At 45.7% G+C, this 140,565-nt stretch overlaps 9 protein-coding genes, 1 long non-coding RNA gene and 1 pseudogene across 16 annotated transcripts in view; 5 read left to right on the top strand and 6 right to left on the bottom strand.

Moving 5' to 3' along the window:
* Positions 1-22,103, bottom strand: part of si:dkey-237i9.1 (SEC14-like protein 1) — a 24,378-nt gene extending 2,275 nt beyond the window's left edge. The window contains exons 1-16 of one of the 3 annotated variants that reach the window (XM_028400388.1): positions 21,618-22,103; positions 19,494-19,583; positions 8,147-8,296; positions 7,880-8,011; positions 6,313-6,441; positions 5,938-6,211; positions 4,924-5,033; positions 4,614-4,803; positions 4,166-4,254; positions 3,884-3,954; positions 3,109-3,280; positions 2,785-2,919; positions 2,534-2,668; positions 1,851-2,102; positions 1,597-1,775; positions 1,172-1,198 (exon numbers count right to left, since the gene is read on the bottom strand). In XM_028400388.1, the coding sequence (XP_028256189.1) occupies positions 1,172-1,198; positions 1,597-1,775; positions 1,851-2,102; positions 2,534-2,668; positions 2,785-2,919; positions 3,109-3,280; positions 3,884-3,954; positions 4,166-4,254; positions 4,614-4,803; positions 4,924-5,033; positions 5,938-6,211; positions 6,313-6,441; positions 7,880-8,011; positions 8,147-8,296; positions 19,494-19,556 (2,108 nt within the window). In that variant the 5' untranslated portion in view covers positions 19,557-19,583; positions 21,618-22,103. The other 2 variants (XM_028400400.1, XM_028400394.1) reach the window with 2 other exon arrangements.
* Positions 22,104-23,692: 1,589 nt separating this feature from the next.
* On the bottom strand, positions 23,693-31,913 carry LOC114445466 (CD82 antigen-like). Its single transcript, XM_028420583.1, has 11 exons — positions 31,766-31,913; positions 31,393-31,471; positions 31,137-31,249; positions 30,809-30,883; positions 30,602-30,694; positions 30,326-30,517; positions 30,107-30,190; positions 29,526-29,725; positions 26,696-26,731; positions 25,277-25,412; positions 23,693-23,893 (listed from the first exon to the last, which is right to left on the bottom strand). Exons 1-11 carry the CDS (start codon positions 31,829-31,831, stop codon positions 23,693-23,695), a joined length of 1,275 nt encoding a protein of 424 aa, XP_028276384.1. The 5' UTR covers positions 31,832-31,913.
* Positions 31,914-51,261: 19,348 nt separating this feature from the next.
* On the bottom strand, positions 51,262-63,142 carry LOC114432114 (uncharacterized). The gene is made up of 3 exons (XR_003670224.1): positions 63,031-63,142; positions 51,604-51,741; positions 51,262-51,309 (listed from the first exon to the last, which is right to left on the bottom strand). It is a non-coding gene; the product is annotated as an uncharacterized LOC114432114 (long non-coding RNA).
* rasal3 (RAS protein activator like 3) lies at positions 53,025-62,329 on the top strand. 2 transcript variants are annotated; one of them, XM_028399840.1, is made up of 19 exons: positions 53,025-53,877; positions 56,508-56,650; positions 56,732-56,810; positions 57,724-57,791; positions 57,889-57,974; positions 58,190-58,319; positions 58,404-58,502; positions 58,575-59,249; positions 59,351-59,495; positions 59,567-59,711; positions 59,796-60,032; positions 60,118-60,319; positions 60,642-60,733; positions 60,824-60,937; positions 61,022-61,226; positions 61,309-61,419; positions 61,510-61,700; positions 61,816-61,900; positions 62,043-62,329. In XM_028399840.1, exons 1-19 carry the CDS (start codon positions 53,241-53,243, stop codon positions 62,154-62,156), a joined length of 3,558 nt encoding a protein of 1,185 aa, XP_028255641.1. In that variant the 5' UTR covers positions 53,025-53,240; the 3' UTR covers positions 62,157-62,329. The 2 variants fall into 2 exon arrangements, with proteins under 2 accessions (XP_028255641.1, XP_028255650.1); XM_028399849.1 differs by lacking the exons at positions 53,025-53,877; positions 56,508-56,650; positions 56,732-56,810 and adding an exon at positions 56,874-57,242 and having other exon boundaries at positions 62,043-62,327.
* Positions 62,690-74,864, top strand: LOC114432082 (E3 ubiquitin/ISG15 ligase TRIM25-like). 3 transcript variants are annotated; one of them, XM_028399863.1, is made up of 11 exons: positions 62,690-62,768; positions 63,096-63,697; positions 63,818-63,913; positions 64,007-64,240; positions 64,808-64,979; positions 65,070-65,096; positions 65,240-65,299; positions 65,382-65,468; positions 71,080-71,205; positions 72,191-72,250; positions 72,352-74,864. In XM_028399863.1, the coding sequence occupies exons 2-11, from the start codon at positions 63,110-63,112 to the stop codon at positions 72,882-72,884; spliced, it is 1,983 nt and encodes a 660-aa protein (XP_028255664.1). In that variant the 5' UTR covers positions 62,690-62,768; positions 63,096-63,109; the 3' UTR covers positions 72,885-74,864. The 3 variants fall into 3 exon arrangements, with proteins under 3 accessions (XP_028255664.1, XP_028255671.1, XP_028255680.1); XM_028399870.1 differs by lacking the exons at positions 62,690-62,768; positions 65,070-65,096 and having other exon boundaries at positions 63,084-63,697; XM_028399879.1 differs by lacking the exons at positions 62,690-62,768; positions 71,080-71,205 and having other exon boundaries at positions 63,084-63,697.
* Positions 74,865-76,154: 1,290 nt separating this feature from the next.
* On the top strand, positions 76,155-90,968 carry LOC114432105 (E3 ubiquitin/ISG15 ligase TRIM25-like). Of its 2 annotated transcripts, none has more exons than XM_028399906.1 (8): positions 76,155-76,236; positions 87,223-87,887; positions 88,347-88,442; positions 88,518-88,751; positions 88,831-89,011; positions 89,494-89,547; positions 89,653-89,832; positions 90,630-90,968. In XM_028399906.1, the coding sequence occupies exons 2-8, from the start codon at positions 87,300-87,302 to the stop codon at positions 90,701-90,703; spliced, it is 1,407 nt and encodes a 468-aa protein (XP_028255707.1). In that variant the 5' UTR covers positions 76,155-76,236; positions 87,223-87,299; the 3' UTR covers positions 90,704-90,968. The 2 variants fall into 2 exon arrangements, with proteins under 2 accessions (XP_028255707.1, XP_028255716.1); XM_028399915.1 differs by lacking the exon at positions 76,155-76,236 and adding an exon at positions 86,664-87,112.
* On the top strand, positions 76,347-81,823 carry LOC114432072 (E3 ubiquitin/ISG15 ligase TRIM25-like; annotated as a pseudogene).
* dgke (diacylglycerol kinase, epsilon) lies at positions 90,825-99,319 on the bottom strand. Its single transcript, XM_028399893.1, has 11 exons — positions 98,581-99,319; positions 98,089-98,248; positions 97,900-98,019; positions 97,673-97,816; positions 97,422-97,579; positions 97,244-97,292; positions 97,057-97,170; positions 96,908-96,979; positions 95,583-95,710; positions 95,318-95,429; positions 90,825-93,775 (listed from the first exon to the last, which is right to left on the bottom strand). Exons 1-11 carry the CDS (start codon positions 99,051-99,053, stop codon positions 93,554-93,556), a joined length of 1,752 nt encoding a protein of 583 aa, XP_028255694.1. The 5' UTR covers positions 99,054-99,319; the 3' UTR covers positions 90,825-93,553.
* A 3,508-nt stretch (positions 99,320-102,827) lies between these two features.
* On the top strand, positions 102,828-104,528 carry c1h17orf67 (chromosome 1 C17orf67 homolog). Its single transcript, XM_028414420.1, has 3 exons — positions 102,828-102,929; positions 103,825-103,916; positions 104,393-104,528. Exons 1-3 carry the CDS (start codon positions 102,875-102,877, stop codon positions 104,507-104,509), a joined length of 264 nt encoding a protein of 87 aa, XP_028270221.1. The 5' UTR covers positions 102,828-102,874; the 3' UTR covers positions 104,510-104,528.
* Positions 104,529-105,930: 1,402 nt separating this feature from the next.
* On the bottom strand, positions 105,931-108,732 carry cbx8b (chromobox homolog 8b). The gene is made up of 5 exons (XM_028407157.1): positions 108,544-108,732; positions 108,387-108,430; positions 108,129-108,194; positions 107,924-107,990; positions 105,931-107,430 (listed from the first exon to the last, which is right to left on the bottom strand). Exons 1-5 carry the CDS (start codon positions 108,610-108,612, stop codon positions 106,618-106,620), a joined length of 1,059 nt encoding a protein of 352 aa, XP_028262958.1. The 5' UTR covers positions 108,613-108,732; the 3' UTR covers positions 105,931-106,617.
* Positions 108,733-112,633: 3,901 nt separating this feature from the next.
* On the bottom strand, positions 112,634-117,548 carry LOC114436730 (E3 SUMO-protein ligase CBX4-like). Its single transcript, XM_028407146.1, has 5 exons — positions 117,229-117,548; positions 117,054-117,097; positions 116,470-116,535; positions 115,283-115,349; positions 112,634-114,418 (listed from the first exon to the last, which is right to left on the bottom strand). The coding sequence occupies exons 1-5, from the start codon at positions 117,295-117,297 to the stop codon at positions 113,075-113,077; spliced, it is 1,590 nt and encodes a 529-aa protein (XP_028262947.1). The 5' UTR covers positions 117,298-117,548; the 3' UTR covers positions 112,634-113,074.
* Positions 117,549-140,565: the final 23,017 nt, after the last annotated feature.

Here is a 140,565-nt window from a genome sequence, read left to right as displayed (position 1 = left end):
ATGTAAAACTATCAGTGTCTATAATAAAGGGACAGTTCATCCAAAAATCAACATTTAACGTCTGAAGCAGGGAGCATTACACCCGGCTCAGCTGCTCTTTGTGCTAACTCTAGGTCATGATTTCTTGTTAAAGACGTCATTATCTGTTATTACTAGTTTTTCAAATTGTATTTTGTTTTTGTCACAAGCCACAGTGGCATGTAGTCCCAGGCCTGAATCTCCCAAACTCTAGAAAAACAACAATAGAGCGACAGCAGTTCCTTTGATTCTAGTGTGAACTGTCACTTTAAGATGTGAGTGAAGGTGTGTGAGCTACATCTCAGAGGAAAGTGGTTCCTGCTGAAGTTCAGAGTGAGATCACAACTTGTTGTGTTTGTTTTGAGGCTGACGGACATGGTAAGAAAAAAAAAAAGTAAAACTATTTATTTATTTACTTGCTTTAGTTCAAGGTTAAAGAAACAGAAGTTTAAATTTTAATTAAATGTGTCAACAAATGACCTAAACATGGTGTTATATATATCACTAGTTATATGATGATTTTAGGTTTGTTTGTCAGAAGTAAAACACAAGGAAACAAAAGGTGTTTTTCAACCGCAGGAATGCAGGTTTGACACAAGGTGGCGCTATCATTTGCAGGAACAACACAGGCTTAACAAGGTGACGTAGTATTACTGTAGTATTAGTAATAAGTTTTTTTTTTATTTTTCCCTTTCCTGCAGCCCTGGACTTGGAGCTGGACCTGGTGGTTCCTGCAGCTGAAACACACTGTGTGTATGTACCGAGAGCAAAGTGAGTTTGATTGGTAGTACTGGTACAAACGGAGAAGTGCAGGAAAAACCAAGAGAAAAGCCAAACGAATGCCTTTGTATTGACATTTTGCGATATATTCTGTGCAGTTGGACTTGATCCAACGAAGCCTGATTTTGTTAGTCAAGCGAGCGGGGTGCCTACAGCCAGCAAGGGATTAGAGTGGAGTTACACTGCAGACTCTTTCTTCAGTGTGAACAAAGCAACAGCGTCCTGTTAGCAAATGCTAACAAGTCAGAAGCAAGAACAGATGCAAACGAGCATCTCTTTGCTGCCTCAAAGCGTGACTGCTAAGGAGGAGGGGCCAAAAGCAGCGATGGGCCTGTGCTACAAAAAGAAAGGGGGCAAACACTGAGCCACTTACAAACTCTGCACATCACAGCAAGCCGTTCTTCACAGGAAGAAGACAGAGCAGCAGGAGGTGGAGGAGGAGGAGGAGGAGGGCAGTGTGAGCGATAGAACAGGAGTGGATTGGACAGGAAAAAAAAAGCTGGATTAAAGGCGTCTCTGAGGGAGGGAAGCATCCTCACTTCAACCTTTGGTCCTAAACACTGATGATGCTTTCAGGGCATTTTATAAGAGCAACATCACAGGTTTAATCTAAATGTCATAGGTGGCGCTATGTGGTAGGTTGTAGGGAGGGAAAACTGAAAGAAGACAAGAAAAATGAGCAGGAATAATGTCTGAAATCAAAACATCACAAATCAAAACATCCTGGCAACAAAACTCCTTAAATGAGGACACACACGTATGATATGTCACTGAAACACATTCACTTCCATTACCAACCTGAAGTCCTCAGAGCCCAACACCTCAGTGTAGTACATGACTTTACACTTGTGTGAGGAGACCTGCAGGGTGGCCAGCACGTCGTCCACACGGGGCAGGTTGGTGGCAGAGCAGGCCGGCATGTTGTGGAACTTCCACTGCAGGATGTAAAAACCTGGCCAGCGCGTTATATGAGAACCCTGCGGAGAGAGGAGGCTCGTCAGCGATCAGCAGTGAATAAAACCCATAAAACAGAGGTTATTGTGCACCCTTACCTGCACGCTCTCCCCCTCCTTGCAGGTGAGCGGGGACTCCACCATGCTGTAATCCTGACCCAGCGTCCAGGACTTGTCGATGAGCTGGACGTTGTTGCCTCCAGGTGAGGTGATGCCATGGGCTCCCAGGGGGTCTTTACGAGGTGGCTGCGGGGCCCGTTTCGAGTGGTAGATGTTGAAAACCACATCGCCTTTGCACACATCAAAGTCCCAGGTGATAACCGAAGAGGCGTCGATGATCTCGATCAGTAGCTGGAAAAAAAAAAAAGAGTAGAAAACAGCAGAAATAAATGTCTGCGGCGCTCCATAAAGACAGCAGAGACACATGAAATAAAGAAATCATTTGCTGGGAAGGCAGTGCACATCTGTTTGTGAGGTTATCGGCTCATTAACATGAGATCAAAACAATTCCAAGAAGCGTGATTGTGCGTGACCATACATCTGTCCTTCTGGTGCAAATGATGTAACATGGCACGAACAGTGTGTTACTGCAGGCAGATTAAAAGCCACGCCACATGTGTCCCAACTCCAGCAACCACCTTGAACCTTAACAAGTTACGACCACTAGATGGCAGCATGTGCAACAAAAACACCCATCAGAGACTCGGACTCTGTCCTGCCCTACATACTCACACTGCTCCCAGCTTTATCCACTCACATCGGTGCCATATGTTCAGCCTCACCTCATGTGGTGCTCCCTTAAAGATGCTGGCGCTTTGATAGATTGTCTCGGTCCACAGGCGGACATCCTCGTTCTCCATCTCCTCGGGCGTGCGGTACATTGACTTGGGAACGAGGCCGCCTTCTGGTACCTCACACTGCAGAGAAAAAGGATGCACAGACACACAAAACTGGGTCAGTGAAGGAGATCTCAATGTGTCGTGTTTATGTTCTCAAACGACGTCCTACAAAGCTTCTAAGGTCTCACACTCACCATGCACTCTCCCCCCAGGAAGTCAGGAATGATCTCTTTATCTATGTAGTCCACAAGACCTCCAGGACCCTGGTAGTCATTCCCTGCATAGATCAGGAACTTCTTGCGGGTGTTTTCATCAATGAATGGACTCACCTGTGGGCAGAGGAGGATGTGGACATGAGGCGAAAATGTCTGAATCTACAGCTCTAATTCTATCAGAGGGGAGTGTAACAGCACCTCTCATGGCTACAAGCAGAGAGAGGACACATGTCTTTGTGCAGTGTAACCCAGCATATTACTGTACTGTAAGTGAATGGCACCGCATTAATGGTTTCCCCTCACCAGAGTCCAAAGAACAGGGAAGACTCTTGGCGCCCTCAAGATCAGCAGCCGTCCCAGAGTCTCAGGATAATTCGCCTCCACAACCTCGATGATCCTCAGCAGCGCCTTGACTCCTGGCCTCCACAGGTGACGCATGTTTAGCCCCTCCAGATCTACCAGACATGTCCAGCAGCTTAAAAAAAATAAAGGAAGTGACAGGATTAGTGTGTGGATAAACCCATGCACCAACACACACACACAGCAGCCTCCTTCCGACCACTTAGCACCTGTCACCCTGAAGTGAAGCTTAAGTGGTCAGGGCAACACTCGCTAATTCTGAATCCATCCACCCTTTCCACTACCCGTCCTTTTCCTTCTGTAAGTGACGTGACAGCCACTCATAGTTCACATGCCTTCCTGCGAGGCTCTTATCCTAGCCACCTCCTTCTGCTGGAGAGGCCTGACAGATGACAGAAACCATCTACGTCCCCTCAATCTCACATCTTAACGAGTGCACTCAGAGACGAGCCTCGCGCATTCTTTCCATTTCGGGGGAAGATAACTCTCCTCTGGACTCCCCCGTGTGTGCACCTGTGTCCAGGCTACAGCCACTGAACTATATCCAAATAGCTTGCATGCTTTAATGCAGCTTGGGGGAAAAGGACTAATTTCACTTAATTCCACTTAATCCTGCGTTTCTATTCGTCTATGACCACAAGCTTCTACTTATTGTGTTGATTTTTTCCCTCAGAAACACAGAGAAAAGCTAGTTCTTATATTGTTTTTGAGCGTTTACCTGATGGGTCGACCAAACACCTTGGTGTTCTCCTCACAGCGTCTCAGACCCTCTTCATTGATCGACAGCACCTGAAATGACACAAAGTCTACATGTCAACACTTGTGGACATTATCAATAGACAGTCTATTTATACATGTCGTGATACATGGTGTTAATGCACCTCCCCGGACATGCCACTGGACGTTAACTTGTAATCCAGCCAAAACCGCCCTGACCTACAAACGTCCATCAACCCTCACAGGAGCCTGATTGAACTGCACTGCAGCCTGTGTTACCTACATGTCTGAGCAGAGACTCCTCTCCGAGAGCGCGCACCAGCCCTTTGGTGTCCATCTGGCCCAGCCTCAGGATGTATAAAGGACGCCCGTCTGATGGAAGGAAACAAATATTTAAAGAGATATTTACCCGAAGAGATAAAATGTACTCTGGTGTGGGAACATAAATGCCAAATATAATTTATGCTGCTATCACTTTCTGTAAATATGGAATTCAAAGCAGGCACCCACATGAAGAATGTCACTGTGTGAATCATTATTTCAGTTGCTTAAAATGCAATCTGTTCCAGCCACACTGCTGCTAAAACGTCCTCTGAAGAGATGGAAGTAAGTGTCTGTAAACATGTGACTGTAACAAGAGAGCTTCACCAACTTAACAGCAGGCAACAAGTGTGCACATTGTTCACTTTGCTCGTATATCACTGGGGGTGTGGCTGAAAATAAACACATACCTCGATCATGGTGGTGCCAGCCGCCGGTGTAGTAGTCCTGAAGGACCTGTGGAGAGCTCCAGGTTTCCAGCAGGTAGTCCACCTGGTGCTGCTTCCTCCAGGTCAGAGACTGGCACAAGATCTCCCGCGCCTTATCCATGTTAAAGTCTCTCGCCCGCAAGAAACGCAGGATGTGCTCGTCTTTAGGGATCTGAATGGAAACAATTGATGTAATCAATTGTATCGCAGCATCAATATTTCTGTTCAACTGAGGATGTCGTTACAGTAACTCTTTTATCGCACGTTTTAAAAAGATACACATTAACGTTACCTTTCCCTTGTGTGTCTCCTGAAGCCATTTACGAAGTCTGATCAGACAGCTCTCCTGCAAGGGGGTCAGATCCCCCAGGTAACGTTTGATATAGTCGGCGTCAAGCTTGTCTGAAACACAGAAAAAATACAAAAATCACTCATCAGCACCGTTTACTCAAACACATTTAATCTGATTCTCCAAGAAATGTGGTCCACTGAGGTTAGTAAACACATTTATTTTATCTTTACACAGTAAACAATGTTCTGTTCTTCTTGTTCCATTTACTGGCACATACATGTTTCTCTTGTTCAACTATCCATCACAGTCATTTCTTTTTTTTTTTTTTAACACTTTTTTTTTATTAAAACTGATGTAGAAAAAAAACCCAATTGATCTCAGGCATAACAACGAACAAAACAACAGGGACTAGCATCTTGGCCGGTGAGCCATTCCCTTTAAGAAACCATTTTTTTTTAGCCAGCATCCCATGTATCTCCTTTAAAATGAGTATTTCACATTACAGGGAAAAGTGACACATGACAAACACATAATATACATAATATACTGTATTTACCCCCCGCTTTTTGTGACCTTTTGTCTACCCCTGTGTGTCACACAGAAAAATAAATGACAAGGGCCCGCAGAGTCAAAGGTCCATTCTTCAGTGCAATATACCCCAATATACCATTTTAATCTCTCTCTCACCATCGATGGAGGGTGGGAGGTCAGGGCTTGAGGCGACAAAGAGTTATCATTTTCCTTGCCACCAATAGAAGGGATCTGTATCAAGCTAATTTCTGTCTTTCCAAAGCCTTCCCCTGGAATCCCCCCTATGGTGTAGCGCTTTGGATCCAGTGGTAATTTAACATAACGTGGCTCTAATACCTTAACAAAATGGTTCTAATAAGTTGCAATCCCAGAAGATGTGCATGTGTGTGGTCCCCAAACTGCTTACAATTCCTCCAGCATAAATTAAGATTTAGTTTTGTCATCACAGTCATTTCTATGGCAGTTTCATCTGTTTGAACAGACCTTCAGGTGTACCCGCCAGAATCTCTGCTAGGCTGTCGGCCTGAAGCGCGCTGCTGTCCTGCTTGGCGTCCTGCGAAGCACTGTCCTTGGCATCGGTGGGCAGTGGGATGGAAACGGCAGGTGTGATGGCAAGTTCGGGGAGGACAGGTGGGCTGGTAGAGAGGCTAGTTGGCCTAGGGAGAGGCAGGGAAAGGGAGGAGGAAGTCCAGCGTGGCACATACGTGATGCCTTCGTCTTCCAGCTCCTTCAGGTAGTACTCGATGATTTCTTTTCCCTGTGAAGAAAACCAAGTGTGAAGATACAGACGTAACACACATCTAGCTTTATAGATTATATTCATTTGACAATGTTACACACACACACACACACACACACCTTTTTGATACTGCTGGCATACTGCTTCATAGCAATTTTTTCCACTGTGCTCTCAAACCCAAAGAAGGACTTGATGTCCAGACTGGCGGTCTGCTCGAAGCACGTCCACTCCTCATTCTCTGGGTGGACCTGTTACCAGACACATACTGTAAATTATACTGTATAGACATGCAGAAAAAAAAAAAGAGAGATGACCGTGTTGCCATGGTAACCACACACCCAGCTTCACTAAACGATGACGATGAGAGAGAGAGAGCGCAATTTTCACACTGTGCACTGCGAGTGGGAGTGAATGTGTGTCAGCCTGTCCATGTAAAATCAGCCAACGTTTTACACACTGAAATGAATGCCAACTTAGAAACACACACACACACACACACACACACACTTCGGCAGTTCTGTGTAAAGGTTAGGAGAGGCGAATGCATTTCCTCATTTTGGAGCATATTCTACAGAAGTTATAACAAAAGTCTGACATCACTTTGTACTACGGCTACATCATCAGCACTGGAAGCTTTGTTAACATTGACTACCAACGTATTTCAACCGCGGTCCATTAGCTCAGTCTAATGGAGCTGTCCAGCCTGGTTACTGTTAGCACAGCATGCTAAAACACACAGTAAGAACCTCCGTGCAGCCTTGGACCTAAAATTAGCACTCTAGTTGGTTGGAGGCTAAAACGATATGCTTGACCTCATTAACTCAGAGCACATCCATTCATGAATGAACAGATCTGGAGTCAAACATGCAGAGAACCAAAGAGAGAGGGGGGGTGGTGGAGGAAGAGGACAAAAAAAATACAGTGGACTTAACAATTCAGAGAGAGAGCGGGGGGGAATAAGGCCGAGAGATGAGTAGAAACCAAGCGGCAACCTTCGGGGCTCAAAGTTGAAGCCCATGCGGAAGTGTCAAAACTTGTAATTCACGCTGCAACCACTGGGGGCTGGCTCCAAAAGCGAGTAATTTCCCATAGACTCCCATGTTAAAATGGCCGACTTCACAGCAGAAAAGAACATGTTTACAGCCTGGTACAAAAAACCACTCTGGTCTCAGATGATAGGTTCTCTTCTAGTGTCAATTGTAGGGGGGGTGAATTTTTTTACAACTCACTCGTTTCAATTGTATTCGGACTTAAAATTACGCCTAATTATGGGCGTTGCCGCTTGAGTGACAGACAGTTGACGTATCACAGCGTGAGTTTCCTGCTTCCACGATCGCCCGCCCCCCTAAACCCCGCTCGTGCTCCCCCTCTTTGTCCATATTCGGAGTTTTGGCGGACGTGACGCTGCCAACATGGCGGCGGTCATCAACGTCCTGGAACCTCCCACCGAGCCTCAGAACGGCTCTTAGGAAACAAACGGGTGACGTCACGGAAGCTCTGTCCATAGTTTTTACTGTCAATGGTAGAAACGGGCTGCGAGCTCGTCTGAACGTGGCTCTCTGCAGGAAAGCAGGGTGGAGTTGTGTTTCAAAGGAAGCACAAACATTAACATGGGTGTGCCAGTCACTGCCTCGTGGAACGGGACTGTGTTTGTTTGTCTACATGAGTCTAACATGACCAACTAACCGAATAGCAGCAGGTCTCATGGACAACAATCCTGTTAGAGAAGGTCTCATTGTGGGACTCGATGTGCAGAGTCCTCTCCTTGCGGTTCAGTGTGTTTTTCTGGATGAAGTAAACGTAGTCGACACCAGCAATCTGTAAACCACACACACACAATGAGTCACGTTTTGAATGGTTAAACATGATCATTATTTTCCTAACAATAAACTTCTTGTCAGCTAATGACATATTCTCAAAGCAATGATTAGACATCACAGTGCTGCAGCATACCCTTTTGAGCAGCCGTGGGGCGTCCACATCCAGGGCACAGCGGCGCTCCACTCTGTGGATGGATCCATCCTCGGCGATGTCTTCGTCCACCACGTCACTTGCCACGAACATGGGGATGAGGTGACAGGTGGGGAACCGGCGCTCATAAGCCTGAAAGAAAAAAAAAACAGGCTGTTTTTAAACTACTAAAGATTTTTTGGGGGGTTTAAAGTTTCATCAGAGTGAACAGTCAAAAGAAATCTTAATAAATCCATTGTAACCTCGTGATAACATCGTCTAGGATTGGTAACTTGATGACATTTTACTGTGGACAATGTTGTATTATGCAGCTACTTGAAATGTTTTTTTTCCTCTTTCCTTTAAATTATCACTAAAAACGAAAACACGAAACACTTTCTTGATTTGTTGTGCTTTAGAGAGTTGCAAAGCTGCCAATGTTTGTTTCAATAAATATGATTAAAAGGCTCAGGATAAATTCAGGCACAATGGCTCTTGTATTGCCTGCTTACATAAAAGCCATCAGAAAACACTTCACGTATTCTTTAAGAACACGTGCGCTGAGCTGTGAAGGCCTGAAGAATTTAAATAGGTGGGTAGAGAAGAGCTCTGTGCTGCAAACAAGTGAGAGGCCAAACAAAAGCTCCTTCAACTTTGCTCCATTCCAAACTCCTCGATCGAGCTAAGCCACGGCAAAGAATGGCCCAGACCCAAACTGCAGCACTTTTTTCCCCCCGATTGCTTCACAACAAAAGGGCTCAACGCACAATAGCCAGCTCTGTGCCTTAAGGACGACCCTGTGTCTCAGAATAATATGCATAATGTCGCATAATGCAAAACACAGGCAAACTTGTTAGAAAGGGCGGCCAGGTGTTACGCAACCAAGCCTGGCTGGTACGCCCATTCCTTCATCTTCTAATCACTGTTATTTTCCCATCTTGGATCCGATTGGTGTGGCTGCATAAACAGCAGGATTAACAAGGAATGTACAATACGCCGAGTGATGTGCATGATAATTTGTACTTGAGACGTCCAGAGTTAGTCATAACACTGAGCTAGTCTAAGACTCTTATGTCACGTCTCCTGCCAACCAGGAACTTCCTCATCATTTAAAACATAGTGTGAATTTCCATCCTGTAACCTACCTCTCCTGAGCATACATGGAAGAAGTCAGTAACAAGGAAGCAGGCATAAATAAAGCTAAAGGAAACACAACAATGTGAGGAATGCAGCAGCTCAATAGTATCAGTGGTTGTTTTTCCATAGACAGAAGCTAGAAATGTACAGTGTGTTCGAAAGTATCTGAGACTGTTGTGATAAACTGAAAGTGCAAGTACTGCTTATAAGACTTGTTTGTGCTGGTGAAGCAGAGACAGGAGCCATAAAAACCATGAAAACAAAAAGGATCAGAACAGAAATCAGACTGAGCTCAAAATTCAACAAAAGCCAGCCTCACGTTTGTTGTATCCAGAGGCACTTGAAATGCGCTGTTTAGTGTGTTGTTCTGTTTTGTGTTGGGAGTAGGCAGTCAGTAGGTTCATGCCGCTCCTGGCATACCAACCCCTGCAAGGACTACACAGATGCACTCAGCTGCCCACTGTCCACTGACCGAGTGAATGCTGAGCTCTGTTTTTCAGCCCTGATGCTCTGGAACACTGGGCGTACGGATTTTGTACTGCTGTCAGCACAACCGCTCTGACAGTAAACATCAGTTTGGCCTATTAAAAACGACCACACGTCAACAACAAACTCATCTGTCTTCAAAAACACCGCTGTGTTTCATCTTAACAATGGGCTGTATTGGGTTGACATCATAGAGTGAAACCACTAACAGGAACACACGGTGACCTCACATGATTGTTTACTTCTTGAGAAGATAGACACAGACAGTTCTTCACTGAAAGTACCGTTTAAATATTAAAAACAGGAACAGAAGGTCATGAACGATACCAGGTCTTTCCTGAAAACAAAGTGATTGACTCAACTGTAACACTGATACGGTTTATTTAAATTATGCTTGTATTTTTTCCACTGTGTTGTTAATGTTCGAGTTCTCTCTAATCATAGCCATGATTTTGAAGTTTTCATGAAGGTACAGGACTTTATACTGCAGTGAAAACAAAACATGTCACCTTAACTAAACCTGTGACAGGAGTAAAAAACAACACACACAGAAAGCTGCATAGGGTTAACAAACCTTCACACTACAGCTCATCTAGGTTGTGTAAACTGACTTTTGACAGGATGTAACAAACATTTACCTTTAACGCCTTCAAGCCAAGTCAATGTCAAATTTATTTATATAGCACAACCAGCTGCAGTTGCCCATGTGCTGTACGTGCTCATAAAGTGTTCTGCAGGGTTGCGTCTAAACACACAGCCAAAAGCAAACACTCAGAAAATAGTCAGGTCATTTGGCATTTAACCAGATAATTACTTAAGTCTATATTGACCTACAATTTAATGATGGCAAACAGTGCTGAAGTGTGTGAGAGCAGTCCATTAAGATAAGACTTTCTACTACGGAGAAACGGTGCTGATAACTGGAAGGACGTGATGCTGACCCACGATCTCTATAACCTTTGAGTTAGCATCCGGTAAATGAAAGACCTTCACCTGCCTTGTATTCACGTTCTGAGAATGTAAAGCACCAATGACACATCAACCAAACTCTGTAACGGTAAATATTCAATACAATAGAACAACATTTAACCGAAGTAAATCAATCCAAGTGTGTAAAGACGTAAGCATAAGAACGCAAGCAAGAACATCGGCCCTCAGGCTCTATGGCGCTAGAATATGTTCAGACACACCTCAGCTGGCCAAGAAATGAGTAATAGTTCCTGGAATTTGGCTGGAGATTTTATGTGCTTTCCAAGAGCAAATGAGGGAAAATATGAAAACAATACATGGTCCCTTAACTCCTTCCTGCAAACACAGGAAACGGTTTCCTCTTGGCACAACAAGCTACGTGGATAAGGACACGGGTACGGAAAAATAAGTCCTCTCAGGAACAGACATTCATGGAATCGGAGTTCCAATGGGACACACACAACTCATTGTAAGGACACAAAGGGCTACACGGTGCATGCTTATATGTGTAATGTAAAACTGGGCAAGAAAACAAGAGCGCTGGCCGGCAGCCCAGCTATTATCAGGGTTATAGCATAAGAAACAACTAAATGCATTTAGCTGCAAGTGCAGCCCGAACAAATTCAGGAAAAGGAACCTAATTATGCAAAGAAGAAAAACCTATTTTATTCTTAGGCGGTCATCAAGCAGCCGATCACCACAGATTGACCGACGATTGTACCTCTGCAGCCATAGAACTCTTACTGCATAACTAAAACTTCTGATGACCAGAGGAGTGTCAACATTAGCTGTGGGAGAGGCTGACCTGGTACAGCTTTCAAGATCTGACAATACAGCTGAGAACATTTAATCTTAAGTAGCAGTATTGCTTTGTGTGCCAACAGTAGTGAAGCTGTCAATAGCTACAGTGTTTACAGCATAACACAAAATACCTGCATTTAAATGGGAGACGACCTTACCCACAGGCAAAGCTGTTGCAACAGTTTCTACCCATTGTAGCTGTTGCAGCAGGCATGAATCATGTATCCAGGTTTACAAAGAAGCCATGAGAACCCACGGCTGCTTGGTTTTTGGTGCTATAGCTGCCAGATTAAAGAAGACTAAATGTCATTAGATCACAGATGATGATGCCATTTCCTCGTCTAATCAATCCTGAACATGAGATCAGGTCAACCCGCTCTGGGTCAGGCTCATTGGCCTGTCGGTCTTCTAGGGCGAACACTAAGCAGAGAACACTTCCGACTTCCTTAGGAGCAGTGTCACCTCTTTGGAGATTATAAAAATGGTTGTGTAATAAGAGGCGCCACCCAGAAGCCATGCTCTGCTATTTTTATCAGCCGGCTGGGAAAATGGGGACATTTTGGTCGGGGGCACTTTTAAGATTAAGATGAGGACGGCTTAGAGCTGATGTCAAAACATACCAGCTAAACAGAACACACAAAGGCGGAGACACGGCAGACGATCCTGGTTGTGTTACTTAAGAGGAAATTTACAAAAGGGAAAAAAACACTTGGACAGGTTTTATTCCAGTGTATACGCAGCAAAGTGTATTTTACCTTTCAACAAACAATACGTCAGGATGACTTACACATACAGTGTGGACTTCCCGAGAACTTTCCATCAGTGTCTTTCAGACATGCAACCACACTGATAATGAGGCCCACAGTCAGACAACAGATAGGAGCCCTGCCACACTGCAGACTCTCTTTGAAGCCGCTCCAGGGTGTTTCCTCTTAAAGACCCAATTCATGCTGTATAACAAGCACACACAACCCTTGACGTAAGACACAAACAAAACCTGGCTTTGACCGACGGCCGGTGGCTGCAGCGTGACGTCAGTTAGTACATGTTTGGTGGCAGAAATCATTAAATCCATCCCACCCACCCACCACCACAGGCAATCCTGGGCCTTGACCTGTCAGAGAACGTCATTACAGGGGCTGAAATCATGCACTAGGCCTGTCACATATTCATACTTTTGCTGGGCCTTGTCCACATCATGTCTGAAAGACTGCAAGGCCTACAGATTAGTGCTATTACTTGCACATGGGAACAATGCCAGTGCTACAGAATGACAAAAAAATGTCCACATCCATTCATGAGACATGCTGTCACAGACACACAACCGGCATCTGAAAATAATGGTCCTGATGCACAAGACCCTGCTGCCATCTGTTTAGATACTATGATGTAGGGCTGGGAGATATGGGCCTAACAGTCACTCTTCATCCACATCCAGTCATCTCAGTCCGGCGTTAGGCTACACTCCTCCGCCTCTCGGCCCACAGCATTCAGCTGTCTGTGGCCCAAAAACATGCAAGTCTTCTTGTATTAACGGTAAGAAAGCTTTACTTGAGGATGTTATTAGTAGGCTAGGCGGAGGATGTCATGTGAGGCTGGTTTTGGGACTAACGTCACTGTGACTCAGGTTACCTTGTGAATAAATATGTACAGGGAACCACTCGTGCGAGGCTGAATAGGTTAAAACCACACTTGGGAAAATATCCCGCAGTGTATCAGGAGCCTACCTGCACCTGTTCCTCAAAGTTGGGCAACCAGTTTAACAGCTTCTTTTGCTACAGAGATGCTCTGCTTCTAGCCTCTTGTGTTGGCACAGGGCTAGCACTCTTTTATTTGAATAAATTCAATAAATACAGTGTTTGCTGTACAATGTTTTAAGCTGCCGAGAAACGAAGGGATAAAAAAAAAAGGCTCATCAGTACAAATCAAGGTAACTATATGAAATGTATCCAGGTCAAAAATCCTGTCTCATCAAGTGTAGACTTGATGAGACATATGAGGGAGAACAAGCTCCTGATTGAAAAAGACATAACAATAGAGCCTTTGGTCTCTGCCTGCCATACCACCCACTTCTCTCCTTCCAGTGATCTCACTGCTACAGCGGGCACTGTAACGGCAGAGCCGCCTGGAACGGCCAACTTAGAGAGAGGAGGGGACAAACTGCCAAGTATGCAGACCTTACATAAACGTAAGGCCCTAAATATTTGGTGGGCAGAGCAACATGCTAATCTGCAAGTTATGCATGCATGATTGGATATACATATACACATGCACGGGGAAATGGGAAGCAGCAGGGTGGCCATCTGTCTGCTATCAAAAAGTCATCAGGGAAGAACACGAAATGCTCAGCTGTGTGCATTTTTGGCTTACTCTATCAAACTTTGTGACCTCATTAAAAACACAAACTGCTGAAACAATGATGTTCCAAAAAAAATGTAACTTCTGTGCACTTTTTTGTGAGCGTGAAACACCATTTTATCAAATCCTACTCCTGTATACTAACTATAAATAATGTATGTTTGTGTCAAGCTTAGCATAAACTGACCAGACAAGTGCTCCCTTTCAGATTAGGGTGCCATATGACACCCTGCATTTATGATGAATTTGCTTATTCACAAGTTCAAACACAACTGGCATAATGGCAACCGCTGACCGTGTTTATGAAAAAACAAACTTTATTTAAAAAGGTGGCAGCATCTAGAGGCAAGACAGCTAATCGACACACACCTGCCAGTACACCAGGATGCCAAAACGGGCCTCATAGCATCAGCTTCACTGCAGTGTGACTGCAGTACTGTTTACCACACTGTTTTTGAATATAGCTTCCTCATGGGCAAGAAACTGGAGCGTTATTACCATCTAGCTTTACAGTAAAAGGAAAAGAGAGAGGTGCTGGCAAAGCATATTCACTGCTGCTGCTGCTCATTCTGCCACCGCTACAACAGGATTCAGCTGTTTTATTTACAGAGACGAACCTCATGAATGGGATCGGTGAAAGCTGCTGCAGCTTCCTGAGCATGAAATTTACTTCAGGAAAGGTTGAACGACCTCTGAAAAGATGAACATTTTGGCCTCAAAAGCAGGCTTATTTAGCATTACTAAATATTTAAACATGCATGTTTAAGTGAGAGACAAGAACTAGACAGCCCGCTCATGTTATCAGAAAAACACGGCAGCCGGCATCCACACACACACACAGACTGTCACTGTATACTGTACTCATCTTTCGAACGTCACATAGCTGCCGCATTGGTCTGAGTCACTATCCACTGCCACACTGTAAGCAGACTGCAGTGTAACATACCCTAAAAGGTCATTGTGTAAGAGTTGTGCGTCTCTGAGACACAGATGAACGTACAAATTCTGGGGGAGGGGGCGTTGCTGTGCCAGCATCTCGACCTTGCAGCAGGAAAGAGGGTGAATGAGCGCCCTGGCGATCAGTGAATGAAATCAGCTCCAGAACGTTCTCACAGGCTCCCGGAGTCACGTGGCGGCAGCTGCACAGTGCCCCATTAATGCCGTTTGAAGCAGCACGCTGGACGATAAGCTCCTGTCCCCGACGCGGGCCATAACTCTTCATTGTTTTTTTGGCAAACGCCATCCAACACAGTAAGTGAATTAGACACTGCAAGGAAAAGCTCTGACGGGCTGATTCAGAGGAGTGGATGAAAATTCTCTCAATCAGAAGAGACAAGTGCAATGCTGGGACAGACTGATGATAAAAGCGTACTTAAATAGCTGAATGAGCAGACATTAGGAGGCTTACTAAACATCCTTCTTGAAATCATTAATTCCCTTGAGGAAGTCTGTCTGAATAACCACCATGAATGAGGTGTAATCAGGTTTCATTTCTCTCTGCTCCATTTTTCAAGGGAAATGTGTCACCGTGACAAAAAAAACACATGAAGTATGAATTTATAAAACGCCCCAATTTCTCCCTTAAACTGAGTCTGACACCCAGGTGAAGCTTTGCTTGTATAAATAGATGAGAGACCATTAAGCGATCTATGAAACAGACAAGCCACCAGCTCAAAGACGGATTAAAACAATAGAGTTTAAAGCCTGCGGGATGCTTCTCCACCAGAGAATTGGGCTGTAAAAGCCTAAACCAGACCTGACCGTATGTGGGTCAGGACATGGTGGGACGGGACGTAACCCTGGCAGAGCCGCTCTACGCTGAGCCAGGCTAGACAGAGAAGGGGGACAGCAGGATGAGCCAAGTTTAGGAACAGTGGCGCGGCAGTAAGCACTCACGAAACAATGCAAGTCGACATCTGGAAAAACGTGCCAGAGATGACCCACATATAACTGTAGGAGCTAAAGGTAGTTCACACTGCAAATAATCAACTTGTTATATTATTATCATTATTATTTCGATCTTTGGGGAAAAAAAACAACTGTCAAGCACTGTAGCTTTCACAGTTTGCTGTTATTTCGCCAACTAACTGGCAAAATAGACACTCAGAGCCCATCTCACATGAGTTGTTGAGAGATGTTAGAGAAACACAAGCCAGCTATAGGTTTGAAGCAGAAGAACAGGAAGAGCAAAGCAAGAAAATGGCAGCGTATGGATGGAGACAAACATTTACACAGCCACTCTGGTATTTCTGTTCATTTCCTCATCCTTTAATTTTCTGCTCTATGGTTTCTTTACAATTTGTGTTTCTAGTAACAAGGTTTTTCTGCATTTCTGTATCTCACATGTCTGTTGCCGTGTAATTGTTCAGTTTACAGTACACTGTGTCTGCTTCTGCTTCTTCCCGCTCATAGTCACCGGTCACTAAGTAAGGAAATGTCCCTCGTCATCTATGGCTCCCGCCGGCATTGTGCTAACGTGGCACATCCTGTACCCTGAACTGCAGAAACTCTACTGGGAAAGAAGCAGAACCAGAGTGCCTTGTCCTGGTGGATTAGCTACAGACCCATACGTTTCCAGGGAGCAGGTTAGGCAAACGATAGGCCTGGATTCACTCGCTGTTCTCTCCCTCTCTCTCTCTGCAACAAGCGTTTTAATCGGAGGCTTCAGGGATGTTGTCTTGTAAGCTCAACTACACTACCATCAAGTTAGGGTTATTCTAGTGTCAGCCAGGTTTTTACGTCTCTTTTGGTTACTGAAGTCATTCTTCATCTGTGTATGTGTTCTAGAAGCAGTCGTCCCTGCAGGCCTGAAACAACAGCGAGCAGGGTATTGTGTTGTGCTTTTGACATTCCACTGTGACTCCCCGAGGATAGACTAGAGGCTCTGAGACTGGACTGCTGCGATAATGGCAACAACAGCATCGACTACATTTCCTGTTATTGAGATACAGCAGGAGCAGAAACAAGGGACTGCTGCGGTGCACAAAAAAGGTTCTGAAGCCTAAAACAACAACAAACTAATGAAAAAAGGTTTGTACGGTGATGAGGATCAGGGTCAACACTAACCCACAGTGGAGTTTGGGTGCTTTTGGGCAGTTTAAACAGACTCTGCCAGCACCAATGGACAGAACTCTCGGGATAATGAGGGTAGTTCATTTTTAAATAATTAACCATTAGACACATTTGCCCTGTTTTCTAAAGCAGGTGTGTCAGATCTGAAAAAAAGGCGTCAACACAATGTTCAAATTAGGTACAGCAAATGCCACAGAACGAAAACAGCTGATGGGCACCTGTGTGACTCAAGCGTGACTCACAACATTGAAGCCTAACGGCGTACAACAGAGGCTGAAAGACTTTCATAGCACCTGTCAGCCGAGAGTCTCTTCAAGGCCAAGTGAGGAGCGGCTGGATTTCATCTGGACTAAAAGGAATTCATTTTCAGTGAAGGAATGTAGAGCCTTGGACTTTAGTGTACAACTGATGGTATCCAAACAACAGAGTCAAAGGCAGAGAGAGAGAGAGAGAGAGAGAACACCAAATTCCTCAAAGCAAAGTGTCAAATATAATCCTTCGACAGGCGAAAGGGAGAAGCCACAACTGACAAATATTTCATAAGCCTCTAACGGAGAACTGGAGGGAAGAATAACAAGGCTGAAAGAAGTAATACTCATATCATCTGAATCTACCCTGCAAATATGTAAACTGTACACACACACACAAACACACACACACCCTGAAAAATGAAAGCAATCTTGACAAGCTGACTGTCGTTAGTACACAACCAGTACACGCTATCAGCGCTGTGTGTTCCCCACAAAGCCAGGATGTTGCTATACTGATATGCTGCAATGGTGACAAGACACTATGGTATAGAGGAAGTGAGAAGGGAGAGGTTTCACTGGGTTTTTACTAAAAAAAAAAAAAAAAAAAAAAAGAGCCAGCAAGTGTTGTGACGCACCATTAAGTCTGCTCTGCAGTGTCTGCAGAAATACTGCAGAGAAGAGAATCCAAACGCACCGAGCCTCTGCTTCAGACCACTGGACAGTTTTTTCCACTTATAAACTCACAAATTAAACACAGATTCTGACCATATTGTGTCTTAATCTTTATGCCAAGCATTGCCTTATAGCCCAACTTTTTAATATCCTTGTCTGCCCTAGTTTCAAAACACACTCCATTAGTTTTCCAAAAGTAAGCCTGTCCCATCTACAAAAAGCCCACGAGGTGGGTCATCTCCAGCTTACAAATCATGCAGGTTTACCCCACCCCCACCCACCCTCTGGCTGTATGTGTGTAGACCCAGGTGTAGGTACCAGCTCTCTATTTATAGCCATCTGTTTGCCCGCTGCTCAATCCAGCCTGTGCTAAGGAGATTTAGTCTTCCTGCATGTGTTGAAAGCTGATTTCCATTTAAAGAAAACAGCACCTGTCAAGATTGTGATGTACTAAAACAGCACATGACACGTTAAAGGAAGGAATACTGATACCAGTGTACATTTAATCAGCTAATAAGCGGGAATTCTGTGTGTATAAAATTGCTGAAGTTATGAGAATCTTCTGCTCATCAGAATGGCTGCAAATAGTCGACTGTGTAATCGGTGCAGGAGAGCGTGAATGCATTAATGGCATAGTAAAGAGAGAAACAGTAGCCAAAATCAAACCTGACTGAGTAAACCAGCCTTTCACTGTTGTATAAATTTATTTTTAAGCAGATCTCACGTCAAAAATATGCCTGAAAATGTGTAATGTTCCAAAAGTGTCAAGACACTGCAGCTGCAACAGACTAGGATTGCAACTCTTTACAAAAGTAGGCACTAAAAAGGGGAAACGAGTCCAGAACATACACATGGCCGAAGGAACACTGCCGAGGAGGCCATTTAAAGGAGTGCCAAAAAAAGGGGGGACAAACGTGTAAATCCACAGCTTGTGCAAGACGGACGCTCGTGCTCTGGAGCGCAAGAAAGCGTACAGCGAGGCAGACGCTCACTAAAAGCCCTGCACAGTGCTGAATTTTTAACACTGCAAAGTGGACTACCAGTCCCTGAGTCTGTAGAGGAATCTGTGTTTGACACAACGGCACAGGCGCGCTGTATATTCAGACGCTGAGTGTGCGAATGTACAGCACGAGGGGTTCCACACCTCGGTGAACGACGCACAGATCGTGAGCCTCAAGATGACAGGAAGCAAGCGGGAGCTGGTCATTTAGTGGGCCGCATGACACAAGAGATTCACGCTGCAGGGGCACAACCCGTTATTATTCTGGCTGGTTAATCAGCTGCTTTCAGCGCCGTGGTGCTCGTTGAAGGCGGCTGTCAGCGAGTTCACAAGCAGCTCTGCTTCAAAGACTGTTTGCATGATCAAAGACATTAACTGTGGTAATGATGTAGGAACACGAAGCAAACCCACATGCACAGCGGCCTGCACTCAAAAGACATGAGCCAATCACACGCAGGGTATATAATTCAAATGGCCGTCTGAAGGTGACCTCTGAAGCGCCCACACACACACACACACACCAGCATTACATAACTCTGCATCTACAGCATGCAATATTCATGTGAGCAGAAAGTTGAGTGTGAGTACAGGTAGAGACACTTACCGCCATCACCAGCTCAAAGGGATGTTTGTACACCCGCACAGGTGACTGGTACTTCTGCACCATGATGGGAATTACAGTAACACCAACAACCTGAGCAGAGGAAAAAGAACCGTCAGAACACAGAGTACGAGACGCAGGGCTTCATCATCACAATAACAGAGTGCCAAAACTACAAGCTGCATCTGGCCTTATAACAGGAGACTCAGTGTGTGATTAAGTAAAGGTGTGTGTTGGCTGAATGCTGGAATGCTGCCTAGTGCTTGTGTGTGTGTGTACAGTGTACAGTGAACAGTGACGGGGCTGCAGAAAGCAGCTCTCCTGAGCTGTGACCGAGGACCCGGCTGATCAATGGATGCAGCATTTCCTGCTCGTTTATTACAGAACTGAACCACTGCAATGGGTTTTCACTGCAAACTACTGGGGATATAACTTCAGCTGCAGTCTACGCAGAAGCTGAGGTCACAGCTACACACAACATACAATGATACAAATGCCAGTTTCTGTTCTTTCTTTGTAGTCTAAACGGCACATTCAGAGGCCAGAGACCAAAGTGAGACTGAGTAATGTTCTTTTTGAATACATAATATAAAAGCTTAGTGCTCCAGTTTGACCCTAGGATTGCTAGGATTGCTAGTTTTAGTGGCAACACTTGTGAAACTCTGGCCTGCATTAAGCTTTCAAAAAATAATTCTGTTTCTCCTTTACCACTCTAAAAAGAAGACAACAAAATAGCGTTGTTCTGTAAATGTGCAGGAACTCTGCTAGTGTGTTATGCCAGCGCTGCACTTTCCAGAAACACACGGGTGTGCGTGATGTCAATTTCATCAATGGAAGCTGAACCCAAGCCTCAGTGCGGATGTGCACTTACCTTTATTAGTCTGTTTTACATAGATAACTGTGCTCCAACAACAGGACCTATCCCAAAGGGATTAATAAAGTATATTCTATCCTATCTTTAGTCTGCCTGTTTCCAGTCACAAACATCATGAAGTGGGCATTTTTAAAAACAAAATGCTCTAGCGTTGCATGTGTGTGTGTACTCACAAAGAGCACTGAGGCACATTAAAGACACAACAGCACGCCATCGATAACCAGGCTGTGAGAAAAGGGACAATTTGAGTGGATTTCATCAAAATAACCACAGACTCTGAGGAGGTGATGTGATGTCAGGTCAACCTTTCAATCAGTACCCGTCTTAAAAAAAGGACATCAAGACGAACACGTGGCTGCTGATGTTGCCCGAACGGACTTCAGGCTGAGCTGGATGTGGTTTTAAACACTCATCCACGGTGACTGCCTCTCTTTAATACTACTCTTTACCCAGAGACAGGAAAAACATCTAAATATCAGGATTTTGCCATTATAATCCTGCATGCCAGGCAGCATCAGAACAAGTCTGATAAAAAAAAAAAAAGGACAATCAAATCTGATGTAAACACAAAACCCAGGCGTGTAATTTGGGACTTCATGTGTTGTGTTTTGTGTGTCTCTGCTCGGCGTGCTATGGCACGTCTGTAACTCCAGCTATGCAGTGATGGGAACATGCCTGCAAGGAAAGGGTGTGTGAGCTACCGTCCCAGCGGCACTACTTACGGGAGAAGGATCAGGGCTGGCAGCCTAATAATAACCGGGCTGGGACAGACGGGAGAACACAAAGTGTCCTCTCCTCTCCTTTAAACAACACACACACAGCTACAGGGAGCACTACTGCAATTTACACATCATTACCGTCATGCTTCAGGATCAGTCAGCAACTTTAAAGACACGTTAAAATAAGAGAGTTACTTCAGGATGTGTTCAGAAGGAGCAGCTAATCATCCTTCATTCTGGGTTTGTGCACACTTTTCTCATCATTCTGTTAGCTTCGGAGTTTTTGTAGCGCTCATATCAAACCGTTTTAACCGAGTCACACATTTAAAATATGCCCAAATATACAGGTTAGTCATTCAACAGCTATATCGAAAGTGATTGTCAACAATTGCCACGCCGACTTGTTAGCTTTTGTAAAAAAAAAAAAACAAAACAAAAACAACAGTGCTGGCTAACTGGGACTAGCCCGCAAGCTAGCGCTAACTTTACAAACCGCTGTTAACTTGATATAAATCTGATAAAACTGGTGCTTACCGGTGAATCAAACAGATGAATAAAAAGGGGGCTCGTTTAGTCTGGTTAGTCGTTGTTTCTTCTGAAAAGGTTTCCGAGTCAACTCTTGCCATTCCCCCTCCTCGGCTCTTCACTTCGCCGGGGTCTCCGGGCAAAGCTAACGACAGTTAGCTTCGCTGTGCTAGCTGGCCATGTAGCCGGTATAAGTAGCTAACAAGCTAACAGCTGGACTTATCCTCCCCTTCCTCACTATCTGGACATCGTAAGATCAACGGACTAAATAATCTGAGTTAAATCACGTCTAAGCAGATGAAGAGTCGACACAGGAGGAGGACGGCGTCTCTGTCTCTGTCTCTGTCTCCCTCTCCTCCTCCTCCTCCTCTCTCACGCTCCTCCCCGTTTTGTAAGCTCTCGGTTTTTTTCCACCTCACACACACACACACACACACACACACACACACACACACACACACACAGGACAAACAGCAGAGGACGATCAGCTGTGACTGAATGAAACGTCACTGCATTCTTCTGGTTCTTTGGAATAACTGCACCTCTGTGTCCTCAGACTCAGTGCAGCCATCAGGTTTTATGTTGCACAGATTATTTGCAGATTTATTATGCAACCAGCTCAGCAGCAGTCGCCAGATTAATAAGGTACAGTATGTTTCCAAAAGCTGTGTGGAGACCGCCTGACTTTACACTGTCCTCCATCAGTCAGAGGATCCTACACACACTCATTTCATATTAAAGAGGCGGGTTAATAATACAGTTCATAAATTGAGCACGGCAAGTAGAAAATGTTACTACTGTAGAGTAAATAAGTTACTTACATGATTTTTTTTTATGTTTAGCATCATGTAGGTTACTTCTACTTTACCTTTATCAGCTGATGAGTCCGTTGAAAATAGACACATTAACAGAAAACACATGATTATAATATGAAAATTAAAAACTACATATGTTCAACCTTTAAGGATCTACAAAGACCCACATACACCACTGTACATCGACAGAGGGGAGGGAGGGAGGGAGGGAGGAGGAAGTGGAGAGCGTTTCCAACTTCCAATTTCTGGGAAGGCACAGCAGAGTTTATACTTCCTGAGAACACTCAGGGAGGTGAACCTATCCCTACCGCAGCACCGCTGAGAGCGTCCTGACCCGTGGCATGCTGGCGTGGTGGGGGAGCTGCTGCAGAGAGTCATTAAGGCTGCAGGCAAAATAACAAACCCACATCTTCAACTCCTGCTGCCTGAAGACCAGTCATAACATCCTCAAGGACTCCTCACACTCCACACACTCCAGAACTCAGAACACACACAGTCCGGGTTAGGGACAGTTTCTACCCCTAAAGACAAAACCATACTGAACTATGGCTGGAAGTCAGTCATCTACACATCAGAGGAAAAATACTGGAGGAAGGTGACCTTGTTCTTGCAGAGATAATCTAACTGAATGTGTGTAAACGTCAGAAGTAATTGGACATATAGTGACTGAGGAGAGAAGAATGAGACGCACCGATCGGTGGATGAGCAGAAAACGTCTGCCCAAACATGTTACATGGAGCACGCGTCGATCCTTTTAGGCCACAGGTCATCAATGCCGCTGATGGAATGTGATAGGAGCTGTGTCACTGACATGCAGTGAGCACTGATCCTTCACACTGTGTGCACAAGCTAATTTAGACACCTGAAATTCAAAACCCATCCTGTACACTGAAATGTCAAGCTCCTGTTCACACCCATAGGTCTGCAGCCACACGTACCACATGCAAAGACAGTGTCAGGACAGTCCTGATCCTGAAGGACCCCCAAAAGGGAGCAGTCCCATATCCAACTACCGGCCAATAACCTGCACAACATGGAAGCTCCTGTCAGGCATCATAGCGGCTAAGATGAGTAAGCACATGGCCCCAATACATGAGCAGGGCCCAGGAAGGAATAGGTAAGGACCCCAGGGGAGTAAAACATCAACTACTGGTGGATAAAGCAGTCAGTCTCTGGACTGTAAGACCAGACAGACCAACCTGTGCACTGCCTGGACTGACTACAAGAAAGCATACGACTCAATGCCGCACACATGGATCCTGGACAACATCAATAGGACCCTATAAGGACCTTCATAAAGAACTCAATGGGGCTGTGGAAAACAACCCTATAGTGGCCAACTTCAAGCCAATTGCAGAAGTCTCCATCAAGTGTGGCCTCTACCAGGGAGATGCTCTGTCCTCGCTGCTGTTCTGCATAGGCCTGAACCCCCTCAGCCAGATCATCACCAAGACTGAACTCTGTTACCGACTACCAGAGGTGGGAGTAAGTCACTCATGTGCAAGTCACAAGCAAGTCTCAAGTCACAACCTTCAAGTCTCAAGCAAGTCCCAAGTCACACCACCACCAGGTCTAGATCCCGGGGGGTCTTCTGATCAGCAGCCTCTCCGCTCGAGCTTTCCCCCCTTTCGGATGTGAGATATGGCAGATATGGCAAACAACAGATCATCAGCCAAATAATACCATCTGCTGTAACTTTAAGTAGACAACAGCTTCCTCCCAGCGTTTTCTTTAAGTTGAGTCTAACATCAATATAACGTCACAGAGAGCTCCACCATCTCTACAGTCCCTGGGTTTACACTTCTCTGGTCTCTCTATCACACAGAGTGGAGTTCTTGTTAGTGAGGAGCTCCTGCAGCTTCTGATGAAAGCAGAGCTGATGAAGCTGCTTGGAGCAGAGCAGCAAAACCTCTTCAAGGAGCTCCAACAAGTCCAGCTGCCCTGCTCCACAAATGACCTGGATGACTGAAGCTCCATCAACGTGGAGCTGCATGGCTGCAAAGAGAGGGGAACAGGTGCAGAGCTCCACTAACTTTGGTGTTATATTGCCACCTAGTGGAGTAGATGTGAATAATTAACTATTCTGTTATTGGTACATGAATAAATATAATATAGAAGCCCGCACAAATGCACCAGAAGTGATTGATGTAACATCTTAATGAGCAAAAATTAACATGAATTAATACAACATGTGTAAATCTCATTTTGTATAAATTAAAATTAGGGGTTACAGTTGAGAACCTGCATGTATAGCTGATTAATTAATGATTAATTAACAGCAAAACTAACCATGTTTGATCCCTGATTAACATAATCAATCAAATCAAATGACCAAAGCCAAGCAAATTATTGATTTCAAGCAATACATTTGTATGTTTATGTTCAATAAATCCAACTCTATCAGTTTACCATCAAATACCCCAAAGATTTGAGACTCTTACACTGACATGTAAATGTTATCCATCAGTGTATCTACTACTACTACTACTACTACTTGGGAATGTACTTGGACCACAGACACTGTTAATAACTTTAATAAACTTTAATTAAATCAAAGTAAAATAATAAAAGTACAGTAAACAAGATAAAACATGCATAAAAGTGGTAAAAGGTGAACAATGTAAACTAAATGTCAGGCTATAAACTGACATGACAGACACACAATGACCAGAACAGAACATGAGTGGTGGTTGTCAGAAAAAAACAGGTTAAATTCAGACACTTAGGTCCACTTCAGTATCTTCTGTCTGTCTTCTTTTTCTTCTTTCTTCTTGTCTGTCTTTCGCCTGTCTCCTTTCCACAATTATCCCCAATCTTCGGGTTGCCCAGGCTGTATCGGTCCTGGTGGTCTACACTCTTGTTGTAGTCCCAGCTGTGCTGGTAGTCTGCATATTCCTGGTCACTTAGGTCGTCCGGGTCTAGGGTGCCCTGCTCGTGTATGCGGTACAGCCTGTCCAGTCTCTTATCTGGTGTCTCTGCAACATGTTCTCTTTTTGGAGGTTCCGGTAATTTTAGCCATTGTGGCAGAAAGACGTCTACCAGCTCTTCGGGGTCCAACGGACTGTACTTGTCCCTGCTCTTGGACAGTTGGTTGCATGGATCCTTGCTCTCAGCAATCAGGTCGCTGTCATGTTGCTTGAGCTCCTCTGATTCTTTTGCTTTCTGCTCACATTTCAGCTGATCTTGTAAGGAGGACCTGTCCTCTGACAGTTGGCTGATCTTACTGTCCTTTTCCTGGACAGTCTTGTTGGCCTTCTGTAGGTCACTCCTCAGACTGCAGACCTCGTTGGCCAGCTCCTCACACTTGGAAGAACACTTGGTATGTTCTTCGGCAGCCTGTCTGAGGTCTTCATTTTGTTTTCTGAGCTGTTCACACTTTACCCTTAACTCTAGTGCCTCTTTTTGCTGCAGGGCCAGAGACTGCTGTAAACTTTTCTGTTTTTGTTCAAATTCCAGCTCTCCCTCCTCCAACTGTCTGAACTTGGCCTTGCTCTTGGCCAGTTCAACGCAGACATGACTGTTTTCAGCTAACAGGTCAGTGATGACATACTCCTTACTAACCAGCTCTGAATGAAGTTCGCTGTTACATTTCTCGAGCTCATCAAGATGTTTCACAACGCTTTCTCTTGATTCCTGCTCACCTTTCAGCTGATCTTGTAAGGAGGACCTGTCCTCTGACAGTTGGCTGATTTTACTGTCCTTTTCCTGGACGGTCTGGTAGGCCTTCTGTAGGTCACTCCTCAGAGTGCAGACCTCGTTGGCGAGCTCCTCACACTTGGAAGAACAAAGGGTATGTTCTCCGGCAGCCTTTCTGAGATTTTCATTTGTGAGGACGGTCCTGTTGGCCTTTTCCAGTGCAGTGATCAAGCCATCTGATTCCACAATAAACTGCTTCACCGTTTGTCCTTTCTTCTCCCGCTTCTCTTGTTCTTGGCGCTCTTTCTTCTCACGCTTCTCTTGTTCTTGGCGCTCTTTCTTCTCGCACTTCTCTCGTTCTTGGCGCTCTTTCTTCTCCCGCTTCTCTCGTTCTTGGCGCTCTTTCTTCTCGCACTTCTCTCGTTCTTGGCGCTCTTTCTTCTCGCGCTTCTCTCTTTCTTTGCGCTCTTTCTTCTCGCACTTCTCCTGTTCTTGGCGCTCTTTCTTCTCGCGCTTCTCTTCTTGTTTTCTGCCTGAAGGCATCAGTTTGGACATCCACCCATCCATCTTCTGTTAACCCGCGTGTCCTGCAGTGGAGGGTCACGGGGGGGCTGGAGCCTATCCTAGCTTTGGGTGAGAGGCGGGGTATACCCTGTGAGGACACGACACACCCTGGATGGGAAACATTGGAAATGTATTGTACTGAAATCGGTCAATGTATGCTGAAGATATGCTGCACCAAAAAACTACACACCAAGCAGTTGTTCAGAGGGTGCAACCCCCATTAAAATACATGGGATCTGCCCTGAGAGGAGTAACAGGAGGCTGACACACCTCTCTCTCCAACATTAATTAAGGTTAATTAGGCAGGCAGAGCGGTTACCATGGTGACAAGCTGACACACATACAATGGCAGGCGTACAAAGCTCTGAATTGCTATGATGAAAGCAAGCATGCTTCAGCTGCAGCAATCATTTCTTCAGGAAATGCCCTTTTCTAGTTTTTTGAAAAAAACTTGAAGTTGACCCAGAATGTCCTCTGTGAGATGAACATTTTAATGGCTGAATGGCTAAAATCGGTCAATGTATGCCGAAGATACGCTGCTGTAAAAGGCTCCTGAAGAAAATGCAAGTTTGATTGCAGAAGCTGAAGCATTGCTTTGAAAGCTTATCTGAACGATTGCTTTGAACTCTAAAAATATGAAAAAACACATCTAAATGCATATGAATAGAAGCTGAATGGCAGAACAAGGGCTGAATTACTCTGAACACAAGCTGAATCAGTCATAAAAGCAGCTGAATTACCTGAACAGCAGCTGGATAACTGCTTTGAATAGCAGGTGAATTGTCTGATCTTGGAATAATAGCTGAGTCTTAGGGGGACTAAATGATTTTGATGTGGACATGTAGCAAACAGCTCCATAGCGATGAATATGGCAGATATCATGTGTAATGATTGATAAAGAAGTAGCCGTAATACTAGCGACACTATACAGCTGAAGGATGAGCAATATGACACATATAATGCTTAAAATCTGATAAAGACTACAAATATGGCTGCTTTGTATGCTTCTTGTGTGACAGCCTGTCACCATGGTAACAGCTCTGCCTGCCTAATTAAGCCTAATTAATGTTGGTGAGAGAGGTGTGTCAGCCTCCTGTTACTCCTCTCAGGGCAGATCCCATGTATTTTAATAGGGGTTGCACCCTCTGAACAACTGCTTTGTGTGTCCAAACCAAAACACTCAGACAAAAAATTAAGAACTGTGAGCATCACAAGTGTTTGCTCTACAAATGTGTGCAATTTCATGTTGATCCTGTAAAAGGTGTGGAAATGGCAGCGAGTTAGAAAATAGGTTTGCTCTGGTCCAGTCACTTCACCTTTAAGTTGCACTTATCACTCACTACTGTTGGTACTCACCACGAATCTGACTGTATGAAGAAATCTGTTGCTGAGATTTTAGCCTCCTCTGCAGCTGTGTGTCTCCTTCTTCCTCTCTGATCCTTCTCTTCTCTGCGTTCAGTCACACTTGAGATTATTTTTCCTTTAGGACTCCTATTGCTTTGTAATTCAGGCAGGTTCGTTTCCACAAAACTCTCCAAAATATCCTGCTGTGTCTCTCCTTAAAACTTTCCACCAATAGCTTTATTGCAAAAAGTTGTACCTTTATATACCTTTGGTATGCCTTTGATCACTGAGTCATCAAAGGTACACCTGTCACCACGGTAACAGCCCTGCCTGCCTGCCTGCCTGTATCCATGGCAACCTGAATGTTTCTCAACTGCCCCTAACTGCAGCTCTCTCTGTCCCCCTCCTAATGCATTTCATATGTAAAAAAAAACCCTCTAAGCAACTTCTTCAGCCTTCAGACAAACAGTATGGACACAGTCAGAATCACAAGATGTTGCTCTACAACACAGTATATAAGATGTGGACATGTAGCAAACAGCTCCATAGCAATGAATACGGCAGATATCATGTGTAACGATTGATAAAGAAGTAGCCGAATACTATACAGCTGAAGGATGATCAATATGACAGCTATAATGCTTAAAGTCTGATAAAGACTACAAATATGGCTGCCAAATGCCATATGGTTACAGCTCTACCTGCTTAATTAATGTTATTTTTTTCAAAACAGTATAGTTTTTCAAATATTAAGCAGTTTCTGTGTCATTTTTAACATGGGAGTCTATGAGAGAGCCCTTCAACCAGGGTCATCTGCCAAATTTAGCTCCTACAAATGTCAAGCTTCAGACGTATAGGCTTAGCCTCCCTGTGTACGTCATCTTCTCCAGTTGTGTTGTTTTAGTATTGGTCGTGAGGTGTTAGCTGTGTTTTTGCCATCGTTCGTCGTTTTCCACACAGGTGTTGGTGTGTTTATAGATTTCAGTGCCAGTAACTCATGTCAAGGAGATCTGCTGAGGGGAGGATATTTTTAATATCTTGTATCATATCCTTTCATTGACTCACTTCTCCTGCAGTATATTTATCACTTTCCCTCTTATGATGCTGATGAACATTGTGTCCAGAATCACAAGGGTTTCTTTTGGATAAATCTCATGTAATCTTATGATATATTGTTTAATGTTTAAATAAATAATGGTGACCAGAAATCTTACTCTGGTTTCCGTCTCTGAACACAGGTTGTGTTGGAAGAATTCTGGAAATAACCTGTGTCAGCAGCATGGCCCGCTGGACTTTGTGGAGACAGTCTGTCCATATGTCTTACTATGGAAATATATGTGATGTCCCTCCTATGATCTCATCCATGATATGTTACTGTGAAATATGATTATGCTTGTGCCTACTCTAAGATGTGTGTGTGTGTATTCTGAGAAGCTGTGTCTGTTGGATAACAGAGGGTATAAGACCGCAGGCTGGTTGGAGGCTCATGTTTCCAGAACCAGAACCTGGGCCTATAATGTTTGTAGCAGGTTAGTAGCTCTGCACTTGGTCCACATACACCTGGCCGTGGTCGTCGTGGTGATAAGGCAGGTGATGGGGGTCTATGTAAGCTCCATCCTGGTCATTGTAGGCGTAGTTCGGCTCCCCGAGGTCATCGGTGGGAGCGTGGTCTCTGCCAGCCAGCAGATTGGTCCGTTTCAGAGCGCGGCCTTCTCCAAATGCACGGTACAGATACACCGCCATGATGAACAGCACCACCTGCAGAGAGGCGGAAACACAGTGTGATGGAGCTAGAGTAACATAAGGTTACCATCCAGACTCACTGTATGAGACAGCCTCTAGTGGACACTGGAGGAACTGCAGATTGTGCTGCTTGGTCTCAGCACCTACCTCAGTACCTCATCTATTAACAGATACAGAGCTGCGCTGATCTTCCTTCTTCTTCACCCTTAATTAAATGTTTATGTCATATAACCACAAACAGGCAGCCATGTTGATTCAAAACCATCCAATCAGAAGCAGACAGGAAGTGCTGACAGGTCAAAGTGATCTGCTGGTGACTCAGTGAAGACACCTAAAAACCCTCAGACTGTGACAAAGGCGTGTTTGCGCCCTCTGCAGGCAGTGCAGTGTTACTACCTGCAGTGACAGCAGGGCGACGTCCATGGCGATGATGGTCAGTGAGTTCTCCTGCAGCCAATCACTGAACGTCTGACTGCAGCCCTGAAAACCACAAACCCAGCAGCATCATGGGTAAAACATCACATCACACCAGCAATATGAAACACAGCAGGTTAAGAGCCGCCGGCGCCCCCTCAGGAGCGAGCTCGTGCCGCTCTGTGTGGCGGTCAGCGGTACCTGAGTGAAGGTGCCGTTCCCTTGGCCAATCAGAGTGAGGTTCAGCAGCTCGGAGCACCAGGAAGAGTTGACGCTGCGCTGAAACGAGTGAAAGCAGGAACACGGAAGCACGTCTGGACTCGTCAGGTTCAGGCTCTGGATGTAGGTGTTGCTCAGCCAATCAGCAGCACCGGTCATGCCACAGCAGCCGCCCTGTGAGTCAGTCACAGTGTTGGTGTGTGTCTTAGTGTGTGTGTGTGTGTCAGTGTGTGTCCTCGGTGAGGAGCTGGGACTCACAGCCTGCTGCACGTTGTCCATCAGTCTGCTGTAGCGGCTGCCTTCATACTGACCGATGACCTGATCCACGGCTGCACTCAGGCTCTGTTCGATCTGCAAACACACACACACACCTGCAGGTCACACTGATGAACGCCTCACCCATCAATCAAAGCTGCAGCCAATCAGAATCATCCACAGCCCGGCCACTTGAGGGTGGACGCTCACCCTCTGTCTGTTTATGAGCAGCAGCAGTGTGATGAAGAGCTGACCCAGGACCAGGACGGCCAGGAAGCCAAGGTACTGAGGAGGAGGAGGAGGAGGAAGAGGAGTCAGGTCAGTGTGTAAATGTTACAATAAATAATAGCACAGGTTACCAGCAGGGGGCAGCACTAAGAAACAAAACAGGATTTTATTTCTCACAGTGTTCTTTCAAGAAACCCACCACACATCAGCCGAGGGACACACAGGTAAAAACACCTGACTGAGCCCTGGATGTGGTCGCAGCATTTTCCCACGTGACCTGAATGCAGCATCAGACGTTACACTGACTCACCGTCAGCAGCAGGAACCTGATCTCACAGGTCGCTGCCACACATCCAGCCACGCTGACCGCCACCACCACCGCACCGATCACCAGCAGGCCCACGGACACCACCTGCAGCTCCTCTGCACACACAGAGACACACACACACAGTGTCATTGAGCTATGCTAACAGTTCCCTCTTGTTTACAGTCTTTGTGCTAAGCTAGGCTAAAGCAGCGTCCTCTTTGTAAATGTTGGGCTGATCCTTTAAAGCTGCAGTCTTTACCGGAGGGGAGGGAGTTCAGGAAGCTTCCTCTGTCGAACAGGATCCAGATCGCACAGCCGGCCGCACTCAGACCCACAACCTACAGAGGTCAAAGGTCAACGACAAGGCTCTGAGCATCATCACTGTTCAGACTGTGCTTTACTGTTAAAGTGAACATCTGTTCCTGCTGTTGGCTTCAAAGAGGAAACTACTGAATAAACCAGCTGATATCAACAATTCAAAACAAACGAAAAGAAATAGAAAAACAATACATTGAAAATATATCAGTGATGATCAGAAGGATTCTGACTGATTAATCCAGAGGAATCTTTTCTCGGACTTCCTGGATGAAAAAGTCCCCTGAGCTTATTGAAGGAAGTGAAGATGGACTCACCAGAAACACGGTGTTAAAGACTGCCAAGCAGAACTTCAGCAGCTCCACCTTCACCTCCACCTTCATCTCCACAGGCAGCAGACCACGGTCCGTTCAAGTCCCTCCGTCTGACCCTCAGAGGACCGACACTGCAAACACCTGCGATCAGAGTTCACTTCCTCATTGTCTATAAACATTAAACTGGTCTAAGAGTCTCCAAGGAGACGCGGCACACAGTCTATCACATAAGGCCATGTTGTGGGAGAGGACCTGGACTCTCTGACAGAGGTGTGTCAGAGGAGGACGTGGTCCAAAATAAAGACTATACTGAGCTGTCCCTGTCACCCGCTCCACACTGTGCTGACCAGCTACAGGAGCTCGTTCAGAAACTGAACTCTGAACCGTAACAGTCACTCAGACACTGTACATTCATACTGGTTCATTCATGTCCTGCTCTTTACTATGTAAAGGTTTTTATACAGTAGTAAATATGTTTCTTCTTCTTTAGACACAACTCAGGGATTTAAATACTATCTAGGTATTTAGATATGTATTATATATTTCTATTTCATATTTCAATTTATCTTTGATTTCTTTGTCTGTAACAAAAAAGAATTTCCCCTCGGGGATAAATTCTGATTCTGATACTTGCAGCTATTTGACAATACCAACACACAGCCACCAGAGGGCACTGATGAAGCCAAATAAAAAATAGAGAAAATAATGGAATTGATTCTTTAAAATAAGAACAGACAAATGCACCAAAATCTTGTTCTTAGGAAACTCTCCCAGCAGTATTTATAGGACAGATGTGAATCAGACAACCCACATAAACTGTTTTAGAGTCTGCAGGCCATTTGAATTTATATATGAAAAAAGAAGATTTGACAAAGAGGATGCTTCATCTTCCTCCTGTGTTGCACAGAGGGGGAAATATCTGATCTGGTGGTAGAAAATTGTATTACACAACTGTACAGGTTGGCACGAGATGGTTAGCATGCTGCAGGTCACTAATATATCTCATATATCTCATCAGTACATTTGAATATTAGTGTTTTATTATCAAATTGGACTCATAACTACCATCAGCAGAGAGTAGATGTTTTTCCGTTCACATTCTCTGCACAAACGAGAAAATCAAGGTTCTATTCTATACAACGAATCAGTCTGTGGGTTCAAGAGGGATTTCCAGGAGGCAGAATAAAATGCCTCTAGATGATAACATAAACACATGTGATGTAGGCTGAGTGACCGTTTTTTAAAGAGACAAACCAGCATTGAAGAGAAGGGATTCTAGGCTCTTCACAAAGAGACACTTTGCAGAGTGAATGGTTATGGCTGGTGCACAGAAGCACATTTCCAAAGTGCCAAACTGATGCAGAATGAAGTCAATAATAAGTTAAATGGTGCCTGTTAGTGTGTGATGTGTCACCGGACACAAAGGTTAATAATACAGTTCATAAATTGAGCACACAATAGGGAATTTTTTAAGTAGAAAATTTTACTACTGTAGAGTAAATAAGTTACTTAAATGATTTTTTATGTTTAGCATCATGTAGGTTACTTCTACTTTACCTTTATCAGCTGATGAGTCTGTTGAAAATAGACACATTAACAGAAAACACATGATTACATCGACTGTATCCTGGGGAAGCCACTCCACACCTGTATGGACTCCCCAAGATAGAACAGGAAGGAGTCCCCCTCAGACCCATCGTCAGCAGCACAAACTCAGTCACATACAACGTGGCTAAGCACTTGGCTGAACTCCTGACACCACATCACATCCACAATTCTCAGGACTTTGTGAACAAGGTGGAGAAGATCCGAATGGACCCAGACGACACCATGGTCTCATTTGATGTCACCTCCTTGTTCACCTGCATCCCTACATCAGAAGCCACAGAGATGGTAAGGACGTGCCTCACACAAGACAGCACACTCAAGGAGAGAACCAACCTCACGCCAGACCACATCTGTGACCTGCTGGACCTCTGCCTGACCACCACTTATTTCCAGTACAATGGGAACTTTTACAGACAGATGGGATCACCTGTGTCTCCTATTGTGGCCAACCTCTATATTGGAAGAAGTGGAGAGAAGAGCCCTGAGTTCCTATCCTGGAACCACCCCCACCCACTGGTTTAGATATGTGGATGACACCTGGGTCAAAATCAAGACCAATGAAGTGGAACGGTTCACAGAACACATCAACGCAGTGGATAACAACATCAAGTTCACTCGGGAGGACACCAGGGACAACAATCTGGCCTTCTTGGACTGCACAGTACATATTGAGGAGGACAGGAGCCTCAATGAAGTGTACAGGAAACCCACACATTTGGTTTGATTCACACCACCCACTGGAACACAAACTGGGAGTCATCAGGACCCTGCATCACAGAGCACAAACTGTACCAACCAGCTCAGAGGGGAAGAAGAAGGAGCAACACCACATCAGGAAGGCCCTGCAGACCTGTGGCTACCCGAAGTGGGCACTCATCAAAGCCACAAAAACAAGACCCCCCAACAACAAGAAGAAGGACAACAACTGGTGGACAAAGAACATCTCCATTCCATATGTGTCAGGAGTATCAGAGAAACTCCGCAGGATCTTCAACAACCATGACATCCCGGTCCATTTCAAACCCATGACAACACTGAGACAGAGACTGGTTCACCTGAAGGATCAGACTCCCAGGGAGAAACACAGCAATGTGATATATGCAGTCCAGTGCAGTGAGGAATGTTCTGATCTGTACATTGGAGAAACTAAACAACCACTCCACAGAAGAATGGCTCAGCACAGGAGAGCCACCTCCTCAGGACAAGACTCAGTTGTTCACCTCCACCTCAAAGACAAAGGACACTCCTTTGAGGACAACAATGTCCACATGTTAGACAGGGAGGAAAGGTGGTTTGAAAGAGGAGTCAAGGAAGCCATCTATGTTAAGCTGGAAAAACCTTCCCTTAACAGAGGTGGTGGCCTCAGACATCATCTTTCCACCACATACAATGCAGTGATTCCATCCATTCCCAGGAAGTTTGCACATACTCACAGTAAGAACAAAGGGCTGTCAACCAGTCCCCCTCCGGCAGTTTCATAGCCGTTAGCCAGTCGTTAGACACACCTGGCCCAGTCAGCCAGAACATCACAGGTAAGTATGGTAACATTTAGTGCTATTGTTTATTTAAGTTTTACCCAGACCCACCCACTGAGGTCTGTAACCACATATAAACCATGTTTCCCACCAAACAGAACTGATGAAGCTGCTTGGATGAGCAGCGAAACATCTTCTAGAAAACTCTACAAGTCCAGACGCCTTGCTTCAATCTTCTCTACGTATGATGACCTGGATGACTGAGAATCTTCATCAACATGATTATAATATGAAAATTAAAAACTACATATGTTCAACCTTTAAGGATCTACACCCCATCACAGGACACCAGCACGGTCATCACATGAGCAGACGACACAACAGTGGTGGGGTTGATTAGGAATGGTGACGAGTCTGCTCACAGACAGGAGCTGCAGGAGCTCATTAAGTCTGGGTAAACTGTTACACGGATGCCACCTAGTGGCCAAAATAAATACCTGCCTTACACCCACCCCTACTTTAAATGATGGCGTCCCAGCCATCAGACAAAAACAAAAACTACTAAGACCACCCACTGAAACAAATGAAACGTGTTGTGTCGTAAACATGCATGTAGGTTCAGCTCAAACAAATGCACTACACCTAATGTGATGCTACTAACTAGCTGCTCTCTTGGCCCTAATTCTCTGCCACAACTCCCATCCTCTTCTTATCTTCTCTTGGTCACTTACTGGTCCTAGTGCCTGCTGCACTAAGCACAGTCTCTTTGGGGGGTGTCGGTCCCTTCGTGGGTTCCTCCTAGGGGGGCCCAGACTCTGAGATGTGCCATCTACTCTCACAGCCTCTTCTGCTTCCGCTCCCTCACTCAGCCGTCCGATCTCTATTTTTGTGTGCTCATCCTCTCTGTCTGACGACTCAGTCAACGTCCCCTCCACACATTCCTCTGTATCCCCCTGAACACAGTCCTGTGCTGAATCCAACTCAGTGCTCATCTCCCCTGCATCCAGCTCAGTCTCAGGCTCTTCCTGCACTGGCTCCTCTCCCCGCTGGACTGGGAGAAACATGCACTGGGATTCATAATGCTCAGCTGGTAGAGGTTGGCTAGGCTCAGGCCCCCCAGAGGCAACAGGGAAAAGCTGGAATTCTGGTGCAGGTGGAGGTTCGGGCTGCTCACTGGAGTCCACTCGCTGAGGGCATGACTGTAGAACCTGAGACACTTCCTGCTGTGACAGGCGAGAGAGGGCGTCCGCATTTGTGTTATTTTGACCTCTGCGGTACTGGATGCTAAAGTTGAACGCAGACAGCTGAGACACCCACCGCTGACCTGTTGCATCCAGCTTTGCAGGTGACATCACATACTTGAGGGGGTTGTTGTCAGTCTGCACACAAAATTCACGGCCATAGAGGTGGTCACAGAACTTGTCCGTCACCGCCCATTTCAAGGCCAGAAACTCAAGTTTATGTGCAGGGTATCTCGTCTCTGCTGGGCTCAAACCACGACTTGCACAGGCTATGAACCTCTGCTCCATCCTGCTCCTGTGCCAGGATGGCGCCAAGCCCCTCACCAGATGCGTTGGTTTGGAGGACAAACGGCCTGCTATAGTCGGGGTAACCAAGCACTGGTGCAGTGACAAGTTTTGCCTCCTCACATCTGCTTGTCCACATGAATGGCGGTCCAGGACCTGCACTCTTTATTTTTCCTCTTTTTTTCTTCTTGGGGTCACCAGAAGTGAGGCGATACAAGAGAGCCTTCAGCGTGGAGTAGTTCTGCACATATCGCCTGTAGTAGCCAGCAAACCCCAAAAACTGCAGCACTTCTCTTCTAGTCGTCGGCCTCGGCCACTCTTTGACCTTGCTGACCTTCTCTGGATCTGGTTTAATCCCATCTGCTGACGCCACATGACCGGGATATCGTTTCTCTCTCCTCACCAGCAGGCACCTGGAGGGCTTTAGTTTTAATCCATGCGCTCGTAGTCGGTCAAACACCAGTTAGAGTCTCTCTAGGTGCTCATCGAATTTTCTGGAGAAAATGATGAGGTCATCGAGATAAATCAGCAGGTGAGTGAAGTTCAGGTCACCAAAACAGCACGTCATGAGCCTCTGAAATGTGGATGGTTCATTCTGCAGCCCGAAAGGCATCCTGTTGGCCTCAAACAGCCCCATGGGGGTGCTGAATGCTGTCTTGTGCCTGTCTGGTTCTGCTACTTCCACCTGCCAGTAGCCTGAGGTGAGGTCAAGTGTGGAGAAACACTTCACCTGAACCAGGGCCTCTAGCGCCTCCTCAATCCTCGGCAGAGGAAAAGCATCTCTCGTGCTGCAGGAATTCAGCCTCCTATAGTCTACGCACAACCGCAGTGACCCATCTTTCTTGGTTACAATCACCACTGGTGAGGCATATGGACTCTTACTTGGTCTGATAACTCCTGCCTTCTCCATCTCACTCAGCAGATGCCTGACATCCTGCCACTGGGAGGGGGGAATCTTCCGATATGGGAGGCAAAAGGGTTTAGGATCAATGAGAGGTATTTCATGCTGCACAATCTTTGTGTGGCCAAAGTCCGTAGAATGCTGGGAAAACACACCTTTATTTCTCGCCACAAGCTCAACCAGGAGAGTGCGCTGTTGTTCGTTCTCCACCGCCGCCTCGCTCAGATCAACACCGTAGCCTGCCACCACCTGATTAAAACTCAGACAAGCATCGTTTCCCTGTTTCTTTTCACCATCCTCCTGTTTCTCATTTGAAATCTCCACAACATTTTGCACCAGGAAAGCATTTGCCAGCTGTGTACGTGGCCTGACAACTACACATTGCTGGGATAGGTTCATAACTCGAACCGGGACACAGCATTTCTTCACATCAGCAAGTACTTTGGCAATCAGGTGGTTTTGGGAGACCTGCAGAGAGGGATGACCTTCAATAACAGCTGTGTAAGTTTTCCTCTGTGGGTCACCTTTAATCTTGCACATTAAGTCCATTTCTTTTCCTCCAGGAATGAGAATCTTGTGGCCTGTGTAGACAGCGGGGCCCACTAAGCCATCTGTCCTTCTCTGCCAGTCATCCCCAATTTCCAGCAGAGCCGTGTACCACTCAGGATAGTGGTCCTTAATTTGGTGGAGGAACTGCTGTCCGTAAGTGGCTTGGAGATGCCTTTTAGCAGCACGGAGCACATTGGTGCCTACCAACAGAGGGACTGCGGAGCGATATTCAGTATCTGGAACAACAAAAGCAGGCAAACCTCACCCATCACTTTCAGGTTGTTGTGCAGCACTCCGTAGTAAGGCACTTTCTGGCCTCCAGCACCCTCTATTGGCAATTTGGATGTTTGCAGCTGTTGCCCACTGAGGATAGGGTGGCCACGCCAGAATGCCTGTGTTACTTTTGTGTAGAACAAAATAAGCCAGAACATATATTGTTGGCCCTGGAACAAGTGGCACATCCACACACTGCACAATCCATCAAAGCATGTGTGGATCAATGTATGCAAGATTGGGGCATATCAGATGAGAAGATCATCACTGTGATCACAGACAATGGCAGTAATATGGTGGCAGCATTTAAACGCATCACACCAGAGGGAGAAGCCACCACTGAGGATTCAGAAGACTCCCCAATGGCTGAAAGTGACTGTGAGCCTGAAACTGATGACATGCGGTGAGCCCATTTTTTCATTACATTTACATGAAAGGGAATTGCATTTTCCCCACAAGATCTGTAATCTAAGATAATTGCTTAATAAATTACAATAATTTATTAATCCCACAAGTAATCCACCATAAAGTGTTTGTAATTTACAGTAAATGGAAGCCTTTTTATGTTATTTATTAATATGCTCATTTGTCTGTGTTCGTCCTTTTTAGATACCAACATATTGACATGGATATACAACGAATGCCATGTGTGGTGCATACATTACAGCTCGTCGTCCACACAATACAGAAGGAGGCAAGTGTCAAGAGAGTCCTTGATAAAGCACGGTCAGTGGTGAAGCTTTTCCGCAAGTCCTCTGTTGCAACACAAAGGATTTTGGATGAATGTGGCCTTACTGTTGTAAATGACTGCCCTACACGATGGTCAAGCATATTCAACATGGTTGCAAGACTCCTTAAAATTAAAGACTCAGTCTGCAAAATTGCAAATGACATGGGATGGGACAGCTTGCTCCCTAGTGAGTGGCAAAAGCTGAAGTCACTGCATGAACTACTGCTGCCTTTTGCAGAACACACTCAAACCCTTCACCATGTCCATGTCCCTTGTGGTTCCTGCTCTTTTTGACCTCCTCAGCCACCTTGCTGACTTTGAAGAGAGCACTAGCCACCGAGACCTTGCTGCTCTTGCACGGAAAATGACAGGAAGTATGAACCAGCGCTTTGCATGGATCTTGGAACTGATGAAAGGTTCTTACCACTTGTAGCGGCTGCCTGCTTTGTCAACCCTACTGTTTGTGAAACTCTTGTTGAAGTGGATAATGAAAATATCCAGGAACTGCTGAAACAGGCAGAGGAGTACTTGGTCCAGTCCACTCAGTCACATTCCCAACATGAGGATCTGTCTGAAGATGATGGAGAGGAGAATAGGAAGGAAGCAGAGGACTCCAAATCAGCACCGTCCTCATCAAAGCAGCCAGTCTTCAGGTTTCTTTCAAAATGCAGCACAAAGTCTAAACAGAGGACCTCCACAAGCAGCATGAGGCAGCAGATCATAAAGTATAAGGAAGAGCTTTCACAGCCCATCACATGTGACACAGGGACTGACTTCTGTCTGGAAAAAAGTGACACCTTATATCACAACTTAAAACCTTTTGCATTAGACATATTGGCTATGCCAGCTTCTCAAGCATTTGCAGAGAGGGTATTTAGTGTCACAGGTGATCTCACTCGAGGTCGGCGCAACCGAGCAAGGGTCACATTGGCGCGAAGTGCTTTTCTTAAGATGAATCGAACCAAATAAATCTGTTTTCTGAAATTATAGCAACAAGTTGCATAACTATTCTGAAAGCAATGTTATATTTTTATTAGGTGTTTTGATGTTGACAGATTTTTATCTCCATGCACTACAAGATCTGGAGGTTTGCAGTTATGTTGTAGTTGAAGATCCTTAAAAGGAATTGTTGCATTTCCAGCTACTGACAGTGAAGAATGTCATGCACTCTGTTATTGAACAGTGTATATCTTATTCAGGGAGAGCAGGTCACATTTTTTTGTTTCGTTTTTAAAAATTCTTTTCATAAAAGATAAGGGCACTTAAATAAAAATTTTGTGTCAAAAGTTAAAGCTGTGTATGTGTTTTTTGCACAAAAAAACCTTAATTTCATGACACACACACACATATATATATATCATAGAATTTTAGTCGACTAAAACTAGACTAAAAGTTGAAAATCTTGATGACTAAAATGTGACTAAAATTAAATGATATTTTAGTCACAAGACAAAAATAAAAACTAAATTCAAATTTGCTGCCAAAATTAACACTGCTGCAGACACGGGCTATATGCCCTCGCTTCTCGCACCGATAACACGTGACACTCTCACTGCTGCCGGGAATCTGTGGGGCTGGGTGGTTGGGAGTTGGGGTGGAGAGGCAGGGGCCGCTGGGGGTATAGTCTGGGTGAGGCTGGGCCGCATTAAGGCCACATTAAAAAAAGGGTTTCAAATATTCCAAAAAAGTACAACTGGTCCAATCATCTCTATCTTTATTAATAACAGGTCAGAATAGGGATGGAAAATATTGATTAATTCAATAATCGTTAGTTGAATGACCTTATCGATCGAATTGATAAGAGATGATTTTCCTGGGCCTGAATTTCCCTCAGTTTCACTAAGACTAAACATTGTTTACTAAATAAACTGCATGTCATATTCCTTAATGAGTGATTTGCTGTACCATTGGGGATACAGTACAGACAATGACATTTATGTAGGCTAAAATAACAAAATCTATTGTGAAGAGAAATTAAATAAAACATGTCCAGCTGCTTTAACATGAAAAGAAGTTGTTCACTGGCTCCTCACACACACACATGTCCAGGAGTCAGGCGTGTGCGCAGCTTGTTTACAGTGAGGGCAGCTACTGAGAACATGTGTTCCATTCAACTAGCATCCTGATTAAAAAGAAAGAAAGAAACTCCAAGTACTTCATGTGAGCTGAGTATTCACAGCGAGCACAAATGGAAATGCTGATTAACACGCGGCAGTCTCCTAGTTTGATCCATTCTGGGACTATATTCTGACGGAGCACTGCTACATGCGCACTGAGATCACGCCGCACCTGAAAAAACACACCGTCAACATACCAGCATGGCTAGGCTGCTGAGAACTGTCCAACAGACAGCGCGTCGCTTGACACAGTTTTCAATGCGCGCTCTCATTCCTCTGGTGCAGTACGCTCACATGTGTGTGCGCACGCCTGTGTGTGTGTGTGTGTGTGTGTGTGTGTGTGTGTGTGTATGTGTGTCGGGGGGCGGAACTACTCTGCAGCGGAGAAATGCGCGAGCATGCAGAGACAGAAACGACACGCTGAGCAGAACGGAGGCTGCCACTCCTCAAAAAAAAATTCAAACTAAATATCAGAGAAATACTAATAATAAAAATAAAATGCACAGGACAAGCCTCAGTAAATAAGTGCGTGTGAGAAAAATGTGCGGGCCGCACTAACACTTGTGTAGGGGGCCACAAAATATCGGCTTGCGGGCCGCTACTTTGAGACCCCAGGTCTAGGTGGAAGAGTAGTGGGAGGGGCAGTTATCTTTGCCTCAAGACTGGACAATTTAGCTATGTGTTCCTCCTGCTTAAGTGCCAGTTTTTGGACCATCTCATTCATCATTTTTCGATTCTCTTGCGAGTTCACGTAGCTCGGCTTGCAGCTCCCTGAAGCTTAGGAGCCTTGGCTTCATGGGGGCAAATCTGACATACACTTCCTCATCAGTGAGCCCTCTCAAAAACTGACGGGTGAGCTTGCTGTCACGATCAGGGAAAGGCCGGCCTCTTCTTTGAGTTTCTTCCACAGAGCGTACTGTGGATTCAAGTGCAATGGCATAGGAGCAGGCTGACTCCCCAGGCCGCTGGCCACGCTCATAGAAGTCGGCTAATGGGTCCAAAGAGCCTTGTGCATCTCCATATTCTGCTCTCAGTTCCTCAAACGCTTTCTCTGTTGGTGCTCGGGTTCGGGAAGGACATCGGGGTCCGTAGTGGGAGATTAGGAGCATATGAGGGCAAGAATGGGTTGGTGGAATGGGGTGAGGGTGTAGGCTGTAATGGGGCCTCAGGATACACTCTAGGATGGAGATAAACTGAGGGGGCGACGCAGTTAGCGGCCGGATTCACCACATTCATAGGGGTGGACGTTACAATGCTGGGTTCCCATGCAATATTAGTAGGTGGACCAATAGTGGCTTGAGGGCCCTGGGGATGGAAAACAGGAACTGGGATATCCTGGGGGATATGACCAGTAGGTGGAGTACAGCCTGTGGGGACTACTGCCTGGGGGTTCTGGTAGCTCAACAGGGGGGGCTGGGGCAAGGAGCTAGATTGCCTTGGGTTTGTAGGCTGGGCGGGGTGGAGAGTGAGTTGGGGATCCAGGGAGGATTGTGGTACATGTGGCAGTAGTCCAGTAGAGGAGAGGGCAAAGGGGACAGGGGCTCAAGAGGGTTTCCTTCCGATGGGACCCATGGCATAGCTGGCTGTTGCCCTGTAGTAGCTGGAGGCTGTGGACTGAACCATGACTTCTGCTCAGGCCCTGGGGGGTGCCTAAGGGGCTGGGGCTGAAATACAGGATACTGCAAGGGGGGGGGGGGGGGGGGGGGGGGTTTGCTTTGGTCTCACCACTGGTTGTTGGCTCACTGTGCCGGGGTCAGCAGTTCTCTCATTGCTGCGAAGATCCACTTTGGTCTCAGCTGGGTGATAAGAGTGGCTTACTGATGGATCCGAAGGGGGACGAGTGCTTAAAGGCGCCACTGGGGACATCTCAAGGCTTAGCAGAGGGTCTATGTGGTCACTTGGCATCCTGACATCTGCTCACTGCTGCTATACATGTATGTTGTGTGTGTGTGAAACTATGTAAGAGCAAAATTAGAAAGCACAGTGTATGTTAAGTGAGCAATGCAAATTAATCACCATCCAAATCAATTCTATGTGGCACAGTCACTTTTTTTTTTCTACAACACTCCCAACAGCAGTAACTAATAGCTATCCACTGATGTTCATCACATCAGCTTCAGCAAAATCTCTAAGAACAAGGCAAAACCAAAAATCAGTATTTTTTTTTCCTTTAAGCTACAAAAGGACTCGATCACATTTAAAGCTCACTGCTACAGCATGTAAGGATACACAGTTGAAGGTAGGTGCCTATCAGACACTCCAGGCACGTCCCAGTCTCTGTCCGCGGTCGCCGACCGTCACAAACACCAAAGATGTAACCCACTGCCTCGGCACGTCCGCTGTCAGACCCTCGACACCTTTCCTCTGCGCTGTGTTGTGGGGAATTGTGGTGGAAGTTGCGTGTGGAGGGAGGAGAACACCAGACGCGGGAGTCGTGATTGTGACTGGACCACGGGCTTCAACTTGATTCCGAAACACCGCCTTCAAGGTAGAACAGCGACACTCAAGTCACACTCAGGCCATTAAAAAACAATAAATCAAAAATAAATACGAACGATAAAACATAAAGAGAAAGTCATATCTGCCCGCATCCTTTGCACAGACGGCCTGCTAGCAGACCCACCCGACAGCTCGCCAGTAACATGCTAGCGGCCGCACCCCATTCCAGCTGCCAACAATAAAACAAACATTACTGGCATCACGTACTATTCAGACCCGCCAGATACCACGTCAAACTACGTACTTCACAAAAATACAACAGAGTAAAGGCGGTTTTAGCCTCATAAACCAACGAAAATCCCCGGACCACACAACCCATCTTACCTTCAAGGTAGAACAGCGACACTGAAGGTAAGCAGGCGCTTGTCCAGCAGAGTTGCGCCCAAACTACGGTGTCCCGGGGGGCTCAATAACTCTGGGTAAACTGTTACACGGCTGCCACCTAGTGGCCAAAATAAATACCTGCAATACATACATATATATACATATGTAGAGTATATATAATGTGTGTGTATGAGGGGAAACTGTTGAATAGCTGCATTTATTTAAAACTTCTTGTTAATCTTGTTAATGAGGAGCTTCTGCAGCTTCTGATGAAAGCAGAGCTGATGAAGCTGCTTGGAGCAGAGCAGCAAAACCTCTTCAAGGAGCTCCAACAAGTCCAGCTGCCCTGCTCCACAAATGACCTGGATGACTGAAGCTCCATCAACGTGGAGCTGCATGGCTGCAAAGAGAGGGGAACAGGTGCAGAGCTCCACTAACTTTGGTGTTATATTGCCACCTAGTGGAGTAGATGTGAATAATTAACTATTCTGTTATTGGTACATGAATAAATATAATATAGAAGCCCGCACAAATGCACCAGAAGTGATTGATGTAACATCTTAATGAGCGAAAATTTACATGAATTAATACAACATGTGTAAATCTCATTTTTGTATAAATTAAAATTAGGGGTTGCAGTTGAGAACCTGCATGTATAGCTGATTAATTAATGATTAATTAACAGTAAAACTAACCATGTTTGATCCCTGATTAACATAATCAATCAAATCAAATGATCAAAGCCAAGCAAATTATTGATTTCAAGCAATACATTTGTCTGTTTATGTTCAATAAATCCAACTCTATCAGTTTACCATCAAATACCCCAAAGATTTGAGACTCTTACACTGACATGTAAATGTTATCCATCAGTGTATCTACTACTTGGGAATGTACTTGGACCACAGACACTGTTAATAACTTTAATAAACTTTAATTAAATCAAAGTAAAATAATAAAAGTACAGTAAACAAGATAAAACATGCATAAAAGTGGTAAAAGGTGAACAATGTAAACTAAATGTCAGGCTATAAACTGACATGACAGACACACAATGACCAGAACAGAACATGAGTGGTGGTTGTCAGAAAAAAACAGGTTAAATTCAGACACTTAGGTCCACTTCAGTATCTTCTGTCTGTCTTCTTTTTCTTCTTTCTTCTTGTCTGTCTTTCGCCTGTCTCCTTTCCACAATTATCCCCAATCTTCGGGTTGCCCAGGCTGTATCGGTCCTGGTGGTCTACACTCTTGTTGTAGTCCCAGCTGTGCTGGTAGTCTGCATATTCCTGGTCACTTAGGTCGTCCGGGTCTAGGGTGCCCTGCTCGTGTATGCGGAACAGCCTGTCCAGTCTCTTATCTGGTGTCTCTGCAACATGTTCTCTTTTTGGAGGTTCCGGTAATTTTAGCCATTGTGGCAGAAAGACGTCTACCAGCTCTTCGGGGTCCAACGGACTGTACTTGTCCCTGCTCTTGGACAGTTGGTTGCAGGGATCCTTGCTCTTAGCAATCAGGTCGCTGTCATGTTGCTTGAGCTCCTCTGATTCTTTTGCTTTCTGCTCACATTTCAGCTGATCTTGTAAGGAGGACCTGTCCTCTGACAGTTGGCTGATCTTACTGTCCTTTTCCTGGACAGTCTTGTTGGCCTTCTGTAGGTCACTCCTCAGGGTGCAGACCTCGTTGGCCAGCTCCTCACACTTGGAAGAACACTTGGTATGTTCTTCGGCAGCCTGTCTGAGGTCTTCATTTTGTTTTCTGAGCTGTTCACACTTTACCCTTAACTCTAGTGCCTCTTTTTGCTGCAGGGCCAGAGACTGCTGTAAACTTTTCTGTTTTTGTTCAAATTCCAGCTCTCCCTCCTCCAACTGTCTGAACTTGGCCTTGCTCTTGGCCAGTTCAACGCAGACATGACTGTTTTCAGCTAACAGGTCAGTGATGACATACTCCTTACTAACCAGCTCTGAATGAAGTTCGCTGTTACATTTCTCGAGCTCATCAAGATGTTTCACAACGCTTTCTCTTGATTCCTGCTCACCTTTCAGCTGATCTTGTAAGGAGGACCTGTCCTCTGACAGTTGGCTGATTTTACTGTCCTTTTCCTGGACGGTCTGGTTGGCCTTCTGTAGGTCACTCCTCAGAGTGCAGACCTCGTTGGCGAGCTCCTCACACTTGGAAGAACAAAGGGTATGTTCTCCGGCAGCCTTTCTGAGATTTTCATTTGTGAGGACGGTCCTGTTGGCCTTTTCCAGTGCAGTGATCAAGCCGTCTGATTCCACAATAAACTGCTTCACCGTTTGTCCTTTCTTCTCCCGCTTCTCTTGTTCTTGGCGCTCTTTCTTCTCGCACTTCTCTCGTTCTTGGCGCTCTTTCTTCTCCCGCTTCTCTTGTTCTTGGCGCTCTTTCTTCTCGCACTTCTCTTGTTCTTGGCGCTCTTTCTTCTCCCGCTTCTCTTGTTCTTGGCGCTCTTTCTTCTCACGCTTCTCTTGTTCTTGGCGCTCTTTCTTCTCACGCTTCTCTCGTTCTTTGCGCTCTTTCTTCTCGCACTTCTCTCGTTCTTGGCGCTCTTTCTTCTCGCGCTTCTCTCTTTCTTTGCGCTCTTTCTTCTCGCACTTCTCCTGTTCTTTGCGCTCTTTCTTCTCGCGCTTCTCTTCTTGTTTTCTGCCTGAAGGCATCAGTTTGGACATCCACCCATCCATCTTCTGTTAACCCGCGTGTCCTGCAGTGGAGGGTCACGGGGGTGCTGGAGCCTATCCTAGCTTTGGGTGAGAGGCGGGGTATACCCGGTGAGGACACGACACACCCTGGATGGGAAACATTGGAAATGTATTGTACTGAAATCGGTCAATGTATGCTGAAGATATGCTGCACCAAAAAACTACACACCAAGCAGTTGTTCAGAGGGTGCAACCCCCATTAAAATACATGGGATCTGCCCTGAGAGGAGTAACAGGAGGCTGACACACCTCTCTCTCCAACATTAATTAAGGTTAATTAGGCAGGCAGAGCGGTTACCATGGTGACAAGCTGACACACATACAAAGGCAGGCATACAAAGCTCTGAATTGCTATGATGAAAGCAAGCATGCTTCAGCTGCAGCAATCATTTCTTCAGGAAATGCCCTTTTCTAGTTTTTTAAAAAAACTTGAAGTTGACCCAGAATGTCCTCTGTGAGATGAACATTTTAATGGCTGAATGGCTAAAATCGGTCAATGTATGCCGAAGATACGCTGCTGTAAAAGGCTCCTGAAGAAAATGCAAGTTTGATTGCAGAAGCTGAAGCATTGCTTTGAAAGCTTATCTGAACGATTGCTTTGAACTCTAAAAATATGAAAAAACACATCTAAATGCATATGAATAGAAGCTGAATGGCAGAACAAGGGCTGAATTACTCTGAACACAAGCTGAATCAGTCATAAAAGCAGCTGAATTACTCTGAACAGCAGCTGGATAACTGCTTTGAATAGCAGGTGAATTGTCTGATCTTGGAATAATAGCTGAGTCTTAGGGGGACTAAATGATTTTGATGTGGACATGTAGCAAACAGCTCCATAGCGATGAATATGGCAGATATAATGTGTAATGATTGATAAAGAAGTAGCCGTAATACTAGCGACACTATACATCTGAAGGATGAGCAATATGACACATATAATGCTTAAAATCTGATAAAGACTACAAATATGGCTGCTTTGTATGCTTCTGGTGTGACAGCCTGTCACCATGGTAACAGCTCTGCCTGCCTAATTAAGCCTAATTAATGTTGGTGAGAGAGGTGTGTCAGCCTCCTGTTACTCCTCTCAGGGCAGATCCCATGTATTTTAATAGGGGTTGCACCCTCTGAACAACTGCTTTGTGTGTCCAAACCAAAACACTCAGACAAAAAATTTAAGAACTGTGAACATCACAAGTGTTTGCTCTACAAATGTGTGCAATTTCATATTGATCCTGTAAAAGGTGTGGAAATGGCAGCGAGTTAGAAAATAGGTTTGCTCTGGTCCAGTCACTTCACCTTTAAGTTGCACTTATCACTCACTACTGTTGGTACTCACCACGAATCTGACTGTATGAAGAAATCTGTTGCTGAGATGTTAGCCTCCTCTGCAGCTGTGTGTCTCCTTCTTCCTCTCTGATCGTTCTCTTCTCTGCGTTCAGTCACACTTGAGATTATTTTTCCTTTAGGACTCCTATTGCTTTGTAATTCAGGCAGGTTCGTTTCCACAAAACTCTCCAAAATATCCTGCTGTGTCTCTCCTTAAAACTTTCCACCAACAGCTTTATTGCAAAAAGTTGTACCTTTATATACCTTTGGTATGAACTTTGATCTCTGAGTCATCAAAGGTACACCTGTCACCACGGTAACAGCCCTGCCTGCCTGCCTGCCTGTATCCATGGCAACCTGAATGTTTCTCAACTGCCCTAACTGCAGCTCTCTCTGTCCCCCTCCTAATGCATTTCATATGTAAAAAAAAAACCCTCTAAGCAACTTCTTCAGCCTTCAGACAAACAGTATGGACACAGTCAGAATCACAAGATGTTGCTCTACAACACAGTATATGCGATGTGGACATGTAGCAAACAGCTCCATAGCAATGAATACGGCAGATATCATGTGTAACGATTGATAAAGAAGTAGCCGAATACTATACAGCTGAAGGATGATCAATATGACAGCTATAATGCTTAAAGTGTGATAAAGACTACAAATATGGCTGCCAAATGCAGCCAAATGCCATATGGTTACAGCTCTACCTGCTTAATTAATGTTATTTTTTTCAAAACAGTATAGTTTTTCAAATATTAAGCAGTTTCTGTGTCATTTTTAACATGGGAGTCTATGAGAGAGCCCTTCAACCAGGGTCATCTGCCAAATTTATCTCATACAAATGTCAAGCTTCAGACGTATAGGCTTAGCCTCCCTGTGTACGTCATCTTCCCCAGTTGTGTTGTTTTAGTATTGGTTGTGTAGTGTTAGCTGTGTTTTTGCCATCGTTCGTCGTTTTCCACACAGGTGTTGGTGTGTTTATAGATTTCAGTGCCAGTAACTCATGTCAAGGAGATCTGCTGAGGGGAGGATATTTTTAATATCTTGTATCATATCCTTTCATTGACTCACTTCTCCTGCAGTATGTTTATCACTTTCCCTCTTATGATGCTGATGAACATTGTGTCCAGAATCACAAGGGTTTCTTTTGGATAAATCTCATGTAATCTTATGATATATTGTTTAATGTTTAAATAAATAATGGTGACCAGAAATCTTACTCTGGTTTCCGTCTCTGAACACAGGTTGTGTTGGAAGAATTCTGGAAATAACCTGTGTCAGCAGCATGGCCTGCTGGACTTTGTGGAGACAGTCTGTCCATATGTCTTACTATGGAAATATATGTGATGTCCCTCCTATGATCTCATCCATGATATGTTACTGTGAAATATGATTATGCTTGTGCCTGCTCTAAGATGTGTGTGTGTATTCTGAGAAGCTGTGTCTGTTGGATAACAGAGGGTATAAGACCGCAGGCTGGTTGGAGGCTCATGTTTCCAGAACCTGGGCCTATAATGTTTGTAGCAGGTTAGTAGCTCTGCACTTGGTCAGCATACACGTGGCCGTGGTTGTCGTGGTGATAAGGCAGGTGATGGGGGTCTATGTAAGCTCCATCCTGGTCATTGTAGGCGTAGTTCCGCTCCCCGAGGTCATTGGTGGGAGCGTGGTCTCTGCCAGCCAGCAGATTGGTCCGTTTCAGAGCGCGGCCTTCTCCAAATGCACGGTACAGATACACCGCCATGATGAACAGCACCACCTGCAGAGAGGCGGAAACACTGTGTGATGGAGCTAGAGTAACATAAGGTTACCATCCAGACTCACTGTATGAGACAGCCTCTAGTGGACACTGGAGGAACTGCAGATTGTGTTGCTTGGTCTCAGCACCTACCTCAGTACCTCATCTACTAACAGATACAGAGCTGTGCTGATCTTCCTTCTTCTTCACCCTTAATTAAATGTTTATGTCATATAACCACAAACAGGCAGCCATGTTGATTCAAAACCATCCAATCAGAAGCAGACAGGAAGTGCTGACAGGTCTAAGTGATCTGCTGGTGACTCAGTGAAGACACCTAAAAATCCTCAGACTGTGACAAAGGCGTGTTTGCGCCCTCTGCAGGCAGTGCAGTGTTACTACCTGCAGTGACAGCAGGGCGACGTCCATGGCGATGATGGTCAGGGAGTTCTCCTGCAGCCAATCACTGAACGTCTGACTGCAGCCCTGAAAACCACAAACCCAGCAGCATCATGGGTAAAACATCACATCACACCAGCGATATGAAACACAGCAGTTTAAGAGCCGCCGGCGCCCCCTCAGGAGCGAGCTCGTGCCGCTCTGTGTGGCGGTCAGCGGTACCTGAGTGAAGGTGCCGTTCCCTTGGCCAATCAGAGTGAGGTTCAGCAGCTCGGAGCACCAGGAAGAGTTGACGCTGCGCTGAAACGAGTGAAAGCAGGAACACGGAAGCACGTCTGGACTCGTCAGGTTCAGGCTCTGGATGTAGGTGTTGCTCAGCCAATCAGCAGCACCGGTCCTGCCACAGCAGCCGCCCTGTGAGTCAGTCACAGTGTTGGTGTGTGTCTTAGTGTGTGTGTGTGTGTGTCAGTGTGTGTCCTCGGTGAGGAGCTGGGACTCACAGCCTGCTGCACGTTGTCCATCAGTCTGCTGTAGCGGCTGCCTTCATACTGACCGATGACCTGATCCACGGCTGCACTCAGGCTCTGTTCGATCTGCAAACACACACACACACCTGCAGGTCACACTGATGAACGCCTCACCCATCAATCAAAGCTGCAGCCAATCAGAATCATCCACAGCCCGGCCACTTGAGGGTGGACGCTCACCCTCTGTCTGTTTATGAGCAGCAGCAGTGTGATGAAGAGCTGACCCAGGACCAGGACGGCCAGGAAGCCAAGGTACTGAGGAGGAGGAGGAGGAGGAGGAAGAGGAGTCAGGTCAGTGTGTAAATGTTACAATAAATAATAGCACAGGTTACCAGCAGGGGGCAGCACTAAGAAACAAAACAGGATTTTATTTCTCAGTGTTCTTTCAAGAAACCCACCACACATCAGCCGAGGGACACACAGGTAAAAACACCTGACTGAGCCCTGGATGTGGTCGCAGCATTTTCCCACGTGACCTGAATGCAGCATCAGACGTTACACTGACTCACCGTCAGCAGCAGGAACCTGATCTCACAGGTCGCTGCCACACATCCAGCCACGCTGACCGCCACCACCACCGCACCGATCACCAGCAGGCCCACGGACACCACCTGCAGCTCCTCTGCACACACAGAGACACACACACACAGTGTCATTGAGCTATGCTAACAGTTCCCTCTTGTTTACAGTCTTTGTGCTAAGCTAGGCTAAAGCAGGGTCCTCTTTGTAAATGTTGGGCTGATCCTTTAAAGCTGCAGTCTTTACCGGAGGGGAGGGAGTTCAGGAAGCTTCCTCTGTCGAACAGGATCCAGATCGCACAGCCGGCCGCACTCAGACCCACAACCTACAGAGGTCAAAGGTCAACGACAAGGCTCTGAGCATCATCACTGTTCAGACTGTGCTTTACTGTTAAAGTGAACATCTGTTCCTGCTGTTGGCTTCAAAGAGGAAACTACTAAATAAACCAGCTGATATCAACAATTCAAAACAAATGAAAAGAAATAGAAAAACAATACATTGAAAATGTATCAGTGATGATCAGAAGGATTCTGACTGATTAATCCAGAGGAATCTTTTCTCGGACTTCCTGGATGAAAAAGTCCCCTGAGCTTATTGAAGGAAGTGAAGATGGACTCACCAGAAACACGGTGTTAAAGACTGCCAAGCAGAACTTCAGCAGCTCCACCTTCACCTCCACCTTCATCTCCACAGGCAGCAGACCACGGTCCGTTCAAGTCCCTCCGTCTGACCCTCAGAGGACCGACACTGCAAACACCTGCGATCAGAGTTCACTTCCTCATTGTCTGTAAACATTAAACTGGTCTAAGAGTCTCCAAGGAGACGCGGCACACAGTCTATCACATAAGGCCATGTTGTGGGAGAGGACCTGGACTCTCTGACAGAGGTGCGTCAGAGGAGGACGTGGTCCAAAATAAAGACTATACTGGACTGTCCCTGTCACCCGCTCCACACTGTGCTGACCAGCTACAGGAGCTCGTTCAGAAACTGAACTCTGAAGCGTAACAGTCACTCAGACACTGTACATTCATACTGGTTCATTCATGTCCTGCTCTTTACTATGTAAAGGTTTTTATACAGTAGTAAATATGTTTCTTCTTCTTTAGACACAACTCAGGGATTTAAATGCTATCTAGGTATTTAGATATGTATTATATATTTCTATTTCATATTTCAATTTATCTTTGATTTCTTTGTCTGTAACAAAAAAGAATTTCCCCTCCTAGATAAATAAAGGAATTTTGATTCTGATTCTGATTCTGATACTGATACTTGCAGCTATTTGACAATACCAACACAAAGCCACCAGAGGGCACTGATGAAGCCAAATAAAAAATAGAGAAAAAAATGGAATTGATTCTTTAAAAAGAAGAACAGACAAATGCACCAAAATCTTGTTCTTAGGAAACTCTCCCAGCAGTATTTATAGGACAGATGTGAATCAGACAACCCACATAAACTGTTTTAGAGTCTGCAGGCCATTTGAATTTGAATATAAAGAGAGCCGTGCCTCCATCAGTGGCTCATCGTCCCACTTAAACGTATCACCAGTGACCTAATGGTAAAAAACCTGAGCCCACTGGGACACATAAATATCCTGCAGGTGTTGTGTGAGCAGAGAGCAGCATGGGGGCAGGAAGTGGTTTTTCAGAGACAGACAAACTGATCTGAGCAGGAAGTGCAGCCTCGCTCTGACAGGAAACTGATTTTAACAGTCAACATACACCCACAGGTAGCTGCCTGCCAGCAAGTGGATACACCAGTGGATGCTGTCACACACCTTTTCACAGCATATAGTACACAACATTATTCTAATTTCAAGCTTTATTACGTTCATTCAATAACAAAGTGTTGACTCAAATGAGGCTTCCTTCCTTCGCCTGCATGCAGTCACACTTTGACCATGAGATCCTGAGCTCAAACATAATATAAGATAATAAAAAGCAGAACAGGAAGACAAGATGAAGTAGGGAAGTATCAAATGAAAATATTATGAACAGATGAAAATAGTGAGGTTTTTGTAAATAGGTGAACTTCTCTGTGTCATTTCATGAGGAAGCAAACAGCCAGTTGAGCTGTGCAGCAGAGCGACCACAGACGGAGCAGCATGTTGTTGCCGGATAACGTTTTTGCAAGACAGGAAACGAGAGAAGCAGAGAGATAGAAGCAGAGAGGACACGGAAAACTTGGTCTCTTTCGGTCCGTTAAGACAGTAGAACATCTGAGGAGCAGCAGCTGAAGGTATTTGATGTAAATATGGGCAGTGAGGAGAAAGATTCAGAGGCTGCAGCTCAGCCACCGCTGAAGGAGCCTGAATCACCAGAGAAGGAGAAGGAGAAGGATTCATCTGTGGAGCCTCCTCCAGGACAAGCATCTGAGACCACCGACCCCCTCAACACATACAAGTGGCACACCGGCTCCAAGGGGACGCTCAATGAGCTGAAAGAGGAAGGAGAAGCAGGACCAGCTTCTACCACGTCTACCATCGATAAGTTCCAGAAGGCCTCCAGCAACAAGTGGACCAAGATGCAAAACTGGCGCAAGGCCCTGAGCGAGGACCCCGGCGACAAAGCCTCATCCAGTGGGAAAGGTGGTGAGGGAGCCAAGCCCGAAAAAAGCAGCAGTGGAGGAACCAGAAAGAACCCGTTCAGGAGGGCCCTCTCCGAGCCCCCGGGGTCACTGTTTGCAGCCCTGTCCACGTCCTCGAGCTCTGCCGGCTCGGCTCAGATGGCCTCATCCTCAGCTGCTGCAGAGGCTTCGGGGGTGTCCTCCACCGACCCCTCACAGAGAGGCAGCGGAGGGACGCTGCTAAAAAAATACCTGAGGACTGTGTCCCAGAAGCTCAAGAGGCCCAAACTGCAGAGCCGGAGCAGCACACCATCATTACTACCAGGTAAGAATCAGACAGTACTGCTCCCATACCGAACCATAAAAACACTTAGTGTGTTCATGTAGGGAAATACTTTCTGTGTGCTGCAGCCTGAGGTGTGGCATGTGTGACTGATGATAAATACAGATTGTTTTTCATCAATAGTACTTCAGCATCCATCAGACGATCCCTGTCATGAAAACACACATTAAGAGAGAATTCTTCTTTCTCTGCATGAGAGGGCGCTGTTGTTTTTTTGTTATTTCTCAGCCCAATATATATTTTTTTATTTCTAGGATGCACAGCATGTTCATGTTTTTACCATATGGTAGATGAGCTAGCAAACTCAACCTCTTCCTCTAACAGCCAGGCCTTCAGGCCTCATGCCACCTGAGGCCTCTGTGTGTTGTGCGTGAGGAAGTAAAAGTGTGCCCAGAGCTGCTTAATTTGTAAAATTCGCCGAGCAGGGCGTGTTCCAGCAGCAGCAGGAAGAGTCATGAAATGCATCAAATATTGACATCGTATGGTACATACTGGACTGAGTGATGTTTCAACTAAAGAGCACCATTTTCAGAAGCAGATTATACACACTCTCTGGAGCTGTGCATGTGGTGGAGACAAATCAGAGGTTTCCACAACCAGGCAAATAAAGAATAAGGTGCAAATTTTCTATTTAAAACCATTGAAATAAGGAGAACGTCTGTTTATTACTTCCCTTAGTCCTGTTCCAGTACAAAAGACAGCACAGAAACCTCACACTGAAACCTTCTCAGGCCCAGCATGAAGCATCACTGAACGTGTCCCCCTTTCTATAATGTGATTTAAATTTGCTCATACTGTTAGCAAACAATGGATTTTATCCCACAAATATGGGAAATAAACACTAGCAGGACAGATAACAACAACATGCATATTTTCATATTGAAGCAAGAGGGGCTGGATCCAGTTAAACAGGCTCCGGTCCCAACACGGGACGGGAGGTATTTTTCAGTTCTGTGCTAGGCTAAAAACAATGGCTGGCTGGTCAGCTCCCCTGAACGTACTTCACCATCATTGTGTTACTGCACTGATCCGTCACTTCCTGTATCCATGTCACCTTAGCTTCTCCTGTTCTACAGCTACATGGCATCCATTTTTGATGAGCTGCAGATCAGGAGAACATTATTCTTGTTAGACACTAGCATTCATAAACCTCCTTTTTTGTGATGCTAAAGCTGTGTTAGCGGACAAGTAGCACAGTTTAATACCATCAGCGCATTGATTATCTGTCCATCAGCATGACTGACAAAAGGTCAGGATGAGCATAGTGTTGTTCCAAATAATGAAAATGGAAATTCATTACAGCAACATATCTGCCTAATCTAGCTGCTGCTTGTTGTGGTGGCACATACTCTGCACGGCTGCAGTTCTCAGTCCCTCTCCTTCCATCTCATAGCCAAGATGGTGACCAGTGGTGGTGAGAAGTGTGTGTAGTTTCACACCTTTTTTCTAAATGAGGTCAGCCGCTCATACAGCGCACTGCGTGTTGTCACGATGTTGTCGTCATGTACTTAAAAAAGAGAAGTACAAATATGAAAAAAGAAGATTTGACAAAGAGGATGTCTAAAGAGCGAGGATCATTCAGTCGCTACTTTCGGACCAAACTTGCACAGAATTATTGTGAAAGTTCAAAGTATCTGTAACGGAAAAACAACAAGCCAACACCTACTTTTACCTCAATTTACAAACCAGCTTCCTGCACTGCTGAGAGGAAACTCAAAGATAAACCAGAGACACTGTGACGTACATGTCTATAAAAACCTTTAGTCCTGGTCCAGCTGCACTAGTCTGGCCAGTCATCACAATGCTTTTTCTACTCTATACAACAAATCAGTCTGTGGGTTCAAGAGGGATTTCCAGGAGGCAGAATAAAATGCCTCTAGATGATAACATAAACGCATGTGATGTAGGCTGAGTGACCGTTTTTTAAAGAGACAAACCAGCATTGAAGAGAAGGGATTCTAGGCTCTTCACAAAGAGACGTTTTGCAGAGTGAATGGTTATGGCTGGTGCACAGAAGCACGTTTCCAAAGTGCCAAACTGATGCAGAATGAAGTCAATAATAAGTTAAATGGTACCTGTTGGTGTGTGATGTGTCACCGGACACAAAGGTCCGACTCTCTGTCTAATCACACCACAAACCTCAGCCCACCACAACTTCAAAGACAAATAACAAGCCAAAGTTTACAAGATAACGTCCGTAAACCTTCATCAAACAGGCACCATTTACACCACACACACACACACACACACACTGACATGTGCCAGACAGCATGGCTGCCCAGAGATGTTGGGTTAGATCAATAAGGAAACATAAAAACCATCATGGGGATTTCTAACACTTTTTGGACCTTCTCTACAAAAAACTGAGACATCACTGGATGTGCAGCTGCCCCAGTGTGTCATAAAACACAGAGATAGCATCAGTAACCATAGCAACATCACACATGGGTGTGGCCAAACGCTGTGGGAGATAAGTGTCATCATGCCATAATTACCAAAAATGACAAACAAACAGCACGTGCCTGCAATTATTCTGCTGCTCTATCTGTGCACCATTACAACCTGTCTGACGTGTGTGTGTTTTCATGTTGTGTGTTTGTGTTACATGGCAGATGTGGTTGAGGCTGAACCGACACCAGCTTCAGTCACTGAACTCCCAAGACTGCAATGGGCCCCACCTCAGGAGGTCCCCCTATGGGACATAAGCAACTGTATGCTCGAAGATGGACATATTCTCATTTCTCCAGAGGAGGAGGTACACACACACACACACAAACGCACAATCACAACATCTTATTTTTTTACATAACGTGCCACTGTGTCTGTCCTCCTTCAGCCTACAATGTGGACCCGAAACCGTGTCAGCAGCTGCTTGTCCAACCTCAGCATGCAGAACCTTGTAGATATCGACACAGGTCAACACACACACACACACACACACACACACACACACACACACGACGGACACTGACATCAGCACCATGTTTCTGCGCAGAGACACAGAGGAAATAGCTGAATGTTTGTTCGTCAGATGACAGTCAAATTGCTTCCTCTATGGGAAGATAGCATCTTGCCTGGGTGTTCTAGCCGTCCAATGAAAGCTTAGAAAGAGCAAGAGAGAGAGAGAGAGAGAGAGAAAGGAGAGAAGTTAGTGTCTTCATTCAGTTCAGACATTTTACTTAGAAGAAGTTGTGAAGCTAGAAGACACAGATCCGGCATTAGAGTACGTTAATGAAAAGAGGAGGGAGATGTTAAAGAAGCAGAGCTCCAAGTGACCAAGAACTGTGGCACAGCTCCAGACTAGATGATGGGATTTAGACGCTGGATTGTTTGTGGTGGGGCTCTGGGTAAGCAAAGACATCTTTGGCTAAAGGGTTAACTAATACAGGATACAACTCAGAGTAACTCATAGCACACACACACACACAGTGTCTAATGTTCGTGCTCTATAATGCATTCAGTGGGCTTCAGACATACATTAGTGGATTGTACACTGCATGCTATCAGCTCGCAGTAAAAACCCACATCCTGTGTGAGCTAATATGACAACATTTGGCAAGATAGCAAACTTGAAAAATGTTAGTATGAGAGCTATTGGTTGGGCACACATGAGTGCTGCTGATAGGATGACATTTTGGATATTTATAGTGCGGGACAAAGGTCAACAGATGCAGTTGTTAATAATGCGCCTGCCATGATACTTAGAGAACAAATACTCAGAAAACAGGAAGATTCAAAGTATTAACCACAAAACTTAAAAAAGGAAGAATACAGTCAGACTAAGACATTTTTATATGTTTCTAAACAAAGTGTGGATTTCATTTACAGAATGTAGCCCGGATCATGCGGGCCTTGCAGGTGGTCCACGACCAAAGAACCAAGATGGCGGCGTGAGGGTGAGCACCAGATACAATCCCTCTGTGCACCCTGTGTTCACATCCTGTTGATGTAAGACATAATTGCACTCACCATACTTTCCGTCTTCGCTGTCAGGCACTGATCAAGCGGCGTCTTGAGAACAAGGCCAAGAGGAACAGCAGCACCCAGCCCACCCCGATGGGACTGAACAAAGGAAGCAGGTAAAGTACATGTTAGGGTTAAACCTGGCAGTCCCTATGTACCGTAAGCACATCCACACTAGCTTCTCTGTTAGGATGCAGATACTCATCCAATCACATGAAGTATATTATTTAAAATGGTTCATGTCACGTTAGCCAGTCTACAAGGATGAAACATGAGGTGCTAAAAATGATGGTGAGATGGTGTTTGACGTCTCTTCTGACTTCTTCTTAAGGCACTATGGTTCTCGGGAGTCTGTGTCTATTCCCGTCAGTACAGTGGGGAGTTTGGATCTGAGCGCTGACACCAGTACTGTCATCAGGCCAGTCCACAGCTCCATACTGGGGGAAAAGTACTGCTTTGAGGTAAGCTTTGACCTGGCCATTGGAAGGAGCCAGAAATGTCCTGTTCCTGTAATGCTAATGCAGATTTGGGTCAATGTTCTGTAGGTGATAAACTCGGAGAACACCCACTGCTTTGGCTGTTCCTCAGCCGCCGAACGTGACCGCTGGATTGAAGACCTCAGACGGGCTGCCCAACCCAACAAGGTGTGTGAAACCCCATTATAAACCGCCTTCATTCTGACATCACAACACTAATGGAAACATCCATTTTCACAGGATAACATTGAGCGCACGGAAAACTCCCTGAGTCTGTGGGTTAATGAAGCCAAGGATCTGCCACCCAAACGGCGTTATTACTGTGAGCTTCACCTGGACGGCACCCTGTTTGCCCGCACCAGCAGTCGACCTGTTGGCAAGCCGTCTAACCGCTCCAGCCTGGCAGGGGACAGCTCTTCAATGTCTTCAGGAGGACAGGGGGCAAGCGGAGGTGCAGCCGGAGGGTGTCAACTCTTCTGGGGTGAATTCTTTGAGCTCGACAACCTTCCTTGCGTCTCCCAAATCAGCCTGCACCTCTTCCGCGAGGAAGACCCCAAGAAAAAGCGCCACTCCCGAGAAGAGTCCAGCCTGCACCCACTGGGCAGCGTCAACATACCTTTAGCTGATATTCGAGGGAGGACCTATCAGGAGAAGTGGTACCCCATCGCTCCGTACAAACCTTCAGGAACAGCAGGGAACAAAGAACTGCTAGGGGCGCAGGCCTCACTCCGAATCAAGGCCCGTTTCCAGAATCTGCAAGTGTTGCCGATGGAGAAATACAAAGAGTTTGCAGAGTATGTGACGGTGAATTATGTAGAAATGTGCAGAAACTTGGAGCCGCTTTTAAATGTGAAGGAAAAGGAGGAGCTGGCAGGAGCACTGGTCCACGTACTGCAGAGTATCGGCAAAGCTAAGGTGGAGAATGAGTCTAACTTTAAATGTTTAAATAAATGAAACAAATGAAATGAAACGCAAAGGAGTAACCACAGATGTCTTTTTACCTTAATGTGCTTCAGGAGTTCCTCATTGATTTAGGCAGTGCAGAGGTGGAGCGTCTCGGAGAGAAAGAAGCTCTGATCTTCAGAGAGAACACGCTGGCCACTAAAGCCATAGATGAGTACATGAAGCTAGTCGGCCAGAAGTACCTCATTGACACCCTAGGTAAGATGGTTCGGTGGTAAAGGTGACTTCCTGTAATAAGTGGTGCTTCACTGTACTGTTCTTTGATGCAGGCGACTTCATTAACCGTCTTTATTCCTCTGTGGAGAACTGTGAAGTCGACCCTCGTAAATGTCCTCCATCTGAACTGTCAAACAACCAGAAGCAGTTACGGGAAACCTGTGAAGAGGTGGTGCAGAAGATCATCGACATGCATGGGTGAGAGAACAGTAATATTCAGTGGTCAGTAATGCTTGATTAAATTCACAGAGCCGATGCTTGACATGTTTTTTTTGCTTTAAGACCCTTTCCTGAAGAGTTAAACAAGATCTTCTCCAGCTGGGTGGAACTGTGTGAAGACCAGGGCAGAGCAGAGATCGGCCAGCGTCTCATCTCTGCTTCCCTCTTCCTTCGTTTCTTGTGTCCAGCCATCCTGAGTCCTTCTCTTTTCGGTTTAACACAACCTTACCCTGAGCCAAACACCCTGCGTACGCTTACCTTAACAGCCAAAGTCATCCAGAATCTGGCCAACTTCACCCTGTGAGTTGCTTCTTAGGAAAGATACTTATTGATTATTTGTTGGAAAGGGCTTCATGTTTTGATGACATGTTTTGTTCTAATTCAGGTTTGGAGAGAAGGAGGAGTACATGCTCTTCATGAATGAATTACTGGAGCAGCACTGGGATGGAATGAGGGGCTTCCTGCAAACTGTGTCCAATCCAGACACTGAGATTACAATGACTTCCTTTGATGGCTATGTGGATTTGCCTCTGCGATTGGCCGTGCTTCACGGTCTGCTGGTGGATATAATCTATCAGAAGGATCAGGTAGGTTGGAAAGCAAGAGTCCAGTTGGAAAAGTGCAGCACAAAAGGGATTTCCAATGCTATTTGACCATCCTACAAGCATCAGTGTAGGTGTGTATGGCCCCAGTTTGAAGGTCTACATCCTGTTCTTGGTGAGGATGAATCCATAACAGCTGAATACTGTCTGACAGGTGTAGATGGAAAAATAAGTGCACCTCTTCTGACCACAGAAAAAGAGCTCATCTCAGAAATTCAAGTGTGCCCCCAAAGCTCCAACCAAAGCATGGACCACTGTTCATTTGTTGAACCAATGAACCCTAACATAGGTCCTCTGTCTTCCTCAGGACACAATTGACAAGCTGCATCCTCTGCCTTCAATACTGAACCAGATCACAGAGTCACTGGGACCAGAAGCACCGCGGATCATTATTAGCAGGTACTCCATCTTGTCTAAGGAACTTATTCTGCATCACCAAATCTGATGGAGTGTTGTGTACATGTGACTGAAGCAGCCTCTGTCCTGCAGCCAAACAGGACAAGCCAAGCCGGTGTACGTTCCTCCTAAAGACCTGGGCAAGTACAGTCCTCACCAGTCCTCACTCCAGCAGCTTCCTGTGGACAATAAAGGCCTTCGAGATGGGTATGATGGTTATATATGATATATATAGATATATATCCACCAGTCCTTCCACTCTAAATTCATATGTTTTGTTTTATTAACCAGGGAAGGCCGGACCCGCAGTCGGAGCATGAAAGAAAGGAAGCCAGTTGCCAGAACTCAGAGTGCTCCTCACAGGCGTCCAGGTCACTCGAAGCATGCCATGAAGAGGCAGACAAGCTCTGAAGCTTTGCCGACATCTGACCACGAACAAGAACAAGAACAAGAACCGAGTGGTGCCAACCAGCCACTGATCTCACCGCCAAAAACCGTGAGTACAAAGAACTGTGTGCGCCCGTGTTACTTTACATAACTTAAATCATGCCCACAGTCCTCCACCTTGTTTTTTTCAGAGTGCCAGCATCAAGCGTCCACCTGCACCTGTTCCCTGGATTAAAGTCAACCAGAGCAGAGAGTCAAGTGAGATTAAGACTGAGCAGGAGGAGTTCAGCCCACTGGACAGGGTATGTCAAACCTGCTTCCTGCTAAAAGTGACGTCCAGTTACTCTGGCTCTACACTGTAGTTTTACATCCACTTGTTATTTTCATGGCAGCATACGCAGGAGCTGTCGGAGCTCCGCCTGGGGATTGAGCAGGTGACGGAGCGAGAGCTCGACATGGCGAAGCGTCTGGAGGACTTTATCAACCAGACCCAGGACCAGAATGCAATGCTGCAGACTGAGGTGAACGAACTCCGGAATTTGCTGGCGATGCGAGAGGAGCAGCTGGCCAGCGCCACCTTTAGGTAGGAGTGTGGAGTCTAACAGCGATGCACACATAAAACAATGATGATGATTTGTTTAATTACTCGGGGCTGAGCTTCTTTCTGGTCTCCGTGTGTGTGTGTGTGTGTGTTGCAGGTTGGGTGTGATTGAGGAAGAAAGAGAAGAAGATGAGAGGAAGTTGAGTGTTGCCATGGCAGCAGCCGAGAGAATGAATGTCCTGGTAAGATACAGAACAAGGATTCATGCTTGTGCTTTTTTAAATTTCTATCTTATTAAGACATCATTCATTTTGCCAGAAGAAAACTGTAAAAAAATCTAAACTTCTAACACCTCGCCGTCTGTTTTCCGTGCCGTGCTCTCAGGAGGAACAGTTTGCCGGCCTGCTGAGGGACCTTCAGCAGCTGAGTGACGCCTACAGCAGCAGCCAAAACAACACACAGCATCCAGACAACAAGCCACATGTCAACAGCACCTGAAGCTGCAGCTTCACACTTTTGTATAAATTCACATACACAGAGTGCAGCTTGTGTGTAAACTGCAGTCTTCACTCATAATAAGATGTTTTTTTTTTAAATAAAATTTTAGATCAACCCTAAAAGAAGTGGCTGCATTCTGCTTCTGCTGCATCTCAGCTACAAAATGTGATTTGTAAAACTTAAATAAAAGTGTTTCTCAGAGTCTGTTTGATTCATTGTTAAGTGTAACACATCATCATTTCCACTTGTACTTACAAAATAGTCTATATCTGTATTTTTAATGCTTCACAAACAGCCAAAAATAAAGATTGACTAATGTAATGCTCTAAAGGCAGACTTTACTTAATTATTCACTAATTTTGTCCTTTTTTTATAATAATTTAAAGATCAATTTCTCTGTAAACACATCGATATGAGCTGTTTTTTTTATTTTTTTTAACTGTAGTTGTACACAAGGAAGTTTAACCAGGAAGCTGTTTTCTGATTGGATGAATCACCTGACAATCGTGTATTAATTCAACCAATCAGAACGCTCCTGGCTGGCACGCAGTTCTAACAAGACGGACTTCAGAGAGGAGAGCTGGGAGGAAACTGCGATTCTCAGAACCGAAGGTACCGTGACCGTCTGAATAAAGTATCATTCTTATGTCGTTCCGCTCGTTTCTAAAGATGTTTAAATATATTACATATACTATATAATGTTATAATTTGAAAGTGAGACTTCGTGTCGCGCTGCGCGTCTTATCGCCTCCTAAAAAAACTTTGTTTACATTTTAACAGAGGTTTTATCAGTGTCTCCATTTTGTTAATGAAAGGCGGGAACGTGTGAGACGTTAAGAACGCACTTTACTTGAGAAATAAATGTGAAACGCACCTCTCTCTCTTTCCTTCTTTGGTTTCGTTTTCAGCTCGTGTGCTTAGGTTTCGTTTCCCCCTCAGCTTCCCGTCCGATAATGGCCGCATCACCGGAGCCTCTGTCTCTGCTGGGTCTGGAAGAGGAGCTGACCTGCAGCATCTGTCTCAGTCCCTTCGACTGTCCGGTCAGCACTCCCTGCGGGCACAACTTCTGCCAAGAATGCCTCTTTGCCACCTGGAAGGACTCCTTCAGCTGTCCTCAGTGTCGCACCATATTCCCCACCAAACCGGAGCTGAAGAAGAACACGGTCCTCACCGCCGTGGTGGAGGCCCTCAACCTCAAGATCAGTGGCTGTGGAGCCCCCAGCCTGCTTGGAGAGAAGAAGAAGAAGAGCGTGATCCGCTGTGATACCTGCATGGAGGCTGAGGCGGCGCAGACCTGCCTCACCTGCATGGCCTCCTTCTGCGAGGAGCACCTGCGCCCACATCGGGAGAACCCCATCTATAGTCCCCACCAGCTGAGCGAGCCTGTTGGTGATCTTTTGGAGCGCATCTGCCCGGACCACCACAAGCTGATGGAGCACTTCTGCAGCCAGCATGCCCGTCTAATCTGCAGCCTGTGCCTCCAACAGACCCACAGAGGCTGCAGCTTCATGTCTCCTGAGGAGCAGAGGAACCAGAAGGAGGTGAGCCTGAAAACATCGTCCAGGCCCCACAATGGGCCATTCATGCATAAACAGAGATAACAAACACTTTTTATTTTAACCCCTGAATTAACTTGACCCTTCTTGTGTGTCTGTTTATAGTCCGAGCTGAGAGGACAGTTGGGTTTGCTGGAGGGGAAGATAACAAAGAATGAAGCTGTTGTATCTCAAATGATGGCTGTGCAGACCAAGCTAAAGGTAACAGAGCATCTTCAGTGACGTTCTCCTCTGTAAGTCCTTTTCTGTGTACCTGCCTTGTTTCTGATCTCATTCGGGATGCTCCTCCTGCAGGACTCAGCGACCAGCAGGAAGAACATGGTGGCGGCAGAGTACCAGCAGATTCGGGAGCTGTTGGCCCTGGAGGAGCGTGACGCTCTGAATTCTGTGGACCGAGAGGTGGAGACAGGTCAGGCCAAAATCAAGAATCTGGTGAAGAAGTTCACAAAGAATATTGAAGACATGAGTAAAGCCAAAGACGAAATCCGCAGCCTGCTGAGTCAGTCCCAAACCATGACCTTCCTACAGGTAAGACGATCCATGAGTTGTGTTATTTGCATTGTCCATTGTACATTTTTGCACCTAGAATGTTCCATCACATACAACTCCTCCAGGTATTCCTCCACTCTCTGAAGGCGAGTCTTCCAGCAGGACTGTGTTTCCTGTTTCAAACAGCTGATCAGAATCATTACAGTGAGGCTCAACTGCGACAAACTGGCTCAGTGTATGTGCTGACATTCACAACACAAACTGTGTTCACCTGGTGAGCAGGCTGCATGGTGGGAGTAGAAACATGACTCCCTTCAAGTCAATGAGACAGTTGTCTAAGGTACGACCTCGGTATTCCCCCGGAAGAGCTGGAAGAAGTGTCCGACAAGAGGGAAGTCTGGGCGTCCCTGCTTAGATTGCTGCCCCACAGATAAGCGGTTGAAGATGGATGGATGGATGGTGACAAGTTTATTAGTAAAGTCACTCATATGTGGAAGTCAGCAGGATAAATCTGCCTTTGTGATCTTGTGACCTGTCCAGACTGTCTCCCAGTGTCGTTAATTTAAGTGCATATCTTGAATCAGCTCCTGTGCTCCCTCCTCTCAGGCTGCACCTAAACTTCCTGAAGCTGTGAACTTTGACCCTTTCACCCCTCAAATCAACCTGGACTCCAAGAAGGTGAAGGCAGCGCAGGCTTTTGCAGCCACCCTGAAGGAGGATCTGACTGAGATCTTTAAGCAGCCTGTTGAAGCCAGACCTCCACTGCTGCGCAAACCAGGTGAGGATGCAAGCACAGTATGTTCACTGTTCACTTTAATGATGCAACAAGAACGTGTGTTGAAGCCTCTGGTGTTTAATTGTGTTGCAGAAATTAACACTGACATTGTTGCACCTGGTGAGTTGTTTCATGTGGGGATTGGTGGAAATGAGAATCCAATCAAATCATTCATTTGCTCAAATCAGTGCTGCGTTTGTGGTGATGGGAGATTTCAGTTCAAAGTCATATCAATCAATAAATGACACTGTGATACTTCTCAGCTGAACGACCCTCCTTTTCCCCCGGGTTTGGCTCTGAGAGTGTCCGCGGCAACCTGCCTGGTATGTTTATATGTCCCACACACAGTTTACATCAGCATTAGGTTCAAAGAATAACATGTTCTTTTACCTGCTGTCTCTGCAGAGCCACAGTGGTTTCAATGTAATCCTCGAGTCCCTCAGCCCGTCAACACAGGACCTCAACCCAAACCTCAGAAAAAAACTCAGAAAAGTAAGAAAACAGGTTATTTATTGTTTCATTAGTCAGCTTATGTCACATTTATTTGAAATGGGTGCAGCTTCCATAGAGCAGCATACCTCTGTGCACCACCCAGCATCATCTGAACCAAACAGTGATGACAGTCGTTGAGCCGTTTGTCCTGACAATCAAGTCTGACTGAATCACACCCACATGAAGCATGTCATCTGAAGATGATTAATGTCTGACATATGTCTATGTCTATTGTGGCGTGGTTCCCCTCGTTCCGAGGCCACAGGTGGGATCAATTTTCCCAACACACTCAGGCGCAGTCGTTCGTTGTGGTGATTCAAAATTTATTCACAAAACAATAAACAAAAATTGGGAAAAATGCAAATGTAAAACAAAGCGAGTATCAAAAAAAAATGATACTGATGTTTAGAAGCAATTAAATAACCCGTTAAGGACGCGGTTCTGACTCCGTCTCAGACCTTTAACACACGAGCCTACTCAGCTCTCAACTCCGCTGGAAAAAAAAAAGAAAAAACCCCTCCTCACTGGTGAAGTCTCACATATATAACCCTAGCCCCTCCTACTGGGCAAATGAAATAGAGTCTAAACAGGTGTGTGTGGGTGGAGAGAACACTCGTGACGGGACTTCCTCGTCACATTACCCCCCTCCTCACGGAGGTTGACGATGTACGGCAACCTGGACAAATAGTCGGCTACAACATTCGCCTTGCCTGCTCTATGTCGTATGACGAACTTGAACGGTTGCAAGGACAGATACCAACGGGTAAGCCGGCTGTTCTGATCCTTCATGGAATTTATCCAGGTAAGGGCACGATGATCAGTTTCTAGGTCAAACTCCCTCCCTAACAGGTAGTAACGCAAACTTTCCAACGCCCACTTGATTGCCAGGCCCTCTTTCTCTACCACTGAATACCTCGTCTCCCGTGGTGACAGCTTCCGGCTCAGGTACATCACTGGTCTTTCTTTACCTGGTTCTCCTTGAGTTAAAACTGCGCCCAGTCCTACTGCAGAAGCATCTACTTGGACGAGAAATCGTTCGTTAAAATCAGGACTTTTAAGAACAGGGTCAGAACATAAACAGATCTTCAGGGCACGAAAGGCTTCATCACACTGTTTCGTCCATTCTATTGGATTTTTCTGACCTTTTGTCGTTAGTGCGGTGAGTGGGGCTGCTATGGTAGCAAATTCTGGCACAAACCGTCTGTACCAACCTGCTAAACCTAGGAAAGAGCGAACCTCCTTCTTGGTTCTAGGTCGCGGACAGTTCATGATGGACTCTACCTTATCCACCTGTGGACGGATTTCTCCTCGTCCCAGCTGGTATCCTAGGTAGCGAGTTTCTTCCTTCGCCCACTCACACTTGCCAACATTCAAGGTCAGACCTGCTGCTCGGATCTTCTCCAAGACTCTCCTCAGATGTTGTAGGTGCTCTTCCCAACTATGGCTGGAGATCACTACATCATCCAAGTAGGCTGCACTGAACTCTTCACAGCCTTGTAGAACTTTGTCCATCAGTCTCTGAAAAGTTGCTGGCGCTCCGTGTAGGCCGAATGGCATCACTGTAAACTGATACAGGCCACTGGGTGTCTGAAAAGCCGTATAAGGTCTACAGGCTGGGTCAAGGGGTACCTGCCAATATCCTTTACACAAATCTAATGTGGTGATGTATTTGGCTGACCCAATTTTCTCTAACAGCTCATCTATTCTGGGCATAGGATATGCGTCAAACTCCGACATGGAATTTAGTTTTCTAAAATCAATACAGACCCGTAACGAACCACCTTTTTTCACAACTATGACTACAGGACTGCACCATTCTGATTTTGAGGGTTCGATTACCCCCAGCTTCAGCATGCTCTCGACTTCCTCCCGGAGCCTTCCTACTAGCTGTTGTGGTATCCGGTAAGGTCGTTGACGACACGGTAGCCCCCCCCTTAGGCGGATGACGTGCTCCATGAGCGTTGTCCTCCCCGGGTTGCCTGAAAACAGTGTCGGTACTGCCTGAAACACCTGTAAGATGTCGGACACTTGGGACTCTGTGAGGTGTTCAAGTGCCAGATCATTCGTTGTTGTCGTTTCTTCTTCCTCCGTCTCTGCTTCCTCCCATAGATCAGGTGTTCCTACCGCCAAAGCAACCGGCTTTGATGCGACCAATGGCGTCTTCCACTCCTTCAGTAAGTTGATGTGATAGACCTGTCTTTTCCTCTTCCGATCAGGATGGTGGACCTCATAGGTGACCGGACTCATCCTGCGTGTCACCTCGAAAGGACCTTGCCATTTGGTCAGCATCTTGCTGGTGGAAGAGGGAAGCAGAATAAGTACCTTTTGGCCAGGTTGAAGCTCACGCTGCCGTGCCTGCTGGTCATACCAGGTCTTCTGGGCTCTCTGGGCTTGCTGTAAGTTCATTTCAGCCTGGTCTCGGTATTTTGCCAAGCGCTCTCGCATCTCTAAAACAAAGTGCACCACACTCCCTTCTTTCCCTTTGCCATTTTCCGTAGGACTTTCCCAGGTCTTCCGCAGAAGATCGAGCGGGCCCTGCACCTCCCAGCCATAAAGCAACTCAAAGGGAGAGAATCCTGTGGATGCCTGGGGAACCTCTCTGTAAGCGAACAACAGGAAAGGTAACCACCGATGCCAATCCCTCCCTGTATCATCCACAAATTTCTGCAACATCCTTTTTAACGTTTGATTAAACCTCTCAACCAGCCCATCAGTCTGCGGGTGATAGGGAGTGGTTTTGAGTGCTGTCACTCCCAGTTCTCTGTGGAAAAGCCGCATCAGCTTTGAGGTAAAATTAGTCCCTTGATCCGTTAAAACCTCATCCGGTATGCCCACCCTAGAAAAGAGTTGGATCAAGCACTGCAGGACTGCCGGTGCAGTGATGGTGCGCAGAGGAAAAGCCTCTGGAAAACGGGTAGCATAATCACACACTACTAAAATGTACTGGTGTCCCAGACTGCTCTTTGGTAATGGACCTACAATGTCCATTGCTACTCTTCTGAACGGTGTGGTTATAATGGGAAGTGGTTGCAGAAGGGCTCTATCTCTCTTGCGAGTTGGAGCAGTTTTCTGACAGGTGTGACATGTTGCGCAATATGTCTGAATGTCAGTGTACATGTTAGGCCAAAAAAAACGTGAACTCACTCTCATGTAGGTTTTGTGACGCCCAAGATGTCCTGCCCATGGCACGGTGTGTGCGATGTGCATGATGAGTGGTCTACACTTCTCCGGAATCACTAAACGTTTTCCTCCTTCACCCACAGTGTATAAAATGTCATTGTCTACGATAAAATACTCCTTTCCCCCCTGAATTGCAACCGATTCGTTAATCACCTTTGCAAACAGTTCCTGAAGCGATTTATCGTGCTTTTGTAGCTCCGCCATATTTTCGGGGACTTCCCATATTTTATCGGTAGCTAACCCCTTAGCCTCACGCTCCGTTAGCTTTAGTTTTTTTTCAAAGCGCCGCTGCCTTTTGGACTTTCTCGGTCCTTTGGTGCCACCCTCGCACAGACTACCATCCAAGTCTGGCAGCGGTTGAACACCAGTTTTAGCTTGAGCTCTGGTAACCACCGGACATGAATCACCACGTTTCACATTCTCCCCCCCTTCACATTCTCCCTGCTGCAACAATTCAAAAAGTAATGGAAAGTCTGTACCGAGAAGAATGTCCACAGGTAACCTTTCTACAACCCCAACCGTTAAAAGATAAGGCTGGTCCTCAATGGTGACAGTTACTTCGGCATTTGGATAACCATGACTGTCCCCATGAACACACACAATGTCTGTTTTACATCTATAGTCCATGTTGCCGACTGGCACAATGCATTTCTTCACTAGCGAAGTGAAGCTGCCTGAATCCAATAAAGCAGTCACTTGCTGACCATTCACAGTCACAGTTCTATAAGTCTTAATGCTCTTTTTGTCCTTCATCCGCTCTTCTTCCTCCTTGCGAGGAGCATAGCAAAATCCCATCATTTTGGTTTTGCGGATTGGACACACTGAAGCCTTATGACCTGATTGCTGACAATAAAAACAAATCAACGGCTTACCCGAGTTCGGTAGAGTTCTGCTGGTAGAGGAAGTACCTAGACGCTGCGCCTCACCGGGTTCCCTCATCGGCTGAGCCGGTGCCGTATGGACCGCTGGTCGATATGCGCTGCTGCTGGGACGAGCTGGTGGTCGAGCATTCATGTACTGGAGCGCTAGTCTGGCTCCAGTCAACCCATCTCTCGGCTCGTGCTCCTTCACCCACGTCCGCACATCCGGAGGTAGGACGCGGAGAAGCTGCTCCAAGATGAAAATCTCCCCGATTCCTTCCTTCGAATGCTGCTCCGGACGGATCCAGCGTCGGTAGAGCCCCCTCAGGCGGTGATATGTCTCCGTAGGCGATTCTCCGACTGGAACTGAACCTCTCCGAAACTGCTGTCGGTAAGTCTCAGGTGAAATGTCAAATTTCGCCAGTAAGGCTTCTTTTAAGTCCACATAAAGATGTGCTCTGTCCTCATCCATTGCTGAGTAAGCCTCCAATGCCTTCCCAGAGAGCAAAGGAATGAGTCTGCAGGCCCATTCTGACTCTGGCCATTTCCATGTCTTAGCTATCCGCTCAAAACGCAGCAAATAGTTCTCAATGTCCTCTCCCATCTGATAAGGAGGTATTTTTGGGTCAGAATAAGGTCTCCAGTCTGTGGGTGGCTGGTTAAAGCCCATCTGGTTTGGTTGGCTACTACCAGCTGAAGGAGGTGGCGACCAACCTGAGGTGTTCATTTCCCTGCGCTGACGTGCTGGGGTAGGCAATCCCAGCCTCGGGCTGTCGGCTGTCCTTGTACTCGGAGTGACGCCCTCTGTGCCTTGGATTGGCTGCTCTGTCGGCTGGAGTGACTCCCTCAAGCTGCGAAGTTCCTGTAGCAGGCTGTCCTCTCTCCGCTGTTGTGCCAATAAAAAGTCTCTCATCATCACCATAAGCTCTCCTCCAGGTGCACCCGACGAGACAGGGCCAAGTCGGAGATGGGTCTCTTCCTCCTCCGCTGAGGAAGTGGACGCAGACAACACTGTCTCCCATGCTGCTTCGGCCTGATCAGCAGCCGCCTCCATCTCGGTCTGCCGTGCCCGTGTCTGAGAACGCAGCCCACTCCGCTGTCTTGGCAGGTGCTTTGTCTTCCTACGACTGGCCATCCCACTCCTGACACCATATGTGGCGTGGTTCCCCTCGTTCCGAGGCCACAGGTGGGATCAATTTTCCCAACACACTCAGGCGCAGTCGTTCGTTGTGGTGATTCAAAATTTATTCACAAAACAATAAACAAAAATTGGGAAAAATGCAAATGTAAAACAAAGCGAGTATCAAAAAAAAATGATACTGATGTTTAGAAGCAATTAAATAACCCGTTAAGGACGCGGTTCTGACTCCGTCTCAGACCTTTAACACACGAGCCTACTCAGCTCTCAACTCCGCTGGAAAAAAAAAAGAAAAAACCCCTCCTCACTGGTGAAGTCTCACATATATAACCCTAGCCCCTCCTACTGGGCAAATGAAATAGAGTCTAAACAGGTGTGTGTGGGTGGAGAGAACACTCGTGACGGGACTTCCTCGTCACATCTATGTCTTCAGAAACCCCTAAAAAGCCTGTCCAGTTGCCTGATGAAAGCCTGGCGAATGATGCTCTGAACCACTCCAGGGAATCCTTGTATGAGTTTGGAGTCCAGCTTCCTCCAACTCGACCAAAATGCAGTCCAGGTAGGCTGATTGAAGTGACTCTGAAAGGTTTATTGTTATTATCATTATGTGGCACTCGAGGTTTATGAACACAGACAGCTAACAAGCCATAAACATTCAAATGCTCGAGTGGAGCCAGAAGGGATCAATAATGGCTCTATAGCAGAAATCCACTCATTTGCAGCCGGTCACATCACCAGAGAACTAACTTCAGACAAATATGAACTTGTGCAAGTCAAGTAAGTCTCAATTTGCAGTAAATATAGTAAAATGTTTAGGTTTTGGTAAATTTGCTATACACAACATGCCTGCCTCTTGTAATCTCAAACATGATAATTCTACAGCAGGGTGAATTTCTAAGCAGCTCACCAGGTCTTCAACAGGTCCGCAGCACACTCCGTCTTGGAGTCCAGGTTGATTGGAGGGGTTGAAAGGTCACATGTTATGGTTTAGAAACGTTTATTGAAGCCTGTGAGAGAAATATAGAGGTTGGTTGGCAGTCTTGGTGCTGCCAACCAACGTAGGGACACAAGTGACAGCAGGGAAAGGCACAGCCGATCACATGATCATATGTGTTACCGTAGGACCAGGGCCCCTGATATATCGAGGGCTTTGGGTAGCACCAACAACAAGTAGAAAAGAATGGAATTTAACCCTTCCTGCGCCCAATGAGAATCTGTTTTTTTTTTTTTTGGAGGGGATCAAAACATTGGAGGGGACAATTTAGTAATCACTGGACATTAGTGGGGACGCGTCACCTCCATCCATGCTAGAACTACGCCCTAAACGATGAGAGAAATAAACATATCTTGGTAAAGGAGGTGTCAGGTCAGACCCTGGGCTCAGACAGGGAGAGCACACACAAAAGAGGTTTGTCTCTACATGCTGAAGGCTACTCTGAGCCTCGGCCCTCTCTGTGCTCACTCAGGTCACATCACCCAGCACCACAGATTCAGTTCTTTCCTTTGAGTTTATGACAAGTGACTCTTTCTGTCTTCTCTTCTAGAACCTGTGGACATGAGCCCAAACATAACATCTGCTGAAAAGAGAACTGAACTTCTGAAGTGTAAGTGCAGCAGGTGTCCTCGTCTCACACAGTAACAGCAGCTGTGGTTGTTGTTTTAATGGCCCCCCTGTCCCCTGTCCCCTATCTCCTGTCCCCTGCAGATGGAACCGTGCTTACTCTGGATCCAAGAACGGCCCATAAGCGCATCTCACTGAGTGAGGGCTTTACCAAGGCGTCTGTGTCCGATGAGCACGCAAACTACCCCGACTGCCCCCAGCGCTTCACCGTCTGCTCCCAGGTGCTCACCACCAAAGGGTTCTCCAGGGGGCGCCACTACTGGGAGGTCCGAATGAGCAGCAACAACTTCATCGGGATCGGCTTGGCGTACGGCAGCATCGACCGCAAAGGTCCCGCCAGCCGGCTGGGCCGCAACGCCCAGTCCTGGTGCATCGAGTGGTTCAATGTGAAGCTGTCGGCGTGGCACAACAGCAGCGAGAAAGTCCTGGTCAATCCCAACCCGAAGCGTGTGGGCGTGCTGCTGGACTGTGAGGAGGGCATGGCGACGTTCTACAACGTGGCTGACAGAGCGTACCCCTTCCACTCCTTTGTGTTCCCGTTCGCTGAAGCCGTCTATCCAGCCTTCTGGATTTTCTCCAGTGGTTCGTCCATCAGTTTGTGCAAGCTGCAGGCGTGAGGGGCGGAGCAGCACGGAGGCTCTTTGTTAGCTAAGAAAACACAATGGGTGGGTGGGGATGAATGATTATATCTGAGGTATTAGTGCATCTATAAATCAAGAAAAAGAAGGAACAGGTGGTGGTTATTCGGTCCAGTCTGCAGATATGTGCAGACGGACGAGTTAAGGATGGATGTCAGGAGTTAACGGCGAATCGACTGCCATTAGTTCTTGTTGGTAGCTTTGCTAGCTGTAAGGAACAGCAGCTGAAAGTAAAGCCTCTCCAAACACCGGGGTGAATTCTGAGTGGCTGTGATACGCTGCAGTCACTCAGCGATGAGCATTAAAGACAAATGTAGTTTTTAAAGCTTATCGATAAAAAAAAAAATGTGTTTGGTGGGGAAAAAATAAAACAAATCCAAGGACCAGTGTGGAGGGTTTAGGCCTTCTGTTTATCATTTACTAGTGTAAAATCACCTGTAAGTAAACATGACTCAGCAGTAGCACAACAAAGAGTTAATATAATATTTGCATGTCTTACACGGAAGCCATTATTTCCTGGCTTTGTGTCACATGGGGGTTCTCTGTGCTCCATCCATTTAACGGGTCCAGTGGAAATAAACATGCACCTCTAACAATCACTCTGATAGATCATTGGTATCAGATCTGAATTATTGGGATGCTAAATACGGATGCTAGCTGTGTAAATATCGTACTTTTGTGTAAGATGGTTATAAATATATAATCCAGTTGCAGTTGGAGTTGGTGGAAGAATCACCACTAGAGTCACTGAATTCTACACACTGCTCCTTTAAGGGTTAAAATAAGCATGCAGAAGCACAGAATGTGTTAGCTGGGAGTGGTACAGCTGGGTTTGTTTTGTACTGCTTTCATTGTTCGTGTGTGTTATACAGAACACACTGTGCACGTACTGTGTCCCGTGCAGATTATCTGTTCTACAGGTCTGCAGGTTAAAACCTGGGTGTGGCTGTTAAAGGTATACGGGGCTGGTTGGTGCGACATAATGAGTCATTTCTGCTGAGTTTAAAGAACCTCCTGGTGTTAGAGAGACACTGTTATCAGGATACATTAGTAACATTTAGAATATCGCTGTCACTTATTTGACGATACTGGAAAATCCGCATTCTGCGTACCGAAGTAATTCTGATAAAAGTCGCAGTACTGAGTCAGGAATGGAGACTCGATGGTTGTACCAACCAGCCCTGAGTGACTTCAAGCCCTCTGCTGATGGAAACAGACGTCACATAGACGCTGTCTTTATCATTTTGTTTCTCTGACCTTTGCTGCACAGAGGTCAGACTCGGCCTTGGTTCTCCTCGGTCTGGTTTCAACCAAGGACGTCGTGCCACATAGAAATAAAATGTTTTATCTATGGTGTGCACGTTAGTCCGACTGACCAGCCTGCTGGAAGCTCTGCTGGCCTTTGTGAGATAAAGTCTGAGCCCAGCCTGGGAGACGTGACAACAACACTGCAGTCCAGCAGGTCTCCCAGTTAGAGCCTGACTGATATCGGATATCTGGGAATATCAATATTGATACGTTGGTCGACATTCTGTACATACATTTGTGCTCCAATGTAGCGACATGTCAGCCGGGCTCCAGCTAGAGTTGTTGATGCGGACGAGTGTTACCAACGCTAAACCACGGATCGACTAAAAGATCCGTCTTTACTGTACGTCAGAATCAAAGTCGGCTAACTCAGTTAGCCTTCGTGCTAACGCTGAAGCCCAGAGTGACCTACAGAGTTCAGATATGGCGCCTTATTTCACGCCAGTATTTCTGCACCTGGTCTTAATGTATAAAGTGGACTCTGTCGTTACAATGGGGACTTTGGATTTGGGATGTTAGGGGTTTTTTTACTGCGTTGATTATATCTTCCACCATCCTACATCAACCAGAGCTTCCTGCTTCTCTCTGTTTACTTCAGTTGATTTGTTCTGTGAGCAACTAAACAATAAATCATTGTTCTTTGTGTCAGAGGTTACGTTTCTGCTGTACACTGTTCTGTGCTGTCTGTGTAACAGGTGAATGCTAAGTGCATGGAGTCCCACATGCTCTCACTGGATTGCTGTATCATTGCATCTTAATCAACAATGATTAAAATGATTATCAGTAAAAAGTCTCTGTCTGATATTGATCTTTTTTTAAAGAAGCTACAGCTCATAAAAATGTTCTTCATCCATCTTATCTGTATATAATACTAGCGTTAGCATGCTAGCTTTAACTTAGCTACTAAGCTCACAATGAAAAGCTACTACTACAATCAGAGTGTATTTTAGCGGTGTCAACATTAGCATGTATGCTGCCAGCTAGCTGTAACTTAGCAACATGCCATTGACATTGCTGTGTGTCATTAGCTGATATTAACAACAAGCTAAATGTAACAATGAACCCAAAGCATCAATTTATCCATTTAGCCTGTGTTTTGGTAGCGGCTAGCTGTAAGCTACATCGGTCTTGCCTCATATTGTTAGTGGATAATTTCCAAACAACAACAAACCACACAACTAACCAAATAGCAGGAATATGAATGCTAGTTTAGTGACAACAAATGCAAACTAACCCAAGCTAGCTGTATGCTACACACTGAAATTGTTAATGGGTGATTTTCGACAAACAAGACAACTTACCAAATAGAAGTTCAATCGCAGGGAGCTTAGCTTAGCTAAGCTTAGCTGAGCTTAGCCAGCTAGCTGTAACTTAGCTACACTGCATAGGTGTTGTTGATATTGTTCAATCCAACTAGCGTGCTAATAATACTCAGGTGCATTGTATAATGACACACAGGTGTGTCACAGAGGATGCTATAACTGCAGTTCTCCTAACGACCACAGGTGTCACTGTAGTGCAGGGGTATTCAATTTCTGTTGAGTGTGTGAGAGGGAGAGGGGATTTAATTGGTTGATGTATTGAATATCTGCATGACGGAAACAACCAGACTGCAACCTGCTTCTCCGAAAAATTACAACATTAGGCTACTATAAGACTATTTAATCGTTCTCCGAACGTGACCCCTGCTGTAGTGTTTACGGACCTCACACATCTCATGTGATTCTCTTATTTTATACTCAGACTTTCTGCTAGAGAGCTTTGTACTGACTTCTTTTCACTTTGATAATCAGATAAATGTAATTTTCTTGATTATAATAGAAATAATTAGTTTTATTTTACAGATTATAAGCAGGACTTTAAATATTCTTGTAATAGTCTCGTCATGTTTGCCAGCTTTCTCTCAGTGAATCCGGGAAATAGAAACTGACCGGACAGATTAGTCACAGGGTTGTTATGTCATTCTGTTGTTTGCTGAGCAGTTAAAGTCAGACACACCTGTGCTGCTGTTCAGTGGACAGAGGTAAAGGGAAGGATTCTTTTTAACGTCCTTTCTTTGTATTTCATTTATGTAATTTATCTGGTTTATTTATTGAGAATTTGTTGTCAACTTGAATGTTTTGCTCCTTACAGGAGCTCCTTGTAGCAGGGAGGCTGGACGGAGACTTTCAGTTTTGTTTCTGGCTCAGATTGCTGCTGTCAGATTGCTGCTGTCAGATTGCTGCCGTCAGTTTACTGCCGTCAGTTTGATCATGGCCACAGTGGAGGAGCCTCTGTCTCTGCTCAGTCTGGAAGAGGAGCTGACCTGCAGCATCTGTCTCAGTCCCTTCGACTGTCCGGTCAGCACTCCCTGCGGGCACAACTTCTGCCAAGAATGCCTGCTCACCTCCTGGAAGGACTCCTTCAGCTGTCCTCAGTGTCGCACCGTATTCCCCACCAAACCGGAGCTGAAGAAGAACACGGTCCTCACCGCCGTGGTGGAGGCCCTCAACATCAGGATCAGTGGCTGCAGAGCCCCCAGCCTGCTTGGAGAGAAGAAGAAGAAGAGCGTGATCCGCTGTGATACCTGCATGGAGGCTGAGGCGGCGCAGACCTGCCTCACCTGCATGGCCTCCTTCTGCGAGGAGCACCTGCGCCCACACCGGGAGAACCCCATCTATAGTCCCCACCAGCTGAGCGAGCCTGACGGTGATCTTTTGGAGCGCATCTGCCCGGACCACCACAAGCTGATGGAGCACTTCTGCAGCCAGCATGCCCGTCTAATCTGCAGCCTGTGCCTCCAACAGACCCACAGAGGCTGCAGCTTCATGTCTCCTGAGGAGCAGAGGAACCAGAAGGAGGTGAGCCTGAAAACATCGTCCAGGCCCCACAATGGGCCATTCATGCATAAACAGAGATAACAAAGACTTTTTATTTTAACTCATATTTGAAACAGATGAATAACTTTTAGAAAACCAGCCCTCCTGAAGTGTTAAAGACAGAAATCACCAGATGTTTACATTTTGTCTTGTGGAAGCATTACTTTAAAGTCAATTCTCTGAACCCTTGAACCCCCGAATTAACTTGGCCCTTCTTGTGTGTCTGTTTATAGTCCGAGCTGAGAGGACAGTTGGGTTTGCTGGAGGGGAAGATAACAAAGAATGAAGCTGTTGTATCTCAAATGATGGCTGTGCAGACCAAGCTAAAGGTAAACAGAGCATCTTCAGTGACGTTCTCCTCTGTAAAGTCCTTTTCTGTGTACCTGCCTTGTTTCTGATCTCGTTCGGGATGCTCCTCCTGCAGGACTCAGCGACCAGCAGGAAGAACATGGTGGCGGCAGAGTACCAGCAGATGCAGGAGCTGTTGGCCCGGGAGGAGCGTGATGCTCTGAGCACTGTGGACGGGAGGTGGAGACAGGTCAGGCCAAAATCAAGGACCTGGTGAAGAAGTTCACAAAGAATATTGAAGACATGAGTAAAGCCAAAGACGAATCCGCAGCTGCTGAGTCAGTCCCAAACCATGACCTTCCTACAGGTAAGACGATCCATGAGTTACATGTTTTAAATGTCACTCTAGATACAGATTTGGTGAATCTGGTGCCCAGACTCTCTGAAAAATGGCTTCCTTCAGATGTGTGGGGTCCAGGCTGACTCTCTGGAAGAAGTCAGAAGACAATGTGTTGTGTTATTTGCGTGTCAGTACATTTTTGCACCTCGAATGTTCCATCAACACAACTCCTCCAGGTATTCCTGCACTCTCTGAAGGTGACCTGTGGAGATAAAGGCCCGGGTCTTCCAGCAGGACTGTGTTTCCCGTTTCAACAGCCTGATCAGAATCATTACAGTGAGGCTCAACTGTGACAAACTGGCTCAGTGTATGTGCTGACATTCACAACACAAACTGTGTTCACCTGGTGAGCAGGCTGCATGGTGGGAGTAGAAACATGACTCCCTTCAAGTCAATGAGACAGTTGTCTAAGGTACGACCTCGGTATTCACCCGGAAGAGCTGGAAGAAGTGTCCGACAAGAGGGAAGTCTGGGCGTCCCTGCTTAGATTGCTGCCCCACAGATAAGCGGTTGAAGATGGATAGATGGATGGATGGTCACGAGTTTATTAGTAAAGTCACTCATATGTGGAAGTCAGCAGGATAAATCGGCCTTTGTGATCTTCTTGTGACTGTCCAGACTGTCTCCAGTGTCGTTAATTTAAGTGCACATCTTGAATCAGCTCCTGTGCTCCCTCCTCTCAGGCTGCACCTAAACTTCCTGAAGCTGTGAACTTTGACCCTTACACCCCTCAAATCAACCTGGACTCCAAGAAGGTGAAGGCAGCGCAGGTCTTTGCAGCCACCCTGAAGGAGCATCTGACTGAGATCTTTAAGCAGCCTGTTGAAGCCAGACCTCCACTGCTGCACAAACCAGGTGAGGATGCAAGCACAGTATGTTCACTGTTCACTTTAATGATGCAACAAGAACGTGTGTTGAAGCCTCTGGTGTTTTATTGTGTTGCAGAAATTAACACTGAAATTGTTGCACCTGGTGAGTTGTTTCATGTGGGGATTGGTGGAAATGAGAATCCAATCAAATCATTCATTTGCTCAAATCAGTGCTGCGTTTGTGGTGATGGGAGATTTCAGTTCAAAGTCACATCAATCAATAAATGACACTGTGATACTTCTCAGCTGAACGACCCTCCTTTTCCCCCGGGTTTGGCTCTGAGAGTGTCCACGGTTCTTTTTACCGTGGACACCCTATATACCCTGGTATGTTTATATGTCCCACACACAGTTTACATCAGCATTAGGTTCAAAGAATAACATGTTCTTTTACCTGCTGCCTCTTCAGAGCCACAGTGGTTTCAATGTAATCCTCGAGTCCCTCAGCCCGTCAACACAGGACCTCAACACAAACCTCAGAAAAGTAAGAAAACAGGTTATTTATTGTTTCATTAGTCAGCTTATGTGACATTTATTTGAAATGGGTGCAGCTTCCATAGAGCAGCATACCTCTGTGCACCACCCAGCATCATCTGAACCAAACAGTGATGACAGTCATTGAGCCGTTTGTCCTGACAATCAAGTCTGACTGAATCACACCCACATGAAGCATGTCATCTGAAGATGATTAATGTCTGACATATGTCTATGTCTATGTCTTCAGAAACCCCTAAAAAGCCTGTCCAGTTGCCTGATGAAAGCCCGGCGAACGATGCTCTGAACCACTCCAGGGAACCCCTGTATGATTTTGGAGTCCAGCTTCCTCCAACTCGACCAAAATGCAGTCCAGGTAGGCTGATTGAAGTGACTCTGAAAGGTTTATTGTTATTATCATTATGTGGCACTCGAGGTTTATGAACACAGACAGCTAACAAGCCATAAACATTCAAATGCTCGAGTGGAGCCAGAAGGGATCAATAATGGCTCTATAGCAGAAATCCACTCATTTGCAGCCGGTCACATCACCAGAGAACTAACTTCAGACAAATATGAACTTGTGCAAGTCAAGTAAGTCTCAATTTGCAGTAAATATAGTAAAATGTTTAGTTTTTTGTAAATTTGCTATACACAACATGCCTGCCTCTTGTAATCTCAAACATGATAATTCTACAGCAGGGTGAATTTCTAAGCAGCTCACCAGGTCTTCAACAGGTCTGCAACACACTCTTGCTCTGCCTCCGTCTTGGAGTCCAGGTTGATTGGAGGGGTCGAAGGGTCACATGCTATGGTTTAGAAATGTTTATTGAAGCCTGTGAGAGAAATACATAAGTTGGTTGTCTTGGTGCTGCCAACCAACGTAGGGACACAAGTGACAGCAGGGAAAGGCACAGCCGATCACATGATCATATGTGTTACCGTAGGACCAGGGCCCCTTGATATATCCGAGGGGCTTTGGGTAGCACCAACAACAAGTAGAAAAGAATGGAATTTAACCCTTCCTGCGCCCAATGAGAATCTGTTTTTTTTTTTGGAGGGGATCAAAACATTGGAGGGGACAATTTAGTAATCACTGGACATTAGTGGGGACGCGTCACCTCCATCCATGCTAGAACTACGCCCTAAACGATGAGAGAAATAAACATATCTTGGTAAAGGAGGTGTCAGGTCAGACCCTGGGCTCAGACAGGGAGAGCACACACAAAAGAGGTTTGTCTCTACATGCTGAAGGCTACTCTGAGCCTCGGCCCTCTCTGTGCTCACTCAGGTCACATCACCCAGCACCACAGATCAGTTCTTTCCTTTGAGTTTATGACAAGTGACTCTTTCTGTCTTCTCTTCTAGAACCTGTGGACATGAGCCCAAACATAACATCTGCTGAAAAGAGAACTGAACTTCTGAAGTGTAAGTGCAGCAGGTGTCCTCGTCTCACACAGTAACAGCAGCTGTGGTTGTTGTTTTAATGGCCCCCCTGTCCCCTGTCCCCTATCTCCTGTCCCCTGCAGATGGAACCGTGCTTACTCTGGATCCAAGAACGGCCCATAAGCGCATCTCACTGAGTGAGGGCTTTACCAAGGCGTCTGTGTCCGATGAGCACGCAAACTACCCCGACTGCCCCCAGCGCTTCACCGTCTGCTCCCAGGTGCTCACCACCAAAGGGTTCTCCAGGGGGCGCCACTACTGGGAGGTCCGAATGAGTAGCGACAACTTCATCGGGATCGGCTTGGCGTACGGCAGCATCGACCGCAAAGGTCCCGCCAGCCGGCTGGGCCGCAACGCCCAGTCCTGGTGCATCGAGTGGTTCAATGTGAAGCTGTCGGCGTGGCACAACAGCAGCGAGAAAGTCCTGGTCAATCCCAACCCGAAGCGTGTGGGCGTGCTGCTGGACTGTGAGGAGGGCATGGTGAGGTTCTACAATGTGGCTGACAGAGCGTACCCCTTCCACTCCTTCGTGTTCCCGTTCGCTGAAGCCGTCTATCCAGCCTTCTGGATTTTCTCCAGTGGTTCGTCCATCAGTTTGTGCAAGCTGCAGGCGTGAGGGGCGGAGCAGCACGGAGGCTCTTTGTTAGCTAAGAAAACACAATGGGTGGGTGGGGATGAATGATTATATCTGAGGTATTAGTGCATCTATAAATCAAGAAAATGAAGGAACAGGTGGTGGTTATTCGGTCCAGTCTGCAGATATGTGCAGGTCCAGCAGGTCTCCCAGTTCGAGCCTGACTGATATCGGATATCTGGGAATATCAATATTGATACGTTGGTCGACATTCTGTACATACATTTGTGCTCCAATGTAGCGACATGTCAGCCGGGCTCCAGCTAGAGTTGTTGATGCGGACGAGTGCTACCAACGCTAAACCACGGATCGACTAAAAGATCCGTCTTTACTGTACGTCAGAATCAAAGTCGGCTAACTCAGTTAGCCTTCGTGCTAACGCTGAAGCCCAGAGTGACCTACAGAGTTCAGATATGGCGCCTTATTTCACGCCAGTATTTCTGCACCTGGTCTTAATGTATAAAGTGGACTCTGTCGTTACAATGGGGACTTTGGATTTGGGATGTTAGGGGTTTTTTTACTGCGTTGATTATATCTTCCACCATCCTACATCAACCAGAGCTTCCTGCTTCTCTCTGTTTACTTCAGTTGATTTGTTCTGTGAGCAACTAAACAATAAATCATTGTTCTTTGTGTCAGAGGTTACGTTTCTGGGTCATTCTACGAAACGGGTGCCATTTCCACTCTGCAATTTGTAAAATTTTCATCAAGGCTAAGAGTTTTTTTTAGAAATCCTCTTTATAAAAGACATGTTAAACCTTCAGAAAAATGTGTTTTCCCACCTCAGGCATATAATCCTTATTTATATTATCCTTTTAATTCAGACCTGGGGGTCATTCTTGCACCACCCCGTCACAGACAATTTGTGTACAATTTGACTTGTAATACATTAAATAGTTGTTTTAAATCAAATGCTTTCCTATAAGTAAACTGTCCTTTTTTAGGATACTAATAAGTTTAGTCTTGTTATTTAATTATTATTTATTAATTTTAAGAGTTTTAGTCTTGAAATATGGTTTTGACATGACCAGAGCTTCAGTTTCTAAACAAAAAACACTATTTCACTATATATTATCAAATGAACGTTGCATTTATTGAACAGTCCAAGAAGTGAGAGCATTATGACACATTCATTTATAGAGCATTTCACTCTCCTTTCACATTTTTTTAAAGAAAATTACACTGTGACGGAGTGGTAACACACGTGACGGGGGGGCAACTCATGTGACGGGGTGGATTTCTTATGGGTATCAATGTGGAAATAATCATAAAAACATTCAAATTCATGTATCTATGTTATTTTGATTAAAATAGTCTACTCGAATAACCATTACAATTAAATTAAACAATTAAAACAGAGAAATGTAGGCCATTTAAAATTGAAAAATGTATTGCAAAACCTATTAATTGTCACGACCTGGTGTTTATTTATGGTTTAGTTTTCCTTGTTTGGGTTTTTAGTTTAATCTGTGTTTAGTTATTGTTATTTTCCTGTTGTTCTAGTGTTTTGTTTAGTTGTGTCTTGTGCTTCTTGTTTTACTTTGATAGTCCTGACCCCCTGTGCATTGTCTGGAGTTTTGCTTCCTGTGTTTTCCCTCCTTGTGTGATTACCTGCCCTGTCCTAATGTGTGCCACCTGTGCCTCGTTGTCTTCCCTGGTCCCTTTGTATATAGTCTGTGTCTTCCCCTCTGTCTTTGCTAGTCTGCCTCTTCTGGTGTAGGGTTTGTTTCGTTCCATGTGTCATTCCAAAACACAGGAAGTAAAACTCCAGACAATGCACAGGGGGTCAGGACTATCAAAGTAAAACAGGAAGCACAAAACACTAGAACAACAGGAAAATAACAATAACTAAACACAGATTAAACTAAAAACCCAAAACAAGGAAAACTAAACCATAAATAAAAACCAGGTTGTGACATTAACAGTGTCTGAAACTCTGATAAAAAAATTATAGTAATTGATAAAATAGCAAGAATAAAAATTTGATGCCATGATGGAGACATCTCTATCTGCAAATATTTTATTATTATCATTATTCTGTAGTGAGTAAAATGAATTGATGAATTGGTGTTGTTGAGTGAGTTTGTGAAAAGCTAGTGAGTGAATGGATGAGAGAGAGAAGACCAAAACAAATAAGTTAAAAAAAGATATATTAAATTAAAAACACTAATAATATATGCTATTGAACTTTCCTTCATGGATATTAACCTACAGGTTGTGGGCTCCAATTAACTAGTTTTCTAGTTTAGATTGCATGTAATACCACCCCGTCATAGTAAAAAATGTGACAGGGTGGTAAATTTCAACCTTAAATGGCTGCAGTTCACCATGTGGTCAGCTAGCTAACTTAGCATATGTACTTTTCAACTTGAAATATGATCTTCTTTTCATTAATACTGGAAAAAAAGTGATAAAAAACTGTTTTCCCTATCAATTCCACGTGACAGGGTGGTGAGGTTAAGCTCGACGGACCCTGTCTAAAATACAAAAGCAACAAATAATCAACAAAAAATGAGGTGGGAACTTGCCTGCTTTTGAATTTTGCTGGTCCAAAGGCTTAAGTGATGTCACCTCTTTTTTTAAAATGTCATTTAAAGGAACAGTACATTTTTTATAGACAGACAGGGAATGAGTGACAGGGTGGTAAGACAAACTGAGGGACGCACAAAAATCCTAACATTTTTTATAAAATTAATGCTTTTATTAAGAATTTATATCATTTATAGTATCAGGGACATCTATTTAATTCTGAAAATGACAAATGTTTGATTTAAATTTTTGTTGTTTTTGTTGAAATGTTGGATGCAAAGTCTATGTTGGCCATTGCGGACATGGCAAAAATGCCACTATAAATTAAAAAATGATTAAAAATTATATCTCATTGTTTTGAAATAGCATTAATTCATATATTGTGTGATTAAGGAGACTTTAATTAACAAATATAAACTGTAGAAGATGCAGATTGATATATTTTTATAACTTTTACATTGCATCAAATGTTGAGGACTCAAATGGCACCCGTTTGGTAGAATGACCCTTCTGCTGTACACTGTTCATTGTATCATTGCATCTTAATCAACAATGATTAAAATGATTATCAGTAAAAAGTCTCTGTCTGATATTGATCTTTTTTTAAAGAAGCTACAGCTCATAAAAATGTTCTTCATCCATCTTATCTCTATATATATATATATAATACTAGCGTTAGCATGCTAGCTTTAACTTAGCTACTAAGCTCACAATGAAAAGCTACTACTACAATCAGAGTGTATTTTAGCGGTGTCAACATTAGCATGTATGCTGCCAGCTAGCTGTAACTTAGCAACATGCCATTGACATTGCTGTGTGTCATTAGCTGATATTAACAACAAGCTAAATGTAACAATGAACCCAAAGCATCAATTTATCCATTTAGCCTGTGTTTTGGTAGCGGCTAGCTGTAAGCTACATCGGTCTTGCCTCATATTGTTAGTGGATAATTTCCAAACAACAACAAACCACACAACTAACCAAATAGCAGGAATATGAATGCTAGTTTAGTGACAACAAATGCAAACTAACCCAAGCTAGCTGTATGCTACACACTGAAATTGTTAATGGGTGATTTTCGACAAACAAGACAACTTACCAAATAGAAGTTCAATCGCAGGGAACTTAGCTGAGCTTAGCTGAGCTTAGCCAGCTAGCTGTAACTTAGCTACACTGCATAGGTGTTGTTGATATTGTTCAATCCAACTAGCGTGCTAATAATACTCAGGTGCATTGTATAATGACACACAGGTGTGTCACAGAGGATGCTATAACTGCAGTTCTCCTAACGACCACAGGTGTCACTGTAGTGCAGGGGTATTCAATTTCAAGTTGAAGAGGTCCAGTTAGAGAAAATTATATATATATATAAATAATATATAATAATATAATATTCATACCTTTGCTAGGAGATTTATATATATATATATAATCCTTTATATGGTTTGGCAGTACAATACAGTACAATTTAAAACCTTTGACAATATTTTTGTCACATAATATACAGCTGTAGAATGTTCTATCATTAATTACATAAAGGTGTAATGTAAAGGGGAAAGGAGGGGGTGTATGTTGTTACATAATGTTATTAATGTATAACCATGTATGTTCATCACAATGCTGGAAACACTATCACTTCAGACAAAGTTTTTCTTTAATTTACTTAACTTGAACAATACTTTGCTACATATCCACCTCTAGATAACATAATTTATGCCAGCTAAATTTTCAAATCTCATGTCCATTCAGTATGCTTGAAATAATCTGTAATCCTGTGTTTGGGTCCTCTCCTCCTCATCCTCCTCCATCCAATGCTGGTTATTGAGCCCTGTACTAAATTCTGAATGCACTGATGTTCCAGGTGTCGGGGTGAAAATCCCCTTGTTTCCTTCTGATCACCCCCTGAATTAGTTTGTAAGGAAGGAGCGGATAAATTCTGGTCTCAAAATTATAATTTATTAAACAATGAGGCAAATTCTGAGTCGCAGAGCTCTGGGTTGTTGCACACAAAGAACCAAACAAGAACAACACAAGAACAAACAACCACACAGCAACAACGAACAATGCAACAACAACTGGACATGGAATTCACACATTGATATACCCCATGGGCGTTCCTGCCTGCCGGCCCACAGGGGCATCTACCGCCCCCCTGCAGACCCTGGTTCATACAGCAACTAGACCATTAGTGTTTACTGCCAAATAAGGTAAAACTCCAATTCCTTAAATCTCATAGGTTGTGAGTCCAATCACAATGGGGTGACCATAAACTGGGTACTCAGGAGAAAAACACATTCCTTTAGAATCTGGCTTTTATCAGGTCAAAGGTGCTGCTGTCGTTAGTCTGAATTTATGACCATCTCGTACCAACCGGAGCTCTCTCCAGAGAGCAGAAGAACAACTAATCTCATCTGCCACAGCCTGAACTGCAGAAAACAAAGTTATATGACACACTATGAAATTACTTATTAATACATTCAGTATCCTCGAATTACTTTGATTTTCTATAAAATTTCCTAACACATAAATCACATTATTACGCGCTAAACACATATAAACATGAATACTTATATATCTGAACACACTGCATGTTAACACCATGCAGAATAAATTCTTTCACCCAACACAGGTCACAGAAACTGTGGCTGCAGCTTTCTTTCATGCACAGTTACAGCAGAACAAAGTGCTGCGTGTGTGAGAGGGAGAGGGGATTTAACTGGTTGATGTATTGAATACATGACGGAAACAACCAGACTGCAACCTGCAACTCCCAAAAATTACAACATCAGGCTACTATAAGACTATTTAATCGTTTAATCGTCGTGTAACCTGCAACTTGTATTGTAGTCGCAACCACCTGGAATGCCCAGATTTGATTGGCTGAGAGTTGTCACGTGGGATGGATAAACTCGTATGCAATTGGTCTGTGCGTTTCCTCATGCGCTAAGCCACTACCGTAAAGTCAATGAAAGCTGCGTCAGGTTTTAAAGAATAACCTGCTGTTTGGACTATAAGTTCGGGTCCGTATGGGACGGCTTCTGGGTCCGGACCCGGACCGCGGTCCGCCATTTGCTGTAGTGTTTACAGACCTCACACATCTCATGTGATTCTCTTATTTTATACTCAGACTTTCTGCTAGAGAGCTTTGTACTGACTTCTTTTCACTTTGATAATCAGATAAATGTAATTTTCTTTCTTATAATATAAATAATTAGTTTTATTTTACAGATTATAAGCAGGACTTTAAATATTCTTGTAATAGTCTCGTCATGTTTGCCAGCTTTCTCTCAGTGAATCCGGGAAATAGAAACTGACCGGACAGATTAGTCACAGGGTTGTTATGTCATTCTGTTTGCTGAGCAGTTAAAGTCAGACACACCTGTGCTGCTGTTCGGACAGAGGTAAAGGGAAGGATTCTTTTTAACGTCCTTTCTTTGTATTTCATTTATGTAATTTATCTGGTTTATTTATTGAGAATTTGTTGTCAACTTGAATGTTTTGCTCCTTACAGGAGCTCCTTGTAGCAGGGAGGCTGGACGGAGACTTTCAGTTTTGTTTCTGGCTCAGCTTGCTGCCGTCAGTTTGATCATGGCCACAGTGGAGGATTCTCTGTCTCTGCTGGGTCTGGAAGAGGAGCTGACCTGCAGCATCTGTCTCAGTCCCTTCGACTGTCCGGTCAGCACTCCCTGCGGGCACAACTTCTGCCAAGAATGCCTGCTCACCTCCTGGAAGGACTCCTTCAGCTGTCCTCAGTGTCGCACCGTATTCCCCACCAAACCGGAGCTGAAGAAGAACACGGTCCTCACTGCCGTGGTGGAGGCCCTCAACATCAGGATCAGTGGCTGCGGAGCCCCCAGCCTGCTTGGAGAGAAGAAGAAGAAGAGCGTGATCCGCTGTGATACCTGCATGGAGGCTGAGGCGGCGCAGACCTGCCTCACCTGCATGGCCTCCTTCTGCGAGGAGCACCTGCGCCCACATCGGGAGAACCCCATCTATAGTCCACACCAGCTGAGCGAGCCTGTTGGTGATCTTTTGGAGCGCATCTGCCCGGACCACCACAAGCTGATGGAGCACTTCTGCAGCCAGCATGCCCGTCTAATCTGCAGCCTGTGCCTCCAACAGACCCACAGAGGCTGCAGCTTCATGTCTCCTGAGGAGCAGAGGAACCAGAAGGAGGTGAGCACGGTTTATATTGTTCCCATCTGAAAAGGTTTTCAAGTTATTTACATTCTGAAAGAGTCTTTTTACTCCACATTACTGTGGAACTTCCTGTCAGGGTTCACTGAGTAAGGTGGAGGACCTTCAGGGACTGATGAGGAAACGTTCCCTTCAAGTCATCTTACATGTCATGAAATAACCACCAGCAGATGTTCTCAGGTTCACGGCAATTCCTCAAAATGTCCCAAAAAAAAATCTACAAAATAATCTTATGGACGCATCAGGGAAAGGATCCTGGAATGTAGTGTTTTGGAATGTTCCCTCAGGTGTCATTGTGTCAAATTGGAGAACTATAAAGGTTCCTTTAAAGGTTCCTTAAAAGGTTTTACAAAGTAACGTTTCATAGAGCAGATGATAGAGGCGCAAGAACAACAACAAAACGTGACCCCTGTCCTGAAGCTGCATCTGTCTCTGTAGTCTGACCTCAGAGAGAAGTTGGCTTTGCTGGACGGGAAGATTAAGAAGACCGAGGCCGTGATGTCTCAGGCGACTGAGATGCAGAGCAGGCTGAAGGTACGTTTCACTAGGACACAAACGGACACAAAGTTCTGAAGTATTCACAACTAATCAGAATAACTCGTCTCACAGGAGGCAGCTGACCAGAGGAAGGCGGCGCTGGCGGCTGTGTATCAGCAGATAAGGGACCTGCTGACTCAGGAAGAGGTCAAGGCCCAGAGCGAGGTGGAGAGTGAGCTGGAGGCTGGTCAGACCAAACTCCGTGAGTGTGTGAAGCATTTAACGCACAACAACGAGAAGCTGAGGAAGGCTGAAGGGAACATCACCAGTCTGTTGACTCAGTCCCAAACCTCGGCCTTCCTGCAGGTGAAACTCCGTCACAGAGGTGAAGCCGGGACCTGGTCCCAAAAAACAAAGCGTCTTCAGTGTCCTCTGCTCTCCACAGGCTTCATTTGAGATGCCCAAAGCCCTGAAGTTTGAGCCTCAAGTCCCTCGAGTCAACATGGACTCCAAGAAGGTGCTGGCGACACAGACGTTTGCCACGGCCCTGAAAGAGAGTCTGACGGAGATCCTTCACCAGCCGGTGGAGGACAGGTCCCCGTTACTCACACCAGGCCAACCTGCAGGTACAGTAAGACGGCAGGTGCTACACTTCTATCATGAAAGCCGGTCATATCCATGACACACTTCCAAATCCACAAATGTGTCAAATACTGCAGTTCCACTAATGGCCACTTGATGGCAGGTATCAACAGTGAGTCAATCCAGCCACACATCCATGTTAAAGAGTCCAACAGTCCAGGAGACAAAATCTAGAAGTGGTCTGTCAGTTACTGTAATAGACAGAGGTTAGGAGCTTTTAGAACATTTCTGCGCTTCAGCAACAGTGATCACCACTTTAATTTAGCCATTGGTGAAAAAAGTTCAATTCTAAATGTGGTTCCAAATCCCCCGGAGCTGAGAAAACTGCAGTTCCTCAAGCGCCCACTTGAGGGTAGCTCAAAAAGCCGGTCAGTCCTCGTAGACCTGCATGTTAAAATGTCCTAACTCACCTGTTTCAGTTGGGTTCACATCAACCACATGATCACTTCCTGTTGACCTTCCACAGGTAAAAAAGCAGAGTCAGCAGGTCCCGAGCGTGCAGGACAGAAGCCAGCACCTGGTGCGTTCAGCTCTATAACATATTCACATGTTAATATCCTAAAACGTCTTCCTCGGTGTGTTGAGTGTGTTTTATCACTTACAGCTGCCGTCTTTCTCCTTTCAGAACAACAGAAGAAGAGACGTACACGCAGGTCCAGAAGTCAAGGTCGCCCCCCCGTCCAGCCGGCCTTCCATACAGTCAACATGCCGCTCTTTTCCAACCTAGGGTCAGAGCCTGGCTGGAGCCCGGCCATCCATGAACGGAACCAGAGGCTCCAGCAGTTTCTAGCAGCACAAAAGACAAGTAAGAAAAAAACCTGACATCACGCACAGCATTCTACACACAGGCCACCGATGAACAGACAAAAGAACTTACCCTGTTCCTTCAGAGAGGGGAGGTTCTCTCCAGATTTGGTTCTCTGAATCAAGTGATTATAGTTTGGAGGTCAAAGGTCACCGTGACCTCACAAAACACATTTCTGGGTACATTTCACTATTAAACACTGTAAACTTCACACAATGAAGAAGATGATTACATTTTATTTTTAACTCTTAAGTAACACCAAGCAGCAGTTCCCCCCGTGGCCTCTGGAGGGCTCCTGTAGTGAGACAATCCCACTGACGGTAAAAACTGTGGACAAAGCTTCCGTGACGTCACCCACTTGTTTCTAAAGAACGTTTTAAAGCTCCGGGATGCTCCGACCGGGACCATGTTAGCAGCGTCCCAGTCCGCTGAAACACAGAAAAAGAAGGGGAGTGTGCGAGTGGAGCTGAGGCCGGCGGGCGAACTGTACAGAAACCTGCGGATGAAGTCATGGCCGCTCCATCCATTGTTATATACAGTCTGTGGTTTGGACAGCAGTAGCTGTATCTTGTGTCAGTGTCACACAAGCTGTTAGATCTCACTTTTAAGAATAATAAATATTATATTTGCCAAAACTAAACTTAAACATGTGGTTTAGCTCCTCTTCATATTAGCGCCCTCTAGGAGAATAGAATTTAGAGGGTTCTTCTAATAATAACCTGTGCACACTCGCGAGTCGGTCTCTCTAACATGATGAACAACCTACTAAAGAACATCTTTTACATATTTTCCTTCAGATCCGGTCTATGTGTGGCCCGGTGCTCCAGGAGGAACAAGGCCAGGAAGTGAGAAACCCAAGAAGAACCCTTGAAAGCAGCAAAACACCATCAGAAACCCAGGGTGGAGCCAGGAGGAGCAGCACCTGCTTCAGCCTGGACGCACACGTTTATCAGTCACATGACAGGAAATCAGAAACACAAACACAGCTGGAGTTTATATGAAAATATTTATGGGAATGTTCAAATCCAAAAGATCACCTCGTTACATTCATTTCAATCTAAATCAGCTGTTCTGTATTAACCCCCTCAGCTCTGTTTTAATGATTGTTCACAATAAAAGCTTCTTCCCCTCCTGCACACAGGGTCTGTGTGTTTATCAGAGGCCACATCAGGCCTCCCACCATCACCATCACTCCTACATGAATGGAATCATCATGTTTTTAGAATTTATACCTAATCATATTCAAATATACACTTATAATGAAAGCAGTGAATACACACAACACAACACAACGGAACAGAACGCTGAAAGCAGAGCTAATCATTTAATGTCAGCTAAGGACAGTGACACAGCTTCACTCTGTCTGTATAAACACTGCTGAGATCCAACACAAACCCAGCACACACACAGAGGATTTCATTAGCCACGCTAGCATCACTGCGAGGTCGTCAACACGTATGAATGGGTAAACACTGTTAGCGGAGTAAAGGTTGGAAAAGTGAAGGACGAGTGGACACAACATCTGCTCAGATGGCACAAAATCAAAATTTAACTGGTGCATTCAGACAGTTTGAGTCCGATTTGTGATCTATGATCTTTTTATGCAGTTAGATTTGATCATAACATTGACTCCTATAGAGCCCCTTTTCTGAATTTATTAGAAAACAATATGAGGAAATTCAAACTTGAAAATTACACTGACATGTAGCTTGTTACATGTAGACCTCTCAGAGTGTCAGTGTGCTGTTTAAGGCATATTTTTGCAGGCTAACCAGGACGTTGGCATCATACCTGTTTTTCATTGGCTCTTTAAACTAAGAGAGACGAACAAATTTAACATAACCCTCAGAAAAATGACTTTAAATCACTTTATACCCAAATAATGTGACGTGTTAAATAACCTACAGCACTTCATGTTCCTGTAATATTTCTCGTTAGCAACTGCTGTTTTTAGAAGCATGAAAAAAACAACTTGTTGGACATTTATTGGTGTTATTGTGTCATCAGATCTAATGTGCTAACCACAGAGCTTATTCCAAAAAAACTCACTGAGCATGGCGGCACCGGAAAATGCTAAAATGCTGTTCTGGGACTTTTTCCTGCAGCACTCTATTATCATCAGACAGGAAAGGCCATCAAGGGACCGCTGCTGTGACATCACAACGCCTCCATCATCACACACGTTAAATCACCAGATTCTTGCTAACACACTTTAGCTCCTGCTGAGGGACCTCCAGTCCACTTAACAACCACAACAGCTAAGTGTTACATCCATTTATGTAAACTGGCAGGAAACGCATGGCTCCTCCTGTGGCTAAGTTAGCGCGTTAGCTCCAGAGAGACAGGCTCTCCTTTGTGCATTCAGTTTTCAGTGGATCCATCAGGATTGGAAGCAGCTGAAGCAGAGACTAAAAACATGCGGCCCGAAACAGCAGAAAGCTGCTGAAAGACACTGGTGGATGACTTCCTGGCCCCGCAGCACAATTCACGTTACACACAGGTGTGTTTAAACTCTGATTCGAGTCAAACAGCAAGTTAGCATGTAGGAGTGTAGTGTGTGTGTAGTAATGATTAGCATTTTAGCACGCTATGCTAAGTTTAAGAGGAAACCGTAAAGTAACAAATTCTCATAATTCTCCCAAGAACTAGAACCAGCACTGCTAGCGTGGCTAAAACCCTCACAATAAACCTCAGTTACAGTTTAGCAAACCTGCGTATACAACCGTAGTAAACAAGGACGACAAAGGTTAAAGGTCAAACAGGTGTCTTTGAGCAACAACACGCGGAACCTGCTGAGGAGGTGCATATTTCAAACGGCGTTCAGGCATCAGGCGGCTAAAAAAATAAAAAAATAAATCCCTGCTCAGCAAGCTGGCCGACAAACAAAGCATCCTTCACAGAGTATGGCCTCATTCAGACCCATCACTAGTCACAAGAGAGGACAGTAAATATAGAACAGACTACAGAAACACTGTGTTTAGAGTGCCCCCTGGTGGCGACTCAACGGGACTAAAGTAACAAACATGTAACAGCAGAATCTCATCAGCAGGTAACGTCAACGTCTCTGGTATGTACGCTTCATAGGCAGTGTAGGGTTAATGTCAGTGTAAGTGCCAAAACAGTGCAACACAACAACATGTAAACAGCAGGAAAAGAAGAGGAAAAACCAAAAGGCAAAATTAACCCTTTCAAAATAAAGCTCGTCCACTCGTCGACGACACGCTGCTGCTCTCTCCATAACAAAACTGCAGAAACACACACACACACACACACACACACATTCTGTTTCTCTCTTATTTGTGCTTTTTTGTGGAGTGTAAATTTAGATTCTAGATAAACAGGACTGCTCCTACACCTGCACCACCTGCTGAGTGTGTAAACATGGCTTTAACCTCTTAAAAATGGCTCCCTGACACCTGCACTGAGCACTCAGTCACAATAAATACAGTAGAGTCGACTATGGCACAAGAGATCAGTGCAAATAAACAGCAGTCTTCCTACAGCGACATCCACCTCCTCCACCTCCTCCTCACCTGCCTGAGCTCGGGGTTACAACACATGGGGGGGAGTGTGTAGACAGGACAACAACAACTCCAACACAATCTGTCCGCAGACGTCTGTTCTCAGCGCTATGATCGAGTGTAATGCACAACGGGGATTAATGTTGCTGAAAAAGGAGAAAGGGATCATGGGAATTTCAGATCACACGATGTCTGCGGCGTCATGCGCGAGCAGAGGCCGGCCCCGGGGGCCTGGGCGAGTCGTGAGGGGTGGGGCTCTCCGTCTCGGAGGTGCTGGATTCGTCGTCATCGTCGTCCGTCTGCTCGGAGCTGTGGTACAGCATGAGGGCCTGGGTCTTGTGGGTGATGGTGATGGTGCAGGGGCCCTGCGCCCACGGCTCCCCGTCCACCTGCATGGGCATCTTGGAGCTTTTCAGAACCAGCTGGGGGAGGGTAAAGACACACGGAGTGTGATGTCAGAGGCAACACTGTCTCCTCAGGAAAGCCTCTGCTCTCCTGTTTTTGCTTTAGATTTAGAAAATCATCTGTGGATCTTATTATCAGGCCGATTCAACCTCAGACAAACGTGGAACTTTTTACACTGTGCCAAAAAGAAGAAAAACAACGGGACAATTCTCAATCCCCTCAGTGTCCCCTCTTACAGCTTCCATAGGATTTAATTTAGTGAGCTGCAGCAGGTGCTGCTGATCATCAGTCGGTGATAAAGTGATCATCAGCAGGTGTACAGAGCTCTATAGAAGCAGACAGTTTAAAGTTTGCTGCTCCGCAGCGTTCAGTTGTGTGTTAACACCGTGTCAAGACGGAAAGACGGAAGCACGGGTGTTAGAGAAGCAGCTGCTGCTGCACGTCAGTCTGGAAAGACTTCTAAAACCATTTCACACTATTTGTTGAGTTCCTATTTGTTGAGTTCACCACTAAGTGGAAAACATTCACCTGTCAATCTTCACAGGAGTGGACGTCCCAGCAGAGTGAGTCCAAGATCAGACCGTGCAGTGATCAGAGAAGCTACATCTCAGAACCTGCAGCAAAACCACATCTGAACAAACCACAAGACCTGTGGAGCAATGTCCTACGCTCACCGTCAGGTCGCACACACTGTTCTTTCTTTTTGGCTTCATTAATAAAAAAATAATGGCACTAATATAAAGCTATATATATATGATGTTTTTACACAAAAAACAGAATTAAAAGAAGGCAGAGTAAGGCAGTTTGAACACGCCTTTAACTGTCAATAATCAGCCGTGCTGATTCTTGAAACAACAAGTATGGCTTCTAAACTGCACTTTACATGTTCAGTATGTGGAGAGCTTTAAAATAGTCAAGTTAAGCCCACCTGACCATGGACTCACACAGCTGCTGATAGCAGAAAGACTCGTCCCATCGCCCAACCCTGCAGCCCTGAGTTTTGTCTGTCAGGCGTGATGTGCTAAATAAAACCTTAGGCGTTAAATCTGTGAGTGTCCACTTGAGGCTGATCAATCCCCACAGACCTCCAGCAGAAATAAACACATTTACAGCCGGATACATAAACTGTGTTGATCTCTACTGGTGATTTTACAGTCACACTGTGTGGTTGTCATAGCAGCCACACAGGTGTACACCAGCGGCAGCAGCTCATTAACAAAATAAAGGCGGCGTTGTTGTTTAAAGACTTATAAGTCTCTGTAAGTCTGGTTGTTTGCAGCAGCTTCAGTGTTTGAAGGGTTAACAGTGGATTTACACTGAAGGGGCTGAGAAAGAACAGAGGGGGGGAATGAGCACACGCAGGAGCTGAGGAGCATGTGCTTCATCAGATTAGTCCATATTAGATTCTCTGGTGCTGCACAGAGGAAAACAACAGGCAGGAGTAATGTGCCTCCATCAGTGTCTATGCACACCTACTGAAGAAAACAGGAAGCTCTGAGGAACTGTGTGTGTGTGTGTGTGTGTGTGTGTGTGTGTGTGTGTGTGTGTGCGCGCCTCACCCTGACAGTGTGTGCCTGTCCCAGCCGCACAGGATTGGCCAGCTTGACCTGAATCTGGGCACAGTGGAAGGATCCGAACACGCCCACCACCTCCAGCAGACCATCATCCAGCCTGCAGAGTGACACAGGAAACCACAGTGCGGCTCACTTTCAGCTGCCATGGCAACCAGACGGATGTAAAACAAACACATCAAAAGCGAAGCTCTGAGAGGATCCTGCTTCCACCTGAGATTATTTCATAGACTTGGCTGTGTGTGTGTCTGACCTGGTAGGGGGGCAGGGTTCGTCTCCCATTCCGTCCCAGAGTCTGCAGCCTCCTCCCCAGTAACCAATGTTACAAACGATGATGCCCTCCAGACTGGGCAGCTCCACCCGCTCCCCATCCAGCTCCAGCTGTGGGAGGAAGGAACAAACACACCTGTACGGCCTGCACTCCTCACATCAATAATACATACACACACATATATTACATATATTATAAAACGGTCACAGAGAGTCTAACTGGACTGTGATGCTGCTAGCAGGGTGACGTCAGAGCCTCCCACAGGACTCAAAGAGCACTCCAGAAACCCTCGGGTGACGTCACAGATGTTCTGTCCATCAACTGTCTATGGTTGTAAACAAATTACATTAGAGAAAATAACTGATTTCTCCATATTTCTGTTCTGAACAGAGTAATATCTGTCCCCTTTGTCATGGCTTTCTTTTTCAGACTTCTTGAAAACCTTTCTAGGATGCTTAACCATAACTCCAGTAACCTGAGCGGTCAGTGGAACAGGGTCACTGCTGGTTGGTGATGATGTGACTGCTGATAGGAGCAGCACGATGAATTCTGGACTGTCCATCCATTTTCTACCGCTTATCCGGGGCTGGGTCGCGGGGGCAGTAGTCTAAGGGACACCCAGACTTCCCTCTCACGAACACTTCCTCCAGTCCCCAGGCCAGCTGAGAGACTCGAGTCTCTCCACCGCGTCCTGGACCTGGACCTTCCCCGGGGTCTCCTCCTAGTGGGACATTCCCGGAACACCAGGAGGTCCAGGAGGCATCCGAACCAGATGCCCGAGCCACCTCAGCTGGCTCCCCTCGATGTGGAGGAGCAGCGGCTCTACTCCGAGCTCCTCTCGGGTGACTGAGCTTCTCACCCTATCTCTAAGGGAGCGCCCAGCCACCCTTCGGAGGAAACTCATCCGTCGATCTACCGGTCAAACTACGTTCCTACTCTCACCTATGGTCATGAGCTCTGGGTAATGACCGACAGTATGAGGTCGCGAATACAGGCCTGTACAGATCTATACTCTCTGCTCAGACAAAACATAGACCGACAGCTACACAAGAGTTCCTCTGGGACAAGGTCAGTCAGCTGATCTCAACCCAACAGAGCTGCTGTTCACTTCCTGAAGGCAGAAAGACACAAACATGCAGCAAGCAGTCATTAAGTGCAAAGTGTTAAGGTCAGTCCCTTTTGTGTGTGTGTGATGTGTTACGTCTCAGAATCACTGCTGCTGTACAGAGGCCAGAAAAAGGATCCATATTCCAACATGCATGAACCTGACCTGCACCCTTAACCTGCTTCATCCCACGCACACGTACCTCAATCCTCTTATCCAGGTCTTTACATTCCTGCACTAAACAGTCTTTGGTCCCATACAGAAAGTAAACAGCCTGCAGAAGAAGAGAAGCAGACTTTAATGTGGTGACCATTTGCATTCTATTTCATTATTCAAATGGGGCTTTCAGACCTTGTTGATGATGCGGCTGGAGAAGAAGGAGGGCGTTTTCTCACGGTGTGCGTGGAAGTTGAGCGCCATCAGAGCGTCGGGTCCCACGGAGAAGTAGTTGTTCATGGACAGAACCTGAAGAAGAAAACGTCACAGCTGAGGGCTTCACTCGGCTGTCGGCGGCACACGACACAGAGGTCAGACTCACCTTTGGTTTCCGAAAGTAGACGCCTTTTGACGCGATCTGCACTTTCCACCTGAAAATCATCATCATCATCATCATCATCATCATTAGGAGGGTCAAAACAAAATAAAAAGGTTTCTGAAATCCACACGCTCCCGCCCCACTCACAGGATTACAACCAAAGAACTCCACACTGACCCACCTGTCCATTCTGACCACCTCCGCGTCCAGGATGTTACGGAGAACCTGCTCCACCGGGATCTCTCCGGCGTACCCCGCCCCCCAGCCCAAAGTGTTAGAAAGGTCATTTCCTGTCCCCAAAGGCAGGATGGTCACCCTCGGGATGAACTGGTCTTGACCCTGAAACAGCAGAGAAGAAGAGGAGGATCAGGTTTGTTAATAATGTGGCACAGATTAAAGGTGGAGACAAAGAGGACGGAGGCAACAACTCACCTTCAGCTTCATAGTGTCGATGGCATCCAGCACCCAGCCCACCGTGCCGTCACCTCCGCACACCAGCACACGCACGCTGCCCGGGGGAAGGAGGGTGCACAGCTGGAGGGCTTTGGAGGGAGTCAGCTCGGAGAGGTCGAACACCTGGAGGAAGAGGAGAGGCTGCTGTCAGTCATCTTATATAAAGAGAAGAAGAAGAAGAGTGACATCAGAAGCTGCAGGCTGACCTGCACCGGGTTGAGCAGGGTGCGAAACTCGCCCAGCAGAGCCTCCCCCATGTTGTTACCGCTACGCGTGTTAGCCAGGATTAACACAGGACTCCAGCCGCTGCCGCAGGAGGACCCCAGCTGCAGTAACACAAACACAGATTATAACCCAGCACAGAGGATGAGTGCTGCTGCAGACAGGTCCAGCACCTTGCTGTATTCATCCGGGTGCCTGCGGCGGAGCTTGTTGACTCTGTAGAGGTAGTGAGGAGGGATGATGAGGCTGTGGAACTCGCCCAGGTCACACACGTCTGAATCCGCCAGGCTGTCCATGCAGTCGTCGTGCACTGTGGTCTGACACCACACACACCTGGAGGAGGTCCAGAGGGACACGGAAAACACACTGAAGTCACCACTGTCAGGATGAGCAGCGCAATTTATCTGACAATATGGGATTAACGCAGCCTGTGCCAGAGAGCGGCAGCGGTGCATTAGAGCAAATTAAAGTCAGACTAAAGGCCGTGATGCTCCATTCTGATATGAAAACCTGGGAAGTGTAAAGCTTTTTACTTCAAACTATCTACCTGACTCTTAGCTCCTGGCTGTAAAAAGGAGGCACCAGTGGTCTTTTACGCACAAAGACAGCGGCTTTTACGCACTGGAAAGTGCTTATATCTTCTATCCACGCACCACCCACGCTACCTGAAGTCGCAGAGCTTCGGCTGGGTCCCACACTGCTGCTTGCAGACGGCACAGTAGCTGGCCAGAGGCACGTTTCCGCGGACCCAGCGGTGGTCCATGGCTCCGTCGGGGCTGGAGGGGGCCATGATCTCTTTACAGGTCAGGCTCCGGTCGGCCCGGCGCAGGCACTGCTCGTCGGCGCACACGCCGCAGCAGTCGCAGAAGGCTCCCTGCAGGATGTGCTGGGAGCAGACGCAGCAGTAGGTGGGCTTGTTGAACAGGTCCGTGTAGTGCCAGCCGTGCTTGCTCTTGCGGAAGAAATCTTTCATGTGCGTTTTCCGCTTGGTGCGCTGCGCGTTGCACCAGAGCGTGATGATAACCGGGACAATGACGGCCAGGGACGTCCAGAACAGCAGCGTCCACTCCTCCCGGGAGCCGCAGTCGTCCTGCGGCGGCGGCGGCACCGGCGCCGTCTCCTCCACCTGCGGCAACATCGCTGCTGCTGCTGCGGCTGCTGCTGCTGCGGCTCAACGGTGGCGCGAGGGATGGATGCTAACAAGCGGAAATCGGTAAAGAGGACAGAAACGACAGCGGCTGGAGACGGGACGGACGTTCCCCTGAGACACACATGTTCACACAAACACACAGGACGCGGCCACGGACACACACATTCAAATAACAACCAGCAACAACCAGCAGGACGACGACGTAACGCTGACACCACGAGCCGCCTTGCTAACGTTCGTCAGTGTTTACAAGTCTCACAGCTGCACATGCGCACATCCGGGACTGCAAGAAACAGGAAGTCCCCGTTCTTGAGTGAGGAAAAACTACAATAAATGGAAAATCTTATCAATTATAAGTAAAATCCTGATTCAACAACACACAAAAGACCATATTAAATGTCATAAATGTCATATTAAATACTCAAGTATTTGCATGCAGGTATATTTTAATCTTGAATCTGGTCACTGACTTTATAATATTAATATTCAAATGTATAAATGTTGTGAAAAATGTCAACTAAATATTTAAAAGAAAATCAATATTCATATTGGTACTAAGCCACATTTGGTGACACACTCTCAGTGTAATATACATTTGAAAAAAAATGTAACAAATAGTTTAAAACCCGTGTCTTGTTTCCTTGTTTACATTCTGGAGAACCCGGAAGTAACAACACTTTTATTTATATATATATATAAAAAAAGAAAAATCTCTGCCTGGTCATCTGCGCGCATGCGCTCTGTGAGCCCATAGCGTGTCTGATAATCGCACACAGTGAATGAAAATGAGGCCACCGCGGATAATAAAGTGCTGCTGGCCCTGATGAAGATAATCTGATAAATACAAAGACATAAACCTTACAGACCTCAGCCTTTTCTCATTATTTAATTTGTTTAGAAAACATTAAGTTCTTGTTTTCTTTCCATCACTGAGAACACGTGCTGTTATGGATATAACAATAATAATAATAATAAAAAACCCGTTCATAGGATGTATGATGTATGTATGGCTTCCTTGATGATAATTTACAAGAAGAGATGCTTGATTTGATCGGAAAGACATCAACATCCGCACATTGTTACCTGAACATCAGATCAATCATCAGCACTGGCAGCTAAGTTAACACACAGACACACACAGAGCTCACATGTAGACATCATTTTGTGGGAATAAAAGTGCACACATGTATCAACAACAACTCACAATGCCTGTGAACTTATTAAAGACGTGTAAACATGCAGTAATACTATAAAACTACTGAATTTATCAATAAACTTGTGTTACAAATCAACATTTTTAACCAAATTAGTGTTGCTCTCACTATTCTGCAACATCAACAGCAGCATTTAACTCTTTAAGGTGATCTGTGTGTGTGCTGTATATCCTCCATACAGTGATCATATGAATGTGTATTGATTATGTGATGAACCAGAATAAAATCCCACTGATAACCAGACAGACAGTGGATCTCTGTGTTTCTGTCACCAGGTGGCACCAGAGAGTTAGGTACTTCCCTCCCTCATCTGTTGTTATAGATGGATGATCAGCAGCAATGAACTCATCAGCATTGACTCACCGTCAGCAGTCAGATGAGCATCGTCATATTTATTTCCTCACTGTTAAAAATAGAATACTGTATGAGCACGTCTGTTTAGTCACATGTTTGAAACAAATGAAAACCAACCACAGAGAGCTCACAGAGAGCAGACAGCAGGAGGCAGCATGGATCACAACATAACAGGACACAGGTGAAACACATTGGGACAATCAAGCGAAATAAAGCAGGGAATACACTGATCACGCCCACTTATTTACCTATGTTTGAGGCTTAATATTTTTTTATTCAGTATCCTAGATCTTGTAAAGCAGAGGCAGGCATCACATGACTGATATCATGGTTTTGGAAAGAGGAGAAACTCACTAAGGCCCCGTTCACACTGGAGAAAGTCATTCCAGCTAGAGTAGGATTGAGCCCAGACAGCCTTTAAGCTGGATGCGTTCAGACCAAGCGGCAACCTTCGGGGCTCAAAGTGGAAGCCCATGCGGAAGTGTCAAAACTTGTAATTCACGCCGCAACAGCTGGGGGCTGGCTCCAAAAGCGAGTAATTTCCCATAGACTCCCATGTTAAAATGGCCGACTTCACAGCAGAAAAAAACATGTTTACAGCCTGGTACAAAAAACCACTCTGGTCTCAGATGATAGGTTCTCTTCTAGTGTTAATTGTAGGGGGGGTGAATTTTTTTTACAACTCACTCGTTTCAATTGTATTCGGACTTAAAATTACGCCTAATTATGGGCGTTGCCGCTTGAGTGACAGACAGTTGACGTATCACAGCGTGAGTTTCCTGCTTCCACGATCGCCCGCCCCCCTAAACCCCGCTCGTGCCCCCCCCCTTTGTCCATATTCGGAGTTTTAGTTGACGTGACGCTGCCAACATGGCGGCGGTCATCACGTCCCGGAACCTCCCACTGAGACTCAAAACCGCTCTTCAGAAACAAACGGGTGACGTCACGGAAGCTCTGTCCATAGTTTTTACTGTCAATGGTTCAGACCTATTTTCAAATCTGGCTAGCACACAGTTGTGTCCGCACTCAATCCGGCTTCATCCAGCATGTTTGCTGTTCTCCAAACCACTAGGTGGCGCCTCGTAATATGGCTAATAATGTGGCTAGCCGGATTCGCTAGCCACATTTGCACATCTGGATTGATCTGAATGATGTGTGAACGGGGCCTAAAAGTACTAGGAGTCTAAGGCCCCGTTCACACTGGGGAAAAAATGTGGCTTAAGCAGGATTTGGCTGCATCCAGATCAATCCAGATGTGTTTTTTTCCGAGTGTGAACACCTCCAATCCGGCTGAATCCAGTTTGATTTCAAGCCGGCTAGATCCACCCTCGAGAGGTGGATCTAGCAGGATTGGCTCAAATGTGGCTCAGGTGTGAACACAAATGTGGCTAGCGAATCCGGCTAGCCACATTATTAGCCATATTACGAGGCGCCACCTAGTGGTTTGGAGGACAGCAAACACGCTGGATGAAGCCAGATTGAGTGCGGACACAACTGTGTGCTAGCCAGATTTGAAAATAGGTGTGAACGCATCCAGCTTAAAGGCTGTCTGGGCTCAATCCTACTCTAGCTGGAATGACTTTCTCCAGTGTGAACGGGGCCTAAAAAAGTACTAGGAGTCTAAAATATAAATGGTCATTATCGACCTCCATCTTGAGGCTTGTAGACAAAAAGTTGAACAGATTTTGTAGCAGAATAGGGGCTGAGGGATGATTAATGCCAGGAAAGGCTGCTGGGTGAAGGCAGGTGCTTCAGGCTGAGTGTGGGACCCACAGGTCATTAAACACACCACAGTCTGAACGGAGTCTGGTGGGCAGGGAGGAAGGCAGGCAGACGCAAGGAGAGCACGAGGAACACCATGGATGAACTGACAAAGAGTTAGGTGATGTCAACATCATTTCATACAGATACAGTTTGAACTTGTTTATATTACGCCTCATCACCACCATCTAGTGGACAGTTTTACTACTGCAGCCTAACTTAACACACCACCTTACCATCTTACTTTTGTTTTACCATTAAAATCAAATCATAAAACCATTGAAATCATGTGTGTATACAGGCCAAGGTCTCACTACTATATGTGATGACTTTTCTGAACAGTTTGTGGAGGAAGAGGAGGAGGAGGAGGAGGAGGAAGAGGAGGAGGAGATTCCAGTCCTCCCCTGTGAACACCCCCACTGTACTCTGGTGTGTATTAAGAGCAGAGGAGGCTCAGGCAGGAAAAAAGAGGTGAAGAAAATGAAGAAGCTGGTGGTGTTTCTGCTCTGCCTGGTCCTGCTGACCGTTTACACAGGTAGGAAACCCCAAAAAACATGCTGCTGGTACGTCTTCGTATTTTAGATAATGTGCAGAAAGACAGAGGTTCTAATTCAGGGTTCATTTGAATATTTGTCCAGATTTGTTTAAGGAAATACTGTCAGGGTAAAACTGAACTTGATCACAGAAAATGTTCAACAGACAGGGTCTGTAGCAGGCAGGAAGGCCAGACTGGTGTGGGAGCTCTGCATACATATTTATATTTATTTAGGATGAGGCAGCTCCTAAAGGGAAAATAAAGCTCTGTATTCAGGGATGGGTTCCACATTTACTTTTAATTGCAAATTTTTGATTTGATTTTACATTTTTGCTGCACAAACCCTGCTGAGAGTCTGTCCACAGCGTGTTGCCACGTTGCCGAGAAGAGAAGGCCCAGCAGGAGCAGCAGCAGCAGCTCCGTCCTCATGTTGACAGAGCTGGGTTCATTTTCACAGCGAGGCAGAGAAAGTCCTGCCTGGCTGCCTGCTGAGGTCACGTGCTGCTCAGCCCCGGCTCCCCGGGGAGCGAGGAGCATGAATGGGCACTTTGTTACCTTCTTCCAAAATGGTCTGGGTTTACAGAGAGCCCTCACTCTGCTCACACTGTGTGTGTGTGTGTGTGTGTGTGTGTGTCCCTTGGGGCTGGCATTGGGGAATAAACAGCCTCATATGGACTCTGGTTAAACAGATCAGGTCAGTGGTGGCTGATAGTGGTGAGAGGCTGATTCATGGTGCTGTGAACACAGCGCTCAGTGAGTGAGGGGGATGCTGCTGAGAAAAGAGCTGTTAGTGTCATACCAAAAATACACACACACACACACACTGACTCTACAAGCCAAGAAATCTGAGTGTTTCACAACGGTAAACATTTGCAGTCTTATCTTTCTCTGTCAGATGCCAACCCTATCATCAAGGAGAGCTTCGCTAAGCAGCTGCTCCGCAGTAAGAGGCAGGTGAAGCCCGGCCACCCCGATGAGCCGATGAGGGTAAGGTCCACCCGGACCAAAGAGCACGGACACATCAGAGACACTCTGAGTTCTGTTGCAACATCTCGTTCTGTGTGATAAAAACAGCTATCAAGACATTTTTTTTAAGGATTTATTGATGTTTTTGTATCTATATGGGGACCACAAACCGGCACCCAGGGCCTCAGAGCAGCATGTAGTTCAGACTTAATTGTGTTAATAAGTCTTTTATAAGCTCTTGTTTCAAAACATTTATTATAAAAACATTTCCTGTTTCTTTGTTTTGGATTTTTCCAGAGTTGGCATTTAATTTAAAAAAAGAAATAAAGTTAAAATTAGAATTTTAAACGTCACTCTGAACCATTTTTAGCCAAAAAAGCATCATAACTGTTTAAAAACGTACTAAAAACATCTTTTGAGGATGTGACTTAAATTTAACCACTCAGGCAATCAGAAAGTAAAAAGGCCATTCTACCTGCTCCCTCTGTCCCATGCAGGAGCACCTGCTCCACATGCAGGCTCTGGACCAGAGGGCCCAGGAGACCAACATGGAGCACTGGCAGAACCCTCATTGCCCCCCACGCTGTGACAGGAACTACGGCTACCCAGTCTGAGGAGGAGCAAAGGTCGCCCTGGAGTCGGTGCTTTCACTTCAAACCTCCACATGCAAACAGAGCGCAGCCTCAGTTTTCATCTCAGTCAGACGTGTTTTCACCAGCAGCCACAGAGCAGCGCCTTGGCGTCCTGTGACGGCCTTCCTCTGCTCATTTACATGCTTCTCTTCCTGTTCCTGTGTCATGATTTTATCAGGACTGTTTGGCACCACAGAAAACCTCAGAAACCGTTGTCAGAGTGTTTTCTCCTGCAAATCATCCAACTGCTTTTAACAGAGCTGCTCAGTTCTTTTAGAACCCGGCAGCTCTGTTTACACTGAGCTTCAGAGAAAGGTTGAAACATGGCTGCTGCTGCTGCATCCTCTGAATCCACAACAACCAGTATAAAAGATCAATACTTTGAAAAAATATATTTTTTTAAAAAAATGGCTGTCTCTCACATTGTGTCAGTAATTCTAACATAATCCAGATTTTAATTCAGCATATTTAATTAAAGCTGTTTTATGTTTCTCTCCACAGAAAAGGTCCGTCAGCCTGGACTCAGCAGTGAAACACCAGCAGACGGACTCTCTGAATTATCTTATTAGAGCTGTGTAGTCTCTGTAATCGGTAGTTTTTTCCTTTTATACTCACAGTGTATCATATAATTAATAAATAAATCTCAAGTTTACTGGCCAACATGTTATTATTAATATTATTATTATTATTATTATTATTATTATTGTACTGGACCTTGGCGCGCCTGGAGACCGCGCTGCGCCGGCCTCGACGTCATTTACATGACATCATTTGGTCAGTTTACTCAGAGCTTCTTCTTCTTTCTTTTTTTTTTTTATCTGGATTTGCGTCACTTTTTCTGTGACATTAAAAATGATCCAGACACGTTAGATCGCGGCCTATTTTTAATGTAGCGAGTTTAAAAGGGAAAAAAAACGTTGTGCGCAAAATATGCGTAAAAATGCGCGCTTTTATTTTGGAGTCAATGCAGATCGAATGTAGGTGACACGGACTAAATAGAAATATAAACAGATGGCTGTTACTATAAATATAAATGAAATCATTATCACAGGCAGAGGTGCGCAGTGAGGAGCTGCGCAGGCAGAGGGAGGAAACAGGCCTGGATCCAAACAGCGTTTAAAACACCTGAAATCTGAATAAAAAAAAAATGCAAACATGAAATAAAAACAACACAAAAAGAAACAGAAAAAAATCCTCTTTGATACACAAGCAGGAGCAGATATTCACCGCGGGGCGGGAGATAAATAAATAAATATGATAAACAAAGGACGGATCTGTTATAATAGATATATACATATATATATAATACAGACCACAGAGTAAAAACTGATGGATCCGCGTGTTTGAGGCCTGTAAGTTGGAAAAACACTGAAAAAAACGTGCTAAAATAAAAACCAACAAAGTGAGAAAATTCAAATGATTTATTGAAAAGCGTCTAAAAAGCGATTTGACACCAACTCGTTACATCAAAGCTTCATGAAGGTTTTTCTATGAAAATGTAAAATATACTATGTTAATGGGGAAAAAACGCAGTTTAAATGGGGGAAGAGGTTTTTTTTTTGTTTTTTGTTTTTAAAGTGTCTGTGTTTGAATTTATTCCATAGAAATATTAGAGACATCACAAAACTCCCGAGTCAGACTCGGTCTTTGAACACAACACAAAATCTTTTTTTCTTTAATACTTTTGAATTCAAAGTGCTTGAGCAGATTTAATTATTATTATTATTATTATTATTATTATTTTTAAAATATGAGCCTTATTGAATTGATCAGGACTTCAGTCTAATCGGTTCAAATGAAAATATTCAATCCACGGCCTGAAGGATCCGAGTGGAAAAAATACATTCGAGTTAGAATTTGCAAAATAGTAAAATTCGCAAGATCTGTACACAAAAAGTCAGCGGCTGCACGGGAAACATGTGACCCACGCTCAGCGGCGCGCCACCTGACATGGACTTCATTTGATTTGGTCAATACATTAAATAGTGTCCAGCTTTATAATATATATACACATATGCACAATATGTCTTTTGCCTTTATACAATACATACAAAAGTCAGCACACTATAAACGTCAGTGCCAGGAAGCGATCATCTCTTGTCTTTGAAGAAGCCTTTTGAAGTGCTGCTCTCTTTGATGGTGACTGTCAGGAAGTTGGACGTCACGTCCGTCACCAGGACTTTCTCCGCGTTGCCCAGGGACGGCCTCCACGTCACCTCGTCGAGGTCGTCGTCGAGCCGGGTCGGGGACGGCCGGTCCAGGAAGTAAGGCTTTTCCATCTGCGGCAGCTCGGCGGGGCGGCTCAGGCCGGGGCTCGTTTTGGAGTGGTGGTGTTTGAAGTGCGGGGGTGCCAGGTAGGCGGAGGCGTGCTCAGTCTTGTGCGTGTCCATGTCTGTCCTGTGCAGGCTGCGGTCCGAGTACAGCTGTTTGTACGAGCTCCCGGCGGAGACTCCCCGGCTGTGCGCGTGGTGGTGGTGGTGATGATGGTGGTGGTGGTGAAGGTGGTGTCTGTGGTCCAGCTTAGCCAGTTTGTGCGAGCTGTGGCTCAGATGCTCCTCCGGTCTCCTCTTGTGGGGCTCAGAGGCAGCAGGGCCAAAGCTGCCGTCTTTAAAGCGAGGCTTCGGCTTCGGCCCCCTTTTCTTGGGGATGTGGATGAGTCCGTCTGGACCGGTGTGTTGAAGAGGAGACTGCTGGTGCTCGCGGGTGCTCAGCTCTGGCGGTCGGACGCGCACGCTCTCCCCGCGGTTGACGGTGCTCGGCGGGAAGATGGTGGGAACGACGGCCCTCAGGCCCTCTCTGGCCCTCGGCGTGACCACGGGCTCTGGAGTCGGGTAGGTGATGTGCATCCCTCGCACTGACTCGCTCCTGAACTCATAAGACTTGGCTTTGACTTTAGCCTGAGCCTGAAGAGAAATATTACAAAATAAAAATGATACACACACATAACACCGAAAAGCTGAAGCATCAAGCAGCAGGACGCTCAGACCAAACACATTTATTGATCTCCACTTATTGGCTGATTTTACAAGATGTGTTAAACTCTCTGACATCCTTCAAGACATGTGGAGACATGCACTGGTAAACAATCAATTAACATGCAAAGTAAGGAGCCGTTAATTATTCAAAACAATGTATTTTTATAGTGAAACTTGTTCTGCTTCAGGTTTCTGTCTCTCCTACCAGTCTCTGATAAAACCTGGACCAGTACCTGGGCCAAATGCACCCTGTACACAGAGGCCAGGTGGGTAATTCTGAGCATCTCAAACGCAGCATTAGCTCCATTAAATTATGATGCTTTTAATGAAGTCTGCAAATGTCTTGATGACGAATAAAAAAATGTAAACAGGGGCCATGTGAAGGCATGCACGGGAGTCTGGTGCGGATTTGAAAGGGTACCTTGAGCAGGAAGGTCTTGGGTTTGGGCCCCCTCTTCTTGGGCCCGTACAGCTCCCTCTCACGCTCCCTGTGGAGGACAAAAAAAACAAAAACACGCAGACACCCATTTTGAGTGTCAAGGGAGCAAAGTGCACCGACGAGAGCGGCGTGGTGATTGGACATGTTCACATCCAGCGGCTCAGCCCGTGGAGGCCACACAGCTTACCTCTGCTCGAAAGCGGCAAACAAGCGGGAGTCCAGAATGTTCTCCTCCGGCTCCCAAGTGCTGTATCTGCGGGTGGAAGCATGAAGTTAGACTGAGGAAGCTGACAGGCTGTGTGTGTGTGTGTGTGTGTGGCCGCGGCGTTAGCCTGCGAGCTACAAAAAAACAATCTCCATCGTGCTGTGTCAGTTTTCATGTGGCTAGCTGTGCAAAGCTAACGACAACAGACGCAGACACACAGCCCGTGTAGCGGGGACTTACTTGGGAGACCAGCCCTTCCATTTCACGAGGTATTCGATCCGACCCTGCATGCCATCAGAAACAGACAGGAGGGACTTGGTTAGCTCGCAGGGCAGCGTTAGGAGCAGTTAGGGCTGTCGGTGCATTAGCTGCTCCGCGACACACCGACAAAACCTACCTTCCTTATTCTGCGTTTGATGATAGACTCGGCGGCGAACACCCTCTCCCCGACGGCAGACAGCTCCATGTTTACTCCAGTGCTTCCTACCGTTAGCCTGGCGGAAGCTAACGCTAGCAGAGCAGATATTTTTCTCCAGTCCCAGCAGCCACTCTGAATTCCCGACAGACCATAATACTCTCCAACAGAATGGACGTCAGCGCAGTTTTTTTTCTCCCCCCCACCTCCTTAACGGCGTTGCTGGGCAACCGCAGTCGGTGGAACCTCTTAGGACGGCGCTCATTGGCTGAGCCGTTGCTACGTGCTTGAGTTGCTAAGTGAAGGGGAGGAGCGTGCGCATGTGCGTGTGTACGTAAGGGAGAAAATGGAGCCTTTTTTTTTTTCTTTTTTTCTTTTTTTTTTTCATCCCGCGCGCTCAGTGAATCATTTAGTTATGAGAGATGCAGAAAAACGCACGTGGTGTCACAGAGGTCCGAGGAACCCGGAAGTAACAAAGTTTATCTGTCGCCTCCTAAATGTATGAACTGTCATGGCGGAAGTGATTAAATACATCTGCGCATTCAAACTGCTGCGAGACAAACAAACAAACAAAGTGACAAACAAACAGAGGATCGGCGCAATAATTTGTTCAATAAAAATAATAATAATAATAATAAGTCAGCAGATTCATTTAGAGGAAACGTTTTTATGTAGGTTAAATCCTCCGTGTGTGTCCAAACAACAGGCGCTTTTTAATATTCTACATTAAAAAAAAGAAGAAGAAGAAGTGGGTTAATTCAGATTTAATCACTTTAAATAAGCGCAGAAATTCTGTAGATTTTATTGGAATGTGATTTATAAACTGAGGAAAACGATTTTATATTTTATATTTTTATATTTTCCAGGTCCTGACATATCAGCTGTCATTACTCCATCAGGCCCGTTTCCCCTCATAATAATAATAATATTATTAAATCATAATGTTTAGAAACAATGGCTGAATAATAGGACGGGCCCTCTGTTGATAATACAGCCGCCAATGAAACAACAAAAACAGGTCAGTATTAATTCAGTCACATCACGTTTTTATAAATAGATTTAATTCACAGGAAGCCTGCGAATAAATGTCAAACAGCTCAGTTTTACGCACAAACATTTAACAACAATAACAGCAACAACAATAATTATTATAACATTTTTTCCCCAAATTTATGAATTTATTTGTCAGAACAGATTTTTTTTAGCATTTGCTCGAATTTAATTAAATCATTCGATTTCTAAGGAGCATCAACCACAATTATTACATTCACATTCTTTCGTTTTTTCCCTGTATGTTTTTTCTAACAGTGTTTTTCTGTTGGTTACACACACACATCTATTAATTGTGTCTGACTGTAGTATTATTTTAACATAACACATCAATCATTTGATTGTGTGTACGTTCAGAGCAATAAAACCTGCTTCATGTCCTTCATCTGTAGAAAAGACTGAGCCTTAAAATTCGCTTCATGTTTAGTCATTCAATAAAAACAAGATTATTCATTATTTTGAATTTATCTGAGGTTATAATTAGACGATGACTCCTTTCACACACACACACACAGATGAAGAGCAGCAGCCACACAGTCAAAGCTTTAATAGAATAATTTGAGTTGAGACGAATTAAATGTAAAATTAAAAAAAAAAAACCTGAGAGATCCAGAGAATCTGAGCCAGTCCCCGCGGAGGCCTGGTGACAAGTCTGATTAATCCAGATCAGTTCAGTTCAATCAGAATATTTCTCCTTTTAATTTCGTTAACTTGATGTTATGAATAATCTGCCGTGGCTGCGTACACGCGTCATGACGCACTGGATTTATCCAGCGTCCTTATTTTAACAGAAATTCGCTGACGGTGAAATCAGATTGTTTCTGATCAGAGCGGATCTGATCAATGGAACTGATCAGATCTGAAGGACACACGTGCAGGGATTCACAGAGGCCTGTGGGCTCAGACAGGCTGAGACACTCAGCAGAGCTGAAACCCAAAGAAACATAAACACAAACCTCTGATTTTAAGACAAATGATAAATGTTCATAATTACACCGTCGAGTTTAATCTCTTAAAGGGAGAGTCCCCCTGAAATCCTGCCTTTGAACCTCTTCATTAATTCGCCGCGTAACGCTTGAGAGATTATTTACAGTCGCGTTTTCGGCGCACAGACAAACCCTCCGCGCAGACAGAAAGGGAAGATGGGCGCACCTCAGACTCTGGATGCGATTGGTCTCGGCGCAGCTGCAGTGCAGCAGCGCTGCCGCCGTTAAAACACCATTGGTTGGCTTGTATCCGGGCAAGACGCGGGCTCCCGGTGTGCGCACAAACTGGAAACCCCAGACACAAAACAAAAGGAGCGAATACAGAAAGTATACGGCGGCACGGAACCAGAAGGACGGAGAGAACGGCGGGCCGGGCCGGGCCGGGCCTCTGCGCATGCAGCAGACAAATGGGTCAGGATGTCTGGCTGCATGTGGAGACCAGGGATGAAAGGGTGTTCCAGCTTTCTGTTGAGAATCAAACCTGCACTAATGCAGACTGTGATGTTTTATTTGACCTATTAATGTACATCCTGAGAGATGGAAACATGAGGCTGGACACACACACACTCCTATTTATGACAGACTCCATGAAGCCAGCAGTGCGCTCCTCATCATGTGGACTCACTGGAACATTCTGGGTGTGGGAGAAACCTCTGACCTCTCTGCGCCCAGAAGGTGCTTCAGAATTTGCATCCACACCTGGAAACCAGCGTCCAGGCCCAGCTGAGACCTGCTGGGGGGCTGTGATGTTCCATAAACTGACCCTGACTTCACGGACACTTCACAGGCCGTGCGCGCAGTGCGTGTCCCTGAGGAACACACCTTTCACGCGCTTCTTGTTTACTTTTAAATCGAACACTGAAATAACTTGTTTTGTAGGTTTTTTTCCTTCCTGCGTAAAAGCAGAGAAGCCGCATGATACTTTGCGGAAATAAGTTCAGATTTACATCCTGGGGGAATTTCCCGCTGAAGCTCCTCAGCTGGAACAAACTGCGCTGCTGCAGGCGCGACTGGAGGAACGGGAAGGATGGATGGAGAAGGATGGAGGAGGATGATGGAGGATGGAGGAGGACAGCCATTTTCTCTGCGGCGCTCACATTAACGCGCACAGAAAGCAGCAGTTTTTTAATGGCGGGCTGCTCTGTCCCCGATTCTCCAGACAAGCCAGGGAGGAGGGTCTCAGTCAGTTTAACCCAGCGCTGCGAGGCTGAACCAGGAGAAGCACCCATCACTGTCATTACGCGTGGCACAAAACGCGGCGTCATGTTATTTAATCTGAATTCATGGCTCAAAAGAAGAAACGAGTCTCTTCCTGTTGAGTCTCAGCATCAACTACCTGTCATACACAGCTGTTAGGGTCACATTCAGCAGAGTTTACCTGCAGACATCCTCCCAAAAGACACATTTAAACCACAGAACACTAAGTTTTTAGCTTCACTGACCAGACTGTGAATATGTGAGTGAAAACCTGCAGCCTGACCTGGAGCTGCTTCCAGACACAGTGCTGTGGCAGCAGCCCGTGTCTGCAAGGCGATGATCCAGGCCTGACCTGGAGGTGCAGCACAGCCACAGCCTGAAAATATACTCACACAGGCTCTGTAATAATCCTCACGGCCTGCAGCCACACACACACAGAGCCACAAATAGAGCCGAGCACAGATTTAGCTTCCTCTTCTGAACCGTTTAAGATCACAGCAGCAACACTCTTGCTGTGAGAAGGTCATGAGAAACACAAACACACAAACACTCACTTGCAAATAATTTTATTATTGCAAAATGTGTGATAGGAAGCCTTCGCTCTTGTAGTCTGCACAGAAAACATCACAAGTGCTCCACAGACGCAGCTCAGTGCTGGGAGGGAGGACAGGAGGAGGAGGTATGTATGACACACAACTGATCATGAAATGTGCAAACACACATTTATATTAATGGCTGTGCTGCAAAACATGGAGACGACAAGCCCGTGTGATCCCTCACAGGACGGGTCAGCAGAGAGCAGAGGGACCACACAGCTGCCTGGGACTGAAAGGTTCCGGTTTTTTTTTTTAACGTCAGAAGGGACTGGGAATCATCTTCATTTCAACACAGCGGATCATATTCACTGACAGAAAGGCGCTTCTAACACACGAAAACTTCCCAAGCAGCACTCTGTCCTTCTTTAATCTCAGCAGACACACATTCACACACAGTGTAACGTACCATGAGTCAATATAATTTCTTACAAAACTCTCCATATAGCCTACATTTGTTTGAGAGCGTATAAATCAAATTACATCCATAGAAAAGTATTTACAGGTAAGTAAGTGCATCTTTGATTAAAGAGCTGCAGCAGTGATAAAAATCTCCCAAATATCAACGGCTTATAAGAAGAAATATGCAAATATTTATCCGAACAACATCAAGGGTTCATTTGTACATTCAAGCATCCAAAAATACAAATATATGCTGTACATGTATACAGGGTCCCGGCAGCTGCGTTATGCTGTTACGTATTCCTTGAAGGTGACAGTGAGGCAGTTCGTAGTGATGTCAGTGATGACTATATTCCCAAGGAAAGGCTGGAAAGAAGGGGAAGTCTCCTCTTTCCTCGTCTCCTGGTTACAAACGGGTTCCGCTGCGTCCTCCTCGGCAGGTTCCGGGTTGTGAGTCTGCGTTTCATCCTGTGTGTGTGTTACCGTCTCAGGTTGTGTGTGTGTGGTCAGGGAAGCCGTAGGCCTCGATTTGACCATGCTGAGGTCGATGGGCTCCTCCTGGTCTGCGTACACGCAGTCCTGCAGCTCAGCTGAGCGGCTCTGCTGCACGTTTGTGGCGGGCGAAGACGCCGCGTCGGGAGCGCTGATGCTCCTGCAGCTCAGAAACCTCTTACCGCCCCCGTGCTCGACGGCGTCTGTGTCAGAGAGGTGTCGCTTTAACCCACTTCCTCCTTTGTCCTGTGACGAATCCAAAGGCAGGGGGAGCAGATTAGGTTTGGTTGTCAGCTGTAAAGGCTGATCTGCTGGAAGTTGCCCCTGACCCCTGACCCCGACATGTTTATCCTGTTCCGTCACAGTTGGCTCCGCTCTGGGAGATTGTTCCTTTTCTTTGGAGCAATCTCTGTTAAATCCAGAAGTGGGAACAGTTGCTTTGTCTTTGAGGCTTTTTGAAAATCCGTTCATGAGGCCGAGCTTTTTGACCAGCTTCATCTTCTCCAGGTGGTTCTCGGCAGCGCTCTCCGCTCCCTGCGGTGACGCCTCGGCCCTCTCAGAGGAACCGTTTTTAATTTTAGCTGTCTGCATCCCGTTTTCCATGTACTTGCTCATGACAATAACAATCCTGCCGTTCTTGTTTTTGTTCTTTACGATCTTTAGTTTGCTGCTGGTGACTCCGTTGGACTGCGGTGAAGTGTCCTCTTTGGGTTTCACCTTTTCTGGCGCCTTGTGCCCGTTGAGGTCAGCCGGGAGCTTCTTCAGCTCCATGGTGATATCCTTCACTTTGGTCAAACAGCCAGAGTCTTTGTCCCGAACCCACTTCTGCTGCAGCACCGGGGGCAGGTTGTAGCCTTTGTTAGCCAGCTCTGGAGCTTTGACCTCCCGCGGTTTGCTGAAGATGGGCTCGTGCACCTTGAGGTCCGGCTGGTAATGGTGGTGCTTCTTGCTGTTGAGCTGGTAGTAGAACGTCTTGCCGTTGGCCTGCGGCTCGGCCTCCCTGCACAGCGGCTGGTACTGGTGGTGCTTCCTGCTGTTCAGCTGGTACTGCTGGGCCTTCTGACAACCAACGTCATCGTCCAGGGATTCCTCCTGAAGGTCGGCCAGGATGCTGGACCTCCTGGCGAAAGATGGCACCTGTGAAAGGAGACGGTAATTATTACCAACACAGCACAAACACATGACGAATTTCTAGTGTCTTAAAATAAAGGGCGTCCCTCTGAGCAGGGAATATAATTAATGATTAGTCGCCTACAGCATCCATACATGTGTCTGTGTCAGGCTACAACAAAAAGCTTCCATGGGGGCCTGTGAAGACAGTGTGCTTGGAATGTGTGAAGCGACTCCTCTGAGGCCCAAACGAGCACACACCGTTCATTGCAGAGGGGCCTCAGGTCCATGTTCACACAGCCCTCCTACGGTTCCCCCTGCAGCTCTTTGAGCCACCGGCCCGGCCATCAGAGTGACATTTCAAAGTGTCTCCTGTGGCTGTGACCTCAGCTCGGAGGAATGTCACTTGCTGCTTTGTGTCCCGTCATTGACTTTATCCCATGTGTTACCACCAACACCCTCCTGAGAGGAACAAAAACTGTCCTCCAAGGGGATCCTAGTGGCCTTTTGGACGGATGATTGATGCGCTAAATGTACGAATCACAGTCATTTAGTGACAAGTGTTAGGTCAGGGGGCTGGTCCCTGAAAAGTCTAATGAAGATAATGTAGTTTTGTACGTTTACTGTTGATAATAATTACACTAATTGTCAACTAAACACTCAGATGGATGCCATAATGTAGGCACAGATTTCGCACAGTTCTCAGAGGCCTGTGAAAGCAGCGATATGAGAGTTATCGGAAACATGATGACAGAGCCTCAGAGTCACGGCAGCTCAGCCTCTGCTGCATGAATGTAGTCTTTTTTTTTATTATACCAGGAGCAGTTCTGTAAATCATTTATCCTGATATTTCCACATAGGGTTATGGAGAGAACCCTTGTTTCTCCTCACCTGAACCAGGAGGTGTTTGGGCTTGGGTCCTCTTTTGCGGTATCCCATCAGCTGCTCCTGACGTTCTCTGTGGGGGGAGGAAAACAGCAGCCAATCAGAGATGAGTCCTTGTTGCATGGCAACGTAACTTCCCGGGTGTCCTCCTCAGGCAGGATTAAAAGCCCGAGAGCGAAATCTTTTACTGCACGGTGCACTTGTTCTCTCAACTCCCCCCCCCCACTCTAAATAACACTCCAGCATATCGTCAGTGGGAGATAAAAGCTCACCCCTCTGCTGACTTTCTCCATGTGAGTCTCTGTGAGGCAGTAACTCAATACAGCAGACAGGAGTGATGTCAGATTCCTCCCTCCTCCCCGCCCTCCTCCCTCACATCTAATTACAATGACGGCTCAGTGTATTTTCATAGCCTGGCATTCAGACGATGTGGCTCCCCGGAGAGACGTGCAATTAGTTTCAATAAAATCCCTCCCCTTTAGAGAGAGCGAGAGAGAGAGATAATTACAAAAACAGACGCAGTGATGTCGGTGTTTTGCTTTAACGTGTGACCTGTGCAGGAGAAGGCTGCTGAGAGAGAAGCCAGTGACAGGTCAACACGCTGTGTTCATTCAGTCACTCTGTTCCTCAGATGAAGCTGTGTGGTCAGTCACTCACACTCTTTAGCCCGAATCCTTTCATTGTGAAATTGCTTTCCTGTTGCACAACATGCCGGAGCCTCAGTGTAGAGTTTAACATGTGTGCATGAAAGCTGGAGCAGAGCTGTAGCGGCCATGCAGCAACTTTTAGTTGTCGAGTAATCGATGAACTCAGGGGGTCCGCTGAAGTGGAAAGTGTGTGCTATAGGTACGATAACCTGATGCTAACACTCAAATCGCTATCAGGTGACACACGAAGGAGATCCTCAGCAAAGCGTTCCAGGTTGCTCGGCTAACACTGACCCGGGTTTAACCCCAACCCGACCCACTGATGACACCGTGTCCGACCACATGAACCATGATTCATCCACCTCATGCTGAAAGACTTAAAAAAAATGGAACCTGCTCCAGTGCCCGTGACGTCACAGCACGTGACGTCACGGGCACTGGAGCAGGTTCCATTTTTTTTTAAGTACTGGAACAGTACTGGAACAGGTTCAACACAGCGCGTGACGTCACAACCCGTGACACTGGTTTATCCAAGTTCAAACTTACCGGTCTTGGAAGGCGTCAAGAAGCCTCGGGTCCAGGATGTTTTCCTCTGGCTCCCATGTGTTGTATCTGTCCAGAGAGGAGGAGGAGAACAGGATGAGGACAGGCCGAGCCCGAAGCAACACACACACAGCTCAGAAACCCTCCTCCTCCCTGAAGGCGAGGGTAAACAACACGCTGTGACACTTGTTCGCCCCGCGGATGCGCGCGTAATAAATCATGAGTAACTTTTTACGCACGGCAGGAATTATGGGGTGGGGGGTGGGAATGGCACGTCGGCGGCCCAGCCTCCGCACAGATAGGCCCTTCTTAAACACGGCCTTCAATTACCGGCACGTCCTTCTTCTAATTGGCACGCTGGGGATCGCAAACATCGTAAAAAAAACCCACATCCATCATCAGCGGGCCAGCGCGCCGAGCGCCCGACAGCAGGAACGCGCAGCCACCCATGTGCGCGCCCATGCTCGCAAGAATGCACACGTTCACTCGCGCAGTCACACGCACCCTCTCCCTCTCTCTCTCTCACACACACACACTCTTGTGTTTTGAATATCGTGTCACCATGATGAGTTTAGAAGTGGACTCACCTTGGAGACCATCCTCGCCACTTGACCAGATACTCGACCCTCCCCTGCGAACGAGCACAAACACACATGACTTCACTCTGCGTTCCAACATTAAAAAAAAATCATCCAATGGCAAATTAAACATGTAGAGAAGAAGTGCGCATGTGTATAAAAATGATCCATCAGTGTCACAAACCTTTCTGCTGCGCTTCTTTTCGATGCTCTCCACCGCAAAGACGTGCTCTCCCGCGGCGGGCAGCTCCATTTTCCGACACAAGAGAAGCGGCTCTCTCTCCTCTCTGTGTTTTTTTTTTCCTCCTCTCTCTCTCTGCTTTTGTTACCGGACACCTTATCCTTGTGCTTTCAGGTTCAGTTTGTTCCCCCTGCAGATCTGGTGTGAAACACAAGAGCAAGAGCAGCAGCAGCAGCAGCCCCCTCCACCTCCTCCACCTCCACCTCCACCTCCTCGTATTTTCACTGCGCCTCTTCTCGCCTCGCTGTCCCCCCTCTCGGAGAGAGTCGCTCTGCAGACGAGTTGAAGCTGCAGCCAGAAAACACTTCATGCAAATAGCCGTTGGCGTGACGTCAGAAGAGGGGGAGGCGAAAAGGGGGCGGGGGTTGTTCCCGTGCTACGTTCAAGTACAGTAGGAGAAAAGTGGAATCACGACTGGCGCTCACGGTAAAAAAAACTGGAGGATTATAATTAGGGATTGTTGTGGCACCATTCACGCTTTCTAATGTGTTTTATATATTTATATATTTACATTATTACACACTTCCACACATCACACCGTGTTGCAGCCATTCTCTCTGGATGACAGTAGAAATAACCCTTAATTGGCATAAGTCTGGAGTACGGTGGCTGAGAGGGCTCAGTGAACTTCAACTTATTAAAAATCAACAAATAAAACAAACAAGAAACACAAAGAAAAAAAAACATTCCTCAGTCTGACATAAGAAAACCAGCAGCGCAGGCGGCAGCAAGAATGTTTCAAGGGGACCAGGAAAGTAGTTTAATCCTTTATGACTCCTAAAGGTCCTGAAGTCTCATGGAAGTCTCTATAGGCTGCTTAACACCCTGACCTCATGGGTCTTTGCTTATTTTTAGCCCAGCCAGGTGCATCACTCTGTGGAGTCCCCCTAGAAACATGTCTGTTGTCAGCCATGCTTCAATAAAGACCCGTGTTGTTTTCATGGAGACAAATTCACGAAGACATATTTTTCTTCATTTGTTTGTGTTTTGTGTGTCTCTGTTGTAAACACAGACGCCATAAAAGTCTGGACTTCAGGCCAGAGACAGCGAAGCGTCACTGAATCCTTCACCTCTGATGAAGATGTCTGTGAAATCAGCAGCTGTGACAAGAGTGTATCCGATGATTTAAAGAGTGTGACTGAGGTTTTAAAGAGTTCGAGCTGAGACGAGACCCTGAAGGCACCACCCTTCCCTCCCATGTGGCTGAATGTGCAGCAACATCTAAACAGACAGAGAGAGAGAGAGAGACAGAGATCAAACCCGTGGCCTGAGCGTTCAGCTCACCGTCATCCGGCCTTTTACTGGATGTTCAGCTCCCCCTCAGACAGCCTGGGACTGGGTGTGGTGGTTTTAATGGGGTGGTTTTGTATTTGTGTCTCCCACACATGTATTTATAATCTGTTCTTCATGACACAGTGATTTTACCAGAGATGATCTGATAACACTAAATCCAGTCCCTCCACCTGAAAACCCGCAGCAGGCCCCGCGGCGTCAAGGCCACAGCCGGTCTGACGTTGATTTATCACCGCCACCATAACAAGGCCTTCTCTCTTCCAGGCGGTCCCGCTGAACCGGATTTCCCATCCGAGGCTCTTAACATGGAGATAACGTGGATCGGCGCCTGTGTGAAGTTAAATTGCGCACAGCCTGTCCGCCGTTTTGCGCATTACAATGAACAGATTTCCATATCCTGAGTCAAGGTCACACAAAGAGACGACTCCTCTCGTGGCGCGGGGATTTTCTGCTGGATTTCCGCGGCGTTGAGAGGAGAGAGAGCTTCTGGCCGATGTAGGTCACCTTCCTCCTCTGCCGGGTCTCTAACCCCGCAGGCTCGAACTCCAGAGGGGGTTATTTCTGACCGCGGAGCCCCGACAGGACAGGCACCAGCCGGTCCCCCCCCCTTTTTTTTTTTTTACACTTGGCGCTGGCCTGGAGCGGAAAGGACGCACAGACCTCTGGCACCAAAACCTGACAGTGAACGCACCAAAGGCAGAGCTGGGTTTGATTTTGACATAATTAAGCTGACAGACAGAGAGAAAGAGAGGGAGACAGGCTTCCAGTCTGATCCAGTTGTTCTCCGCCACTGGCACAAATCTCTCTGCGTTTCATTGTTTTTATTTATTTATTTATTCGACTTAAACCTAACGCAGCGTTACATTCAGATGATTCTCTCTGAAAATTAAAACCTAAAGCGCCACCACAGCCCTCGCTGCATTGTTTCAGACAGCCGGACCAAATAAAATTCAGCAGCGAAGGGGTTAAAGAGCAGGGTTCCCGCAGGCTGCGGCGCTCGGCCTATTGCAGAAAGGCACGACCGTCTTTCCTTATAAGGCAATAAGCGCAAATCAGCGCTGAAATACGATGAAATGAGCGCAGTTTGCGCCGCACGCAGCCCCTCTCTTCGTCATCTGAACGTCCATTATGCGCTGCGTCTGCGGCTCAGGCTCGTGTGCAGCGCACGTTGCGTCAGTTTTAATTCAGCTGCGTCATTCTTAAATTAATCCGCACGCGGAGGAAACGCAGCCGCTAATTAGAAGCTGTGAAGAACATGAAGGTGTGACGGACAACAGGGCGCGTGTCATGACGCTCCAAATGTCACCTGTCCGCGCTGCTGCGTCACAGCCTGCCCGCGCGCGTGTGTGTCTGTGTGTGAAGAAAAGCTGAGGATGATGATGATGATAATGATGATGATGATGATGATGATGTGCCTTGTATATATACGTGGCAGGTTTGTCCAGACTCGGGGACACGTGCATCACGAGCGGATGGAATGTGATGCGTCACGTGTCCTATTGACGGTTCAACAGAAACTTTACCTGAGCGCGCGCAGTGGATGACCAAAAAAGACATTAATGAAAAAAAAAACCCCTCTGAAAATCTCACACAAAACAGAACCTGCGTGTCCAGGAAATTATTTAACACGTGACACACAAACAGGTTCTATTTGATGACAACAGCTGATCAATCAGACTCATCGATCAGACTCAATTAATAAAAGGAATTTGTGCAGACAGGGAACAGGGAAAAGGTGCTGAGGGGGCAGTGAAGGCAGCACACCTGAGGAACTCCTCAGAGGAGTGCATTCTTGATTTGAGTTCTTCATGCTGCCTGTGTTTTGATTTGATCTGAGTCTGTTTCTAGAATCGTGGTGACATTAAAGAAAACATTTCCAGGTAACGTGTGCTTCCTCAGAAACAGGAGAGCTGCATGTTTATTGACCAAAAAAAAAAAAAAACCCTGACGCCACTGCTCAGTCTGTGAGAAAGAGGACATCTGATTAAGATGACATTTCCACGTCGGAAGAAGTGACGCTCTGCCTGCATCAGCGCGCTGCAGATCAGATGACAGCAGAGGAAAAAACAGAAAGTCCAGAGGGGAAGATCCGATCAGTCCGGAGGGACCTGAACAGAGAAGAGTCTCCTGATGACAAACACTGAGCTTAGTGAGAATAAGATTTACAGTTAATGATTGGACACTGTTGAAAACAGACAGCCCTGTCGTCCTGCCTTCATCAAGTCATTTCCACGGCCGATCAGTCCAGACTAATTCACCTGCGTATTTTCTTTGCAGCCGGGAATAAAATCCACGAGTCACCGCAGCACTTCAGGTTTTAACGACACTTTAACAACAGCTCAGTTTGTGCTCCTCGTATTTTATTGGTGGTGGATGGAGAGACGGAGACAAAGAGAGATGGATTCATAATGTCGTAAAAAAGTCAGCAAGTTGTTAGAAACCAGCACCGCTGTAGAAAAGTGTCACTGTAAAACTCAACGACACATGTCTGCGTTTGTCTACAGTGTCACTTGTTGGACAGCGTCTGTGGTTTGTGGGTGAATTGTAGAGAATCAGGATCAAATCCTGCTCCTAGAGGAACCTTTCTGTAAAAAAAAAATGCCTCTAAATAAATATTAAATATGGAGTTTTGGGTTATTAAAACAGCATCAACACATTCTGCTGCTGGACTTGGTTAAATCGGAGCTAATTTAAACTGCTTACTGTGGAGTTTAATCCCTAACGGGCCCACAGTGTCTCTCCACAGGGTGATTTTTATGTCTTGCTTTTAGAGAAATAAAAATAAAATAAGTCTCCTGACATGTTTTTCGAGCAGACGTCACTTCATAAGTGGGCGTCTGGGATTGTGTGAAAGCGACCTGTTGCTACCACAGACTTGGAGAATCATCACTGTGTTCATGAATGAGTGCATGAAGGGAGCGTTGTGGTAGAAGCAGGTGAGTCATGCAGCTCCTGATACAGTCACAGTTCAGCTCAGTGCAGAGCGTTAGAGTCTGTTTCAGGTTACTGAAAAATTAAACAAAAAAAAGAATGGAGAAGGCTGATAATATGGACAAAAACATTCCTACCTCGTCCTCAGGGACGTTCAGCTGTAGTTGTTGTCATGACGTCCGTTTTCTGAGTCGCCGCTGAGTTGGAATTTTACCTGAAACAGAAATACAACAAAAGTTACTGACTCCAAACGGCCTGCACGATCACTCCACAAGCTGAGCTGCACATGACTGTAACATGGGCTGAATCGTCCTCTAGCATAAGCACACAGAGTATACAGTCTTTATATAGACCTTTAGTAATGGGCAACAGGCCTGAAACATTCAGAAACAGCAGCCAAGTAAAGTGACAGGTAAATAATGTCTTCAGACATTTTGTCTTTGTCTTAAAAATATAAAATAAAATCTTCCTCCTCCACAGAGTCTCATTTGTGTCGGCGTGTGACAAATGCTTTTAACCTGCATCGGTGACAGAGTCAATTGTTCTTCCTTTGAATTCGAATTTTAGAGACGCACAAAGCGTCAGTGTCTGGCACACAATTAAGAAAATCCAGACTGATATTGAAGTTATTTTTATCCTCGTCGTCACGACGTGGAAGTTAATGGGTGCCCGTGACTCATGGGTGAAATGAGTCTCAGGGGAGGCTTTGCTCAGGCTTTCCACAGAGACCTCCTGCTTACGTCAACAGCACACAACCTGCTCACGACGCAAGCTGCTCGCGTCTCCTCTGCAGTCAGAGCAGCAGCGCTGTGCCCTGGCAGGGTGGTGACTCAGACTCCCATCTAGACATGTAATTGCTGAAGATGTGCGTTTTTTTCAAAAGGCAGGTAGCTGTGATGAGCGGTGACCGCTGTGCTGAGTGACTCACAGCAGAAAGGGTGCACATCTGATAACGCCGTGGGCTGAGCCTCACCATGACTCACCATCAGCTGGGCAGAGTGTAAATGTGAATACTGACTTCATCATGTGGTTTATGACACAAGTAAGAACAAAATAAGAACTATGAACTGTGTGTAGCAGCATCCTACCTCCTTGATGGGACACAGGTAGGTGTATCTATGTGGCAGGGAGCTGTGTAGCTGACGTGTGCTGGGAACCTGGAGGGGAGACGGCAGCTGAGTCTGGAGCCGGGACGCTCAGCGGAGCGGACACATGGTTTCACTTGATGATCTGGTCAGCAGGTCACGAGGTCCAGTAATCTCATTTGTGTTATGTGTGTGTAAACACATATAGGCGGACTGGGCAGGGACCTGGCAAGAGTCCTGAGAAAATAAAACTGCACTCATGTGAGCACATAAAGAGGTGCCAAGAAACACACAGCTAGTGTATGTCATAACACGAGGGAGGGCTGATTTAAAGCTGAACGAGCACAAAATAAATGTCCTGATGGAGGAGAGGCAGCGGAAACTGAAGTTAGGCTGTTACACCTTGTTCAGACCTGTGTAGTCACTCCGACTTTAGCTGCATCCATTTTTTTCTCCACCTAAAACGGTGCAAATCCGGTTAATGCCTGATTGGTTTCAGCTGGATCCACCTCTTGGGCCCCGTTCACACTGGAGAAAGTAATTCCAGCTAGAGTAGGATTGAGCCCAGACGGCCTTTAAGCTGGATGCGTTCAGACCACTGACAGTAAAAACTATGGACAGAGCTTCCTTGACGTCACCCGTTTGTTTCTGAAGAGCCGTTCTGAGGCTCGGTGGGAGGTTCCGGGACGTGATGACCGCCGCCATGTTGGCAGCGTCACGTCCACCAAAACTCCGAATATGGACAAAAAGGGGGAGCACGAGCGGGGTTTAGGGGGGCGGGCGATCATGGAAGCAGGAAACTCACGTTGTGATACATCAACTGTCTGTCACTCAAGCGGCAACGCCCATAATTATGCGTAATTTTAAGTCAGAATACCATTGAAACGAGTGAGTTGTAAAAAAATTCACCCCCCCTACAATTGACACTAGAAGAGAACCTATCATCTGAGACCAGAGTGGTTTTTTGTACCAGGCTGTAAACATGTTTTTTTCTGCTGTGAAATCGGCCATTTTAACATGGGAGTCTATGGGAAATTACTCGCTTTTGGAGCCAACCCCCAGTGGCTGCGGCGTGAATTACAAGTTTTGACACTTCCGCATGGGCTTCAACTTTGAGCCCCGAAGGTTGCCGCTTGGTTCAGACCTATTTTCAAATCACACTAGCTCACACTTGTGTCCGCACTCAATCCGGCTTCATCCAGCCTGTTTGCTGTCCTCCAAACCACTAGGTGGCGCCTCATAATATACAGAGTCCGTTCAGGCCACGGTAGGACCGCGTGTGCGCATGCAGCGTGCGTTTTTTTTGTACCGCGTCGCGCCCCGTGAACCGGAAGTAGCACATTGCTACCCGGAAGTAGCATGTCGCTAACAGAAAGTAGCATCTCGCTAGCCGGATTCACGAGCCACATATGCGTTCATACCTGAGCCACATTTGTATCCAGTTTGATTTCAATCCGGATTGAAATCAAACTGGATACAGCCGGATTCGAAGTCTTCACACTCAGAAAAAAAACATCTGGATAGGCCCGAATCCCGCTTTGGCCAGATTTTTTTCCCCAGTGTGAACGGGATATTGGAGGTGGGTTGAGCCGGATTCACTGAAATCTGTCTAAGGTCTGAACGCAAGTGTGGCTGCAAATATTTTTACAATGCGACACCAAGCAGTCTGGAGGACAGCAAAGATACTGGGTTGAGCGTGGACGTGTGTGCAACAGCCGGATTTGAAAATAGGTCTGAACGCATCCGGCTTGACACCACTCCAGATTTGAGCCCACTTGAGCCGGATTGATTTTTCCCAGTCTGAGCAGGGTCAACGTGTGTTTTTATACTCATTTAGTCACTGAAATCAGGGCATATGTGCAGGGGCCTAATGCTTGTAGGCGGGTTTCCTGTTTGAACAGCTTGAACAGATGATTCATATTCTTCATTTTAAAGAGAAACTGCTGAACTAATCGGTTGCTATCGGATTGTAAAGAGAAGTTACACTAATTTAACAAAAAGTGCATCAGAATGAAATCTCCTACCCGACCTTTAACCACACTGCTGATCTGGAACTGGTAAATGCTACTAATACAGTAACCTCTGGTTCTTCCTGGGTGCACTGTGCCAGCCACACTAATCAATGTCTATGGTCCAACGGTGTGTTTCAGAAGCATCCCAGGAGTGACCCTCCACCACTCTCCTCAGCTTAAGATGATGCTCTGTCACAGCTGAGCCATGTCAGTCTACACACCAGCAGGTCGAGCAGGCAGGCCGTTAGACACAAGGATGGAAGGGACCAAAGTTCAGGTTCAGGCCGGCAGTGCTGCTTCTTAAACTCTTAAAGGAAAAAATGCTCAAGCGCATTGAGACCCACTAACATCTGGCTTCTGTCTGAAAGGAACAAGGAAAGAATCAGCATTCATACCTACGTCAATTAGCTTTCCAGAACCATCCAAGGAACTGTAATGTAATGTCTACACCTCACCACAAGTGAAGACAAACAGGACGTAACCTCCTCCTTCTGTGGGCGTCTGGCAGCCGTCCAGCAAAAACCTGAGCATCCATCATTCCCGGGATGGTTGAATATTGACTGAACATGCCGTTCATTTACAAAGACAAATTCCATCTGTTTCTGTTCACACGCACAAAGTCAGACACAACAAAAACCCATTGTAGCCTCCTTCCACACTACAGAAAAAGCCACATATTAGTGGGTCTTAGTGGGTTATTTATCCAGTGTGAACGGGCCTTCATCATAACTATTTACCAGCTTTTTCCAGCAGTCCAGCAGATTATCACGACTCTTTGCCATCTCAGCCGCAGTATGAGCTCTGCAGGGGGGTGTGGATGCCCCAGGAGAAGAGCACTGAGTCCATGAATATGATTTTCATGTGGCGACATTAACAAAGTAAAGCTCTCTGAAGGTTGCATGACTATCTTAACCTGAATATTCATCAGATGTATCTTGGCTTGTTTCCCTGGCGTTCCTTTGGCTGGAGTGGCGGTGGGATGCAACTGTTCTTCTCCTCTTTACAATAACATTCAAAAAGACATTTGTAAATATTAGAATTGTTCTTGTGTGGAACTTAGGCGCAGAAACAGAAGACAAGCGTTGGAAGGGCCTTAGCATCACATCACATCAGTAATAGTGTGTTAAAATGGCAGAAATGTGGCTAAAATCTTGAGCCTCTTAAAATGGATGCCAACCACTGTGTGTGTTTCCATGTGTGTGCTTGACTGAAAGCTCGCCTGAGAGGAACCTTGAAGCCGGCCGCATGAGGGGATGCTGATATAGGAGCGGCCTTCCTCCCGGCTCCTCTGGCAGCCTCCTCCTCTTGTTGGAGCTGCTGGTGAGACAGCTGGAAGCCAGAGCTGCCGCGCAGGCTGAGATGAGATGACTCTGGCTCGGAGATAACGGCAGGAAGGCGCTGTGTGAAGAGGAGGAGGAGGAGGAGGAGGAAGAAGAGGAAGACTATCTCTCTTAGCCCTGAGGACACAGCCGCATCCCACTGAATCCATCCAAGGTGACAGAGAGGGGAGTGGTGGTGAGTGCAGGGCCCTGGGCCAAGGCTGAGGAGAGGAGGAGGAGGAGGAGGAGGGAGCTGGTACCTGAAGGAGGAAAGAAGAAGAGGAGATTTTCTCACTTATTGGCTGCTGTTTATTGTGTGTGCGTGCGTGATCATGTGGTGTAAATGTTAAGAGCGGCCTGCAGCCACGCTGACAGTGCACTGCAGGGGGTGATTAGGGCTGTGCCATCCATCTCACCGGCAGACCAGCGGCGGTGGAGGCAGAGGAGAGGCCTGTTTGGAAGACAAGATGGGAAAAAAACGAGGAGGAGGAGTGGGGGGGGGGATTACTAGCTAACACTGATTAGCTGGCAGCTTAACGACATGCTGTGTTTTCCATCTCATCGTCAGCACATGACCCGGGGCTGATTGGGGGAAAATGAAATGGTATTTCTGATTATTTGTGGAGAGAAAGTGGAGTAGGGCTGGTAGCTGGGACATGAATATTCAATTCAGGCAATTACAACATGTCCTACTTGGAGAGGGATAAGTAATGTGACACTTTACAGACGCCAGGGACAGCATTTAAATGTCATTTTACACACAATTGGTACAATCATGTGTGCAAAATAATTCGTTTTTAGATCCTGTCTCTGACACCTGAGCACATTTATCTGTTGGAGATGTTATCATGTTACCGTGAGGTTATTATTGCTACATCATAGCTGACACTAACTGAGAGTGGGTCATCCTTGTGCACGTCAGCCCCCCGAGATAAACTTGAGCAGATCTGAGTTTCTGATTTAAAGCTGGTTTGTGCTAAAAACAGAAAACACACAACCAAAGGAGGCCGATGGCCAAACAGCGGGGCAGAGAACTGAATCAAAAACTGCAGTTCCCCCTGCAGCCTCTTGGGCCTGGCTTCAAATCCATAAACCTCCACGTTAACATGTCCAACATGTCCAACATGTCCGTCACTTCCTGAGGTCCCCTTTAAAAACATTTGCTGCTACATGTGTTGTGACCTCCAGGATTGAGACTTCAAGCCCATGCAGAAGTCTTAAAAACTGCAGGTCACCCCGCTGCCACTAGGGGCCGCCTTCAAAAGCGAGTAAATCCCAGAGACTCCGATGTTAAAATGTCCAATTTTATATCTCGGTTTAAATATATGTGAGTGTGTGTGTGTGTGTGTGACTGCCTGCCTGGAGAACTGTGACACAGCCAACATGGCGTCAGTGGAAGGAGACTCTACAGGTGACCTCTCTGAAGCTTCATCCACACTTATATACTGTCTACAGCTGCGAGCCTGATGAAGAAACGTTCTTAATATGCATGTTTTGTGTGTTTGCATGTGAGTGTCAGATTAAAAACACTTTTTTTTGGGGGTGGGGTGGGATTTTAGGCAGGGACTGGACTGATTCCAGATTCCAGTCAGTTCCACAAACACAGCTGCACTGAAGACCTGAAAACACGATGGGTTGTGTGATCAGACGAGCGCCTCAGGTAATGTGTTTTTTTTTTTTTGATGAAAAGTTCTGCAGTCGATTCAGTGCTGTTATTATCTGTGATGTCTGCTGAAAGGTGCAACAAAAAACCTTATTAAAGGTCCAACTGGTGGCTACAAACTCAACAATATTTATGTTTGATATATTTACGCTGCATTGTTTGTGTCGGTTTTGACTCTTTCTGCCTAAAAACTGGGCGTTGGCGGGGGACGCTGACGGCCGGAGGCCTCCAGCACTGAGCCTTCAGATGACTGTGATGACCTATGATGGTTGGCCCAATACACTACATGATCAATAGGTGTGTGCTTTTTAGAATAGGGGAGTGGAAACAGATGATTAAAGGGGAACATCAGTCATGTACATGTTTTTTTATGTATGTACACGTCTTCTTTTTTGATGCTGCCTTTCATGATTTAATACATGATCATCTTGGCTGAACTCCACAGCCCAGATGATGTAGAGCAGCACACTCAGATCAATAAATCAATCCAACATTACAGATTCTTTTTTTATTAAACAAATGCATACCAGAAGAGAAAGCGGGCGAGAGAGAGAGAGAGAGAGAGAGCTGCACAAAATGATTTTTTATAAAAAGGAGTTTTTTTTAGGTGTTGACGTTTATTGGACGAGCACCGCTCTTTCTGTGGGAGCTGAATGTGAGCGCGGCGTGTTGGTGACTGAGCGTGGTGCTCAGCAGGATGAATGGCAGCGACGGCTCTGCGTTTTCTGGCTCATTGCTTCGAAATGACTCTCCCAGTGTCACTGTCAACGAGTGCTGGAAAAAAAAGAGGGAGGATCTTTATCTTTTCTTCTTCTTCTGCAGCTCCTCGTCTCTCTCTCTCTCTCACTATATATATATGCAGTGCAGCGGCGGCTCTGCCTTTTCTCTCTCACCTCACCTCGCTCGCTGCCAGGCTTTCTTTCCATGCCTCCCTCTCCGAGCCCCCACATCACCACCGCTCCACTCCCCCCCCCACCCCCACCCCCTATCCCCCGGTGCTGCTGGGAGTTGGGGGATGGGAGCGAGGGAAGGATGGGAGGAAAAAGGGGAAGGAGGAGGTGAGCAGATAGTCTGCCAGGCTCGTGGGGAGGCGGTGGAATTCTGCAGGTTGCCACACTGAGCCAGTCGATAGCGCATTGAGCCACTTAGCAGCTGCATGCATGAACCCTTTCTCTGCCCTTCACCTGCAACACAGAGGAGAAACACAGTGTGTGTGATGTTTACTAGGCTCTGCCTCCCTTAGTTACTGTTGCTATGCCTGTCAAACTTTCACTGCTAGCTTGACAGATTTAATACAACAAATTCTGAAACAAGAGGTTTTTGATTTGAAGCATTTTATGAATTTTTTTGATAAAACTAAAATTAATGATGGCTGATTTGATCCATTTTAATGTTATATTTGGCACTTATTAACTCCATGAGATGGATAATCCTGTGTTTAACCCCATTTCAAGGACATTTGAGAAGCAAAACTAAAAGTTCTCAGTTCATTTTTAAAAAAAGGAGAATTAATTAGATTTAGTGTCCTCTGGTGTAAAACCACAGAAATCCGATTACAACCAGGGCAACATTTGCTGGTGGTGTAAATGATGCACATTAAACACCTGCAGCCATTGTTTAATACTGAGGCTGTGCTCTTTGTGTGAGTCATCAGGTTATTGTTCTATTTATCAGCACCAGCATGCATTTTATTCAATCCAACGCTCTGACTGGTATGATTCACCCGGACTGTCTATATGGAGAGTAAAATGATGCAGCACAATGAAACCTTTAAAAAAAAAATAGTGTATGAAGTGCAAAATAATATTAATGGCCATCCCTGGGCACTGGATGCATTGTGTGTTTTGTTCAGTTAAAGGTCTGCCACACCTGAGGGAGGAGCAGAGACAGCACAAACAACAACAACAAGGGGAAAAAAATCAGGAAAATAAAAAGATAAAATGTGTTCAGAGGGAGACTTACAGTCCGAAAAAGAAACCGATCAATACTGAGGACCAACACTGCATCCTCCAGGTTTGTATTAAGAACACAAAACCTGAGAAATCTACAAAGTTCAAGACAATAAATCCATTATTTAGATCTAGTCAAAGACATATTTACAAATCCTACTTTACAACCTGCCCAAGAGACGCAAGGCAGCATCTCTTCTGTCTCTTCTACTGTCCAACAAGTGAACGCAACACCAACGCACTCTAGCCATTTCACTCACAGTCAGCTAACTTAGCTCAGCTGTTTTTCTCTGTATTCTGTGACCAATCAGAGACGAGCCCAGATGAAGGCACCTGTCATCAGACTTTTTGTAGTTCCCCTCTGCACTGTAGCTTTAAGCTAATTAGCCCACAACAACACAAACAATTTCTGATTCTAGTTTTTTAAAAAAAAGCAACATCACACACGTCCTGACACCCTCTTTGGAATGTCAATCATGCTCCTAAAAGAGAGAAACCTGCTCTACTAAAAAGAAAGAGGAGGTATGATGGAGGATGCTGTTAACTGAGGGGTTAACTGAACAGTAAATCGTGCAGCATTCATAAACAAACTGATCATTTGAACGACACAAACACCACAGTCCAAGTTTCCATCCATTATCCGCCCACCAGCAGCAGCAGCAGGAACCAGAGCACGTCACGGCGGCTGTAAGTTGGATTAATGTTCAGTGGAAACTTCACATCTATGCGTCAACCTGCCTGTTTTCTTCCCTCGCACGGTGAGCCTGCACTGTTTGCCCTCTGAATATATATAAATGTCTTTCTCCCTCCGTCATGAGTGTGTGATCATAATATGCAATTGTATTTTGTGGGTGCATATGAGACGCAGAGAGAGAGAGGGAGAGAGACCATCAAGCTAACTCGCCCACTGTCATGCAAATTACGAGCTCCGGGCCTGTGTTGAAAGAACAAGGCCATTGATTGAAGTACCTTGTGCTGCTGCTGCTGCTGCTCGCCTCTCAATGGCGTCCTGTGGGGGAGCAAATGTGCTTATAGTGACTGAATTTTAATTTATATTTATTTTTAGAGAATACTGTGTGGTGAGAGAAACTGAAGGCTTGAGAACAAGAAGAGTAATGACACAAGCAATCGGAGGAAATAATTGCAAATGGCTGCCACAATAAGACAGTTTATAGACGTACTGCCACCATCATCATCATCATCATCAGTTCCTGGTGGAAAAAGGGAACGCCTGGAGATATTCAACCTGCCACAAACAAACAAATACCAACAAAAAAAAAAACATCCTGCTGTCTGTGTATCCAAAGTCTCTCATGGTTTATCCCTCTGTGGTGCACACCAGTCAAAAGTGTCTGTCTTGTTTGGGGCTCCTGGTGGAGCAGGAGTGGTGCCTCTGTATGTACACAAACAGTGATCTTTTCTTAGACCTAAACAAGTATGTGAGCTCTGATGGTCTAAATCAGGGGTGGGCAATTATCGCGAGGGTCACCTAGACTTCCATAAGAAAAGCAAAGGGCCACATGTTTTATAATATAATAATATAAATTGGAGCCCACTGGCACAGTGTCTACCTTTATACATATGCTCCTGTTTCATGTCATTCACTGGTTCCTCCTCTGTCCTCTCTGTGTGTGTGTCCATGTGCTGGTTGTATGTTGAAACACACACACAGTGCAGAGCAGCACAGATGACGTGAAGATATTTTTACAGAAGAAAACCATTAGAGTCAAAGTTAAAGTAGAAAGTAGTTCTGAAAGTCGGGCAAGATCTGAGCTTTTTAAGAGCAGATGGATGTAGTCTATGACACAGGGAGAATTAACTCATTGTTGTGCAGCCAAAACTGAAAAAAGCCAAAAAAAAAAGAAATATTTTGGCTGAACACAGACAAGCTGACAAAGTTTGTCATGTTTTTGTTGCCTGATGGAAAAAAAAACAAAACCAAACACTCACGGTTGAATCTCATGAATCTACATTAGAGTGTGGACGAACAACAAACATCTGAAAGCCATAAAGTGACGAATTCTGTGGACCAAGACATAATAATAATATCTGCCAACCAATTGAACGAACGGGGGAAAATGTCTTATCAATTTTTCTTAACAAACACTGTACTACTGTAGTATATTGATTCGATTTGCAATAATCCAACTCTGTGGATATAGTAAAAAAGCTAACTAAAAAAGCTGTGTGTGTGTGTGTGTGTGTGTGAGCTGTGCACACACTGATGTGCATGACTGTGTCCAGTGTAATAACCTCCACAACCTGCAATCCAGCTGTATCACAACACGGCTTGTTAATAACTTGTGATCAATTAGCCGTTAGCTGCTAATGTATGTTTACATCGCAGCCTTTGCGACTGAGTTTAAACTCAGTCAGCGACTTGTGGAGCAGGGCCGTGCTCTCTGCGTGCTCACAGTGTTTAATGCTTCTGACTGGACGTCTGGATAAAGATCTGAACTGGATCAAGAGTCCCCTCCTGTCGTCTACCATCGACAGGATCCATCATATCAAGAATACTCAAGTTTGTCCAAAGGTGAGAGGACGGGGAGGGTGAACATGCTCAAGCAAGCAAAACTAGAAGCTGAAATTATGAATGAAAAAGTAAAAAAAAACCTTTTAAACTGTTTGATGACAGAGATGATTTGCATTTAAATGTCCATTATTACAGGCAACTGCATTTACTCTGTGAAAACGGTGCTAATCTTTCTTTAATCACTCAAAAGTTTCAAACTGGACGTTGATGCCAAAGCACTGATGCACAATAGAAGAGCGATGAATGGATATTTCCAAGAGGAAATACCAGACAAAGCAGTCCAGTATCGCTTCCCGCTATGACTGCCCTTTCAGCGGTGCTGGTATTAATCACCGCTCCCTCACAGCGCTGCCCTCATCCCTCTCTCCTCACCCACTGTATTCAACTTGACCTTTTTCCTTCTCTTGGCCACTTCCACTCAGAACCCAGGAGCCTTTTGATATGTGGGAACATTTTCTCTGACCAGACATCTCGCGCCCTTGGTTACACACTGAAGGGACGGATAAGGAGAGGGAGAGAGGAAAAAGTACGACAACAAGAGGGCGTGAGATGGGAAGATGGACCGAGAGCGGACGCGGTTTGTTTAAAAAGAAATTGGCGTCGAGGGAATTTCAAAAATAATCATGTAAATGAAACTATTTTGGACAAATTTCCTCCGTCTTCCGTCACATAATCCTAAAAAAAAGCCGCCTTCAGCCCTGCTCTCAACTTTCAGCAGACAGAAAATGAAGCATTATATCTGTTTAAACACACATTAGCAAGACAGATGGTGAGAAAAATTAGATTTGATTCAGTGGGAGATTTGAAAATTACGCTTGAATTTCATTCTGCGTCAAAGAGCTGCAGAGAGATAAGAGGTGGAGGAAGAGGAGGAGGAGGAGGAGGAGGAGGAAGACGGGACTGAAACGTTAAATTAGCAGGAGTGGACCTGAGAGAAATTAGATTTGACTCGGAGAGCGAGGGAGGAAAAATGTGAATTATCCCTCAGATCTGTGGAAAGTATTGAGCATGGAAGAGGCGGAGAGAGGAAAGAGGAGGAGGAAGGGTATAAGAATGAGGAGGAATTTTGTAAAGAGAGACGGAGAAAAGCTGTTCTGCTCTGGCAATGACTCTGTTGAATGAGCCGTCCTCTCCATCCAGCACTCTGCTCACCTCTCCAGGCCCTCCTCCCCTGTCCCCTCAGAGTGTTAAAGACCCCATAAATAACTCGCAGTCCCATCCACACACACACACACAAAGAACAGGACACTCTCCTGCCGTCATTCCACTGTCCTCCACTCCGCGGCGAGCCTATATGGAGTCAGTTAAAGCCTGAAAAAAGCTTCGCCTCTCCGTTCTCCACCCCCTGAACCAAGTTCAACAACACAGCGCTCGCCTGCATAGGCTCAGAACAGGTGGCCATTAACGAGGGGTCAAGCTCATTTGAGGATCAAAAGCTTGTTAAGTGTGGGTTTAGTGTGTGTGTGTGTGTGTGTGTGTCGCTGTGGAACATAAAAACGCACACAACTTTACAAATACTGTACAACACTGAAGCGGTGAAGGAAGGAATTGTTGAGATTCCACAGGAGGAGGGCTTGAGCAAGTCCACGACCCAGAGAGAGAGACAAGAGGCCGATCTGGCAGCAAGAGACATATTCACACACACAGACACACACATGCCTGTGAAAGCACACACGGGAATGAACATAAATATGGACAGACAGACACACACACCCATACAGAATGAGAGAGAGAGGGGGAGAGAGAGAGAGAGGGTGGCGTGGGACCAGGAGGTCTTGGCTGTGGTTGCTCCACGTGTCTGAGCTGTCCTTGGGTTTCCGGCCTTCTCAGAGAGCCTGCTGATTTATGAAGAGGATTACTCTGTGTGTGTGTGTGTGTGTGTGTCTCAGGTTTGTTAAGGGAATAAGTAAACGACATGTAAACAATCTAAAAAACTGCAAAAGTGTCAACATGCAGCGAGTCCTTCAGATCTGTATGCATCACGCTGTAACATCAGGGAGGCATCTGATTGGTTCATTCCAGACCACATGACAGTAAAAAATAAATACAGCCAGAGTCACAGAGAAGTACCTTCAGTGACGGGAGGGACAAGTATACACAAATATATTAAAAACGGACAAAAATGTCTGTTTTTCTTTCTCTGTGATGTTGTAAGGCAGCAAACAGGATTCATACACTTTCTTATATTTGACCACTTGATGACTGAGAAATTCCCATTATTGTCTGTAAATAGAATAGAATATACTTCATTATTAGGTCCCTCAGGGAAATTCGGGTACCAGCAGCAATACAACGCCGACAGTCAGAGCAAGATTCAATAGAATAAAATGAAACAAAGTACAATAAAAAATAAAAGATAAGAGGGATTATGTACAAACACTGTACACGAGCATAGATGGTACAGATGGATTAAGGCACATATAGATTATTACATGTGTTGTATCAGGTGGGCTGTAAATAAAACCTCAACCAACACTCAACTTCTGCTGGTTTTGTTTTGGTCTTAAAAATATTCCAAAGGAATTATACTATTATTTTTATCCTCGTCTGGGATGTCACGGAAAACTCCTGACTCGTCAAATATTGAGTGATTTTCGTCAGATAAATTGGCCCTGTTATTGAAATCCTCCTCCAGTTGCCTATAGCTCCTAAATCATTTTTAGCAGTTTGGTCGGACAACAGGTGCTGATTATTTTCACCACCATCAGGTCTCCTCTATTTTTTGTTTTGATCACATGATCTCCTGGTTGCTGGTAGCGTTCTATTAAAACTTGGGCAAATTAAGACAACAAATGCTGTAAATATACACAACACAACCAGGAATGAAACACTGCGAGTGCTGCAGATGACAGTGGAAATGTCTGTCAGATGTGCACACACTAACATAACATGCAACAAACGGTCTTCACAGTGCTTGGACAAATTAAAAAAATCTACCGTTCAGTCACTAGTAAGCATCATCCTCTGCTGATAGCTTGTGTCTGACGGCTGAAGCTGCTGCAGTGAGCGGATCTTGAGGCGATTTAGTTAGTTCCAAAGGTTAATAACCCAAAGATCTCTCTCAAAAGCAGAACACTTATTTATACATATAAAACTTATATATATAGATATATATAAGTTTTATATATATATATTTATTATATATAATTGATAATGAGAATTAAATAGAATGGTGACTGCTGCTAAATTTGACCTAAATTTACAATGACATCAGATAATGATGCAGACAGTGTTTTTATTTTAAAATAACATGCATATTATTATTTTCTGCACAATAATTATCATACAAACAACAAATTATAGTAAACTATAATTTGCTAAATCTCTCTGGTGTGACTTTTGTCTGCAGACTGCACTTTACACACACTTTAATGTGTGTGTGGTGAATTTCAGACGCAATTTGCATACAGTCATTAAAATAGTTTTTTTTTCTTCTTTGCGTGCAGAATCATTAAAATGAATATTTGCATAAGAGTGTAATGTGCGGTGTGTGTGTGTGTGTGTGTGTGTGTGTAAAAGCAGGACCATATGTTTGTTAGTATTTTTCCACAAGGGGTTTGCATCTGTATTCAGGTCTCTCTCGCTCTTTTTCCCCTCTCTCTCTCTCTCTCTCTCTCACACACACACACACACACACACACACACACACACACACACACACACACACACACACACACACACACAGAGGCCTGCAGAGGGAGAAATAGAGGGAGACAAGAGAGGGAGAGGAGCAGTGAAGCGTGAATTATGGATTTTGAAGGATTTCCCATTGCTGCAGGAGTGTGTGTATATACACACACACACACACACACACACACACACACAGAGAAGTTAAGCCAGTGAATTAGTGAAAGAGTGAGGGAGATACTGTGTGGAAGTGGAAAGAGAGCAAATATCTGCACAGGTTGGACCAAAATATATAGAGTGTGTTTGCTTCAGGGAGCTGTGAGGGCAGGTATGAGAGTGAGCCGGGGAGCTGAGGGCAGACACGCCTGACCAGTTCAACACCTCTTTTTCCACAACTTGGACTTTCTCTCATTCTCTCGCGCCACCTCCCCCCTGTCTCCCCTCTCCTCCCCTCCGGCCGCCCGTGTGAAACGAGGCAGAGCCAGGTGGTGAATGCTTAACCATGTGTGGCAGCGGATCAAAACATTTTTCTGGTGGAAGCGTTTTAACACAGGCAGTAAAACTTGGGATAGCTGATAACCTCTGTGCACGTCACACACATACACACACACACACACACACCTGTTCACATGCAGTGGAGGTGTTTGCAGATAAGATTTAGTGCCATATGCTAACTGCCAATCTAAATACATTCCACTCTCCTCTGTTGTTGTCATCTACTTCACTTTTTCTTTTTGCAACTGCATGTCACAAACTCACACACACACACACACACACACACAGTCTCTGCTTACGGTCATGCTCAAGGCCTGGCAATACATCAGATTGTCACTGCCGCACACACACACACACACACACACACACACACACACACACACACACACACAGAGCCCATGAAGATACATTATGTCCTTAACAGCTGTCTGCTGCTTTGCTGCATATTTTAGGCCACAGACTGAAATACCTGATGATTAAAGATGTTATTTTTATTGATCTTTTTATTGATTCCAGGTGATTCAAGTAACTGAATTTAGGACAAAATAAAAGCAGATGAGAGCTAAGTCCATCCAGAGTTTTAACCCATCTCACCAAGTGTCTAACTATAAGAAACAAGTGTACAAATGGTGCCCGATTTGGGACATACAGCCATGTTTGACCCACCATCTTTTTGTTTTGGCTGCTGTGGCGTTAGCTATAACCATGGTTTAAAAACATATGTGTAGGAGCGCAACACCCTCAGCGGGTGTTGCGTCATTTCTGCTAACAGGACTTGTAATGACACACACACGCACACAAACACACACAGCGACAGACAAAAACACACAATGTTTGTTCTGTTAACAAAGCTGAGCGGATAATGTGTGTCACCGTTTCCCACCACTGATCCAAAGTCAAGTACACACACAGTCTCTCTCTCTCAGACACACACACGTCTGCTGTTTTAATGACCACTTAAGGGCATGTGTGTCCACACTGTTCCTGAACCGCTGACATGTCCTGAGGACACATCGTCCCTCTCAAAACCTTTTACCTGCACCTGTGTGTGGACAACAACATCGTCACTTGTTCAAATAAAAAAAAAATGGAGATGGACACAAACAGCTCCCACACAGCTGAACTTTTACACCTTCAGCTGTTTCCTGTTATGAAACCGATGTTCTCGCCCTGCTGTTCAACCTGTCAGACAGCGTTCATAAAGCGTTTATTGAAGGTTCGCAACAAGACTATAATTAATATGTTAATCCACATTTTGTTCCACATTTTAATAAATACATCATCTTCCTCCTCCTCCTCTTCTTACTTTATAAACCTTAAGATTGTAACTAAATATGAGACATCACTTTAAGTACACTCAACAAAAATATAAACGCAACACTTTTGTTTTTGCTCCCATGTTTCATGAGATGGACTTGAAGATCTAAACTTCATTCCAGATACACAATATTACCATTCCTCTCAAACATTGTTCACAAATCTGTCTAAATGTGTGATAGTGAGCACTTCTGCTTTGCTGAGATAATCCATCCCACCTCACAGGTGTGCCACATCAAGATGCTGATCTGACATCATGATTAGTGCACAGGTGTACCTCAAACTGCCCACAATAAAAGGCCACCCTGAAATGTGCAGTTTTGTCTCACAGCAAAATGCCACAGATGCCACAAGCATTGAGGGAGCGTGCAATTGGCATGCTGACAGCAGGAATGTCAACCAGATCTGTTGCTCGTGCATTGAATGTTCATTTCTCCACCATAAGCCGTCTCCAAAGGCGTTTCAGAGAATATGGCAGTACATCCAACCGGCCTCACAACCGCAGACCACGAGTAACCACACCAGCCCAGGACCTCCACATCCAGCAGGTTCACCTCCGAGATCGTCTGAGACCAGCCACTCAGACAGCTGCTGAAACAATTGGTTTGCATAACCAAACAATTTCTGCACAAACTGTCAGAAACCGTCTCAGGGAAGCTCAACTGCATGCTCGTCGTCCTCATCGGGGTCTTAACCTGACTCCAGATCGTCGCCGTAACAGACTTGAGTGGGCAAATGCTCACATTCGATGGCGTCTAGCACGTTGGAGAGGTGTTCTCTTCACGGATGAATCTCGGTTTACATTGTTCAGGGCAGATGGCAGACAGCGTGTGTGGCGTCGTGTGGGTGAGCGCTTTGCTGATGTCAATGTTGTGGATCGAGTGGCCCATGGTGGTGGTGGGGTCATGGTATGGGCAGGCATCTGTTATGGACGAAGAACACAGGTGCATTTTATTGATGGCATTTTGAATGCACAGAGATACCGTGATGAGATCCTGAGGCCCATTGTTGTGCCATACATCCATGAACATCACCTCATGTTTCAGCAAGATAATGCACGGCCCCATGTTGCAAGGATCTGTACACAATTCTTGGAAGCTGAAAATGTCCCAGTTCTTGCATGGCCAGCATACTCACCGGACATGTCACCCATTGAACATGTTTGGGATGTGCTTGACCGGCGTATACGACAGCGTGCACCAGTTCCCACTAATATCCAGCAACTTCGCACAGCCATTGAAGAGGAGTGGACCAACATTCCACAGGCCACAATAGACAATCTGATAAACTCTATGCGAAGAAGATGTGTTGCACTGCATGAGGCAAATGGTGGTCACACCAGATACTGACTGGTTCTGAGTCCCCAGACCGCCAATAAAGCAGAAACAAAATGCACATTTCAGGGTGGCCTTTTATTGTGGGCAGTTTGAGGTACACCTGTGCACTAATCATGATGTCAGATCAGCATCTTGATGTGGCACACCTGTGAGGTGGGATGGATTATCTCAGCAAAGCAGAAGTGCTCACTATCACACATTTAGACAGATTTGTGAACAATGTTTGAGAGGAATGGTAATATTGTGTATCTGGAATGAAGTTTAGATCTTCAAGTCCATCTCATGAAACATGGGAGCAAAAACAAAAGTGTTGCGTTTATATTTTTGTTGAGTGTAAAAGGGCATCTTGATGTGGACAACCAGAACTCTCAATTCAACCTCACCCTGTTTGGTCAGGGTGACCTCGTCGTCACATTGTAACCCAGGAACATCCCCTCTAGCATCATTTAGCACCAGTAGAAGTCCCCACGTGTCAGAAATACTCCACAACCCTGTCAAATTCCTTAAATTGCCATTTTAAAGAGACTGACCTTTAGCAAATAGCCTTTCAGTGTGTTGATGATTGTTACACCTCTTACAGCTACTGAAACTGACAGAACAACAGTGACACAAAAAGAGAGTAAACAATGAGTGAAACCAAAACTTTAAAAAAGTTACGGATCAACATGGGAAACTTCTGTGACTCAAAAGAGGAAGGATGACACTAAAGGCCACCTGCTGTGTTATAATATGACACAAAGGACGATCTGAGCAAGTGATGAGAAAATGAGCTTAACCAGTTTACCAACAGTTATGAACACACATCAAAGAATCAAAGGCCCCGTTCACACTGGAGAAAGTCATTCCAGCTAGAGTAGGATTGAGCCCAGACAGCCTTTAAGCTGGATGCGTTCAGACCTATTTTCAAATCTGGCTAGCTCACACTTGTGTCCGCACTCAATCCGGCTTCATCCAGCCTGTTTGCTGTCCTCCAAACCACTAGGTGGCGCCTCGTAATATACAGAGTCCGTTCACGCCGCGGTAGGACCGTGTGTGCGCATGCGTCATGCGGTTTTTTGTCCCGTGTCGCGCCCCATGAACCGGAAGTAGCATGTTGCTAACCGGAAGTAGCATGTCGCTAGCCGGATTCGCTCGCCACATTTGCGTTCACACCTGAGCCACATTTGAGCCAAATGTGGCCCACCTCTCGTGGGTGGATCTAGCCGGATTGAAATCAAACTGGATACAGCCAGATTCGAGGTGTTCACACTCGGGGAAAAAAACACATCTGGATTGATCTGGATGCGGCTGAATCCTGCTTAAGCCACATTTTTTCCCCAGTGTGAATGAGGCCAAAGAGTCTGTGTGTGGCAGGTAGAACTAGAGCACACAGAGTGGAAGCACAAGTCTGGATCAAACTGACCCGAAGCAACATCAAACCACAATGAGCACTGACTGAGGCTTACATACTTCATGAATACCAAGCTCAACTGAGGCTGTCCAGAGGTGTGTGTGTGTGTGTGTGTGTGTGGTGAGGAATAATAACCATAGCCCTGTGGATACACTTCAAACCCAGCCAGACGTGACATCTCTAAGCCACAGGGAGAAAACCGCGCACACGTGTGTGTGAGTGGGAAGCAGACTGTACTCACAGCTGGGGAAAACATTGGACAGGTGTGCGTTTGTGTCCAACAGTGTGTTTGATTCACATGTGTCCTCCCTTCTTTCTCTCAGCTTTGT

The sequence above is a fragment of the Parambassis ranga genome, chromosome 1, assembly GCF_900634625.1.
Source record: "Parambassis ranga chromosome 1, fParRan2.1, whole genome shotgun sequence".
In the NCBI taxonomy this organism is placed as follows: Eukaryota; Metazoa; Chordata; class Actinopteri; family Ambassidae; genus Parambassis; species Parambassis ranga.
This window is presented reverse-complemented; position numbering and strand designations above follow the sequence as displayed.

Excerpts from the sequence above, each read along its gene's own strand:
- LOC114445466 (XM_028420583.1), bottom strand. The coding sequence starts at position 31,831 with ATGAAGGTGGAGGTGAAGGTGGAGCTGCTGAAGTTCTGCTTGGCAGTC. Across the intron at positions 30,191-30,325 it reads GGAACGGCACCTTCACTCAG|GGCTGCAGTCAGACGTTCAG; the intron begins GTACCGCTGACC and ends TGTGGTTTTCAG. Across the intron at positions 23,894-25,276 it reads GCTGGGACTACAACAAGAGT|TCGGTAACAGAGTTCAGTCT; the intron begins GTAGACCACCAG and ends CACCTCTGGTAG.
- rasal3 (XM_028399840.1), top strand. The coding sequence starts at position 53,241 with ATGGGCAGTGAGGAGAAAGATTCAGAGGCTGCAGCTCAGCCACCGCTG. Across the intron at positions 58,503-58,574 it reads GGGCTGCCCAACCCAACAAG|GATAACATTGAGCGCACGGA; the intron begins GTGTGTGAAACC and ends CCATTTTCACAG. Across the intron at positions 60,734-60,823 it reads CCGCGGATCATTATTAGCAG|CCAAACAGGACAAGCCAAGC; the intron begins GTACTCCATCTT and ends TCTGTCCTGCAG.
- LOC114432082 (XM_028399863.1), top strand. The coding sequence starts at position 63,110 with ATGGCCGCATCACCGGAGCCTCTGTCTCTGCTGGGTCTGGAAGAGGAG. Across the intron at positions 65,097-65,239 it reads CACTGACATTGTTGCACCTG|CTGAACGACCCTCCTTTTCC; the intron begins GTGAGTTGTTTC and ends GATACTTCTCAG. Across the intron at positions 65,469-71,079 it reads TCAGAAAAAAACTCAGAAAA|AAACCCCTAAAAAGCCTGTC; the intron begins GTAAGAAAACAG and ends CTATGTCTTCAG.
- LOC114432105 (XM_028399906.1), top strand. The coding sequence starts at position 87,300 with ATGGCCACAGTGGAGGATTCTCTGTCTCTGCTGGGTCTGGAAGAGGAG. Across the intron at positions 88,443-88,517 it reads AGATGCAGAGCAGGCTGAAG|GAGGCAGCTGACCAGAGGAA; the intron begins GTACGTTTCACT and ends CTCGTCTCACAG. Across the intron at positions 89,012-89,493 it reads CACACCAGGCCAACCTGCAG|GTAAAAAAGCAGAGTCAGCA; the intron begins GTACAGTAAGAC and ends GACCTTCCACAG.
- dgke (XM_028399893.1), bottom strand. The coding sequence starts at position 99,053 with ATGTTGCCGCAGGTGGAGGAGACGGCGCCGGTGCCGCCGCCGCCGCAG. Across the intron at positions 98,249-98,580 it reads CCGAAGCTCTGCGACTTCAG|GTGTGTGTGGTGTCAGACCA; the intron begins GTAGCGTGGGTG and ends GACCTCCTCCAG. Across the intron at positions 97,293-97,421 it reads GAGGTGGTCAGAATGGACAG|GTGGAAAGTGCAGATCGCGT; the intron begins GTGGGTCAGTGT and ends GATGATTTTCAG.
- c1h17orf67 (XM_028414420.1), top strand. The coding sequence starts at position 102,875 with ATGAAGAAGCTGGTGGTGTTTCTGCTCTGCCTGGTCCTGCTGACCGTT. Across the intron at positions 102,930-103,824 it reads CCTGCTGACCGTTTACACAG|ATGCCAACCCTATCATCAAG; the intron begins GTAGGAAACCCC and ends TTTCTCTGTCAG. Across the intron at positions 103,917-104,392 it reads ACCCCGATGAGCCGATGAGG|GAGCACCTGCTCCACATGCA; the intron begins GTAAGGTCCACC and ends TGTCCCATGCAG.
- cbx8b (XM_028407157.1), bottom strand. The coding sequence starts at position 108,612 with ATGGAGCTGTCTGCCGTCGGGGAGAGGGTGTTCGCCGCCGAGTCTATC. Across the intron at positions 108,195-108,386 it reads TGGAAGGGCTGGTCTCCCAA|ATACAGCACTTGGGAGCCGG; the intron begins GTAAGTCCCCGC and ends TTCCACCCGCAG. Across the intron at positions 107,991-108,128 it reads TTTGCCGCTTTCGAGCAGAG|GGAGCGTGAGAGGGAGCTGT; the intron begins GTAAGCTGTGTG and ends TGTCCTCCACAG.
- LOC114436730 (XM_028407146.1), bottom strand. The coding sequence starts at position 117,297 with ATGGAGCTGCCCGCCGCGGGAGAGCACGTCTTTGCGGTGGAGAGCATC. Across the intron at positions 115,350-116,469 it reads CTTGACGCCTTCCAAGACCG|AGAACGTCAGGAGCAGCTGA; the intron begins GTAAGTTTGAAC and ends CTCCCCCCACAG. Across the intron at positions 114,419-115,282 it reads CCAAACACCTCCTGGTTCAG|GTGCCATCTTTCGCCAGGAG; the intron begins GTGAGGAGAAAC and ends CTCCTTTCACAG.